A 127,628-nucleotide genomic window follows, 5' to 3' on the forward strand; every position below is an offset into this window, starting at 1 on the left:
ACAACGCCGCGAAAGGTCCTTTTCTTTGAATTTCATGCTTTTCAAGCTCAAAACTTGCCTGTGATTCAATTCTGAAATTGGGATTTTGTTTGCAATTCAATTTTGAATTGGGATTGTGTTGGTGATTCAATTCTGAATTTGGATTTCGTCTGTGAATCAATTGTGAATTGGATTGTGTTTGTGTTTCAATTCTGAATTGGGATTTCGTTTGTGAATGAACTCTGAATTGGGATTCTGTTTGTTTTCGGTTTAGGGACGCAAAAGCGCTGCAGGAGAAGGCGAAGAAGAAGGCAGCGGCCGAGCAGGCGGGAGGGATCAATGCCGGTGGGAAAAAATGAGATGGGATGGAGATAGTGTGAAGATTAGGGACTAGATTAATTGGGATTAATGTGATTGTGTGTATTGTAATTTGTAATTGTATGGTGTGGGGTGGGAATTAGAAGGGGCGTTTGTTTGTGGGTTGGGATTCGAAAATCGAGATGAACAATCAAATATCTAGTGTTTGTTTTGGTTTTTGCAACCCTGATCTACTTGTTGGATTCTGAAAAGCTTTCAACTTTATAATGCCTTTGAATGTAGCATTAAATTTGTTTCATTTAGAGCATCCCAATGGGGATTTTATTCTTCATTCTTCATGAGGTTATTACATTTCAATCTCAGTGAGAAATTTTATTTCTAATGAACTGAAAAATAGGGTTAGATTTACCATTGGAGCGAGCAACTTTTTTTTTTTTGGTAGTATAAAATCGGGCTACATTTAGCACCAAAAAATAGTGGTTCCTACAAATAAATTAGCAACTCATGTGAGCAAAATTCCATCATTCTCCTTTCACTTGCGAATACATTTATACTCTTTTTTTTTTTTTTTTTTTTTTTTAGCAATTTGGATAATTAATAATTGTTTTAAATTTCATAAGAATTAAAATTTCAAATTGATTTAACGTTCATGAGCATTAGTGGGTGAAATTTTCAAATAATTTTTTTCAAAATTGTATGATACTAATTTAACTATTGGTGCTAAGAAAATTGTTGTGTTGTACGTGAAAATATCAAATTATTTCATAGGGCGAAGTGGGAGTTAGTATTTTTCAACAAATGAGATTGAGATAAGGGAATCTAGTCAAACGAACGGTTCATAAGTGATGAAATATAATTTTTTTCACAATTTGAACAATTTTAGGTTGACAGGTTCATAAAAAAAATTTAAGATAATACGTCAAAAAATCAACTTACAAAAAGTTAATACAAAATAAAAAGATCGCATAATGAAATTACTACATAAATAAATATAATAGCCCCATATACATCTCGAAAAAAATAGTTCCTCGTAGAGAGAGATTCTTTATAGCTCTAAAATGAGCTATATCTACTATTTTTCCAGCTCCATATAAAGCTCTTCATTGGGGATGTTCTTAGTCCCTTCAATATCGAAAAACAATCTGAATTTTGAACCCAATGGCCGAGGTAGGAACTGATTCAAATACTCTTATGCCCCCTCAGGTACCGTTTGGTACGTGGGACGAGACAAAACGGAGTGGGACGAAGCGTTCCGTCCTACGTTTGGTGCGTCTAAAACGGGTGGAACGCGCTGTTCCACGGTACAAATTTTGGATGAATTTTCGTTGCGCCTCACCCCCTAGAACGACTCATTCCACATCCGTGGAACACAAAATTATAATCTCTCTGTCTCCTTCTTCCTCCTTGTTTCCATCTGAGGACATCTTTACTCCATCTCCGTTCCGTCCTGTCACGTCCCGTACGCATACTAAACAATTCCTCAATGACGCCAACGTGCTTACAATGAAGATGAGTTTGTACCTCTATAACCCAAATTTACTACTTTGCCGGCAACTTCTCTTTGATAAGGAGAGAACTACTAGAGAACGCAATCATGATTCTTTTTCTTTTGTTTTTGGTCATACAACAAACACTAAGATTTAAAAAACCAAAAAGACCTTGCAATTAAAAGAACCAATTATCAACTTTTCCAACAGCAAGTAGTTGTAACTTGTTTGCCTTGATTCGAAGAATTACAGGATGATTGTTGTAGCTAGTTTACTTTTTCACATTACCGACTTTTTCATCAGGAGTTCTAAACTTAAAACATAATAGAAGATAAACTAAAGAAAAGAAAATTTCAACATATCTATCAAAACATTTTTAATCATCTTCAAGAGCCACAATATCATTAGTGGCTACATTCTCTAGCCCTCGAAGTTGCTTAAATTGATCAACATGCCCCTGGTGTTTTGAATACAAGTTTTTCACTCTAATATAAGAGCTATTAGGGATGTAGTTAGAATAAACGTATGATAAACAAAGAGTGATGCTAACGTTTAATTATAGTGTGTGGGTTTATTGATAAATTTGGGTTTTATTATTAATTTTATTTTGTACTTACTAGTAATTATACAATACGGTGAAATAGACAATTAACATTTAAAAATTTAAGTTGGATATAGAAAAATGTTACATGAGTTTAAATAAAATTTCTCATCGAGAAAAGCTTGTGTAATGTACTAATGATGTCATTCATAAATGCCTTCACACAAAACTGGAGGGACTTGTGTGTGGTTTGCTCGTATATATCATTAGATTTAGACTCATATGATGGGATCGGGTGAGACCAAATATTGGAACCCTAATTTGTATGAGACTGATGGACGATGTGGCAATACTGGTTATGGATGCTAGAATTTCTCATATAAAAGTATAATATTTGATGTACTTTGATCTCAACGACCTCATGTTAATTTCAGATGTCAAAATTTCTCAAATCAAACAGTTCTATCAAAGTTTCTTCTCACGAACAAGAGTCAAGATCATAACCAAAACTCCAAAACCTTTTTGTGACCATTGTGATAAGGAAAGAGAAGTGAATTATACACAATCGTTTTCTATTTCTACAAATTCATGTTTATTTTTAGCTCTTGAATTGAATGAATGGAAACCGTTTAAATATGTCGTTTAATAGGTGCCCTTGCCGTTTTTCCTTCTTTAACGGTATCATAGCGCGCCCTTACTTTCTCACTGTTACTCTTCTCCACACACACATTCAATCATGGCCTCACTTCCTCAACCAACCCAACCACTTCCTCCGCCGTTTAACCGTCCACCGCCGCCGTCAACTGTACGGCCACAAATGACACTCAATCCCCATCCTCCTCCTTCTTCCTCTTCAACTAATACTAATGCAAACAAAACGACTTCACTGGCAGTGACTCAGAACAGTCGGAGCAAAATTCTTGAGAGTCAGAAGCTGAAAGATAAGGAGGCGAAGGAGAGGAAAGAGGAGACCAACAACAGAATAGCTTCCAGAAAAGCAATCTCGGTGATACTCCGAAGAGAAGCCACCAAAGCCCTGATTGAGAAGAAGAAGAAAGGGTCCAAGAGGCTGCTTCCCAAAACCGTGCTCGAAGCCCTCCATGAGAGAATCACTGCTCTGCGTTGGGAGTCCGCTCTCAAGGTCGGTCCTCTTTCAAACTTTCTTGTTCGAATCGGGTTTTGGCGAATTGGGTTTTCGGAAATTTTATCTGGGTTTGTGGTTTTTCTTCGCTTGGTTGATTAGAAATGTAGGGAAAGGCGAGGTATTGACGTTTTAAGTACTGGGATTTTGGTGTTTTGTTCGGAATAGGGTAGCCGAAGGGTCTACTCTGCTGGCTTCAAGCAGTTTGTTTGTTGGTTAACAAGAACTTTATTTGAATTTAGGTGTTCCGTGCTTAATTTCGTTTTGATTGCTAAAAATGCATAGAAAAGGTTCGATTTTCGGCTTATAGGACCCTTGAAAATCAGAATAATGCTAATTCTGGTAACTAATATCGATTGTTGTCACTGTTGATATATTCATAGAGATAGCTGAATGAACAAATAAATCCCAAGTTTCATTTATGTTCTTAATCTGGGGAGAAATCCTAATGTTCACCGAACAATGCATTAAATATGTTGAGGATTTGAATTGACACAATTTTTTAAAGAAAATCGGTATTTTTATCAACTACTATGATGAAGAAAGAAATCAACTTGGAATCTCATTCTTTGTCAAGTAAGAAGACTCGCGTTATATAAAAAATTCCCAATTTACTGTTCCTCAATTTTCTCTCTTATTGCATCTTTCTATGATTACACATTTCCCGTCTTTATTGTATTGGACAATGTAATTGTTCGTAAGCCTAATATATTATGAGCGTCTTTCTCATGGTCATTTTATCCTTTATACTTTCAGGTTTTTGAACTACTACAGGAGCAGCTCTGGTACCGACCTAATGCTGCTGTATATGTTAAGCTAATCGTCATGCTTGGAAAGTGTAAGCAACCAGAAAAAGCCCATGAGCTTTTTGAAGCTATGATTGAAGAAGGCTGTGATGTCAACACTGAATCGTACACTGCTCTTGTCTCTGCCTATGGTAGGAGCGGCCTCTTTCACAAAGCATTTTCCCACCTTGAGCGGATGAAGACTACTCCTGACTGCCAGCCTGACGTCCACACTTATTCAATCCTCATAAAATCATGCCTGCAGGTTTTTGCATATGACAAAGTGCAGGCTCTACTTTCGGATATGGAAGTTCAGGGGATAAGACCCAACACCATCACATATAATACCCTTATTGATGCCTATGGCAAATCTAAAAGATTTGCAGAGATGGAATCAACACTAGTGGAAATGCTTAGCGAACAGGATTGTGAGCCTGATGTTTGGACCATGAATTCAGTACTGAGAGCCTTTGGCAACAGCGGGCAAATAGAAACAATGGAAAAGTGTTTTGAGAGGTTTCAGAGTGCTGGGATCCAAGCCAACATCATGACTTTCAACATTCTCCTAGATTCCTATGGAAAAGCTGGGAAATATGAGAAGATGAGTGCTGTGATGGAATATATGCAGAAATACCATTATTCGTGGACGATTGTGACATATAATGTGGTGATAGACGCATTTGGGAGGGCTGGTGATTTAAAACAAATGGAGTATCTATTTAGGCTAATGCGGTCAGAGAGGATCAAACCAAGCTGTGTCACACTTTGTTCACTCGTAAGGGCATATGGTCTAGCCGGTAAACCTGAAAAAATTGAAGGTGTTTTACGTTTTGTGGAGAATTCAGATGTGATGCTCGATACAGTGTTTTTCAATTGTCTGGTTGATGCTTATGGGAGGATGGGATGCTTCGCAGAAATGAAGGGGGTGCTTGAGATAATGGAGCAAAAAGGATGTAGGCCAGACAAAGTTACATATAGAACTATGATTAAAGCTTATTCCACCAACAAGATGATTGGCCATGTGAAGGAACTCCGTGAACTTATGGAATCAGCAGAAGGAAGTCAGATGACTTGGTCCCAGAGAGAAAAACCTGACTTTCAGTGACCTCTTTTGCAGGTCGTCCATCCCTGAGGTATACTGTTCCTGTACGTTTTCATTGTTTTGAAGCAATTCCTGATTTTTGTACATGAATATTTGAATGACAAACGAAATGCAGTAAGCGTGGTATATGCTAATGCTGCTATATGACTTGTAAAGTGTACTAAGCCTGCAACATTGTGGTATACCATTTTTTTAATTTTAGTGAATCCGTGAATAAAGTAAATTGCCACATGTTATTGTCTCACTGATAACGTATGCAGTCTTTTCATATTCACAGTCCATTTTTTAAAAAAGAAAAAAGAGAGAGAACCAAAACAAATTCGTGCATCTACACATTAAGCACAGATACATCTCCTTGAATAATATTTGGGTTTGAGTCTTTGAGGTGGTAATTTGAAAATTTGCTATTTGTAAATTGTAATTGATGAATTAGGCAGTTATTCCAGGTACTAAATTAATTTTCTATAGGAGCATCATCTAAAAGTATTGGAATGATTAACTAAATCTGATGTAAGCTCTGTCCTCTAGTTGACACCGTGCCATCTACATTGTCTATGTTTTCAAATGCAAACCCTTCTATTACTCACACTTGCTTTGCCTTTTCCAGTGTGTCTTTTCACCATATTCATCATCCACATTTGCTTCAACATTATCACCTTCTGAACCATGTTTTCAGAAACCTTAAGATTCTTCATGTGATGCTGTGTTGTTGTATATCCCAGCTTGTGTTTCTCTTGGAAGGATTTTTGGCCCAGTTCCATGGCTAATTTGATCTATGTGGTTGTTCTGCACAAAACAAAACATATATATCAATGTATGTTTGGACTTTGGAGTAACCAATTGCTACTTACAGAGTATTCAGCCATTATTACATTCTGTGATGTTCGAGCAGTTATTCTTGTGTCCGGTTCTGAGTCACCACCACTCTGTTGTGGTTGGCAGAGAAAGCCAGCTAAAGATGGTGAAGATTGGGCAGGTTGAGTAAGTCTTGGATGTCCATCTGTCTGCTGTATGTGGGAATTTAACACACTAAAAGGTGGGAAACGTTGAGTAGGTGTAGCTGGTTGCTCGGTGTTTATATTCTTCTGCCTCTTCCTTGTGCGTCCTTCCACTTCTCCATGTGCTCTCTTTCCCACCGTCCTGCCTCTGTATTTATTTTCATTTACTCTGACACTGAAATCGATCACAAAAAGGTATCAAGCCATAATCTTGATATAGTAAGCACTCTACTGCTAGCATACAAGCATATATAGGCTTTATTTATATCAAAATTGTAGAGTGCGTGTTCAAGTGTCTTTGTGCCCATTGACATTGTCTGCTCAACGATTCAAAGTTACATCATAGTTCTGTACACACCAAAGTTTCAATGCATGGTGGGGCAGTCGAACTAAAACGTCCCAAAGTTTGCTTGTGATGCTACATTATATACCTAGTTGCCTTGGATCAGGAGCTGCAATTGGAAATCCCTGACTGAGCTGCTTTATAGCCACCGGTGCTGTAAATGGTCCTGAAAGAATTCGACTCTCTGCAACGGAGTTTCCAACCTGATGCATCGGAGACATTGGTTGTATAGTGTGAATAAGTGGATCTTGTGCTGGTTGGAATCTCATCTAAACTGAACTTGGTTTAGTAATAGATTGGGTACTTGTGCTTGTTGAGATTGCCTTCTTCCCCGAAACAGCTTGAAGTACTTGTTGTTTGTCTGGTCAGCCCGATTGCACCATCATAGGTATTGGAGAGAAAATTGGGATTTCCTGCTGTGCCGGAACAGCTTGAAGTGCTAGTTGACGTGCTGGAACAGACTCTGGGTGCCGTTGTTGAGAAAGGTAGCCCTGCTGCAGTTGGAATCCATGTGATCGCTCTGTTTGAAAGAAAACCGAGTTGAAATAAACATTTTCGAGTGAATTGTAGTGCAAGAAAAGAGAAACACAAAAGTACATGTTACAAAATTATCAAAAAAATATACCGCATATAATTCCATTCAAGTTGTTCTGGTTACTACTATTTAATGGGAAGCGTATGAATGGTGAACTTTTACGTATTAGAATTTTAAGAGAATTTTCTTCAAACCGGCTTCACGGTTTATCGAGTATAACAACGTTTTACAGAAAATTCATGAAAACATTTGCTAAAGTTTCATGGGGAAATTCAAAACTAGCATTAATGCAGAAGGAAGGAAGCATTCAAGGCATAGGAAAATTTAAAATTAATGGGATGCGGTATCTTGATATCCAAGGAAGAGCGTATTGCAGATCGTTGATAATTATGTGGGTGTGAGAGCTTTGTCATTGTAGCTAGTAATTATTACCGTATTGTGATTTAGTTTCTCAAGTATAAGAAAATTTGAAGTTCTTAGAATTCAAGACAAAAGAAAATTTAAAATTAAGTCTCCCCACTGCTCAGTGACACAAATCTTTTAGTTAGGAATCAAAGAGATGCAATTTTCCATTCCCCCCTAACCCGTCCACTGGCGGCCTCTAGCAGTGACGCGTCCCCATTCCCGCCATCCATACCTTAATGTTCATTTTCAAAGTCGGACAACTACTCTGCGTTGGGATTCTGCTCGCAAGGTCAGTCATTTTTCCCTTTTTTTCGCTCAAATCGGGTTTTGGGGAATTTTATATGGGTTTCTACTTGTTCTTCGTTTGTTTGCTTAGAAATGTAGGAATGCATAGGAAAATCTAGCAGAAGGGTTTACTTTACAAGCTTCAAGCAATTTGATTGTTGGTTAGCTTGAGTTTTATTCAAATTTGCTCTCAAACATGTTGAGCTCGATTTCGATTTCGTTAATTCCAGTAGTTTATTAGATTTTTCTTTTCACTATTGATATAATCACAGAGAGAGATGATTGAATAAAATACATCCCAAGGTTAACTTGTTTGAAAATGTACTAATGTTGTCGTTTATATTAAGGTAATCGTCATACTTGATTACCAGAAGTTAAATACGTGTCCAATTATTCAACCTTTGCTCTCGAGGTTTCGAGTTCGATTCCTTCACACTAGACCAAAGTTCTTACATTTTTGGAAAGTTTCTATTTTTTGCTGTATGTACTTTGTCATCATGTAAATAGATCATCTTTATTGCTTATCTTAACTTTATTTATGAGCTCAAAAGTTGTAAGCTTTTATCTCCTTTTTTTTTTTTTTTTGGTGTTTCATCACCTTTAATACAATATTTGAACTTGACTTTTGTGTTTTGCCTTGTTTTTTTTTATTGAATTCTTTAGTGAGGTATCTTTTTGCCCAATAAAGGAAGAAAAAAGATGTCACTTCATGCAAAAGTATGTACTGGAACTACAAACTTTTTGATAATCACACATGGAGGAGCACTACTCGGATTTGACACTAGAACTACCAGAAGCAATAATGTTGCATAAGTAGAGAGAGCATCCTGACAGGATTCTCTTTGTGAGGATCTCGGAGATCTTTCAATTATATTCGTTTATCATACATTATTTGATCAGTTTTTGTCAGATACTGTTTATATTCAATTTTAAACAAATAATTTACAATGATTTCTGAGCGCATGATGTACAATAAACGGATGTAATTGGAGAATCTCTAGGATCCTCACAAAGAGGATCCTCCTGGGCATAAACAAACCAAATTTTCTTTTTTTCTTTCTATTTTCTATTTATATGCATGTGGTACTTATTCAGTGAATACACATTCTCTCTATTTTCAGTTTCAGAAACAAAGATCAAATATGAAAAATTAATTGAAACTTCACCCATCATTGCAACGATGACGGGGTTCCAATGACGGGGAATGCGGTCAAATGCAAAAAAACTTGGAAATTCTTGAAGAATATATAGCAGTGGAAAATTTACAAGAGCTTAAACATGTTATTCATGTTGCAGATAAGATTTACGTATATACGCAATTTTTCAAGAACTACTATGAAACTTAGCTTGTATAATGGTGGCATGCAGTTGGAGGTACATAAGTAACATGTTTAGGACCTTCCAATTTTGCAACTGACTTATTATCCTTTAAGATTTTCAAGCTTATTTGCAGTTTACCACATTTCCCGTCATCATCGTTTCAACGATGTGTGAAGTTTCAGTTAATTTTTCATATTTGGTCTCTGCTTCTAAAACTGAAAATAAAGAGAATATGTAATTGACTAAATAAGAACAATGGACATATAAATAGAAAAGTAAGTTTACCTATGCAACAATTATAGCTTCTTGTTGTTCTAGTGTCAAATCCGAGTACTGCTCCTTCATGTAATATTGTCAAAAGGTTTGAAGAAAATTGTGGTAATTGTCTTTCAACTTTAACTCAATTGGAGTAATGGTCTTTTAACTAAAAATTGAGGACTAATGGTCCCTTAACTCATCAAAATGTGTAACTATGATCATTTTCATCAACTATGTCAAAATGAGTCATGTTAGAAGGACAACTGATAAATTAGGTTAAAGTTGATGGATCATTACTACAATTTTTCTTATTTAGTTTTGCCCCTGGATTCAGCCTCATGTGCGTGACACGTTACTCATTTTGACGGAAGTTCTAACAGAGTTAATGAAAATGATTATAATTGCACGTTTTGATGAGTTGCGGAACCAATAGTCATGAATTTTTAGTTAATAAATCATTGCTCCAATTTAGTTAAAATTAATAGACCATTGCTATAATTTCCTACAAAAAAAAGAAATTCAAACAAAAAAACACTATAAATATAGAAACTTCTCTGCCATTTGAATTGGAGAATTTATGAAGGAAATTGGCTTTTAAATTTCTAGAAACCAAATGATTATATAGCCAAAGGGAATATGCCGCATCTAAAATCATCCCTTAGTTCCACCACAAAATTTTGCAAGAAGATGCATCTTTTTTTCTCTTTTTCTTTTGCCAAAATGATACTTCATTGAAAATCCAATAAAAGACAAGACAAAACACATAAACCAAGTTAAAATATTGAATTAGAGGCGAACACGCATAAAGAGAGAACCTTACAACTTTGAGCTCATAAAACAAGTTAAGATGAGCAACAAAACTGATCCATGTAGATGACTTGAAAGAGTACATATAACAATAAAAACATGGATGAACTCAAAATGTACGAGCAATTTTAAAAGGGGAATTGAAGTCAAAATCTCGAGTACAAAGGGTGAACTCTCCTAACTAACCAAGAGAAATGCCCCTTGCAAATGGAACTAGAATATAAGGAAGTCGGTCAAGGCAAGAAAATGGCATCCATTGCATGACTGCAGTTTGAACATATCCAACTTGGGTATATTATTTTCATCCAGAATCCTTGAGGAAGTTGGTCAAGCCACACAACACATGCAAATAGGTACCATCTCCAAAATTCGATTAGAAGTAGTCATGTCGAATCACCACAACACGGTCTTCAGAAAGCAATCCTCCTTTGTTAAAACGAGATTTTAGAACTGCCAACTTGTTCACCCTATACAACCTAGTGAAGTATTTGGTAGCACTTAAAAGTTTAAAATAGTACTTGGTGAACTATTCAACGTAATTAAATAGTTTTGAATAACTTTATCATGAAAGTTTTGTAAATGTTTCCACGAACTCATTGAAAGTGTAATGTTCTTGAAATTTCGTTCATACGTGCATTTAAAGTTCACCATTTGAGCTACTTACAAGAAATATTTGCTCAATGAATTGCTTTCTGTAGGGTTTTATCGATCTTGTGTCGAGATTCTTGAGTCTCTTCTATTTTTGTGTGGTATAATTGTTAAGTTTTCGAGTTTTATCAATCTTTTTGTGTTTCTTTTTCATTTCTTGAACTAAAATTCACCTGCAAGTGTTGATTTCGACTCGCTCTTTTTGTGTCAAACAAAGCGACGACATCGATACCAATCGATAGTGAAAATGGTGGATGACAGAGGTGGTGGAAGTGGTAAACATGACGGACAGATATGGTGGGAGTGGAAAACTTGATGACTTGGAACTCAGATTAATGCCAAGTTCATCTGAGACCCACATTTAAGTTCCAAGAAAAGAAGTAAAGTTAACCAATTTTGGTAATTTTGAGAGCTTGAAGCAAAAAAAACAGTTCTAAGAAATGTTATATCTTACGTTGGATTTGGGAAGTGTATTCAGAAAATGAAAGATTAAAAAAAATCAAAGAAATGTAGGCTATATCGAGCATCTTGAATGAGATTCATTATTTAGAAACTCCCACCACCATGTTTTAAGATCATCTAGGAATTTAAAAGGAATATGCTTGTCCTTAAAATAATATTAGATTCAATGAGAGTGTCCTATAGTATAATCTTTAAGTTTATGAACTAAAAGATTAAAAATCATTGTTAGTTTCCATCGATCTAAACAGTAAAAAAAACCAAAAAACCAAAAAGTTATCAAGATCATTGATTTCCCATCAATAAACAAAAGAAAAAAAAATTAGTTGGACCCATGCATGCAGCTACACAGTAATAGCAAGGAAGAATGAGGATCCTATTTGTGAGTATCCTGGAGATTTTTCAATCGCATCCGTTTATCGTACCTCGTTGGTTAAAATCATTGTAATTTTTTATTTAAAATTGAATATAAACAGTCCATGACGAAAATTGACCTCACGATGTACGATAAACGTACGTGATTTGAGGATTCTCGAGATCCTCACAAAGAGAATCAGAGAGGATCCTCATTCAGCAAGGAATAGCTGCATGTGGGTGGGCCAAGTTTTCTACTCAAAATGCCCCTAGGCTCCACCACTTTGGTCCCTATACTGTTTCTATTTGTGGGGACTTATCTCATATATCCGGTGAGGTACTCAATTTCTTATGCATTGAAGAGCCTTATTCCTCATTAATAAGATCTATACGGTGGTGATAACAGTTTCGAGGACTAACATTAGAAACACTCCAAAAGACGTACAAAATGCCGTAGTTACCATTTTAAACTTATGCTTGGACTAGCTTTACAAACCAAGTTCATCCTCCCAACAAATGGAGAGTTGCACCCAAAAAACATGGATAAATCGGTCATACCGCTTCATGGAGCAAACATAAAGGTTAGAGATCAAAAGTCACTGGATAGAACGTGATACAAGGATTGGGAGGGCAAAAATTTTCTCCTAATTACTTAGTAAGATATAAAGAAGTCTTAAGGAGAAATAAGTAGAAATGAAAGAGTAAGGTGGATAGTAATAGTCATTTAATCTTAAATTACTCTATGAAACCTATTTTGTCTCACTTTATCCTTGAAATTTTCATCTATGTCTCATTTAGTCTTAGTTCACTCTATTTTCGTTTATTTCGTCAAATAGGCATTTTTAACAAACAATATTATCTACATTAAGGGTGGAGGAGTGAGCTAAGTCTCACAATAGGCTAGCAATAATGTGGTTCAAATTCGCATTTGGTGAGAATTGAACCTAATATTTTTCACTTACAAGTGAAGAGGAATATCACTAAATTGTAGTACTAATGTGAAAAGGAATACCACTTACAATCGAACCTAATATCGGCTCATCAAATAGACATTAAGTTAAAGGGAAGTGAGGACATTTCATTTATTTACGCATGTAGAGATAAGCCCTATGCTTGACGACGTGGCACTTAGGTTAAGATTTTGGTTGATCAACCCATATTTACTAGGCCAAATGTGAATTGTTGCGAGAAAAGAGGGGAAACAAATTAAGGTTAACTGAAAGAGGAAAGATGAATATAGACTTGTGAATCTAGTTCTTGAGTTTAGTCGACAACTAATTTTAATTTAAGGACTATTTGATGAAATTGACAAAAATTGGGTGAAATAAAATTAAATGAGAAGAAAATGGCAATTTCGAGAGGCAAAATGAGACAAAATAAATTCCAAAGTGCAAAATGAGATTAAATAATTTCAAGGGGCAAATCGATTAATAATCGTCAAGTTTTTACTGGGTGATTATGATAACTTGCAAATGAGGAACACAAGTTGAAATCAGACTACTTGGGGAGGAAAATTACCATCCACCCAAGAGTAAAGAAAATGTTCTGTGTTTTAATTTTTTTTTATATTTTATTTTATAGATTCATATTAGTGATAATAAAGATGTTATTCTCATTGTCTTGTTTTGTTTTAATTTTTGTTTTTATATTTTGTTTTATTGATTCACATTAGGGAATATTAAAGATGCTATTCTCATTGTCTTGTTTTGACTTATATTTTGGATAATATTTGCATTTCTTACGGGGAATGCACATATTTTACTTCTTGTGATTAACAAATCTTCATTGTATAAATTTTATAATCCAAACTGTTTAATTTCTTAATATTTTATTTGAAAATTATTCCTAAAAAGAATAATTCGAATTAGAGATCGTTTAGCCATGTAAATAAATCAAATAAATGGAAAGTTTCGTCATGGATATGTTATCGATTTATTCATATATTTTGATGCATAAACGGTCTCCAATTCGAATGATTTTATGTAAGGATGATCTTCAATGAAAAATTAAAAAATTGAATGATTCCGACTATAAAATATACGGTAAAGATAGGTTATTCGCAAGGTATGAGATATGTGCGCTTCCTTTAGTCTTCTTGTAAAATACGTAAATGATAGTGCGTTTCGATACGTCTAAGAGTAGTAATTGAGCTGATATATTGAGTTGAAATTTCAACATAAAAATGGGTGGTGCTACCACACATCCATTTTACTTCTCACGCACTCTCTTAATTTTTTACCATCGGATCTAATTGATTGAAGAACATCAACGAACAAAAATTAACAAAGAATGTGTAAGGTAAAACGTGTGTATGGATAGGACCACCCCACCAAATATGCTACTGTATTTATTAAGCTAAAAGTTGTAATCATGCATTTAAATTAAGAAACTACCAACGACCTTCTTCAACCGTTTATAGATATCAACCTTTTTAAAAAATATATATATATTAAAATAAATTGCAGATAATGTGGAAAGACCATTTACTTGCATTGAGAGAGAGAGAGAAATTCAATAAGGGTATAGCTTATTATTTTTGGGTTGAGAAATTTTATTTTATTTTAAAAAAATTATAATTGTAAGATAATGTCCAAAATAGTCGATTCCTAATCGAAACATGAGCATCAAGAAACAAAACAATGAAATATTAATTAAAATTATATAAATTTGAAGAAACTTATAAATACGGAAATAAAGAAATATCATAAAATCGTTATGTGATTCCATGAATGACCGTAAATGGTCAACTTAGAGTCGAAACATGAGTATCAAGAAACATAATGAAATCTCTCAAGTTATGTATATTTGAAGGAGAATAATGCTAAAGAAACTATATTTGATAACCACATTGGTGTACACTCTCATGTGTCAAATGATGCAACAACCAACAACCAACATCTAATCATATAGGTTCATTAATTGACGTGACATGTACATATCGCTTACCACGTTAAATGACATACTGATGTGGTACAAAAATGTAATCTCCTTAACATTTCACTTTGAAGAAAGTTATAAAGATAATAAAAAACTAGATACAATAAGACCAGTTAACAGATGACCAACACAGTCAATTCACAAATCAAATGTGTGTAACAAGAAACAAAAACTAAACAAATTTAGCTAAATTTAATTTTTGGAGAAATTTCTAAATATGCAGAAAAAGATATATCATAAGATCATATTGCTGATGACAATAATAATTAGTCTCTAATTGAAACACGAGTGTCAATTAACATATCAAAATTCTAATAATTTTATATAAATTCAAAGAAAATTATAAATACGTAGCAAAAGAAATATCAAATGATCGTAAGTGGTCAATTCATAATCAAAATGTGAGTAACAAAAAATAAAATCTCAGTTAAATCTATACAAATTTTAAAAAAATCATGACCACGTAAAAAAAGAAATAGCATAAGATCTATCCCAAATGACCACAACAGTTAGTCACGATTGAAACATAAGTATCAATAAATAGAACAAAATCTAAGTTAAATTTATGTGAAATTGAGATGAAGAGATGAGAAAGAAATTAATAGGACTATTTCCTTTTTAGTGATAAAAAAAAAAAAAAATTCATGTATTTGAATTTTGGCCTGTTTCTTCTTCCCCATCGAAACCCCAATCGAACTCGAAAAAATAAAAAAATTTGAAGGACGTAATAATAAAAAGCCCAAAATGTACGTCCAATTTCTCTAAAGCCCTCTTCGTTCGTGTTCGTCTTCTTCCCCCATGCGCACAGAGCCCACTATTCGCAGAGGTCGCATACTCCCCCAAACTCTTCACCCCCAAATACGCAACGAAAACATCAATCCGAAAACCTAATTCCCAAAACCAGAAATCAATCACTCACAGATTGAGAGTTTCTCAGCTAGTCTAACCATCCATTCCATGGCTGACATTTGGAGAGAGGTGTTTTGTGCTAGGGCAAACTCCGTCCCGTTCCATTTCTGAGCTTTTTTTGTGTTTGTTCAAAACCCTAGGAGAGAGAAATTTCCCAAAATTGAAGTTCTCAGTGGCCTCAACGTCGTGCCCTAGCTCCCAATTTTGCTATCTTGTTCCCAATTTCAGGTATTTTTGCTGCTCTGCTCATGGTAGGTTTTTGTCACGGAAACCCTAGAATTTTTGAAATTAGGCGTTTGCTTGGGGTTGAATGGAATTAGGGTTTCGCTCGTTAAGGCAATTTGTGGGGAGGTGTCTTTCGTTGTGATTGTGTAATGCATTGTGATTAAATGCTTGAGGGTTATAGTGTAAGTTTTGCTATCTGTGCGCTTATTGTTTTGACATGGGATTGAAGGCCAGAATTCGACGTGCACCACATGGGGAATCGAGTATGTACTTTCTTTGAGTTGTACGCTAGTGGCCTTGTAGCTTTAGTGGATGTAAATGGAAGTGCCCTGGGTGAATTCGAAGGAAATCATTGTCTGCAAGCATCTTGCATGCAGTTGTTGCTCAAAATCTTAGCATTATTAGTACCGAATCATATATACGTACAGTATATTTTATGCAAGTAATGACTTACCATATTTCGGTCGTTGCTTTTTCATGTTCCTATTTTTTGGCAGACCACATATTTCCTTTTCTATACTTAGCTGTTTGAACTAGGTTTCACCTGTTCGGTTGTTAGTGCTGGGTTTGAACCTGAAGACTTTCCACTCATGCAATGTGGCTGCTTATATTGCCCTTCAATTTTTAGCATCTCGTGGATTTGATTTAAATTGTGAAATGCTCTGCAGAATGAAACTACCATACATTGATATTATAAATTGTGGAAAATCATTTTTTGAAAGATGGGGAATGATGACTGTTTATGATCATCTTGAATTCGCATACTTCCTTCCTCTTATTTTATTATTATTTTAAGTTCTTTAAATGCTTTTAATCCTTATTTTAAGTTCTTAGATTTGGTCTAAGAAACCTGCAGTCATATTATGATGTTTCATATATACATTAGCTGATTTTCTATGCTTAGCTGTTTGAACTAGGTTTCACCTGTTCAGTTGTTAGTGCTTGGTTTGAACCTGAAGACTTTCCACTCATGCAATGTGGCTGCTTATATTGCCCTTCAATTTTTAGTCGAATGTGGACATTTTCTCCTGGTTGCTTACAATGCACCAATCCAAATTTAGTGAACTAAAGTTTATTTTTATTCCTTGTGTATCAGGTTCTCCTCTTTGTTTATAAATAGAAAATTACATAATAAGTTCTGGATTCTTTTTTGTTTTTATAGACTTTGGATAAGATGGGAGATTAAAGATTGTGGGCATTAAGGTCGGAATGCATGGATGTAGCTCAGGATCTGCTCTCCTAGTAAATGCAGAGGTTGATTCCATGGGTGGAGTGGTTGATGGTGGAGTTGGTATTGGTTTGAAAACCTCTCCACGCCGAGCAGCAATTGAGAAGGCCCAAGCAGAGCTTAGGTTTGCTTTCTCTTCTTCTTTAACTTCTACATTTGGATATTTTCATGTCTGCATGTAGTATACAATGAACTGTTATTTTCTGATAACAGGCAGGAGTATGATGTGAGGGAGCAAAGAAGAAGGGAGCTAGAATTTCTTGAGAAAGTATGGAAATTTAATCTCAGGGTGCTGATTTATTTTTGGCTTCTTCATGTACTGATTATGACAATTTAATGACTTTCAGGGTGGCAATCCTTTGGACTTCAAGATTGGGAATGGAGCTTCTGTTAGTGTCCAGTCTACTTCACTCACTGATCAGCATCCAGAACAGTTTGTAACCAGGTTTTTTTAAATTTGCTTGTTCATAAATGGGTTGTCGATGATTTTTCGTCAAATGGCTAATTCTCTTCATTTTTCCTTCCTTATGTCGTGGTTGTGGTTTCAGTGAAGCAAAAGGTAGTTTTGCGTTGACTGCATCACCACATGGGGACTCTGTTGAAAGTAGTGGTCGACCAGAGGTTCCTACACTTTGTGAACCCAACAGCGCTGATAATCTTTTACTATTTGATGGCGGCAGTGATGCTCCTGAAGGGGAAATGAATTCTGTGCGTCTTAGTAGAAGGAATAACAAAGGTCCATCAGAACAGTTTTCCCAGATGGATGGGACTCAAAACCCCAAGGAATCAGAAGACTCGACTATGTTCCGTCCATATGCTCGAAGGAACAGGTCTAGACCAAATCATGATGGCCCTCGATCAAATTCAGTAGATATACAGGGTCGTGGTGGTCAGGGATCTTCTTTACCTGCCCGTGGGGTGTCAAAGGATACTAAGAGGCCGATATCTGAAACAAACAACCAAAGGGACCAGAATATACCTTCTGGTGCTAACCTAAAGTATGCGAGTTCAAATGGTGATATTCTTCCCAAGATTGTAACTTCTGATAATCAGTTTGATATGGACTTGGAGGGGGTGCAAGCCCCTGACGTAATTACTGGTCCAATGAAAGATGGATCTCAAAACAAATTGGATGTTACACCTCTTAAAAGTTTGAGGGATAGCCAGCGTAGTGAACCATCTCAGATTGATGCTCAGGAAACCCCCATTGATGTTGTTTCTGAGAGATCTGATGTTGCAGAAAGGAAACTACTAGCATCATCCGTCCTTGAGTGTCCTCCCTGTGCTGCTACAACAAAGACTGAAAATGAAATTAGTTCGGTGCAGGTCAATGGGTTTAACAATTTAAATAGAGAGAGTAAAAGTGTGCCACATGAAGGTCAAATTAGCAGTGCAGCTCTAAGCACGAAGGGTTTAGATTCAGAGTCTTCTTGCACCCAAACTAGTGTAGGATTAGATGTAAATAATGATAGTGACTTGTGTACTACTACGAGGAACGCTGATAATAGAAATATTATCGAATCATCAGATGTGGATGGGACACGAAATCCAGCTGGTGGCTTAATGGTACAAGAAGATAAGGAAACCAAAGCTGTTGATAGTGGTGCTATTGTTAATGATAATCAGGCTTCTGTTTGTCAAAACAACTCTGGGAATAGGGAAATCAAAGTTGAGGGAGACACAAGTGAAAGTAGATCCGAGTTACATAATGAAGTTAAGTTCCATTCAAATGTTGAGGGAGAACAACCAAGTGACCCTTTTATGTCAGAAGCTGATAAGGTGGATGAAGCTTTGGATAATAGTTCCAACATCAACAGAGAGAACTTTTGCACTGGCATATCCCAGGGTCCTCAAGATTCATCAATGCATGAGGTTTCTGAGACTGCGTTTTCAGGGAGAGATACTGCTGCAGGTTCTGACTGTCAGACTCCTGGAGTTTACTTGAAAGTGATAGACAAGGCACATGAAGATTCTATTCTGGAAGAGGCTCGAGTTATAGAGGTTATTTCCCGTTTCCTTGCAATTTATGATGTCTAATGTTACAAACTTTGAAGGAGGCTTTTACTTACTTCATCATTTGCAATAATCAGGTTAAGCGTAAGAGGATTGCCGAATTATCAGTTCGTTCTTTACCATCGGAGAATCGCCGAAAGTCTCAGTGGGATTTTGTCCTGGAGGAAATGGCTTGGTTGGCAAATGATTTTGCGCAGGCATGATATGATTACATATTGTAGAAACTAACTAATATTAATATGTCTGTAGTTTTTAGTTTTGTAAACATTTTTGTTCATTTATTCTGTGTTTATAGGAGCGTCTTTGGAAGCTTACTACCGCTGCGCAAATATGTCATCGTGCTGCTTTTGCTTCTCGGTTGAGAATTGAATCCCAACATCATCATTGGGAGCTAACAAAAGTGGCTCATGACCTGGCAAAGGCTGTCAACCAATTTTGGGTTTCAGCTGAGACCCTTCTGAAGGGTGATGATTCAAGCTCTTGTCAAAAGGACTGTAACTACAATTTGGTTGAATCAATGAGGATTGAAAGGAACGAAACTTCCAAAGACAAGAATGGGGAACCTAATATGGTATTGGTCATTTTTCTGGACCTTTCTTTCAATGGTTTTTACTTTTGGTCAATTTATTGATGGTAATCACATGCTATGTATGTGCTTTGTTTCCCTTTACTTTTAGCATCTGGCAACTGTTTAATTATTGGTCCATGTCTGATAGTCAATTTTGTCGTGATAGACACCTTTGGTGGTCACTTTTTCCATTTGAACTTTTAGATTACTTTATGAGCTAATTTATTATTAGTTGTAGAGAGAGAGTTTATGCCATTAGAAAATACACTGTCACCTTAAGCATGGATCAGATTAATTATTTCCCATGCTCAAGGTGATTTTGAACTTGCAGAACTAGAGAGGCTTGTCGGAGTTCTTGATGCATACATTTCTCTTCTTTATGCATAATACCCTTAAATAAATGATTAGAGTTATGCTAAGTTTATAGTTTCAAAGAGGGTCGCAAATTGTTTTAGAATTCTCTAGGAATGAGTACTCACATGGATGTTTGAATTTGAGTAATGTAATATTCTTTTGCCTATTTTAGGCGGGAATGAATTCTCTAAATTTTGAGATGCACCTTCTGGTTCTTTGCTTAAAGTTGCTTTCATTTGCTGTAAAACTTGTTTCATGTGTTCCTTTTTGGTATCCATTGATATTGTGCTTATAGCCAGAAGATGCAATAACTTTTGTCTAACATTGTATGTGCTATATGTTGTTCTAAATAATGGTCATGGTCAGGAGCCAATCAAATATTTGGAGCCACAGCATCCCCGAAAAGATCTTTCACTCTCAGTGCAGGGATATGCAGTGAGATTTTTGAAGTATAACAACTCTCTGGGTCCTGGCCTTCAAGCTCCTACTCCTGAGAGAATTTCTGATTTAGGCATTACAGAAATGTCGTGGGAGGATCATCTTACAGAGGTATGGTCAAGTTCTTGATTATTATTTTTGTTGGCGAAGTTATCTATAATGACATTGGCCCTACCCAACCTCTCTCTCTCTCTCTCTCTCTCTATTATCTATCTATCTCACATATACACCCACTCACACAAAGGTAATTGTTAACTATTATAACATAGAAATTATTAGGTGACCACCCTCCAGAATCCCATGTGTTGTATCTTTAAGGGTTAACTCTCGCGTGCCTTTTAATATATATTTATATAAATATGTATACATAAAATTTATACATTTGCAACCATAGGGACTTATATCTCGAGCATGGTAGAGGCAAGTTAACTACCCAAATCACCAGGGCAACTTGAATTCTATATATGGCTTTTTATTGTTTGTTTCTTAAAAACTGAGTTTTTGTTTTTGCAGGAAAACCTCTTTTATGCAGTTCCCTCTGGTGCAATGGAAACCTATAGAAAATCAATTGAATCTCATTTGGTTCAGTTTGAGGTAAATGCACCGCACACCAGTGTTAATGATTAGGTGCTTCCTGTTTCTGGATTCTCCAAGGATTCATCACATTTTAAAAGGAGAATATGGGGAATCAAATTCCAATGTGAATTGGTTACTCATGTATATATTGGTTATCATAGGAAGGAGTTTTTTTGTTTATATTGTGCCTCTTACATAATTGATTTGTTAACTCTTTGAATTCAATTTGGTTTATTCTTGCTGATTTAGCAACCTGCAAAATTTCAGAGAACCGTCAGTAGCATGCAAGAGGAGGTCGAGACATCTATGTATGATGCAGGAGCGGGTACAAACTCAAGACTATTTTTGTATAACTAAATTGAGTTCATGTTTGTTTAATTTGTGCTTACTAAGTCGTTATATTCAATCTCAGAGTTTGGTTTTCAAGAGACTGCATATGATGAGGATGAAGGAGAAACAAGCACCTATTATTTGCCTGGAGCATTTGAAGGTAGCAGGTCATTAAAATCTAACCAGAAGAAACGAAGGAACTTGAAGTTACATGCTTCTAGGTCATATGAAGGAGCTGATCTGCCTTACGGGAACTGCACGACTGCAACTCAGCAGTCCATGTCGATGGGGAAAAGGCCTGCTAGTCTCAATGTTGGTTCAATTCCAACAAAACGCACACGCACTGCTTCCAGGCAGAGGGTCGTTAGTCCATTTGGTGCTGGGCCTGCTGGGAATGTTCAGGCCCCGAATAGGACTGATGCTTCAAGTGGTGATACTAATTCTTTTCAGGATGATCAGAGTACTTTACATGGCGGATCTCAGTTCCAGAAAAGTATGGAGGTTGAGTCTGTTGGGGACTTTGAGAAGCAGTTACCATATGACTATGCAGAAACATCAATGAAGCCTAAAAAGAAGAAGGCCAAACATCTGGTACATGAAGTCCTCATATTTCAACTGGACTGACTTATCCATGGAATAATATGGAAGGTTCTTTAGTTCTTTTACCTTAATCACTGGCTAAGCTTATTGTATTCTTTATGGTTGCAGGGTTCTACCTATGATCCAGGATGGCAACTGGATTCTGCTATCCTGAACGAACAGGTAATTAGTAACATTGTTAGATATGATCTGGGTCTGCCATGCTTATAATTTTCTCTTTTTTATTTTTAATTTTTTCCAATTGTACATTATTCTTTTGGATTGCGTTTTATATTTCTATGCAATTTCTTATTTTGCAAGCTTGCTTTTCAATTCATGTAGTTTAAAATTCATTCTCCCTCAAATTAAGTGTTGCATTGAGTCCTGTGAACTATATTCTGAAGTGGTAATCAAATAACTGACGGCGTCTTGAATTAGCAGAGGGATCATTCCAAAAAGGGATTGGAGGGTCATCATTTTGAGTCCAATGGAACAATTGGTACCTGTCTTCACTTGGATATTTGTTTTAGCCTTTGATTTGAAATGCTATGGAGCCTCTCATTTATGTATTAAACTGTGTACTCTGCAGGTTTATATGGGCAACATACAGCCAAGAAGCCAAAGATATTAAAGCAATCTCTAGATAATACTTATGACAGTATTACTCCAATGCCTGGGTCCAATCCTTCTCCAGTGGCATCCCAAATGAGTAATATGTCCAATACCAGTAAATTTATTAAGTTGATTGGTGGTCGAGATAGGGGACGGAAAACTAAATCACTAAAGGTAACTCTTTGTTGATATCCTGTTTGACGGGAAAAAAAAAAAAAAAACCTTTTACTTACTTCTTTTGCTGTGAATGTGAATGTAACCTTTTTGCAGATGTCTGCTGGGCAGCCAGGTTCTGGAGGTCCATGGTCCCTTTTTGAAGATCAGGTTAATACGTCATTATTAATTTTGTCAAATTGTTCTCTCTTCAGATGTTGTAGACTTGCCAATAACTGAACAAGATTTACTTGTTTTTGTTACCTTAGGCACTTGTTGTTCTTGTACATGATATGGGCCCAAATTGGGAACTCATAAGCGATGCAATCAACAGCACACTGCACTTGAAGGTTAGTGTTATTGCTGGTGCACCTTTATACTTATTGTCTATTGTGAGGATGATCTATGTGCATTTGAAGTGTTGGTTTTCATAGTCTATGTCTTGGGTGTTGCTCTTATGACTTTGTACCATGCAGTGTATTTTTCGCAAGCCTAAAGAGTGCAAGGAGCGTCACAAAATATTAATGGATATGAATTCTGGTGATGGGGCTGATAGTGCTGAAGATTCAGGATCTTCTCAGCCTTATCCATCTACAATACCAGGCATTCCAAAGGCAAGAGCGTGTCCTTTAAAGTGCTCCTTTTAAACTATTAAGTTGACCTCACATTGTTTCATCTTCAGCACGAAAAACTTACATCTATCATTGTATTTCGACTTACTTTTGTTGGTTGGTGTTTCTGTATTTCATGCAGGGCAGTGCCAGGCAATTATTTCAACGCTTGCAAGAGCCCATGGAAGAGGATGTTCTCAAGTCTCATTTTGAGAAAATAATTAAGATTGGTCAGAGGCATCATTATCGGAGGAGTCAGGTTAGTGAAAATAAGCATAGAGTTGCTGAGCACAGTGCAGATCTTGCAGTGGCCCAATTTTGATTGATATTGTTGTCAATGTTTCTGTAGCTAGACCATCCTTATGATCACAAATATTAGACCTTCCTACTTACGAAAAATCATTTTACAGTGATTAATACTGGACCTTACGGTTATTACATGCTACACTTGAGATGCCAATCCTTTTAGTTCTGTGATCTGACCGGTTGTTTTTTAATATTGTCATCCAGTAAAACTGACGATTTTGATTCATAGGATTTTAAAGGTTTTTGTAAATTGTAATATTGAGCTGTACCTTAACACCTTAAACCCAAAACATTGAGTGTTGTCAATTTTGTGTTAGTGATCCTAGTTGGAATTAAATGGATTGTCGACCTAACTCCAAATACATGTGAGATAAAAGGTAGTTCAGTTCATCTGAAATAAATTATTTCTTAGATGCTCACAAGAATGGACGATACATGGTGGTTGGGATCTGGAAGCAATTTAATTACCCTGTCTTTCTCTTATATTTCAGTTCAACTGAAATAAATATTGTTTATAGTAATTTCATTGCATGTGTGGAAGTTAATAGTGTGTATTACTGGAACTCCTTCCTGAATTCTGACAATAACTTGTGATTGTGTATTTTTGAAGAATGATAACCAGGATCTGAAACAAGTAACGACTGTCCACAATTCTCATGTTATGGCCCTTTCCCAAGTCTGTCCAAATAACTTGAATGGAGGTGTTCTAACGTAAGTTCTTGTTCTTGCATGTCAACAATAGTCTGCTATTCCATGTTAATCATCTATCCATCTTTGTCAGTATGTTATCATATCCTTTTTGCATTTCCGTGTTCGTGTACTTCTTTTCCTTCTATGATTCTGCGTAATATAAGTATTTGAATTTGTGTGAAGTCCCCTGGATCTGTGTGATACCACTTCATCAAGCTCGGATGTCCTTGGGTATCAAGGCTCTCATTCTAGTGGTTTAGCAATGTCAAATCAGGGTGGGATGGCATCACTACTTCCTTCTGGGGCAAATGTCTCAATACAGGGATCTTCTGGTATGGTTCTTGGAAGCAACTTGCCATCCCCGTCTGGTTCACTCAGTGCCAATGTCAGGTAGTGTGTTTCTATCGGTTGAGATGTTATTGTCTCTTTGGTGTACATTATCTTTGTAAAATTCTTAGTGCATGCTTTTGATTTATTTGTCAATCCTATGTATCTCATTATTCATGGTACAGAGATGGTAGATATGGTAGTCCAAGAACATCTTCATTGCCAGTCGACGAGCAGCAAAAAATGCAGCACTACAATCAAATGTTGTCTGGTAGAAACATTCAGCAGTCTGGCTTGTCTGTGCCTGGAGCTCTTCCAGGAACTGATCGTGGAGTTCGTATAGTTCCTGGTGGAAATGGTATGAGCATGATGTGTGGGATGAACAGAGGCATGCCAACTTCAAGGCCAGGGTTTCAGGGGATGACTTCACCATCTATGCTAAATTCTGGGAGTATGCTTTCATCCAGTATGGTGGGGATACCAAGCCCTGTAAATATGCACTCTGGAGCTGGTTCTGGTCAGGGAAACTTGATGATAAGACCCCGTGATGCTTTGCATATGATGCGGGTGAGTTGTTGACGCACCTACATTGTTTTAGACACAGATTTAATTCTGTGATGGTAGCTTTTAGAATGTTGCAATGTGCGATTCTAATTTAAATTCCAAAGATAATATGAAATGGTTCATAGCATATGATTCCTTTGTCCTCAAGGATTTATTTTTTTGCAGGTTGGGGTCAAATGTGCCCAACTTGCAAGTTGCAACAGTGTTTGTTAACCACATTCATTTTTTTAGTTTGATTATTTTTCTCCAGTTTCTTCTGCCACTCTGGGAGTGCCAACTGCGAAGTGGAAGAAGAAAGGCTAAAGTTGAATGTGCCTAGTTGCATAGTGTCAACCATCTTCATTAGTTTTATCTTATTGTTTTATTACTCTTTTTCTTCCACGAGTTTGGGGGTGGAAAGAGGGGGAAGGGGGAGGTATGTCCTTGGGGTATTTAATGTTGGTTACTTTTGATCTGTTGGTTTCCTCCCTTATGTCAGGCTCTTCTTTTGTATCAAAATACGTCATGAAGTTTGAAATTGTGGCATGTGTATATTTAATTCTTGAGGTTTTTAGTTTCCTGGATCAAAAGCTAAAGCCTCAGTCCTCACGTCACCCTCATTAAGCTTCTATTGGCAGGGCTGGAGATGAACTTCTTTTCACACTAAATTTGATTATCTAGTGTTACACTTAGAACAATCACTTGTCATTTCACTGCTTTTCTAGGTCGCCGTTCTTGGCAGACACATTTGATGAGAAGATTTGATTATTTCCTTTCCTTTCTCAATATTCACTGTTTTTTTTGCTTGTAATTGTCCCAATCCACCAAGGTTTTATGTTTACTTGACTATTGAGGTTTTTTTGTCATAGCCTGGCCATAATCCGGAGCATCAAAGGCAACTTATGGTTCCAGAACTTCAAATGCAGGTCACGCAAGGGAATGGCCAAGGTGTTACTCCATTCAATATGCTGAGTTCTGGTTTTCCTAATCAGACAACTCCGCCATCTGCTCAAACATATCCAGGCCATACTCACCAGCAGCATCAGATATCCCCACAACAGTCCCATGCACTCAGCAACCCTCATAACCCTCATCTTCAAGGCCCGAATCATGCTACGGGGCCGCAGCAGCAAGCCTATGCCATCCGTGTTGCAAAAGAAAGGCTGCAACAGCGGTATTTGCATCAACAGCAACAGTTTTCTGCATCTAATTCTTTGGTGCCACACGTCCAGACGCAGGCTCAACTTCCCATGTCATCAACTTTGCAAAATAGTTCCCAACTTCAGTCACAAACTTCTCCTCACCCGGTACCTATGTCCCCTATGACACCATCTTCCCCAAGGACTCCCATGTCATCCCAGCACCAGCAGAAACATCATCTGCCATCCCACGGCCTTAGCCGGAATCCTGGTGCTAGTGGGATGGCCAATCAGATGGGGAAGCAACGACAAAGACAACCACAGCAGCACCATCTTCAACAATCTGGTAGACACCACCCTCAACAACGGCAACTTACGCAGTCTCAGCAGCAGGCTAAACTTTCAAAGGGAATGGGAAGAGGCAATTCAATGGTGCATCAGAACCTCTCCATTGATCCTATTGATCCTTCTCAACTTAATGGGCTTATGCCTCCAGGAAGCCAAGCTCTTGAGAAAGGAGAACAAATCATGCAGTTGATGCAAGGTCAAGGTGCATATTCTGGGTCTGGCCTTAATCCAGTAACATCGAAACCATTGGTCCCCCAATCAGCAAACCATTCTCAGTTGCAGCAAAAGTTACTTTCTAGTGCACCAACCCCTCCATCAAACCAACTCCAGCAAATGCCTTCTCATTCTGATAATATCACTCAAGGCCAGGTTCCACCAGTTTCTTCTAGTCATATGATATCTGCTTCACATCAAACTGGCTCTCCATCAGGTATGGCTTCCAACCACCAGCAAGTGCAGCCGCAGTCACAGCCACTGCCACAGCAACAACAAAAGCAAGCTAATCAAACTCAGCCTTATGTTCAGAGAGTTGTGCAGCACAATTGCCAAGTGAACTCGGAGATTCCAAATAAGTCTCAAAATGATCCAACTCAAGCTGATGAGCAGCCTGTAAATGGTGCTTCGCAGGTGGGTGTGAACATGGTGATTCCTCAGTCCTGTACTGATTCATCTAGTGTAGTGCCATCATCAGAAGCAGTTTATGATGCTAACATGCCGAATTCAACCGCTCAAGTGGGTCCCATTGGGAGCCCTGCACAAACTAATACTTCTGGGAATGTGCCTGGGCCACCTATCAGTCAAGGGTTAGGCCCAAGAAAGTTATCTGGTAACTTGCTCTCTCATGGACATAATGTTGGAGCACAGTGGCAGCAGCAGCAGCAGCTACTGCAGCGGTCTCCTTCACTGCCGTCCCCATCCCAACAACAGTACCAGCAACAAGAACAACAGCAGCAGCAGGAACAAGAGCCACCCCAACATCAACTGACTCTGCAACAGCAGTCTCAGCAGCAAATGCAGCATCTGCAAGCAGGGCAAGGAAGTTTGTATATGATGTCTGGTAATTCAACACCAGAATGAATGATTCTAGGGAATTGAGCAGCTGCAGCAACCGTTCCTGCCAGGTTGGGTCTGCATGCCCTTGGTACAGCGGTGTACAGGTAGTTGCTATTCTTTAATTCCACAAGATGGATATAACATGATAGGGCTTTGCATAAACTTGAATGTATCACCAACATCATCAAAAAAGCTATTCTTCGGCTTATTAGTTCTCAAATACTCCCAAACTCAAATACTCCCAAACCTTTTCTGTTTGAAGTGAATTATAGTGATGAAGCATGCATTACTTCTAATCTCTTAAATACAAAATTGCGTTGCTTTTCCCTTTTTGTTGTCTTATTGTCTTTCTCAGTAGTAGGATATGTCTTCCACTTCTCTATTGCTGAGTATTGCTTTGGTGCTCGACTGCTAGTTCATATTTTATTTTTTCCGCAAATACTGTCTGAGTTGTCTAATTTTTTATTTTTCATTTCTGCGAGTCAAAGGAGCTATTTCAATCATAAAACGTATCTGATTTGAGTTTGGGGTTTAATGCTAGATGAAGCTGATTATTCGACAAGGGCATATTGACAGGAAGAGGGTTGTCATCGTATTTGCAGGTTTTGTGAAAAATGTAGCTGGACCACCAAAGTGACGTTGCAAGGCACAAGGCATTTTGCTTTTGTTTTTGGAAACCATGTAAATTACCACTGGGCTAGATTTCTGGGAAGATAGAGACTGATATAGAGGTACGTGTACAGGGGTCTTATCTTTCCATTTCTAGTACCTGTCGTTTTTCTTCCAATTTTTTCTTTATTTTTCTTGGTCTCCCAGCATATTTGTCGAGGGACCTTATTTATTTTTGGCCCGGTAGATTAGCGCATGCATTATTACCCTTTTTCAGATCAAAGGGTGTTGCAATCATTTTTATGGGCAAAAAAGCTTTTTGCAAATCTTGTGAATATTAGAGATGTCTGGGGTAATACCTTGGCCAGTGGGATTAGAACAATCAACATCTGTCAATGCCATGTCTGCCTCTCGAACTATTGTAACATGTAACGGTTCGCAGTTTATAATGCAAAGAGTCCTGATAGCTGTTCATCCACATCTGGTGTTTGTTAAAGCCAACAGCATCCGCAATGCATAATATTTTCTGCCCTGAACTTTGTGTTGGGAGCTCCAGCTTAAGAAAGAAAAAAATAGTAATGTTGGGGGGAAGTCGGGTGCCGTTATATCCTCGTGTATGATCTGCGGTTACAAATTTGCACTGTTGTTTCCTGTCCTTAATTTTGATAATCTTTGGAATGTGTAACGCGTATCATTAGATTCTTTACCTTGGAGATTAGCCTTTGATCGTTCCTTTTGTATATATCTTGGAGAGGATACTCATAAGTAGATAAATTACAGTTGTTCCTTTTATTTTTGGATTCGTTGGACGGTGGCATGAGGCATGGAAGAGTTAAAGATGTGAGACGCTCCCCATTCCCGGCCCGGGCAGGGTTGGCGCAGGGAGTGGAAGTGCTTCACCAACAAATTCAGACAGGACTGTTATGTCGTTTGGTATGATTTAGTGATCGTCTTCTTTCATCGAAATGCTGTGTTGTGAGGGATCAAAGCCACAGTTCTTAATTTTTGGAGATCGTGGTCGTAGTGAAAAAACAAAGAAAGCGAAAGGAAAACGTTGGTTAACGGACATTGCACTACTCATCATTCAGAATTCAATCCCGATGCGTTCAAATCTCGGTTAGTACTCAATCCGATCGGAGCCCAGGGTGTGCAGAGGAAATCTTGACGGGCAGAAGTAACCGCCATTCGGGTGCTTGCCCCGAAGGGACGGTAGGTCCATGCATTCGGAAAATTGTGAAGGATTTGCCACCGGAAGTTAAGAGCAGACTGACATATGATGGCAGTGCCATAAAGAGTTTCTCAGTGCAAGTTTTAACAATCTTCAACCATTAACCAATGCGTTGAAGATGAAGTACAAATCAATTACTTCACCCCCAACATTAAGCTTTTTCAGAGGACCACACGCTGATAAAATAAAAAAAGGGAAAAGGATCATCGCCTGATCATTCTTCTAGGGATCCTGTGATTGTGATCGTTCATCGTAGATCGTACGGTCAATTTTTATTAGATACTATTTATATTTAATTTTTAAAATGATTTTTGATCACACGATGTACGATGAAAGGTCATGATCACGGGATCCTTAGGATCCCTAGGAAAAGTATCCGGTGAGGATCCTTTTAGAAAAACACAAACTACTCAATGCAGTAGAAAGGACGTACTAAGTTTTTTTCCTGAACAACTTGTATGATACTAATTCACTGCATCTTAGCTAATAACACAAGGACGTGTAAAAGAAATTAACCCGTCCTTGCATTATTGGCACATGACGCCACATGTGGCGGTGAACCTTGCACTGTCTTCTCCCTCAAACACCAAAATGACAGAATTTCTTTTTGCAACCAACGTAGCACCTATCCAACGGAAAGATGATGTGCTTCGCCTCTATACTCAAGTTCGAATCCTCCTCTTTGTAATTCAAGTTAGAGGATCTATTACAAAGAATAAATAACAAATTACAAAAGAAAACAAAAGAATGCGGTTAAGCTAGATAAATCTAGAATACAGATTATACTTGCGTAAAATAGAATGTGAGATTTAAGAAAGCAAATTCTATACTTTGATGACATTCATCCATCATATTAATATCCATAATCACAGAATTATTAGCAAACATTATCCATAATTCAAAAGAAAAACTAATGAAAATTGTTTGAAAACTTTAAGTTTTAATCAAAATGAAGCATATTAAGCTTAGCTGATAATACGAATCCGTTCATCCGAAAAAAAGAAAAGGAAAACTAACATTACGACATCAACTAAAAGATTACAATTGCAGAGAGAGAGAGAGAGAGAGAGAGAGAGAGAGAGAGAGAGAGAGAGAGAGAGAGTGAGAGAGAGATTGAATCCTTAACAAATTAAACTTGGAACTCTATGACACTACGCATACATTCTGGGCTTCAACTGTCAACTATACAAATCCAATTCAACAACGAACCCAAGAACCATAACATTATACTCAAATCGAAAATCGAAAATCTACCTTGGAAACGAATTAGGTTGATGAAATTCATCATCAGGTGCTGCCGAAAGCTGTGTTAATGGAGTCAATAATCTTCTGCTGTGACTGCAGGATCATGCTCATCCTCTTCTTCTCCATCTCCATTCTACACCTCTCCGTTTCCTTCATCATCTCCATCCTCCTGTTCTCAACCCCGATCAACTGCTGGGCGAATGCCCTCATCTCGTCTGCTAATTCCACCATCTCCCTCCCCTTTTGCTGCGCCGGCTCCACCACATCTCCGTCGTCCACCGCCTCTCTCCCCCTCTTTAACGCCGCCGGTCCCTGCAAAAACGGGTCTTTTCCGGAAAATCTGTTCACAAACGTCGGCCTCCGCAGGATGTACTCAATGCTCCGGACCCTGTTGGAGTTCTCCTCATCGTCTTCGTCATCGCCACCGCCGTGATAATCACGCTCTTCTTCCTCTTGCTGATGTGGCATCTCCCCCATTGGCATGGCCGAGATGGGCATGGGCCCGCGCTCCATCTGCTCCATGAGCTCGAAGAAGGGCCAACCGGACTTGGTCCGCTGGCCTAGGCGCTTCTTAACGCCGCGGTGTCGCTGCCGGAGCTTCTCCATCTTGTGGCGGCACTGCGTGGAGGATTTCGACGGCTCGCCGTACTCGTAGCCGCACCGAGCCGCCACGGTCACCGCCACCTCCTCCCACTGGCTCGACTTCAGCTGTCCCCTCCTCAGCGCGTACCACTTCTCCTGGTAGGCCCGGATCAGCTGCACCGTCTCCTCGTGGGTCCACGGCAGAGGCTGGGGCTTCTTGGCGGAGGGTGTGAGCGAGGCGGAGACTGAGGCCGTGGGGGAGGCCGGGGGCGAGGGCGGGGGTGGGGTGGACATTGCTGTGGGGGTGGTTAGGGCTGGAGATTTGGAATTTTGGGGTTAGGGTTTGGGGGAATTGGGGGTTTTTTGTTTGAGAGCTGTGGAGGTTGGTGGTGGCGGTGGCGGTGGTGGTGATGGTTGGGCCGTTGGGGGGGACTTGTTGGGGTGGATTTGTGGGTGGGGCCCAGTAGTGGGTTGGAGGAGTTTAGAGTTGAAGTCAATGGATCCGAACCCGGTTTTGGAGTTTAAAAGAGTTGGAAGAAGCAGGAAACTAGTTGGGCTTTTGTTTGCCCGTTTTTAACGTTTTCACAGTTTGTACGCTTTTATCCCCGGCACGTCTTTTTTCTCATAACTCAACAACAATTGTTTATTGTTTTTAATGTTACAACGAATGACTTTAACACTCTTATTTTTTGTTACAACGAACGACATATAGTCTCCTAGTTAATTTGATTTCCAATTACGTTATAACTCTCTTGTAGCATTTTTCATTCTTATAGTTTTGTTTTGCTTTCACTTTATACTAATTCGTCAACTAGGTTGATTTTTCCGTCTATTTCACTCATTTGACGGATTGGATTAACGACACGTGGTAGTGGTCCAAGAAAACATCACATCCTATGTTGTCTTAATATTTTTTTATCAAACGATAGATTTTGTTAGATTATGTGTTATATTTGCTAACGACGGAGTTCAAACTCATGATGTCATGCAAGAGGCTCAATTTCTTTTCATCACTGTGACAAAGGGTCACTTGGCCATGTTCTCTTGACATGCTCATTCCTTCATTTTGTCCCCATTCACAAAATAGTTGGAATTACATACATACATATATACGTACAAAAAAAAACATGCCAAAAAATTTGAAAAAATTAATACATATCTCTAAGGGTTCCTCCTTGGAGAGATATTTCGGTGCAGCATAAACATTATTCGGTACATTAAGGGTTTAATATAAGTGGTTGAATACTTGAAATTTTTTATTTTCAACAACTTGTACTATGATCCTTGATGTACCAAGTTATGTTCCCGAAATATGATAAAATTGCTCCTTTTCTTGGGGTACAGTGTGGGAACCACTCACACTGGTTGCATTTAAGCATGCGTTCTGCACACTAGCCAGAGAGTCAGAGAGTACAGCTTTCAGAGCAAGTCCCAGCAATACACGAAGTAGCAACCTTCATTTAATTCTAAGCCATTCCAAAGCCAAAAGAAATAATCCATCTTTCTCCCTCTCTCCTTCTATTTGTTTCACAACCTTCAAACCGAAGCTCTCACTTTCTCTCTCATCAGAAGAATCTCCAGAAGAGAGAGAACAGAAAAAACCTTCAAGCTTTAAGAACATGGAGTCTAATGGTATCATGGAGCCCACTGTTCTTAATCAGTTCATCCCTAGAAGGTTTTCTTTCTTGAGTTTTTTTTTGTTTTCTTCTAGTTTTCTTACCTTTTTTTGTTTGTTTGTAAAGTTTGCAACTTTGAATCTTTTGTTTGTAACACAGAAAGTTTGTGTGTGTGTTTTTTTTTTAAATAGGTACCAAGTGAAAGTGTTTGAGGTTGCAAAGCGGAAGAACACGATTGCGGTGCTGGAAACAGGAGCTGGGAAGACGATGATAGCTGTGATGCTCATCAAGCACGTTGCTGAGGAGATGATGAGTATCATCCCCTCCTCTGGAGTTAAAAAGTTGATCATTTTCTTGGCTCCGACAGTTTATCTTGTCACTCAAGTAAAAACTTTGATTCACTTCTTATTTTTCTGTGTTTTTGTTTGTTTGTTGAGTACAAAACTGTCCCAACTTTATTCCTCACTTTTAGCTAGATGATCTTCCAAGGAGAACTTAAATGTTTGATAGAAGTTTAATTTTTTTCTTCTAATAAAAGTTCTTTTAGCAAAGTGCTTATGATCATGAGTACTTCTTACACAAGTAGTCACAAATGACGCATGCGGGGACTATTTTAGAATGGGCTAAAAACGATTTTTGACACTCAGAAGTGCTTCTAACTAAGTTTGGTAGAAAAACTTATAAAATAATTTCTGTAATGTTTTTCTAGCTTCTCCAAAAACCACTACAATTTTCAATGAATTTTTTGACGTGTTTCTAATGAAACACTATACGTGCTTACTAACATAAATGCTTCTAGTAGTCCCAAACGGATCCGGTGAAAAAATTGGAGTTATCATTCAACTGCTGAACCAATTTCAATTTTGTTTGGCAGCAATACAAGGTTATTAAAAATTCCACAACTCTTGAAGTGGAAGAGTACTATGGAGCCAAGGGAGTGGATGAATGGACCCGGAGCTGTTGGGATACAGAAGCTAATACACATGATGTAAGTTTAATTTTCTTCGATTTTCGAGTAATCGATGCTTAATCAGTTTTTTTTGTACAAATCATTTCCGAGATTTAGAACTAATCACTGATTTATTTTTTTCTTATGCTGTAGATACTGGTCATGACACCACAGGTTCTCTTGGATGCCATGAGGAATGCTTTCTTAAACTTGGAAATGTTTAGCTTGATAATCTTCGACGAATGTCATCGCGCTACAGGCAATCATCCCTATACGAAAATAATGAAGGTAGTTTACGGATTATAGTTTTAGTAATGGTTTCCTACTTGTAATCTTCAATTTTAAGAGTCTGTGGATTGTCTATCTAGTTGACTCCACAATCGTAAGGGGCAACGAGCATCTGCATTGTGCAGCGAAACACCATTGACGCAATTAGATGCACATACACACGTATACATACACAATGTTGATCGCTTGCTCACTAGTGAGTAGGAGATCATGAGTTTACAAAGTAATATGTATGTATAAAAAACTCGTTCAAGTACATCTGAGTGACTAATATCTTGGTTTTGAAGGATTTTTATCACCAATCTGTGAACCGGCCAAAGATTTTTGGGATGACAGCGTCCCCCGTTATAAGAAAAGGTCAGATATTGGTGCTTCATAGCTAGTGAAGTTCTACAATCTGTTATGCAAAATATTCAAGAGATCTTTTCACATTTCAGGTGTCTCGTCCGCCATGGATTGTGAGGATCAAATATCTGCACTTGAAAGCATGTTGGATGCTCAGGTATTTTGAGCTTTTCATGTTGTGATCGTTCTCCATTTATTACTAGACGTGGTCACAATTTTGTTGTCTAAATATCTTGAGACGTGCCGATGTAGGTTTACACTGTAGAAGACAGGACTGAAATCGAAACGTTTGTTCCCTCAGCAGTCCACAAATGTAGGTTCTACAAGCAAGCACCGTCCGCCTATTTGGATCTGAAGGAAAAGATGGAAGCTTTGCTGTCGAAGGTAGTCCTGCGCCGTATCATTTCGTTCGTTCACAAAGTATGTTAGACTTATGTCTTAGCTACTGTACTTCTGAATACACTAACAGGTATTTAATTTCATGGACAGTATGCTTCTGAGTTGGAGTTGCAAGAGCAAATGCCAAGTCAGTACCAAGACATCAGTGACAAGATAAAGATGTTGCGAAAGCGGTTACACAATGACCACATGAAGATCTTGTACTGCCTTGATGACCTTGGCATTGTATGTGCATATGAGGTACCCTTGTTCTTAGTCGAAACAAAAGAGCAAAAAAGAAGAAAACTAAAATGTGGTAGAAAAATGAAAAGAGGAATGTGATCTGTTTGGTGTTACCACTTTTTATAGGCTGTCAAAGTTTGTCTAGAGAATGTCCCTGATGCCGAAGAAGAGTGCCAGTTCTATAGAGAATGTTCTTCGTATTTGAAAATTTTTCTCGATGAAGTCTTGCTTATGATTGCCGGATTTCTTCAACCTGGTATGCCAATCGGCAAGTTTTTTTCTCACATTTCGATTGGTCGCATTGGATTGATACTTATTTCTAATTGATATTACTTCCTTCGCACTGCTTAGGCTGCGAACTTCATGCAAACTTTGAGTCTGACTATACAAAGGCGTGCGATTTGGGTTTCATATCTCCAAAGTTATACGAACTTCTTCAAATTTTCCAGTCATTTGGGTAAGTAAAACTACTCGTGGCCAAGTCCATATGAATTAATTTTGTTATAAAGTTAATTTATTGAAGTCCTTTGCCATTGCAGAACCGGTAGCAAAGTTCAATGCCTCATTTTCGTAGAGCGAATTATTACAGCGAAAGTGATTGAAATATATGTTAAGAAAGTGCGGTGCTTATCTCACTTGACGGTTTCATACGTGACTGGAAGTAACGGATCAGCTGATGCGCTATCACCGAAGCTGCAAAAGGAAACTATGGAATCCTTTTGCTCCGGGAAGGTACCTAATCTTTCACATCATTGATTTCAATTTATACGAAGCTTTGGTGTTAGAAAACCACAAAATCAGTGAAGAAACATTTCTATGATCAGGTCAATCTGTTGTTCGCTACGGATGTAGTTGAGGAGGGAATACATGTTGCAAACTGTTCCTGTGTGATTCGTTTTGACTTGCCCAAGACAGTTCGTAGTTATATCCAGTCCCGGGGAAGAGGTCGAAAAAATGACTCCCAATATATCCTAATGCTTGAAAGGTGAAGGCTTCTTTTTGTAGTTTCATATAAAAGTGATTGCAAGTCAGAATATTTTTTGGAGTTTGAGTTTTGACAGATATTTTACAGGAGCAACAAGAAGCAAATAGATCAAATGTTCGACATCATCAGGAGCGAGCATTCGATGACAGATACATCTAGAAACAGAGATCCTGAAGTGTGCACCTTAAAAGCTTGTTGTTTTGAGGAAACAAAATCGTATCGTGCAAAAGTTACTGGAGCATCAGTTACAACGGATTCAAGTGTCAGTCTTATATATCGATACTGCGAAAAGCTCCCGGGAGATAGGTATGGATATTTTGCCTTGTCAATCACAAGTTCTATTAAGCAGCTTTCTGTATTTCCTAACTGGTTGTTACAAAATGTAGGTACTTTACTCCGAAACCAACTTTTGACTTCGAAATTTCTGAAGGGTTGTACCAGTGTAGAATAACATTACCCCCAAATGCAGCTTTTCTAACAACGGTCGGTCCACTGAGCAGCAACACGCATTTGTCCAAGCAGCTAGTGTGCTTGGAAGCTTGTAAAAAACTCCATGAAATGGGAGCCTTGGATGATCATCTTCTCCCGCTTGTCCAAGAGCCCTTAGAAGATGATCTAATTCCAGAAAGAAGAGAGTTATCTGCTGGTGCAGGTATGTGTGTGTATAAATTTATAGACCTAATTTTTCAAAGGGGTAACCATTTAGCATTGTTGCTGGTTGGACGTAGTCTAGTTCAGCTATATTTATGATTCTAATTTCTTTATAACATTTGAGAGTGAAAATTAGTAACCAATGGCGTTTTTTGTATCGGCATCTCCTTCCAAATCTTTCTTTTAAGTATGTTCCCCTTGAAGTGCCAACATTTCTGATTTCAGTTTTACTTTTGTAAGGAACAACGAAAAGAAAGGAATTACACGGCACAACATCCATCCGGGCATTATGTGGAACTTGGGGAGAAAAACTTGTTACTGTTTTTGAGGCCTATAAGTTTGATTTCTCGTGTAGTATCGTTGATGAGACATATTCAGGATTTGTTCTACTAATTGAGTCAAAACTCGATGATGATGTGGGAAATATCGAAATGGATCTTCAACTCGTCTCAAGGATGGTTAAATCTTCGGTCTCTTCATGTGGAAAATGTTATCTGAGTGCAGAGCAGGTAAGATTGCTATCACATTTCAATAGTTTCTTCTTGTTATTTAAACCACTTTCTGTAATTCTATGCTGCCTATTTTCTAACCAGGTAACGCAAGCCAAGCGCTTTCAAGAATTTTTCTTTAATGGTGTGTTTGGGAGATTGTTTTTTGGGGGAGAATCAGAAGGGACAACGCGAGAATTTTTACTCCAGACAGAAACAAAATCACTCTGGAACTCAGCATATATGTATTTGCTTTTACCCGTTGACACATTGGACACTTCAAAAGTGAACTGGAGAGGGATCAGTTCTTCTGTTAATGTGGTAGAATTTTTGAAGAAACAATACTCCACGCATTCCAAGTGTTTTAATGGTGATCACAGCGAGTTGCCACTTTCTAGGACTGGTTCATCCATGACAGAGTCGAAGGCTTCGAATCATATCCATTTCGCTAATAGTTCAATTGATGCCGATAATCTCCAAGATATGCTAGTATTGGCTATTCACACGGGACGTATCTATTCAATCATCGAAGTTGTCCATGGAAAATCTGCAGAAAGTTCTTTGGAGGAAAATATTGATGATGCATCATCGACATACAGTTATGCTCAGCACTTCAAAACGAAGTATGCGATATGCAATCCCCGTGCTGTGTTAGATTTATCAATTTTTTTCTTTCACAACTTTCTCATAGCACGAGCATGTTCAGGTATGGGATTTCACTTGTTTATCCCGGACAGCCTTTGCTGCGGTTAAAGCAAAGTCATAATCCGCATAACTTGCTTGGTGCCGAAGGTATGTTTTGTATGTTCGGATCTTTGTTTTACAGTTTCGTCATGTACAGTATAAGCATATTCCTAAATCAGCAGGTGCTTCATCACAAGACGGTCGAGTAATCAAGGAACAAGCTCATGTTCGTATGCCTCCCGAGATCCTAGTCAGTATTGATTTTCAGGTGGATGTTCTACGATCATGTTACTTGTTACCGTCAGTAATGCACTGGCTGGAGTCACTAATGCTAGCTAGCCAGCTCAGGGAAGAGATCAATGGCCAAACTAACAACTTTAAAATATCAAGTTCATTGGTTAGTTCTACTATCCTTCTTTAATGTCGATGTAATTCGTTCTTCATCCAACTTCCATTGCATCACTATAACTATATCTAATACAAAGACTTTGTGTTTAGATTCTGGAAGCACTCACAACACTTAGGTGTTGTGAAGATTTCTCATTGGAACGTTTGGAGTTGCTCGGAGATTCAGTTCTCAAGTACGCTGTGAGCTCCTACCTTTTTCTCAGATATCCTGAGAAACATGAAGGACAACTAACAGCTCGGCGTACAAGGGAAATATGTAACTCCAACCTGCATAAACTAGGAATCCAACGAAAGATACAGGTATCAGATGCATTCGATATTTGAAGCTATAATTTGTTTTCGTAGTAAATATATCAAAGTGTTGGAAGATCCTAAAAACACATGAACTTGCATTGAAGTCTGTAACTTAGGCATCAAGGTACTCACACAAAAACAAATCTTTTTTATGTGTTTGACAGGGATATATACGTGACAGCGCATTTGAACCACGCCGTTGGGCAGCTCCAGGGCAGCTGTCTAGATTCCCTGATCCGTGTAAATGCGGAGTGGACACCTTAGAAGTGCCTTTGGACAGCAGATTTCAAACTGTAGAAGCGGTAAAGGTCGGAAAATTCTGCGATAGTGGCCATAGATGGATGAACTCGAAAACCATAGCAGATTGTGTTGAGGCCCTCATAGGAGCCTACTATGTCGGCAAAGGACTGTTTGCTGCACTACATGTGATGAAGTGGCTTGGTATTGATTCTGATTTTGAACCCTCATTAGCCACTGAAGCCATTACGAGGGCTTCCCTCCGATCTTACTACCCAAAACATGATGACATCGCTGCCTTGGAGTTGAAGCTTGACTACCAATTTTCGGTTAAGGGTTTGTTACAGGAGGCCATAACACATGCCTCTGAGCAAAAACTAGGTGCTAGCTACTGTTACCAGGTTTGAACTTGATCTTTTCTGCAGATTTTGAGTCCCCTTAGTTTGTTCCCATTTTTTTTCTTTCTAGTACACAGAAATTCATACAATAGCTCATTTTTCTACTTGAATAATTTGACAGAGGCTCGAGTTTCTTGGCGACTCTGTGTTGGATGTGCTAATCACACAGTATCTCTATGATAGCCACACAACTATTAATCCGGGATGGTTGACAGACTTGCGATCAGCTGCCGTTTGTAACGAAAACTTTGCCCGAGCTTCCGTGAGAAAGAAACTTCACCCACATCTTCAACATTGCTCCGGGTTACTTCTGAATCATATCACAGAGTATGAGAAGTTGTGTACTGCTGAAGCTCTTAACACCACCAGCCTACTTGAAGACGTAAAAGGTCCTAAAGTACGCCTCTTAGGCCTTATTCGACTTAAACTTCTAAACAGTTAGCTGCTCTGTGTTAACGTCAAGTTTTGTTAATAACCACGACTTGTTTAATGCAGGCTCTTGGGGACATGGTGGAAAGCATAGCTGGGGCTATATACATGGACAGCAATCTCGATCTTAACAAAGTATGGAGGGTGTTTAAACCGCTATTATCTCCGATCGTGACCCCTTCCACTCTGCAATTACATCCGCTGCGTGAATTGACCGAGTTATGTGGTTCTCTCGGGTACTTTGTGAAAGAAAATTGTACTAAAGAGGATTCATTGGAGCATGTGGAAATGACTTTGCAGCTGGAAGATGGTCTTTTGGTTGGGAATGGGTACGATCGGAGCAAGAAAGCTGCTAAACAGAAAGCAGCTCGTCAACTGTTGAAGGAGCTCCAGGGTTGCCATTCAGTGTTTAAAAGGAGAAAACTTGATCCTGACCGTGTAGATGAGCTCTCTTCCGAAGGCATGGAGATTGAACACTGCAGCCAACTGAATGATACTCCTTCTTTAGAGTCGATCAATCGAATCAAATCACCATATGCAGACTTGAGAACAGGTCCTACCCCGACCAATTTTGGTCCTAACAAAATCTACAGTCACAACATTGTAACCCCAAGTTTACATGGTTAGTGAACAAATGAATCAACCTATTCCGCTGCTCGCGGTTATCATTATTTTCTCCCATTTTCATTTACATGCTATTCATTCTTGTGTGCAGCTATAGCTTCGATCAGCACGAGGAAAGGAGCAGCGCGGGCTTCTCTCTTTGAGCTGTGTAAGAGAATGCAGTGGCCAATGCCTACATTCAAAACAACAGAGCATAAATCGAGGTGATTCGAATCAACCAAACCGCACTTAATTGTTTCCTTTTCCTAGGGGCTAAACTAACTAGTGTCTTCCTCCTGCAGAACTCCAATCGAATTTGGTGAGGGCTCTGAAAAGAGAATCGGTTTCAACAGCTACGCATCGGAAATAAGTTTGCAGATACCAAACTATGGGACTGTTGTATGCAGAGGAGATCCTAGAGCTGATAAGAAGAGTTCATATGACTCTGCAGTAGTTGCCCTGCTTTACAAGCTTCAACGACAGGGAAAACTTACAATTGGGTGCTCTTGAGGGGTGGGAAATGGCTGGGTTGGTTAGGTTGGACTTCAACCCATTGGTCAACCCAATAGGCTCGAGTTGGTACTATTGAAACTCATTTCCATCCAAGAAAATGGTCAAACCAACCCACCTGAACAATTCTAAGACAAGGTTGGGTTGGACAGTTTCCATGGTTTACTTTGTTTTTTATTCCTAAAGTGTATAATCCACAATACATGTCATATTAGACCTAAATTATGTGAATTGTGTTGTAGGATCTTTGTTTGTTGCTTGATATTTGAAATTCATTATTTTAAGTAACTACTAGATTTTATGCATGTATCTATGTAATAAACATATATGTTTAAGAATTGTTTGCTATTTAGGTGGGTGGGTTTCAATCCTGTGGAATTTTTCAAGTCGACGGGCCGAGGGTTCACTCCAACAACACCGATAGTGTCCTCAAGGTTTAAAGTACTCTTCTCTTCTCCCTCTGTCCAATATGGGACAAAATGGGGTTCCAACACTCCTCCGCACATGAGACCCCATTTTATGGGTCACACGTGGAAATCCACATCAGCAACCACGTGGAGCCAACGGGGGCTCACCCATCGCGTGGGGTCAAACAGGGACCCACCCAATCACGTGGCAGTACGGGCCCATCCCCTAGCTCTAATACCATGTGGAATTTTTCAAGTCGACGGGCCGAGGGCCCACTCCAACAACACTGATACTATTCCCACTTAACCACCTGCACAATCCTCAAAAGTGTGGGGTTTTATCATAAAAGGCCTCAGTTTTAGTTAGAGTAGGGTAATTCTATTTAAAGTACTCTTCTCTTCTCCCTCTGTTCGATGTGGGACAAAAACCAGTTCCGACAGTTATTAATACTTCAACCCAACCCAATCCATCTATTGGACGGGTAGTCAGTTTTCTACACGAAAATAGATGTTTAGAGCTTACAGCCAACCCAACCCAACCAATTTCAGTTAGGTTGGTCGGTAAGGCCACTAAAGTGCCCAACCCTAGATAGTTAGCAAATAATGTCCAGAATCAATAGACATTGTCGAGGTAAACTCTGCTTTAGTAAAATTTGTATTGGTATAAAAATTGAGAAGGTCAAGTATAATACTTTATCAGTCACAATGAAAAGGGGGAAGAAAGCTATGTACATAAACACCAAGCAGGTTATAAACACGCTTTTCTTCGCTGTGACCCCGATCATCAGCTTTATAGCTTATTCTCTCTACTCTCCCTTCTCTTGATAACTACTATCAATCGCCAACTACAAAAAAACTGGCACGGGAAATAGAGATTAAATAGAGATGATTGTATCAACGTGCTACGGAAGATATCAGTCACCTTAAATGACAAACCCCTTAAAATTGGCTCAGCACAACTCAGATGTGGGAATATTTGCATTTGTGAGTCAACAGGCATTGTTGGCCGGCAATATCAGTAGGCCCTTGTCCCAAGAAACTGGCCTTCATCTTCCCGGGTCGTGGTTATAACTGTAACTTCTTGGCCAACATGAGTTTGATCCCTGCAATCGAGAAAGCCTGATATTAGTGGCACATCCATGTTGTGCTAGTGACATCAACGAGTCATGATTTCTAGCCAACCGCATAATAGTAAAAAGAGGCTCCAAATTTAACCGCCTTATAAACAATGTTCAATTTTATTACTAAAGGTTCTAGGAACTTACAGTTAAGCTGTCCTCCTTAAAACTTTCCAGCGACTCAGCAAGCTCCACTTGTTTTGATGCGGTTGCAAACAATGCCTGAAAGAAAAGATCTTGGATTTAGTAGCTGACTCTATACGACGGAAACAGGAAACCTTATTGGTACACACTTCAGAATAACCTATGATTTCAAGAAAGATGGTTGACTTACTTTCTTTGTCTTCTGTAAGTCGTACTCTATAGATTTAATGCGACTTAAAGATTCGTGAAGCATGTCTTCTTTCTCTTGAGGAATTTTAATAGGTTTGTTTATCAAATTGGTAACCAATACTTCTAATTGCTGCAGTCTCTGCCAGAGAGGGTCTACATCTACTCCCTGTGAATACTGTTGTTCCTGAGAGCTTGAATTTTCAAGTGGCGGAGGTTTGCATGGTGTTTTTAAGCGGCTCTCTGAATAACATGCTGCAAATATCCTCCCTAACATTGGGAATATCAGACATATGCCTGTTAATATTTTGAGTATGAAGTGAATGGTTAAACTTGCTACATGTGGAATGGATGTCTTCAGCGACCTTGTCAGGGTGAAGTTCATGGGTGAATCACCTGTCAAAAAACAAGTTAAACTTGAATAAGAAACTTCCAAGTCTGAGGCATGAAAAGCAAGCTGCCACTACGTTACGAGTAAACATAAGCAGCTTGATAAATGACCGACGATCACCTACTTGTTAAACTTGAATTAGCAACTTCCATTCTTGCCGCAGCACTGCCTGATTCAACTAGGTTGCAGGGAGATGCAGAGTCAGTTGCCCTCTCCTGAGACAAATCAGACAAAATATAGAGGACGAAAGAGTTAGAAATTAATTGATATTTTATCATTTTTGGTCTATGAGGAATTCAAAAATTACATGAAGGACCAAAATAGTAAGTAATATCTTTAATTTTGGCTAGATATATAGATGCTATAAATAAAATAGCTATTAGAGATGTAGTCAGTAGTGAAGTCAAAGGATACGACACCCAAGAAAGAGAACTTCAGAAAATTTACTTCGTCAGATTGAGACTTTGATAGCTGCATGAAGGCAGAAGTACTCGACCTCATTTCTGATCCCGACTCAGCTGCAGATACTATTTTACTATCTGTTGTCTGCAAAGTAAACCCAAGATATGTGAAATATGATACATGAGTAAAAGGTCATAAAGATCAGTATCCATTGAAGGTTTGGCTTCAAGTCACCTTAGAGGTAAGCAGCTTGATTCCAAAATCATCGCCATCAGAAGAACTTTTGATTTTTCTCAAGTACATTGCTTCTGCAACGTGTACCAGCTGCAAAAAGAAGTCAAATGAGTATGGAACCGACAAGAAAACCACCTAATATTCGGCCTATTAATTCAAAACTGTTAAATCCACTTGAACCGTACTTTCATTATTTCTGGATCATTCCAGGGTCCCTTCTCAGACCTAAGGCACCCGCCTTCATTTGGACACGAGCAAGTTCCCCCAAGGAAATCCGGAAGTTGACTGTTTAAAGAAAAAGTTGCTACAATAAGTTTTGAAACACAAACCAAAAAAGTTTCAAATCGAATTAATTTATCAAATAGTAAGAAGTCCCAACCTTGAGTCTATGATTTCCAAAAGCTTGTTTTGAAATCTGTTGCCTAAGACCTGCAGAAGAACTTATTAGTAGTCCATAGGACCTTCAAAATGAAAGTAACAAATGAAAAATATCCACATACATGTATCTTTCCAGTAGTCCTTGGGTCAAGAAACCCTTTTGCTGTGTTCCAAAGTAGCTTGAATCCGTTACCAGCATTTACCACAAACATTTGATTTAACGTCTGGAGAATGAGCTAGTATCAGAAATGAATAAAAACCATTTCATTAATATTATAAGTTGGTTTCAGATAATATTAAATCCACCTCAGGATAGTTATCGCCGTCCATTTTCTGAATGCGAATAACAAGGTCAAGCGCAACCTTGCCAAAGCTCATCCAGTTCTGCATGATAATAATGATAATAAAAAACAGGAAAAAGTGTAGTTATTGCTAAAAATACACATGATACATAGAACTGAATAAACCCATTTGTGAGTTAGGAAGTTACCATCCCTTGGACATCTAGTATAGCAGTCGTTGAATCTATATGCCTTTTGGCCACAATAGAACATGCCGGGAATTTCTCAGCAAAAGCCTTCTCAAAACCCTGGGCATGATATTTTAGAAACCGTTCCACTGTGGTGACATTCATTAGCTTGCTAGGTTCAACTTTTCCAAGTCTTTCAATATAAACAGGCCGTCCTGCCTTGTCTACCCCATGATAAGCATGAGGATAAAAACGCTGAACCTCTTCATATTCACTGTACACGAAATCCTATAAATTTATCATTATAACACCTCTATTAGAATCCTGTGAATGAAATGAAATGTCCGACAAAACAGGCATTAAAAAGTTCCTCTTGTTCGATATTCTGTAATCTTTAAAAATTACTAACAAAAGTTTCATTCTTTATCAAATGAAAATGGAATAGTAAAAGATATACAGACATTATACATGTATCAGTTGTCCTTCGAAGTACTCTTAATAACATTATACCTTCACAATAGATTCTACTCCAAAATCTCTCCTCCAGTTGAGCATTTCGGCCCACATTTGAAGAGATTTATCAATGTCAAATTTCCTCGCCTTCAAAAATCTGCATAAACAATGCCTAGCTGTTAGTAATCGAATCCAAAAAGCTACAAGGACAATAAAAAATAAACACTATCACTGCAACGAGTCAATCACCTCAGCATTGTATGATAATCATCAAATTGAGCCGGAAGCATATCTTTAGCAACCAATGCCTCGCGAAGCGTAATCACAGCTTCTTCCTCCTCAGCATCCCGAGCATCTTCGATTGAAATCGAAGCGTAGCGGCAATTGGCCACACGCTTTCCGCGCTTTCTAAGAGTGTTTGTCAATCTCAAGGAAGCATTTGAAGTTCTTTTCTTAAGAGATCTGCTCCGAGGCCTCCGCCTCTCGGCCTCGGAGGTTTCGAAATCAAAAGTTCTGGACTTTTCGTCTTCTTGCAACGAAACTACTTCTCCTAAAATTACATATCAAAATGCAGAAAAATGAAAATTTTGGATCAAAAATAAAATTAAGATCCGATTTTTGTAGAGAATCTCATTGAGGAATCGGAATAATGTACCTGGCATTGCTGCTAATCGAATCGGATAACAGCTCGAGCTCGGATTACATTCTGCATCGAATAAGAAGAGCAAAAACAGAGAAAATCAAATTTACGAATAAAATCCGAAATTTCTTAGAAAATACTCAATAGGTCAAGAAAACGACTAAATCTACCAAGATTTTAGCAAAATCTCCGATAAAACCGGGAAACGGATTGAAAACCAGAATCCAGAAACGAAAATTCAAAGCCGAGAAAAAATGTCAAAATTTCAAGTTTGCATTCGTACCGTAAGCTGATCAGGTGATTGAATCGGAAGCGGAACGGCAAATTGCAGGCGAAGCGCATTCGCGGGAACCGAGCGCACGCGTGGCGGAGAATTTCGGAAAGAATGGAACTGAATTGAATTGTTTATGCTGCCTCTCTCTCTGTGAAATAACAGGCGATGAAAGAGAGAGGAAGAGAAAAGCTAAATGGAGGTTGCTTTTGGATTATGATGGCATTTTATTTTCTTAATTGTTTCTCTCTCTAAGCAGCGAACTGTTGAGTCTGAAGACAAAGAGGCAGAGGAAGGAGAGAGAGAGAGAGAGAGAGAGAGAGAGAGAGAGAGAGAGAGCTGAGACAACAGAAGGAACGTAGCGGAAGCGCAGAGGAAGAGAGAGAGAGAGGCATGTCGTTGTCAAAAGCGTTAGTTGAACAAGATGTATCGTACAACGGCCGTTTAACTCCGTCATCTGTTTTTTTTTTTTTTTTTTTGACAAACAATAGGTGGATTTAAACCGTAAAATATGACTTCAATAATGTGGTTCAAATTCACCTTTAGTTATAATTGAACTTAAGACCTTTCACTTTCAAGTGGAAATGAATAATTTATAAGTGAAGAGGAATATCAATATACTGTGCAGTGCTTCTTTTTAGTTTTTACATTTTTTTTTCTATCAATTCTCAATTATTTTCTTAATACAATTTTCAATTTTTGTTCGTCGCTTAGTACTATGACTTAGTAATAAAGACTTATAATTTTGGTAATATTTGTTTTACATACGATAGTATAGTCTACACTAAATTTAACTAAATCTTGAATGAACAAATGTAAACAGGTGAGAACACATTGCTCTAACCTAGACTCATGTTTCAATTTTAGTAATTTGTTAAGGTAAGTACGATTTTAATAATTGCCAAAATATGATTTCAGTATTTTCGTAAAATTCCACTTTGATACATGTAGACTCAACTCAAAAAAATTAATTTTGTAGATTGTCAATTTAAGAATAATTTAATTTTGTCACTTTTTAATGAAACCAGCACGAAAGAAGCATATGCGTTGGTGTGGCAGTGTTAAATTTACAAAAAAAAAAAAAAAATTACTGAAGTGTCACATATATCATTTATGAGCTAATTATCCCAATAAAAACGACATAATTAAGTTTTGTTCTCTTTTTATACAAGAGATATTTCATTTAACATAAATAAATTCATGTCTGCAATTAAGTGGTTACTCTTAAATTGCTACAAATAATTTAACAAAACTGTAAGGGTCGAAGAAGAACTTCTTTTTGTTTTTTTTTTGAATTCCAACAATTTAAAAGTGTTTAATTTTTCCAACTTTTTTTTAGCAAACGATATTTTCTACACTTAAAGATGAGAGGACTGAGCTTAGCCTTACAATGGGCTAACAATAATGTGATTCAAATTTGTCTTTGGCGAGAATCGAATCTAACACTTTTTACTTACAAATGAAGAGAAATATCATTAGACCGTAGCACAATAATACTAAGTGGTAATTTTTTCAACTTTTAACTATGTTGGAGAAGAACTTTTTTCTGTCTTGGGGCACGTTTTATTAATTTCTGCCTTCACAAATTCAATATTGATTTTTGCAAAACAGTTAATATTTTTATTTCTGGAAATGTTTTCCCAAATAAGTTGGTCTTTGTTTGTTTGAAGTGTTAAGGTACTAATATCTTTTAGGATTATTTTGTTTGGGTTGTATCTGTAGACATCGAAATTTCGGTAAATAAATGTTGACCGATAAATCAAAGTGTCAACGCTCATGTATTACATAAATTTTACACGTAGCGTGTGACTCAACGAAAATTGAAATGAATTGGAAAAGTCATCAAATAGGACACGTGTCAACATCTGGCAGAAACGACTTATTTCATCTGGGATATTATATTCAAAATTAGGCCTTGGAAAATTCTACAAATACAAGCCCATTTCATTCATTTAAGGGGGACCAAAATCATTAGGCAAAACTCTTGAAGCTCTGAAGCTCTGAAACTCCGAAGCTCTCAAGCATCCAGGTTCCCGAAGAATCAAGAAAGCGTTCTTCGTTCATCGTTCATCCTAAGATCAAGCCCCAACGGCCCTTTGAATCAACAATCATCCACCAATTCAAGATCAAGCCCCGACGGCCCTTGAAGAAAGTGTTCCTCGTTCTTCGTTCATCGTTCTTCCAAGATCAAGCCCCAACGGCCCCTTGGATCAACCATCCACCAATTCAAGATCAAGCCCCGACGGCCCTTGAAGAAAGCACCATCATTCATCATCCGTTCATCCAAGATCAAGCCCCAACGGCCCTTTGGATCAACAACGTCGACAAATCCACACATCCAACCGTTCTTCAAGATCAAGCCCAAAAGCCCTTGAAGATCCGTTCATCACTGTTCTTCAAGATCAAGCCCAAAAGCCCTTGGAGATCCGTTCGTCACTGTTCTTCAAAGATCAAGCCCAAAAGCCCCTTTGAAGATCCGCTCAAATCCACCTTCAAAGATCAAGCCCACGGCCCCTTGAAGAAACTTCCAAAAGTTCATCCAAGATCAAGCCTCGACGGCCCTTGGATCAAGGAAACATCCACAAATCAATACCTTACGGAGATTGAATCAGAGGATCAAAATAGAGAGAGATTGTAACCCAAAATCATCAAAAATACAAATATTTGTTTGTGCACGTTCGTTCTTGTCTCTTTCGTTTCAGGAAATTTCCGTGTTCACAGTATCATTTTTCTTTGATTGTTCATTTGCATTTGTTTTGGCTTTTTAGCCAATATTGTCTTTGAGATTGACATTCCTCATTTTGGTCCTTCAAATTTAAAATCAATTGAAATAGTCCATGAGTTTATCCACTATCAATCATTTTAATTCTTTCATGAAAGATTCTTTACAACAATGACAGAAATACTCTCAGCTTAATAAACAATGGACCAAAATAATTTTTAAAAATTGAGGGTATTTTTTCTATTTTATCCTTATTTAATAGAGATTTTTCACGGAATGATCAAAATGATTGATGGTGGACAAACTCAAAAATCAAAAAAAGAAGTTATGCAAATCTCAGAGATTATTTTGGCTAAAAACGTTTTTAGATCATTAGTTCATTTGTTGTTTTACATTCTTTTGATGATTGAGTATCAAGTAGTACTTGTTTAGAGCAATTTCCTTTCTATTTACTTAGTTTCCTTCTTTGGTGTATCTTCTTTTCCAGAGATTTTATAGACTTTATTCAACATGTCTTGGATTTTGAAGTTCGGATTAATGTTTAAGGTGTCTTAACAATTTGCTGAGATTTGGAATTGACATTGAGGATTTCGTTGATAGTGCCACTGTCATGGAGGTGATAGCGGTGGTGAAAGGTAATGTTAAGGTTGGTTCATGTTGAACATAAAAATTGCGTGGCGCTTTTTTTTTCTTGTCATGAAGTTTTGTTCCAAGTGATTTTCTTCCAGAAAGATTTTTTATTGAGATCCACATCATCAGCCTTCATAACTTGATGTCTTCTCTCTTGGAAGTTGTACTTTATAATTAGTTCAATGATATTTGTAAGACTTCCTTGTTTTGGTTTTATGCCTCTGATGTTAATTGAGCAACGTGTCTTTTAATTAAGGCGCAACTTTAGTTCATGATATTCATGTTTGATTTTGGATAGACTTTAATATCTTAAAGCATCTCCAAAAGAGATGTCAAAAAGTTCACTTCAGCAATAACGGTAATCAAAGACATCACTAGTGTTTTTCAACCGAAATGTCAATTCCTATGTGGCATGACATAAAAAGACAGCAGAGGAAGTTACTGTCAAATTTGAAAGCAACTTCAAATATATTTTTAGTAATTAATAAATGATTTTCATAATTTTTATACTTATCTTTTGTTTTCAAATACTAATTACAACTATAAAAAATAAATAACGTAATAAATAATAGTTTAAATTTGAAATATCGGATGGAGAACAAAATTTATAAAAATATCAATGTGCCACATAAGCTTTCAAATTTAAATTTTGTGTTTAAACTTTAACATATCATTTGGAGATGATCTTATACACTATCTTACTATCAAAGTGGTGGAAATGAGTGCTGCTCTTGCGTTAAGCGCGGGTTTAAACCCTATCTGCTATCTAATCTAACATTTAATATAACAAATTTATCACTTGACAAAAAAAGTTTAAAGTATCTTATTCAATAAAAAAAATCACTCAGTACTACGGTCTGTTGGTATTCATCTTTGCTTGGAATTGAGAGGTCTTAGGTTTGAATCTCTTGGATGACGAATTCGATACCAAATTAGGTTGCCCATTGTGTGATTTAGCCAAACTCTCCATCTCTCTAGTGTAAAATATTGATGTACTAACAAAAACAAAAAACATTGTTTAAACTTTATTTTATATTTGGCCATAAAGAAACCTTTATTTACTTGAGTCTACCCTTTTTTAATTTGTTGTTTGTTGGCGCCGTTTGTTAACGGGAGACGGAGGATGCGGGTGTGATTAGATGCTGTACAGTTTACGCTACGCATGAGGAGGCGGAGTTTCGGCGTCGGTGTGAAGTATTTGTGTGGGAGCCACGTCATCGTCCAAGTGATATGTGACACGTGGAGAGGCGCGGTGCTCTCAGTTTCTTCAAAATTGGTGCTGATTCGAGAGAATCAGATGCGACGCTTTGGGGGTTGGGGCGGGAACAAAGGCCTCTCAACTCTGCTTTTTTTGTTGCGTCATTTGTGTAATAAAGTTCCTTTTATGCAAATTTGATTCTATTTTCATGGAAAATTTGTGCATACTTACTTGTACTTGTTGGATAATGTTAAAGAGATCAAATTTTTTAAACTAAATTTACAAACAAAATGATGTGGTTGTTGATAATTGGATTATTACTTAAACGTTGATTTACATGCTTATTTCTGTAGCATTACCCTTGTTTGTTTCTTAGTTACCTACCAAAGAAAAAATTTAACTGTTGTTGGAATTAGTCCAGTTTTCTTATCTTTTTCAACTTTAATAATTAAATTTCTTGATTTATGCATCTTTACTCAAATTTTTAATTTGAATATTTGAATATGAAAATCTAACCACTTTCATGGAAATAATTAAAAGAAATTTACATGCCATACATTTAACCTGTGATAGAAGTATCTAAGAAAAATAAATAAAAATTAATGCACCTATCATCCATGAAAATAGTTCAAAGATATTTCATCTTCCATACACTTATAAATCCATACTATATAGGCTGATATATATAGTACCAAGAACATAGATTAGTTAACACGATTAACTTATGATGGAGGTAGAAAAAAAAATTGAGAAACAATATTTAATTCTAAAATTGTGTAAAAGATAAACCTATAAATAAGGGATGACATTTATTACAACTAAAAAAGGGAATTTTAACGAAAAGCTTATGGTACTGTTTACTTTAACGAAAAATCACATTTTTATATTAAAAAAATCAATTCTAGTACTATTCACTTTACCATTTATTTTGCTTTTTTTGTTAAAAATCAAAGTTTTCAAACTCTTTTAATTAGTTTTCCTATTAAAAAAGAGCCAATGTGGATAATCAGTGAATGGGTCTAACCCAACAAAGTGAACTAAACCCAATAATAACTCACAAAATTAGACTTCTTTTTTTAGGTTTTCCGTACACTTCCATAACCAAGGCATCGATAGGTTTTCTGCCCCTGCAGAGATGGAGGGATAGGAATTTTGAGAATCAAGGAAAAAGTCACGGCAAGATGAGCTTCTTTCCATATACCACATTCCTAATTCACAAGCATTAAAGATGATAATCTCAACCAAGCGTTCCCAATTTCAACTCATTAGAGTGATTGTGATACACGTACTTGATGATTTGTGGAATTATCAATTTTATCACTCATCATCTTATAATCCAACATCTACTAAGAATTCAAAGATTACACCTTTTGAATTAAAAAAAGTTAGCTTTCGTTTGTCTGGGTTAATAAATTAAGTTCATGTGCGTAGCCTTTCCACTTTTGAAATTCTAGAAACTCTTCTGTTTTTTTTTTTAACAAAAGAAACTCTTTTTTTTTTTACTAGTTGAACATCGGCCAGATGAGTTTAAATCATCTGCACTCGAAATTTTTTGTGGTCTGTTTGTGGCCTATCTATTTAAGTTATACATATTCTTTTGATTTAACTTATCTTTAGTTTTTAATTTTTTTTAGAGTAAATTACATAGTAGCCCCTCAGGTTTGAGGTCAATTACAACCTCATACAACAACTTTAAAACATTTCACTTTCATACATCCAGTACCATTTTATTTCAAAATAATACCTCCGTTAGATTTTCCATCCATTAGTCTGTTAAATGCTGACGTGGCTGCCACATTTGTGCTGATGAGGCTGCCACGTGACAAAAATAATAATTTTTTAATTTTTTTTAAATCTAATCTTCTAAATATTAATAATAAAAAAATAAAAAATAAAAAAAATAAAAAAACCTGAAAGCTTTACCCGCAACCCCCAAAACCAGAAACCAATTAATCCCAAACCCACCTCCCCATTAATCCCCCCAGAAACCTAGCGCAGCAACCTCCTCCTCCCCCCCCCACCCCCCAACGAACCATTCCCGTCAAATCCCCCTTCCCCCGACGACCCACTCCCGTCAAATCCCACCCCCCTCCCCGACGACCCACTCCCGTTAAATCCCCCTTCCTCCGACGACCCACTCCCTTCAAATCCCACCTCCCCCCCCCCCGACGACCGACTCCCGTTAAATCCTCCTTCCCCCCAACCCGAGCCTCGTCTTTTCCCTGCAACCCAATCCCACAAATTCCACCTCCCAAAAATCATTCCCTTCACCATCTTCATCCCCACTCCCAATCCCAACACCACCGAACTGTGTGGATCTGAGTTCGCGGGGGGTGGGGGAAGGGGTTAATGGGATCTCAACCCAGAAAAGAAAAGCAAAAAAAAAAAAAAAAAAAAACACAAATCTGGGATCTAGGTTCACGATGAGGGGTGGGGGAAAGGGTTAATGGGATATGGGGGGTTCGCCGGGGGGGGGGGGGGTTGCCAGAGAGAGAGTCAGAGAGGGAGAGAAAGGAGTGAGAAAGCAGAAAGAGGAGAGAGAGTGATGGATATAGGATTGGCGTTGGGGCGAATAGAAAGCGGGAAGAAGGTGGGGATTTTGGATCTGGGGAGTTTGGGGTTTGAGAGAGAGAGTGAGGAGAGTGGGAGGAGGGTCAAACCGCTGAGGAGGAAGGCGTTGGCGGTGGTGACCTGGCGGAGTTGTGTGGGTTTTGGATCTGGGGGGTTTGGGGTTTGAGAGAGAGAGTGAGGAGAGTGGGATGAGGGTCGGGGGTTGGGTCGGAATGGGCTCAACGTTCTGGTCGTCTTCGTGGCGGTGAATTTGGGTCCTGCGCTGCATCGCGGCCTGTACCGCAGAGTTCTCTCTCTGATTCCTCTGCTCTTCACGGAGGTCCTTCGTCACCACCCGATCTAGCCGTCGACCGGGATTTCTCATCGTCGCCTTGCTGCTCCTGCTCGTTGTCGTCTTCGACGACGAAGATGATGCGGGTGAGGATGATGTCCTTGCAGTTTGGGGGGGATATGGGTTTCGCACCGGAGGGGTGGTAATGGGATCTGGGTTAGGTTTCGCGTCGGGGGGGGGGGGCGTGGTAATGGGATCTGGGTTGGGGGGTGGTCGTATGGGGTATGGGTTTCGCGGGGATATGGGATCTGGGTTGTTCTCTGGTTTTTTTTTTTTTCCCTTCAAAGGTGCAGGTATGGGGTGGGGGAAGATGGGAGCAGGGAAGAAGAAGGCTGAGGGGGGTTCACGGGGGTGGGGTTTTGTTCAGATTCTGGGTTTTTATTTTTTTATTTTTTTTATTTTTTTATTTTTTTTAATTTAGAAGATTTAGGTATTTTTAAAAAAAAATTAAAAAAATTAGTTTTTTTGCCACGTGGCAGCCTCATCAGCACAAATGTGGCAGCCACGTCAGGATTTAACAGACTAATGGATGGAAAATCTAACGGAGGTGTTATTTTGAAATAAAATGGTACTGGATGTATGAAAGTGAAATGTTTTAAAGTTGTTGTATGAGGTTGTAATTGACCTCAAACCTGAGGGGCTACTATGTAATTTACTCTTTTTTTTATTGAGAAGATTAAATAAATGATCAGATGTCAATAAATGAGAGAGGTCACAAAAAGTTCTGGATGCAAATTATTGTATCTTTAAAAATACCTAACCCCTAAAAAAATTAAATGACCTAATAAGGTTGATGTCACATGGTACATGGAGACAAGTAGTACAATGCCACACTAGTTTCGTGGGTGGAAACCAAAGGAGGCCGTTTTCATGCATGCGTCACCAAAGGGTGCCAAAATTTCTAATTTATACTTTTGTTTGGATACCAAATTAGGTCGTATCACATTTGTCATATTTCTTATATTTCATCTTTCTACTTGTTAAGAGAAAATTAGAACAATGATTCCTAAAATTTGGTCAATTAGAGTTCTGATCCCTAAACTTGTCATAATATGAAGTAATAGTCTTTTAAACTAATTTTAACCCCATTGAAAATTTCACTCAAAATAAAGGGTTTAAAGAGCCCAAAACTGAGTGAAAGTTCTAATAGAATTATTCAAGTGGTGTGATATCCACACACCCCATTTTACTTCTCACACACCTTTTTAATTTTCGGCCGTTAGATCGGATGAATTGAAGAAGATCAACGAACATAAATTATCAAGGGGTGTGAAAAGTAAAATGGGGTGTGTGGATAACACACCCCTTATTCAAAATGACTGTTGCTCTATAATATAACAAGTTCAGAGACTCATACTCACAGAGTTTTAGTTTAAAGACCAAAGTTCATGAACTATTGCTCCAATTATTTGTACCTAATATCTCGAAACTCCTCCACACACCCCTTATTCAAAATGACTGTTGCTCTATAATATAACAAGTTCAGAGACTCATACTCACAGAGTTTTAGTTTAAAGACCAAAGTTCATGAACTATTGCTCCAATTATTTGTACCTAATATCTCAAAACTCCAATGAACATGTAACTCAAATGACTAAGAATTCTGTCGCTGCACTCAAGACGTGTTTGTTTCCCCTCTCCCCAATTTTTTGTTATGAAAAATACTCTCATGGAAATCCAAGTTGCCCGCTAAACAAGCACGTTCTTTGACAGGATCATTGCTCCAAAGATTCTGATTCATTTTGTTTTAACCTAGTTTGAGTCAAGCCAAGGAATCAAGGGTGGCGACCCATATGAGACTCGATATTCATTGTTTCATCATCCCTCACCTACCCAGAAAGAGTTGTCTTTTGGATTGTCAAACTTTGTCTACATTCGTTTCTTTATAAATACTTCGATTTATCACGGGTCCAACTATTGGGAAAGACGAGACTCGATCTCTGAGCATGAATGTGGATTAAGTATTTTCTACCACTTGAGTTACAAGCCTCCGAGCCTCCGAATAAAGAAGGATAGACCGTTAGTCGGAAACTTTAGCGAAATAAAAAATTAAGATGAAAAGGAAATGAGAAAAGTGAGAAGAACTTGAGAAACTAAAAGTACAATCATCACATCCATCAGCAACCTTCAAGCCCCATAAGCCTTTGGATCATTGGCTAAGATTTGGGGGACATTTTTTCTTTTTCCATCACTTGCCAAGGGAAATACAAGGTGGGACAGATCACTGGAGGAACATGGTTGTGAACCCTTTTTGCTTTGTTTTCTAAATTCAAAATTTAATACACAAAACACAAAAGTTATCTAGGGCAGGCAACTGACAGCTACAATCTAACTAACGAGTACAGTGGGAATATACAATTCATTGACAGATTCCTTCCAACCATAGATCAAATATAAAGGGACTTGAAGCATCAACATTCCGATATTAATCCAGGAATTAGCGTACAATCTTACATGCTTTAGGAACTTGTAGCTTCAAGTGCCTCCGAGGACGTACTTTGGCAGCTTCTTTTTTTCGAACTCACCTGAAAGTGAGAACATTACGTTGTCATTCGGAGAACATAGCAATGGAAATGAAAGCATTCACGTTATATGAGCCTATAACATGGTCCTTTCTGTACTTCCCTTCTTTCATGGTTCTCTGTGAGTTCTCGTGAGCGCTTGTGAGTTTTAGTGTTATAATTAAAATCCCTCCTCCCCACAATAAAGTGGTAAGCATTCATAGGTTTTGTCTCAGGTCTAATGACTCCACTGCATCGTTGCATCTTTCAATTTTTGACAGGTGATGATCCTATCTTTGTATATGTTAATAAGGGTAGAATAGAAGCAAACCATGTTGCTTCCGCGATGAAGAAATCAAAGTTACAGTACAAATAATGATCTTTGCAGCACAAGACATGGATGATTTTGACAAAAATATGCAATAAGAAGTTATAAATGTAAAATTGCAATTAGAAAGTACAATGATTCACCTTAGAAGACAAAGGAGGTAAAGAAGCCTGGCGTGCAGGATCTCTTATCTGCTGAATCTTGCAGAGCGGGTTCTGATCTCCTCCAAACATTTTGATGGGGTTTTTTGCCTCTCCCCATGTTCAGAAGAGGAAGTCAACTTCTCTTTTCTCTCTTCTAGAATCTGTAGCTTTTCCATTAGCAATTCAACCTCAGTGTCAATCTTCGACCTTTCACTATTTACTGTCGACAATGAGTTCTTCATTGAGTCTATCACCAAGGTTTTGCATTGGGAGCTATCCAACATCGATAACCCACAATGCATATCCAAAGAACTTGGAATGAATGGTTCAGTATCCACCTGGCTTGTACTTGGCAAACCTTGTAATAACTCACTGCTACTGACTCCGGCAGCACCAAATGTATGAGTGAAATCTTGGGATCCATCCAATGCAGTATAAAGTGATGATCTACTTTCTTCTTTCCAAAGTTCAGTTTTACCATCAACGACATGAACATCATAAACAGCTGGCTCAATATCAAGCATTGAACCATGCAAATTCCTCTGAAGATCCCCATCACGCTGTGGCACTTCTTCATCACAATGTAAGTTTTCCTCGGTACCATTATGAGCTTGGGCTGCTTCAGTAGTCATTTCTTGGCACATTACATTATCCGTGTGTACTTTTTCTCCCCTTTCTGAAAGTATGCATTTCTCAAGTGAATCATGTTCATTAGGATGGATTTGTTTTTCAACAAATGAAGCCTCATACTGAGAAGTACTATTTGCAATATTTTCGATTGCCGTACAGTTGGATTTACTATCAGCAGTCTGCTTTAGCATCAGTTGTGCATCTGTATTTGGATCAAGTGAAGGTGAAGGCCTTTTTCCCGATTCACATAACATTTCACTCAAATCAGCATCAGACCGTTCCTTTCCTAAGACACCCATCTGCCTATACGATTCAACTTCCTTCTCCAAAAAATGGTTCTCCATCTCCCTCCTAAGAAGAATCTCTTTCAGAACATCCATCTCCTCTTCATCATAAATAAATTTTTCTTCGATCATCCTTTGGTACTGCCTCACTTCCATTTCTATCGATGCTTTATCCTTTTGCAGACGGGCTATCATGGCCATTGCTTCATCAGCAGCACTTGCAGCAGCAGCTCGCTCTTTCTCTAGCTCTAGATAAAGAGTAGCACAAGCAGCTTTCTCTTTTTCCAGTGCTTCTTCCAACACCCTGAGTTTATCAGTTTCATTTCCAACAACGGAAGCCTTTTCTTGCGTGTTACTAACATCCATGTCCTTACTCACACCAAATAATCCACTCAATTCAGAACTTTGGCATATACTTTCAGCCATATCATCTCCAGCTGATGCTTTCACATAATCTAAAATGAAAGAAAATCCGCAAAAGTGAGCAAACATCATTACCAATACAGCAAAACAACAAGTTCATATGCAACCAATTCTAGTTTTAAAAGATTTTCGAAACTAAAATTGCAATAAATTTGATTCACACTACATTCTAATAGATATATAAATCCACACATTAAAGAAAACAAGTTCCTCTAATACAAAAAACATGAAATTAAGTACTGAAAACAACCAAACGAGTTTAGATATTCCTCACTCACCTTCTCTACCAGCTATGGCAACTGAGCTTTCACCCGACATCTCTCTTGTATCTCTGTTATCGCAAGGAAAGGGGAATATGCGAGCAACCAACCTTGAACTATCACTTGCATAGTAAGAAGAAAGCCTTCCGTATTCAGGGGCGGCTCTCCTAGAGCGCCGAATTCCAGTCCTTTTCTTTAGAGTCATTACCCTCTTCCCCTTAGCATCATACCCACTTTCCCTATCAACCAGGTTTTGCAATCTGGGACTCGAAAACGGGCTAGAATCCGCTTCACCTTCCAACTCATGGACTCCATTCTCACAATTCACATCTCTGATCAGTTTCCTATTCAAGTTGCATCCTTGATCCCGAGACCAAATAACATCAAAAGGGAACCTGCTCTTCACCAGCTTGTGAACATCGCCGATCGTCCCAACAGGCCGGTCAATAAGCAACTTATGTAAGCAAAGATCACGGTTTCGATACCCGAAAACCCCATTACAAGGACATGGCAAATAAACCCAAAAAATCCTCAACAACTTCGAGGCGAAAAACATGAAAGCAGACACACACAGCAGGAAATAAGCCAAACCCAGGTGGAGAAAAGCTCGTATAAGACCAGCAAAGGTCCAGGGCTGAACTTCTTGGCAAGCAAAAGCCATCCCTTTTCAAAGTAATCAAAATTCTGGGATTTCACAGAATTGTGGGAAGCAATTGACGAATCATAAAGTCTGCTGATTTGGGTACAACGAATTCACCAAACCAAATCATCTGAGAATATTTTGCTGAGTTGGGTGTAAAGAATTCACCAAACCAAAAGCTACCCAGTTGGGAGAATATTAAAAGAGAAAACGCTGCAACATCATGAATTCATGATTACAATACCCTTGGAAGTAGAAAAATTAATAATTCAAAAGATTCTCTAAAAATTGTGACGGAGATGATCATATCCTGCACTACTAGAATTCTCCAAGTAATGAATGAATCCAACTAGGTACAAGTCAATGACGCACACAATACTTAGTCCATAAGGAAGATGAATTAAAATAAATAAATAAAAGAAAAAATAGTAGAAAAAAAAAGGTAAAAATCTCAACTTTGACAGGAAATTGGTAACTCAGAGAGCTGAAAGAGAAAACCCAGCAAGGGTATGGGGAGATCGTGATGGGTTTGGACTTTTGAGCCGCGAGGTCGGAGAAAGTTCGCAGAGTTTTGGAAAGAGACGGGCTTTTGAACTGGGGAAGAAGATGGTAAATCGGCAAGTATTTCTATTTAAGTATTAGCTGACTGCTGTTGACATTCACGGAATCACCGTCGTCATCTATTAAGTCTACTTTTAAGTATTAGCTGACTGCTGTATTCTTATCTGCTGCGCGCCAAATCCCCTCAGGGGTAAGGGAGATATTTTTTTAATGTTACTGTGATATAAGATGGTACATCACGTGTTGTTATATAAATGGTGAGATATATGTATTAAAAGGTTAATAACTTAAAAAATAAAATTTTCTACCATTTACATAAAAACACATGATGTACCAGTCGTGTTCCCTCACAATTAACAATTTCTCGGGGTAAATGGTGGCACCATTCGTGGAAATACTGCGCCATCCTTTTGTTTTTTTAGCCTCATTGGCGGTATGATGTTGATAGATAAATTAGATTTATAGTTTAAATTTAAAAGTTAAATAATTAATAAAATAAACACGTTAATCAACATTTATGTAATAATTCAATCTTTAACTTTTATGTCATTTAATTTATAAAATTTTGTCTACAAATCTTATCTCTCTATCATTATCCTAAATTATAATGTAAGTATCTATTTGTTAATATATCTTAGTTGATGAATTATCAAATTGTTTATTCACTCATATCCATGGTCTAAAATATCGATATTATCCCGATATTTTCATTGAAATTTCTGTGTTTTTGGACTACGATATTTCTGATATCATCGATATTTTAGAACTTGATAGGAACTCTATGTGGTACTGAGTCACTCATGTATCTTACCATGCAATGTATAAAGTGTAAAATATTGTACTAATTTATTATATATAAATGATTATGGTGTGTTTAAACTTCTTTCATTAATTACTACATATTTTCTACACTCACAATGTTTGCCAGCTCATTGTATAATCAACTTAAATCAATTAAATCCATCATGCAATGCATTTCCTTCCAATTTTTTGTGATAAACTAATAAATAATTGACTAAATAAACATCCTACAAAGTTTCAATAAAAGTTTCCAAGTTTTTCTTACAATTTCTGTGGTTTTTATTCAATTTTTATCGATATTGATAAAATCCCGATATTTCCATCGAAATTTTCATGCTTTTGGACTACCGATATTTCCGATATCATCGATATTTTAAACCTTGCTCATATCATAGCATTATTGATTAGTTACATCAAATAATGTTGCGACGGTGAAACTCATAATTTCTTAACACAAATGGCAAACCCATATCAAGTAATTTGTGTCGTGCCAACATTTTAAACGAATTCTTAATCGATTTGATGGTGAAGGTAAAATGTGACGTAAAACATTGGTAAAAATAGCACAATGTGTCACTTTACATTTTAGAGGACAAGGCACGATCTAACCCTCGTATTTCAAAACGCCAAAGAAGTTTCGCGTATATATATTTTCTAAATTTTTTATAGAATAACAATTATTGTCTATTGTATATTGAGTTGTGATGGAGAAATAAAGAAGAAGTTTTGTGTATATATATTGAGTTGTGATGGAGAATTGAAAAAGATGGTTTGGTATTTATCGAAAAACAAATTTTTTCTATTTTATTTGATTTTTATATGTTTTTTATAATTTTTTTTTACTGTTGGTATAATCTTGATCGATGATTTTCAAACTGATCTGAAATTGACGCCCCACAACATGGTGAGTGTCTAATGGTATTTTTATCGTTAGAAATCCAAGGTTTAGATCATCTAGCCATTGGAAACCCAACGGCTTTCCATTCGCCACGTGTCTAAGCCATTGAATAGCACTCAGTGCTCTGCTGCAGCAGGGCACACCGCTGAAGTTTTGTTGGCCCACCCTCCCTTCTTCACGCGTGTGTTGCACACGCTTAGTAAAAAAAAAGATGGTGATTGACGCCATGTTAACGTCAACTTGCTTTTGACACATACACGGGCTTTTGAGTGGGCAGTGGTTGGCCCACCACTTGCCCTTGCTTATTCAACTGCTGGAGATGGTTTGTTTTTTTGGCTGGAGGGCAACATTGTTGCCTTCCGCCTCGCCTTCCACCAACCGGTGTTGATTGACTCGGGAATCACATTCTTTTATCTGAGTGCAGGGCATTTATTCAGAGTGTTTCTTTGCTGGTGTTTGTTGTGGCTGTTTGATCACCCTTCCCCTCCAGGTCAGTTCAGTTATTTTCACAATTGTGCTGCCCTGCATACATGCATAACAATGCCTGCAACTCTAGATACTCTGAAGTGCGAATAGAGTTGTATAGATATGTACTTAAATCTATGCTTAACTAGGTAGAAGATACGTCTCATAACATGCTGTAGCTCAAAGAAAAACTAGGGAAATGTTGCAATACTTGCTAAAAGGAGTGAAATGTTTTAAAAGTTTCAGATTTTCTTGGCTTTTGAAGAGTAATATTTTCGATGCTGGAACAACAAGAGTAGAGATTGATATCCAACCTTCGTTCAAGTACTAGCCTAACTTGTTCTCTTTTGCTTTCTCATCTCAGTCGTCAATAGGATTCTTCCTGAGGGAGCGCCCCCGTCTTTGCCCTCGCTACTGTTGCAACAGCACTGGTATGCAAAAGCTCTAAATATATGAATGAAATAATCATTTTTCTGTAATTTCATGAATCTAACTTGAAGATTTTCCAGGGCATTTGCACCATCTTCCCTTACGCCCTTCCGATGTGGCTGCATCAACGGCATTATTCCTTTACCTGAGACGCCGCTACTCTACCTAGCCAGAATGAGTTCCCAGAAATAGAGGATAGAAGAGAAATTACTGTGATTATTTTTGGAGTAATATCCAATACAAAATATTGATTTTTGACACAATCCTAGATATAAATTATCATACCAAACGTTTTTTACAGTCCGCTCTTTCACCTTACCATAAAAAGCTTTAAATAACAGAAGAAATACAGTTGCATTTTTAAGGATAAATTAACTATATAGGGTAGAACTATACAAAATAACTTAATAGCTCTCTTATATGAAGTAATTTGATCACAGAAGTCGCAAAATTCGAGTTCACATGTCACGGGATGCGAGATACGAAAGCTGAATGCTGAAGGCTTCTTTGAGCTCGGCCAAAACCTCTGCTATGGTTGGCCTTTGCGATGCATCTCTCTCCACAGATTTTATAGCAACTAATGCTGCCTTTCTCATGCTTTCGACATCAAATGTGCCCTGCAGGCTCTCATCCACTATCTCATATGCACCTGCCTGTAAGTAAGGCTTGGCCTGCACTCGTCAATACAAAGAAACAATGAACTTTCGCCTGAAGGAAGAACACTGACACGCAAAGAACGAGGTGCAACAAAATACAGATATTCGGTTTTACCCATAACACCAGGTTAAAGGAGTCTGGAGTTCCAGAGTGACTCAATGGTTCTCTCCCGCATATCAGCTCCAGAAGAACAACTCCAAAGCTATAGACATCACTTTTCTCAGTAAGCTGCTGGGTTGAGTAATATCTGTGAATTGAGTTGTATAATTAATCCGTCAACACACGAGAAAAAGAAAAATCCATCAGAAATCAACAGCATTATGGAGGGTTTGAAGAAATACTCAGGGTCAATATAGCCGGCAGTGCCCTTAACGATAGTGGTCACATGAGTTGCTTCCGCTTGCATTACTTGCTTAGAAAGGCCAAAATCACAAACCTTAGCATTCATCTCCTTGTCCAGAAGGATGTTACTGCATTTCACATCACGGTGTATGACTCGCGGCTCATTCCCGTTGTGTAGATAGTCCAATCCTTCAAAAGAAAGAAATGACACTCGTGAGTTAGATAAAGTTGTTGAAAGAGAATAGGAAGACCCAGATCAGAAGCAGAAGAACCAGCATACCTTTTGCAGCATCGACAGCAATTTTCAGCCGGCGAACCCAACTCATTGAAACTTTTTTACTCTTTGGACCTGATATAACATCAGAACACCTCTTGAAATTGCAACATGGGATTAAAGAACAACACTTTTTCAACAAGGAATTAAAATTGCTTTTGTTGATGCATAATTTTGGCATACCATAAAGATGGTTAGCCAACGATCCGCCAGGAAGATACTCATAAACAAGTATTTGCTGCTTTGCTTCATGACAGAATCCTTCCAAGCCTACAAGATTTTGATGGCTAATTCCCGACAAGAGACGCACCTATAAAAGATTCGGAACTCAGAAGTTACTAAGAGCTATGAATTTTCAAAATATCTCTCCTTTATAAGCGAGCAAAGAGTTTACAGATTGAGATGGTGAACCTCGTTGATAAAAGAATCTGCCCCGAGTTGGCTTTTATCGAATCGTACTTTCACAGCCACCATTTTTCCATCCGAAAGCTTTCCAAGGTAAACACAACCGAAACTACCCCGGCCTAGAACCTCCTTAAACTTGTTTGTAGCTGCCTTGATTTCTTTGTAGGTAAAAACTCTTGCAGCATTCCAGTTTCGCATATCCGCCACCGCCCCTAAGCAGTAACCAAACAACGTTCGTGTAAGAATTAAGTAAGAATCTTCAATGTACAAAATCATAATCTGGATGTTCACATACTTGCCGCGCAAGTCATTTCAGTTCTCCTTTTCTTCACGTGCAAGAATACTAAAAGGAAGACAAATATCGCAAGTGCAAGTAAGGCTCCTCCAATTGCGCCAAGTATAATTGCTACACGGCTGTGTTCAGTGTGTTTCTTTCGGGGAAAGAGTGTAACTTGTGGTGCCTCAATTGAAGAGTTGGATGAAGGATCATTGCATGACATTGTCGAAAAAGAGAGGCATAAATTTCCAGATGTCCTGCACAGTATCAGTGCATTAGCACAAGAGGAAACATAAGGTGCAGCAGACGATGACAATGTTAAATTCAGTACCTGATTTCCAAACTTTCTCGGTTCAAGGACAGCGGAAGAGTGCCTTGTAGTTTGTTGTTTTCCAGGTTCCTGATAAATGCAGAGGATGTATACTTGAGTGAGACTAATGATTTTACTTGGTATACGAACTGGAAAGTATACTAGGGTTCACTTACAATAAGTGAAGTTCTTCTAACTCTCCCAAGCTGTCTGGAACGATTCCCTGCAAAGTATTATTTTGCAAGTCCCTCCATATAGAGTAGGCAGAAGAAAAGTGACAATGCAATGTTAGTATCAGACTCCGGGTTCATAAACAAGCGTAAACTTATGTTCAAAAGCATAGAAATGCAGAAAACATTCAACTTACAGAATTTGGAGGCTAACCAAGTTCTCCAACTCAGTACCGAAGGATGTTAGCCGATTGAAGCTCAGATTCCTGGAAGTTCGAGTCAAGTAAATGATTGTCACGATGTAAAGAGACAGAATTTCAGGTAAAGAATAAAAGGGGATTACAATTTCTCGAGGCGTGTCAAGCTGCCCAAATTCTGTATTTCACCAGCAAGTGATGTGTTATGCAGATCCCTGAGCATAAATACCACCAAAACATAAGGAAAATGTAACATCAATTTTAGCAAACTAGTTAGATTTCATCACCAAAAATATTATCAAACTAGTTTACAATGTTTTAAGATCAAGCAAATCGCCGATGGCTGCACTAATCGACCTCAAACTGATTCCCGGAAGCTCCCTAAAAAGACATAGACGGTAAGTTCAGCATAAGAGATAAAATGAAACGTTAATTCTAGAACTACAACGAACATACAGTGATGTGACTATGTTTCCTTCGCATCCAATTTGATCCCATGATTTAGGAGAGCAAGGATCATCTTGCCACCCCAAATCTAAACCGGTAGACTGTTGGATAACCTGAAGAGCTGATACTGCAACATAATGTAGGAGATCACACAAAAATAAAGTCAGTTGTAGATCGAAATTAGCGCATCGAGTGACCTTAATTATTAATTGTGGCAAATTGAAATGGTACCTGTAGTGGAGGAGGCTTCCTCTGGAACATCGAGAATTTCATACACCTCGATTGCGTTGACTTGAGGATAGAAGCTGATGGTCTTCAGTGTGACGTTCAAGCTCATTATTCCTCTCTGTTTAAAATATAGTGTTCTAACTTCTGAGCTTCTGATGGTATAGTTTGACTGCACAACAGCACCGTTGATTAAGATATCGAACGAAGGAAAAACAGGAAGAATCCCAGCAAAATAGAGGACAATGTAGTAGTCTGCCAGGGTATCAAGAGGAAAGGTATATGTCAACATGGTCCTTCGCGCCAAAACTCTTGCTGTTTGGAGAATGGCAGCAGGGGGAGCCTCCTTCAAAGCAGAGAAATTGAAGCTAAGCTGAGTCTTGAACTCGGTGGACGTATGAAATGGCGAAAAGCTTTGATCAGCATCCCATATCCGATCATACGGATCCAAAGGATACCTGTTTTTAGACAACGAAAACTCCAATAAAACATCAAAGTTAATGGTGAACTGACCCAACTCAGTATAAGCTCTTGAGAGTCAGAAAATTTCATACCTCAAAGTTCCATTCGTGTAACCGCAATTTATCCGGTAGTTTTTCCTAAGTGACTTGTTAGGGAAATCTTCCATGCCACTTGTGTAAGCTTCTTGAGGAAGTGGCCTAACTTCAAGTGTAGAAATTACAGGAGCTCCTCTACCTGCAATTTCGTGCAAACAGAACGACACCATGTCCTTGTCAACTGGCCAAACGAACTCTTCTGTCCACGGATCATTTTTTAGGAGATCTATAGTACTAACAATGGCTGTCCCAAGAGAGACGGAGAATGACGGGGGCCTTCGATGCCCGTCATAGTTTTTATATACAAACTGAGCTCTCACAAGAACCAAAGATGACACATTGGTGACTGGTAGCTTGTAACATTTCCGGCCTTGGGAAATTGGGAAGTACCGAACCGGGACACTAGATGAGGAGGTTCCTTCAATGTAATCAACACTGGTTGTGTTGCCTGTGGTGATGTATGCACTGTCTGGAATCCATGAGATTGAAGATGAATCGGTGTAATCGGCAGTTCCACCGCAAGTTAAGCTCAAGAAACCTGTCCATCATTTGCATGAAGAACCAACACTTAAAATGTAGGAATTAGGAGGATAAACCAAAAAGTTTGATGAAAAATTTGCATACCATCTTGGTCACATAAGGCAACTAGCGAAAAGCCAAAGAACAGACAGATGCCAACCCAGAAACAATGGAGGTCCATGAATTCGGAACCACGAAAGTTTGCTATCTTCAGAAACCAGAGAAGCCCAAAATACTTATCTAGGAAACAAAAGGGGTAAACAGAGTGAAGATTTCAAAAGAAGGAAGTGAAAGAGATATTGGTATCCAAGAAAATGATTGTATTTCTTTAGTGGGGTCACTGGGGTGACAAATTGATGAGTTAGTTACGAATAAAATATCAAAAGTGGCATTTTATTTAGCAGTTTTTGTTTAATAGTCAGGACTACTCAGTAACACAGGAATTTTAACGGCTCTATTTAGTAATGAATCTGTAAAAAGGAGATAAAAGAAGGTTGTGACTGAGGATGAAAAAGGCGCACTGGTGATGATGGAGTAGCAAATAATTATAATTATGAGCTATGCACAGTGCTAGTAATAATATTGTAGTAGGTGTTGAAAAAGAAGGCCACTTTCAGTTATGAATAGAGAAGTTATTAAGAGTACATGTAACATAGTGTTAATTTTGGGGTTTTGAAGTGAGAGATTCTGCCGCATCATCGAGGATATATTCTCATTTCAATGTCTCACTCATTATGTGGTCTAGTCTTGTCTTGAGCAAGATACTCGTATAAAATATATTATTTTTGTATGCATGCAACGTTCCAACTCATCGTGTTGTAAAATTGGGAAACTTTTTTCTTGGTTATTTTTTAAAAAAAAAATCCAGGAAAAAATAAGAAAGAAAAAGGGAGGGTCTTGCTTGTCTTAGATATAAGCAACAGTTGCATTAGATTAATTAGTCAAGGCTTGAAATGCAAGTTTCAGTAATGTGGGTTAGTGGAAGATGATGATGCATAGGATGCTTAATGCAGGATGCAACAAAACAATGATTTTTGTGGTTCCCTTTGTGTATAGCTTTGCTTGTAATTTCTCTCTTGCTCCAACTGCGACCTTTTATGGGAAGAAAAGGTGCTTTGTCCTAACCAAACCCATCATTTTGGGCCTACAAAGGAAGACAAAATATGAACCAATACCCTATGTTTCTCATGCATCAATGATATATGCTATTTATTTCTAAGACCATCTCTAACTTTTGGAGTAAAATCTAAAAATTTTAGTCCAAAAAATTTAGATTTTAACAAAAAAAATCACTAAATTTAGGTGAATTTTGAGTTAAATTATTTTTAAATTATTTTAGCCGTTGAATTTAAATTTGAGCCGTAAGATCTTTTTTTATACCGTTGAATTTGATTATATTAGATACCAGCCGTTGGATTCAATAAATATATAAATATAAAACAAGACAAAAATTTGAATGTGGACAACCAACGGCCCATTTAAATGCACGATAAAAAAATATAGAGCCGTTAGGCTCATGATTGCAAGCCTACATGGGTGGGGTCCGGCTGCTGCTTCCTTGGCACCTGCAAAGGTTTAGGTAGGTGAGAGTTGGGCATTTGGGCTTCACTTTTTGTTTTTCACTCTCACATGTGGGCTCCACCGTTAATTTTGGGCTAAATCTTGAGAGGAATTTGAGTTTTCTTTAAGTTTTAACACTTAAACTCAATTTTAGAATAAGGGTTGGAGAGAAATTTGAGGAGGGGGGGGGGGAATTTAGGACTTACTCCAAGGGTTGGAGTTGGTCTAAGTTTATTCATATATTTGTTGAATATTTCAACTTCTTCCTTGTGTATCCCATGACTTTGAGTCAGAAGCTCCAGTTTTGGAGAGACTTACATGAAACAAGAACGCCAAGGACCAAGGTAGCGTTGACCTTAATCTATCATATGTCACATATGCTTTAACTTTCTCACGTAGCATTGCATGATTAGTTTGGGACACCGTACCTCAGCATTCCCATTTCATGTAAATCATTGTGCTTAGTTAGTCAATCTGAAGCCAGGCAAAGCTCTCTCTAATCGATAGGCCTGTATGCATACATGCACCTGCCGATGTCAACTTCATGTATCAAAAATGGGGAGAGAACCAAGTATAAACCATAGATAGGAAAGCCTACTATTGTAAGGGATTTCAAGGTTTAATCATCACGGAATAAGGTGGACATATCCAAGTTCAAACATAAGCACAACCGATAGGGTTATGAAATTGGCCAAATTTCTGGTTTAGCAGCAGTGCAATTTAAGACTCTCATGTTGAGATGATCCAATCTATATCGGTGTCCGTCACTTTCGCCTTTGCTGTTTGTGCTTGGCCTTTGAAGTGCTCGGCTTGGCAACAAATTGAAAATTTGGATCTGGCTTTTGAGTCGAGGCTGCAGTGTACCCTGCACAATCAGTGCTTATCTCACTTACAATATGGAATGTGGAAAATATCATCAATCAATTATAACAGAGTAATTGATACCGGCCTCCCTTCCTCACTCGGTTACAATAAAGAACTTTACCTTGTTCAATCATCAATGGTTTTGGGTTCTGGCCTGATGAAGGATTTTCCCCAAATTTAAAGATTGCTCCATTGTTCGGCTTCTTGGCATACGGCTTCTTGGCATTGGAATCCTACAAATGGTGGGTAAATGCATACACAATTTATTTAAGGAAGCAGATTCAGATCAATGTCACCCTGTACGGGGATTAGGGCATTGTATAAGAAAAGAGAAAACATAGAAGATTTTCCATCATACATTGCTTTCAAAATATATAACGAAAGTAGCTTGAATCGCCTACTCTAGATCCCAAGAGACTTATTAATTGAATTAGCCATTGTAACAGCAGAGGAGGATAAAACCCTTCTCCTCACTAATGAAGTAATATCCTCTCACTAAAACAACAATTAAGTTTCCTTGCTTCGGCACTGCATATTGTTTACAGAAGCGTATACCTATAACTTGTAACCTTGTAGCCAGCCCGGCACCAAAAACTAGGAAAATAAGGAGTCATCTGAGTTTCAACAACAAAAAAGGGAGGCATCTGAATTGGATTCTCTCAATAGTTAAGTTGCCACGCCCAGCCGGGGAGGAGGAAAGTACAAAACTAAAGGAGTTACCCTACTTTAATGCAAATACATTGTTGAAGCCAGTTTCTAATCTCACATTTGCAAACGATGAATTTCCTTAGCCATCCTTTTCAACCTAAAAGCGCCTAAATACGACAAATTTGTTCCACATCAGGAAGTTTGATTATCAGATCTTAAAGAAAAATCACAATTTACTATCGTGGATTATTTTTTGTGAAACAAAATTCACAGAACGAACATAACAGACCTAAAAGACACTTACCAATGAATGGAATCTTAAAGGTACTTATCATTTATTAACTAATACTACGTGCAAATCATACACAATATCATTGTGTATTTAGAGCTTATGATGTCTAGTTATATCAAGATCAATATTGCTTTCTAATACATCAAAGGGCTCCTAAGTAACTTAACTTAAAGAATTGGAAACTATCATAGCACAAGAATAAGGTAGACAAGGCTGAAACTAAAGGAAATCACAAATAAAAACAAACTAGATAAAATTAATCAAATTCTATTTCATCATTTCCTTTGTTGATATAAGATTCTAGACTTTTAAAATCCACAGTTCATCAGGATATATGCACAGTAATTAATACAAAGTTATAAACTAAAAAATAAATGGTAGGAGAAGCTCAAACTCACAGCATAATAGTCGACCCATCTCATATAGCGCATAAGATGTTCAAACGTTAGAAATGATTGGCCTGTTCTGGGACAGAAGAAGCCCTACAATTGCCATGCATAAAAAAAGTATCAGTCCTTGCAGCTCTTAAACTTTTTTATGTTTCAACTATTTTATCTTTATCATTGAAACTTTTAACGTCGTTTTGTTTGATGGTATCATAACTAGTACCATAACATTAGTAGCGTGACTTTGAGCACGCTAAAAGCCCAACAATCTAATGAATCTGGTTACAAGTGAACCAAATATGCAGAGAGAAGAAAATAGTGAAGCAAATATCACTCAAGGAAGTTGATCTAATGTATAAGGCTTAAGATTATGAAAAGAAGGAAAGCATAAAGTCCAGAAGTACGGTATAACAATGACAGAACCAGGATTTTGCTAAATCTAGCACAGCTAAGTCCATGAATAATAATGAGTGAATCTAAAATCGACTAACAAGGACCATATGATTAAATGCCAGTAATTGGTAAAACTACGTGGTACTTATATTAGGAAAAACTGAGTTTATTATATATTGAGCTATTTAATGTTACAAAGGCATTCTTTTTATTAAAACCATCATGCGCGCATTCGCTATAACCACCAAAAATCTTGCATCGCTTGATGATAACATGCTTCAAACATTAAGTAAGCACCTATAATGTGACCGTTGAAGTAATTCAACACGTGCAATTATTTGGAAAACGACATTACCAAGATTCCTCTTAATTAAACATGTTACGACAAAGCTGAATTGAATGTTCAATGATCGTGTGCCATGCACTAAATATATATTGGCTGTATGAAATTCAAATGTACAGAAGTTACATGGAAACAATACTTAGATTCATCTAAAACATGTCCAACAAAGCTGAACTGAATTTTCAACGATCTTGTACCAACCATGTATGTACTGCCAATTATATCATTTTAACATTGAGCGATCTTAAAAGATAACCAGTATCATCTAATAAGAAATACATTGTTTTGTAGTATCAAACATTTCTACCTAAACAGAGTATGACATTTTTGTGTTCTATCGATATAAGATCAACACAAATTCACGTGCAGTCCAGACAAAAAAAAATTTCTATAGTAAGTTTCAGCTTTAAGCCTTTAAACCACAGGTGTGGGCATAGCCACATTGGATAGGTGGATGTTCTCCTGCCTATGTACCCAAGTTTGAATCCCCTCCCAGCTTGTATAAAAAAAAGTTGAGCATCTAAGCTAATTAAACAATTTATTAACAACACCAGAAAACAACCGAAAGCTTCAAATCTGCACTTCGAATGATCAAAACAGTGGTTCTGCTCCTCATAAAATCAACAACAAATTTTATTTTTAAAATATCTTCCACGTAAGCAAATGAGAGCACATGGTTCCCAGTTCTCTAAAACAACATATACCTTACATGTCCCCTATATTTTTAAATGAACAAAAAAATCGTTAACAGTCACAGCACAAATCATATAAAAAGACACATCGCACCGCAATCAAAACCGAACCCAAAGCTTCAAAATTTACAAAGAAAGCTTTACCAAATACCATTCAAACTAAAAGGGTATAGATTTTAGACTACCTTTACATGATTCCCTTCTCTTTTATCCAACTCCCAACCTTCAGGAATCTGAAGCCACCTATTCCTCGGTGCCATTGCTCAGAAAAAGACCAACCCAGAAAACTGAACTTTCTGCGCAGCTCTCGACAGCAAAGCGAGGGGATTTTTATTGCTGGGTTTTGGATAAGAGCGAGGGAGCAAACATGGAAGGAGGAAGAGAGAGATAGGTTGAAAAACACGTGGTACCATTTTCTGGTGAGGGATGATGAGGACGAAGAATGCTTAAGATGGTATGGTAATAAAGACGATGAAGAAGAATCTTATCTGGGTTCTTAGCTGGTCCTCGATTTTTCATGCGGACAGACGAGAATTGTGTATTCTGCGCTGGATTTTTGCATATTTGGAGAGAGAAAGAGAGAGAGAGAGGGAGAAGAGAGAGCGCGCCAAAATTAGGTTTTTACCGGCTTCATAAATAGGGAAGCAGCCGTTACTGGTTTTGAATTGGCTCGCTCACCGAGGATCTGCCAAACGACTGTGTTTCGTTGTTGGGCCATGCGGTGACTAGGGTTGTATACAACAGGGGTGTTTGGGGAGAGTCAGGAGAAGCTCTTATGCACAAGTTTAAGATTAGGGATTTTGTGAGAGGGGGCGAGACCAAAGTCGACCATGATTAGCCTGACAAATTAGGAGGTGGGGTAGAGAAGTTTTTTTTATGTGTCTAAATTCGCACGGATACGTAGTCCACTTGTTGGACTCTAAAATTTCTGAGAGTTAGAGATTACAACAAAGGAAAATGCGGCATCTCAATCTAAATGTCTTGGTCACCCTAAAATAATTTCTTTATATACCTTTCTCTATATGGGATTGTTACTAGCACTTTAAAAAGTTATGTTGCACTACTCTCTCACAAAATGATGCAGATGTAAGTTATGTCAGTTAGATAGTACAATGTGCTCGTTTTATTGCACTCAAGTTCGAATTTTCTTTATCATAAATTAGAGTGATTTAGAATATCGTCTTTTGATAAAATTGAAAGTGAAAAATTATAGCAAGATAACATTTTGGATTGCCAACAACAATTTAAAAAACTTAGACAATTTTTTTTTGGAACAACATGACTTCTCATTATCTACACTAAGGAAGAGAGAGTGAGCTTAGCCTCACAATGGACTTGTGGTTCAAAGTTGTCTTTGACAAGATTCAAACCTAAAACCTCTCACTTACAAGTGAAGGAATACTACTAGACCGTAGTATTAGCATCTTATATTAGCACCTCGGAAAAATAATTGTCTAACATAGAGTTTAAGTTGATTTAGATATCTTCTTAAGTTTCATAATGCATACTACTTATTTGTTAGTTCATTCATATATTTGTTAAATATGCATATTGGCAACAGAACTGTGACGATATTCTTACTATACCAATAATATGGAATCCCATCCGTTGCAAAATAGTGTATGTAGGTCTCTCTCCTAGTTTAGATGCTCAAATGTCAGTTCTCCAGGAATGCTAATCCCCAGCCAAAACACTACTCATGCATAAAAAATGCCGAGCGAACCAATTATTAAAAAAGGAAAGCCCACTACTATATATTAAAGGACTTCAAGTTCAACCATCACAAAATGATGGTAGATTAGTTCCAATGACATGATGATGGACACACACACTACAACAAAACTTGCCAGAACAACCGAGAGTTTTACAAATTTGACATTCTGGAAGCTTTAGAATCCTTCACTTTTGCTTTTTGCCATGAGAACGCAACCTTCGACCTTCAGTTGAGCTGTTGCATGCTGCTGCAGGCTCGGTGCTTTCCTCACCTACAACAGAAAAATTAAGGAACTCAAATTCATCAATTATAACATAGTAATTCATCTCCCTCCCTCTCCCATCAAGTGAAGAAGTTCACATCTTTACCTTGTTTAGTGACAGATGACTTTGAGCTCTGGCCTGATGAGCGTTTCTTCCCAGCTTTTGACCTAGATACTTCATTCGGAATGGTGCTTCGAAAATCCTACACATGATGGCCAAATTGCTTTCAAATCTAGAAGACTATAACGAAAGTTGCTTGAATAGCCTACTTGGGAAACTTAGCGATTTATTAGTACAATATGATAAAGCCCTTCTTCCAGTTGGGAATATCAACTGACGTAATATCAGACCACGAAAACAACAATCAAATTCTTACAGAGAAGCCCGACCTATACCTTGTTGGCAGCCAGGCACCAAAAACCCAGAAATATAAGGAGGCAACTTATTATAGGATTGTCGATAAGATGAGGCTAAAAGGAAGCCTATAGTTAAACTGAAAGTACAAACTGAGTTGCCCTACTTTAATGCTGTTTGTACCATACTTGACCAATCCCGAAACTACCGAGCACCGGCCAACGCTATACTGTCAAGGACCCAGAAGAGTTCCCCTCCGACCAGGAGGCCAATCACTACTCGACACGTGTCAAGATTAGAAGCCAATCAGAGCGCAGCACGTGTCGACATCAAGAACCAATCATAACATGACACATGTCAATGTGACAAAGCTACAAGTTTTTCTATAAATAGGGGTCATTCCCCCACAATATTGCCTAATGCCATTTTGTGTTAAATCATTCACAAGAACTCACTAAATTGAGAGCTTGATCCCTTGTACTTGTGTAAGCCCTTCACTACTAATAAGAACTCCTCTACTCCGTGGACGTAGCCAATCTGGGTGAACCACGTACATCCTGTGTTTGCTTCTCTGTCTCTATTCATTTACGTACTTATCCTCACTAGTGACCGAAGCAACCAAGCGAAGGTCACAAAACCTGACACTTTCTGTTGTACCAAAGTCTTCGCTGATTTTGTGCATCAACATTTGGCGCCGTCTGTGGGAAACGACACTTATTCCTACTCTCTTCAGCTGTGTCAAGCTGGTTTCTATCATTCGTACACTTTCTTTTGACCAGGCATCCCTCTCCAACATGGGAAGCGAAGGAAGCCACAGCACACAGAATGACACCCCCCTTGCACATAGTGCGAAACAACGAAAGAAGGAAGGAAAACGAGTTCTTCTTCAAGCTAAAGTCGATGAGTTGGAAGCTCAGAACAACAAGATAGCAATGAGGAATGAGGTCCTCCAGGAGCAATATGAGAAGCTCTTCGAGACACTCCACGAAGCTAGGCAAGCTCAGACACGCGAGCTTGTTGCTCCCGTGGAAGTCAACCATCAACTGGGTGCCCTCCAACATGGAGGGTCACATGCATTCGACATAGATATCCCTGATAGGGAACAGATTACCCCTCGACTTGATAATCAACATGAGGCTTCTCTTAACCCAGTTGCTTCGACCCGAACCATGAGAAGTGGAGGGAGACACCTCTTTGCTGAAGGGGCAGAAGGATCGAAAGCCGTCTTTCGCGATTGTCGGGATTTCCTGAAGCAACGTCGAGAGAATTCCATCCATATAAGCTCAAAGATTAATGACCCAAGGATTTCTGAGAGACTCGGTCCCCTGCCACGGCCCAAGCCGGCCACCAATTTGGGGAAGGGGCAACAAGTCCTAGAGAGACATGAGGGTACAGGGGACTCAGAGGTGTTCCGACAGACATACCCTGGAAGCCAGTACAGCGAGTCCAGGGAAAAATCACATGCCCTTGATCAAACCTTCCTAATTCCAAGAGGAGATGGAGATTTACGAAAGAAAGCTCCAGTGACACATAACTCCGCTCAGGACCCCCTTGTCCTACAACTTCTTGAGGAAGTAAACAAGTTGAAGGCTGAACGTCAGGCTGAAATACCTGACTGGAACCAACCCAGGCCTGGCCCTCTTACAAGGAGGATCCTCAACACCCCCCTTCAAGCAAAGACAAAGCAAAAGCTTGGCTTGCAACTTTATACTGGAAAAGAGGACCCGATTGAGCACCTTAACCTCTTTGAGTCCACCATGGCATACCGGATGCACACCGACGAAGAGCGATGTCTTCTCTTCCCCTCCACCCTCTCTAGTGGAGCTCTAAATTGGTATTGTCGTCTTACACCTGAGACGGTAGACTCATTTGAGGAATTGAGGAAACTATTTGTTTCCCAACACATTTTCCAAACCGATCGCTTGCACTCTGCAGATGACTTGTACACTATCCGCCAGAAGCCAGACGAGTCATTACGTATGTATGCTGGCCGCTTCAGCCATGAATACTCCCGGTGTGCCGAGGCAGACGACAAGACTGCCCTCAAAGCCTTCACGGCAGGCCTACGTGATTGTTTCTTTAAATACATGATCAATGCCAATACTTGGAAGACTTACTCTGAGGTGATGGCGCAGGCTTATAACCATGCCTCCGCCGAGGCAAAGACATATCAGGAGAAACCCCCTACAACCATCCTTTATCAACAAGTGGGAGGTGGAAGCCAGACTCACCTAAATGAGAAGACCTCGACTTTCCAAACAGCAGTGGCACCTCCCCATGCCTTGCATAATGCTTCACCGAATCAACAGACATATCAATTTCAAGGCAAGAGGAAGGATTTCCATCCTCACCACTCTCCTTTCAGTAAAAAGAGTAAGGGACACTATCCCGATAACCAAGGGTATCGCCACAATAACGCTCGCCCCCAGGCAGTCAATGCAGTGGGTCAAACCCGCGTCAAAATACCCCCTACCCCAAGGTATGAGACATACACGCCCTTGAATGCCACATGCGCGGCCATTTACCCCAGCATAGCTCACCTGATACCAAAGCCAAAGCCGAGGCACCCAGATTACACGCCCCCGAATAACGCGGGCATGTTTTGTTGCTACCATGAGCATAACGGCCATGATAGCGAGAAATGTATCATCCTCCGTGATCGTATTGAAGCTTTGGCACGAGAAGGAAAAATTGATCAATTCCTTCTTCACCCTCAAAGGGATAACCGTAACCAACGCCAGGTGAATGTCATATATTCCATAAGCGGCGGCACACCCATATCTGAATCTTCTAATAGGGCCATGAAAAACAGTGAACGAAGTCTGAGGCCTGGTCACCAAGTGTTTCACGTGGAAGACATCAGGGGAGGGAAGTATCAAAAACCTAACTGGGATCCGATATGTTTCTACCCTGAGGAAGAAAGAGGCATCATCTACCCTCATAACGACCCATTGATCGTGGAGGCTCACATAGCCAACTTTGATGTTCGACGAATCCTCGTAGACACAGGGGCTTCGGTCAATATCATGTTTGCCGAAGCTTTCAGGGCACTCCGTGTAGCTGAACACTTGCTCGATCGCTCGATTTCTCCTCTGATAAGCTTCTCCGGTGATATCGTGCAACCCTTAGGGAGCATACATTTACCCTTTACTATTGGTACAGGCCCTTACACGAGTACCATTACCACTAACTTCCTAGTGGTTGACTGCCCAACGACATACAATGTCATCTTTGGGCGCACAGGCATCAATGATCTCAAGGCTATGGTATCCACGCATATGCTGTTGATGAAATTTCCAACCCCCCATGGCAACGGCTACATCAGAGGAGATCAGCTTAGTGCACGATCATGTTACAACACTTCAGTTAAGCAACAACACTTGCCCGGACCCAAGGAAACCCTGTCTGTACATGACCAAGTCACAAAGACCAGCCTAGATGAAGCGACCTTGGATCTTCCTGATAGCAACAATCAACCCGATGATCCTCGAGATGACTCTTTCACCCAGCAAGCCCAACCTGCTGAAGAGTTGGAGAAGGTACATATCTCAAGAGATCATCCAGACCGCATGGTGAATATTGGCACCACATTGTCACCACCCCTTCGGTTAGCATTGATATCTTTTTTGAAAGAGAACACTGAAGTCTTCGCCTGGTCATACGAGGACATGCCAGGCATCTCTCCCGATGTCATCTGTCATCGTTTGAGTATTGACCCCAAGATCAAGCCGGTGAGACAGAAGCGAAGATCTTATGATGCTGAACGATACGAGGCAATGAAAGCAGAAGTTGAAAAACTCAAAGGCATAGGCTTTGTCCGCGAAGTCAATTACCCGACATGGGTAGCAAATGTGGTCCTTGTTAGGAAAAATCCGACCAAAGAAAGTCTTTCGCTTCAAAAGGTCTTGTGGAGGATGTGTGTTGACTACACCGACCTAAACAAAGGGTGTCCGAAAGATAGCTTCCCTCTTCCTCTTATTGACAGACTTATAGACTCTACGGCCGGGTGTGAACTCCTGAGCTTCATGGATGCTTACTCAGGATACAACCAAATCCTCATGAACCCTTCGGATCAAGAACACACAGCCTTCACTACCGACAGAGGACTATACTGCTATAAAGTCATGCCTTTCGGCCTAAAGAATGCAGGAGCGACTTATCAGAGACTAGTCAACTCAATGTTCGCCGAGCAGATTGGGAAGAGCATGGAAGTTTACGTTGATGATATGTTAGTCAAGAGCAAACATGCTGACCAACACATCACCAACCTATCTGAAACTTTCACTATTTTGAAGAGGTATCGAATGAGGTTAAACCCCAACAAATGTGCCTTCGGCGTAGGCTCTGGCAAATTCTTAGGTTTCATGATTAGCCAACGAGGCATTGAAGCTAATCCCGAGAAGATCAAAGCAATCCTCGACATGAAGGAACCGGTAACTTCAAAGGACATCCAGAGCCTTACTGGCAAGGTGGCAGCCTTAACCAGGTTCATTTCTAAGGCCACAGACAAATGTGCTCCCTTTTTTAAAGCACTTAAGGGAAGTAGGAAGTACATTACATGGACTGATGAATGTGCCGAGGCATTCAAAAACCTCAAGGAGTACATGAGTAAAGCCCCTCTACTCTCCAAGCCCGAGGTAGGAGACATTCTCATTATCTACCTATCGGTATCAGCTTCAGCCGTAAGTTCCGTTCTCATTCGAAAGGATGGGAATATTGAGTGACCTGTCTACTACGCTAGCAAAGCCTTACAAGATGCGGAGACACGGTACTCTAACATTGAGAAATTGGCTCTGGCATTGGTCATGTCTGCTCGAAAACTCCGCCCTTACTTCCAAGCGCACTCCATCATCGTGCTTACCAATTATCCTCTTCGACAGATACTCCAAAGTCCTGACACTTCAGGGCGAATGATCAAATGGGCAATAGCGTTGGGTGAGTTTGACATCTCCTACCAACCAAAGCCAGCTGAGAAGGGCCAAGCAGTGGCAGACTTCATTGCCGACTTCACATATCCGGTTGACATTGCTTCTACACCTGAAGCAGTGGCTTCATTACCCCCGGAAGCTCAGAAGATAGAACCAACAACCCCAGCATGGAGTCTGTATGTTGATGGCTCATCCAACCAACAGGGCTGTGGAGCGGGACTAGTCTTGACTACACCCGACAAAGTAGCAATGGAGTATGCTCTTCGTTTCAAATTCAAGGCATCAAATAATGAGGCCGAGTATGAAGCCCTTCTAGCAGGATTACGTTTGGCCAAACACCTCGGGGTTAAACAAATTGATATTTTCAGTGACTCCCAATTGGTGGTCAACCAGGTTACCAACAACTTTGATGCTAAGGACAGCTCCATGGCAGCATATCTTGCGCAAACACAACTTTTGCTCAAGCACTTCCATTACCAGATCACCCAAGTTCCTCGAGCGGCAAACAGTCATGCAGACGCCCTGGCTCGCCTCGCCTCGGCTGTGGAAGACAAGATTGGAAGAAAAATTCATGTCGAACTGTTGGCAACACCAAGCACCATGGCCGCAGAAGTATGCAACTTACAACAGGGGGATAGTTGGATCACCCCGATCTATAATTTCCTTGCTCATGGCACCCTCCCAAATGATAAAGTCCAGGCTAAGCAAATTCGATACAAGTCTACCCGCTACCTGATCATCAATGATCAACTCTATAAGCGAGGTTTTAGCCTGCCATACTTAAGGTGTCTTACGCCTGCCGAGGCGGAAATCGTCCTTCGGGAAATACATGAGGGAGTCTGTGGAGATCATGCTGGATCTCGGTCCCTAGCACACAAGACTTTTCGCCAAGGATAATACTGGCCAACACTCCACCAGGATGCCATCAAAGTATCCCGCTCATGTGACAAATGTCAACGATATGCAACTATTCCTCATTCCCCTCCAGAGCCTCTTACTCCTATGATCAGCCCTTGGCCCTTCGCCCAGTGGGGACTTGATTTGATCGGCCCAATGCCGGCAGGGAAGGGCAAAGTCTGTTACGCAGTCGTTGCAGTGGACTACTTCACAAAGTGGGCCGAAGTAGAACCCTTGGCAACCATTACTGAGGCAAAGATAGAAGACTTCGTGTGGAAGAACATCCTTTGTAGATTCGGCATTCCCAATGCGATAGTCACTGACAATGGGCGACAGTTTGACAACAAGAAGTTCAGGTTGTTCTGCTCTAAGTTCAACATCAACTTATGCTTTGCCTCTCCAGCTCATCCCCAGTCTAATGGACAAGTTGAGGCCATCAACAAAATAATCAAGCGCACTTTGAAAACCAGCTTGGACAAAGCTAAAGGCTGTTGGCCAGAATTTGTACCCCAAGTTCTTTGGTCATATCGCACTTCATATCGGACTTCAACAGGAGAAACTCCATTCTCACTTGCCTTTGGCACAGAGGCGGTTGTCCCTGTTGAGCTCGAGCAAGCAACATTCCGAGTCCAGAACTACATTCAAAGTGAAAATGACAAACAACTCACCCTCAACTTGGATTTAGTCGAGGAACACAGAAACCAAGCTCACTTGAGGAATGTCGCCTACAAGCAGCGCATCTCCAACTATTATGACTCTAGGGTCAAGCCTCGTTCTTTCAAAATAGGAGACTGGGTCTTAAAGAAAAGATTACTCTGCGACAGAGTCCCGAGTGAAGGCACACTTAGTCCAAACTGGGATGGACCGTATGAAGTCATTGGCATCAGTCGCCCTGGCTCTTACACACTTAGAAGCTCCGATGGCAAGACCCTTGGCCATCCATGGAACGCTGATCACTTGAAGTACTACTACAAATAGACTCACGATGTACAAGTGTTGAGCTATAGCCGTTCGGCATCCTATGTAATGAAGGCCATTTGGCAATGAATTCAAAAAAGAGGTAATTTAGCCAACTCAGCCCTCACTCTTTTACATTCATCGCAAGCGATGCCGGAACCCTTCTCAATCAGAAAGCAATCCGTCTTCCACAGTCATTACAAAACAAGCAAATGAAGAACGTGTCAAGCGCCAAAAAAAAAAAAAAAAAAAAAAAAACAGCTTCATCCAAAAAGCTTCACCCGAAAAGCTTCACCTCCAAAGCTTCACCTAAAAAGCTTCACCCAAACAGCTTCACCCGAAAAGCTTCACCTCCAAAGCTTCACCCACAAAGCTTCACCTAAAAAGCTTCACCCACAAAGCTTCACCCAAAAAAAAACTTCACCCGAAAAGCTTCACTTAAAAAAGCTTCACCTACAAAGCTTCACCTAAAAAATCTTCACCTAGAAAGCTCCCTCTACATACTTTCATCTACAAAGCTTCACCATCAAAGCTTCACCCAGAAAGCTTCATCTACAAAGCTTCACCATCAAAGCTTCACCTCGAAAGCTTCATCTACAAAGCTTCAACACCAAAGCTTCACCTACAAAGCTTCAAAACAAAACCTTGCTCCAAATAAACAAATTTTGTTCACAAAACCCAAGATGCCCTTGAACTTGTACAAAAACACTTGGGTAAACATAAACATTTTTTGTTTTACACCCACAAGGGCCCAAAATTTTCCTTCTTATTTATTCACTTATATATGTTCCCAAACATATTATAATAGATCCAACAACAAGCCAAAGTCCCAAGTTTCATAATGGACAAAAGTACAAGCAATTCATCAATAATGAAGGTGCTACAAAAATTGGAATCTACCCCAAAATAGAAATCCAACCCAAGAGACTTTTTCTCTCTCTCCCTCTTCCGCCTCCTTTCATCTATCAAATTTCTGCAACCTCTGCTCTTCTCCAATGGAGCTGAATTTTGGACACCCTATAGTTCTTGAGCATATGAACAACTTTCAAGAAGGAACCATTTCTGTTTGAGCGACGGAAATTAAAGTGTTGAAGCTCCAAACATGACAGTCGGATTCTTGCAGATTTCGAAGCTGCTGTGATGTTTCGAAGATCTGGAAATATTTAACCATTAGTTCATTCTGAATTTTTGATATGTTATGAAAGAGACGATGAGGAACAACTTCAATGAAGAAAGCATGCCGATCTGAACAATAGAAAATGGAGTTTCGAAGCTCACAACAAATCTGACGGGTTGACAGAAAAATAATAACCAGTCATTCATCATACCTGGATTTCTGGAGTTATACTGCTCCGAGGGATCTCAAATTTGGATATGTTGTAGTTCACGAGCTGAGGAACAACTTCAATGAAGAAAGCATAACGATCTGAACAAGAGAAAATGGAGTTTCGAAGCTCACAACAAATCTGACGGGTTGACAGAAAAATAATAACCAGTCATTCATCATACCTGGATTTCTGGAGTTATACTGCTCCGAGGGATCTCAAATTTGGATATGTTGTAGTTCACGAGCTGAGGAACAACTTCAATGAAGAAAGCATACCGATCTGAACAAGAGAAAATGGAGTTTCGAAGCTCACAACAAATCTGACGGGTTGACAGAAAAATAATAACCAGTCATTCATCATACCTGGATTTCTGGAGTTATACTGCTCCGAGGGATCTCAAATTTGGATATGTTGTAGTTCACAAGCTGAGGAACAACTTCGATGAAGAAAGTATGTTGATCTGAACAAGAGAAAATGGAGTTTCGAAGCTCACAACAAGTCTGACGGATTAACAGAACATTGATGAACAGTTACTCATCATACTTGAATTTCTGAAGTTGTACTACTCCGATGGATCTCAAATTTGGATATGTTGTAGTTCACAAGATAAGGAAAAACTTTCATGAAGACGACTTTGCAATCTGAGCTATAGAGAAAGGTGTTATCTTGCATCCACTCAGGCTGATTAGTGGAAACGAAAAGCAATTCCACCAAAGAAAAGATGAAAAAGAGAGAAAAGCTACTAATTGCACTTGATCTTGTCTAGTCAATAGCATGCAGCATCAAACACACAAAAGTTGGAAATATTTTTAGATAAAGCATATACAAATGTGTGACATCGAAACAAGGATTCGTTACTTTGACAAATTAGTAACACGCGAGACACCTCATTCGGCAACTCTCTTCGCCTGAAGACTTGGGGGACTCCCACCATATGCTACTGCACCTTGATACTCGGCAGTCTCACAACCACTCAGTGACTTGGATTTTTCAAGTCTCCAACCGAGAAGTTTTCCTCACTCGGGAAATTAAGGGAACACTACCTCAAACTACATGCTTCACTCACAAAGCTTCAACAATACAGGTTTCAACAAAAGAAAAAATTCAAAGAACTTTATGAAGAAGGCTTTGGTGTATTTAACACAATATGTTGAAATGAAGCAAAGCTTATTTATTAATATTTTCGATAAGCCACAAATATGTACATATACATGAGTCAAAATAAACAAACAAAAGGGAGCCTTCACAAAGGTTGCTTAGGGGAAGTCTCAGCAGTCGGTAGAGCCCCAGAAAGAGAAAGCACCGGAGGGTGGTTATCCGGAGCCTCAGTACTTGACAAAACCCCAGAAGGAGGAGGCATTGGAGGTTCATCATTTGAAGCTTCATTACCAGGTACAACCCTAGAGGACGAAGGCAATAAATGCCTTTGGAACAAACCCACAAACCGCTGATGATCAAGTAAAACCTTACCATCAGATTCCTTCATCTGGTCAAGCTTCCTCTTCATGTTTGTAGCATAGTCATGGGCGAGCCGGTGCAACTGCTTATTCTCATGCTTGAGCCCTCTAATCTCCTGTTTGAGACTCATCACTTCAGCAGCCAATGATTCAACTTGGCGGGTTCTAGCAAATAGGCGTTGGGCCATATTAGACACAGAACCTGCACACTGAACACTAAGAGCCAAAGAGTCCTTAACAGCCAACTCATCAGACCGTTTGGAAAGTAGTCTGTTATCTTTGGGAGTGAGAAGGTTCCTGGCCACCACTGCAGCGGTCATATCATTCTTCATCACAGAATCCCCAACGGTAAGAGGACCGGTAGGGGATATGAAGGATGGGCGCCATATGTTGTCTGGAGAAGGCGTGGCTGTCTCTTCTCCAAGGTTCAAGTCAAAACGACGGTCGGAGGGTCCAGACATTTTCAAATGTGTTGAAGAGGGAAGAGGTCAGACAAATCAAGATCTTAGAAGTGCAAGAAATGAGCTTCTACTGGTAGAGATTCAAGTGTGCTGTGGAACTTAATGTCAGCCTCTATAAAAATCTGCACTCGACGGAGCTTCAGAAATCGAAGAGGCGTTTGCTTTCTCAAAAGCTGGGCTGCTCAGAGACCACGAGGGCCGATCTCAGAAATCGAAGAGGCGTTTGCTTTCTCAAAAGCTGGGCTGCTCAGAGACCACGAGGGCCGATCTCAGAAATCGAAGAAGCACCTGCTTTTTCAGCCTCGTCAGCACCTGTCACATGCACAATCAGCTTTGCGGAAATTACGGGCACTCTGTCGAAGATTTCTGGTGAAGTAGAAAGCACGTGAATCTTACTGTTCAATCACCGCTCTCCATATGCACCATCAACTCCTCGGGTACCACATATAACTTTGTCAAAGATCTCTGACAAAGTTTAGGCACGAGAATTTCGAAGTTCCAGCTACCCTACTATTACCCATAAGGGTAAAGGAACAGCACCACTGCTTGACAACTGGAAAGTCCCTATGTGTGTCGACCTCCGTGTTTTGCGGCAAGACAGGTTGGCAAGAACGTCCAACCTTTACTCACATTCGAGAAAAGACTCCCAACATAATTACTTTCTAAAAAACCGGAGTAGCACCGCTTTCCGAATCTCGAGAGTCAGATCCTCGACGGGATTGCTTGTTCGAAAACCGAAGAGGCACAACTCTCAGAACTTCGAGAGCCAGATTTCCTTAGATAAAGCTTGTCTGTAATCTTCACACGCAACATCAGCTTTCCAGATACCACATACCACTTTTTCAAAGTGCTCTGACAAAATTAAAACACGTGAAGCTGGCAGCTCCCACTACATTGCTGTGACCAAGAAGGGTAAAGGAATAGCATTACTACTTGTTATTGGGAAATCCCTATATACATTGACCTCCCTCCTCAACGGACAGAAAAACCTGCAAAAATGCTCAACCCTTTCTCGCATTCGAAAAGGCACCCTCAACATAACCTCTCGAAATACTCAGCTTTATTTCCCCCCGATAATGCCTCAGCAAATAAGCCACACCAAGAACAAGAGTATCTCATATCATCAGGGTCGAAAGCAAGAGTATCCCATATCATGCTTTCTCCCTGTCTTTGTCTTTGTCCTTGTCCACACCTGCAGGACAAGGAGAAAGAGAGCAGTCAGTCGGAACCTGAAATCAAACCTCCAATTTGGAACTGACTGCCTGGAGCCTTTGCCTGGTTGCTTACTTAGCATTGCTCTCGAGTACTCATCCTCAACTGCTGTCAAGGTCACGAATTCCACCGGCAAATACCTCATGACAGTTGATCAGATATTGGCTCTTTACACTGAAGCTGCCAAGCGTGGATGAGTCACTATGAAGGAATGTTCTGAAGGACCATTTAAATGCAAAGGTTGCACACCACTTCTGCCATGCAAAAGATTGAAGCAGAAGGTTCAACGGTGAGCTGAAACAGATCACTACAGCACGACACCTTTCCATACCACATTCATTATTCCGTCAACAGCAAAAGTATCCCATATCATCAAGGTCGAACATACTCTAGATTTGATGGACTTGTTTTGACCCTCAAATTTTTGAGTCGGCCTTATACTCTGAAGGGCACCAGAAAACCCTCCAGCACAGTTCAAGAATAAGCCTGTGGAAAGTTACTTCTTCAAAAGCAAAAGTATCTCATATCATCTCTTATCCATTTGCTTCTCCTTATCCTGGCAGTTGAATGAGAGACAAGGAGAAGGAGAACAATCAACCGGAAGCCGAAGTCAAACCTCTGATCCTGGGTTGCTTACTTGGAAGTTTGACTGCTTACCTTGTCTGTCACCTCTTTCGGCAGATCTCCTAGCTCGGCGACTTGGGGGACTCCTACTATAGGGTTTGTATCACACTTGACTAAGCCCGAAACTACAACTAAGCTTCAAGTGAAATTGATACATTACCTTGTGCGTCAACATCAGCTAAATACACCATTCCCGGATGGAGGAAAGGTACTTCCAGAGAAGGGCAGATGAAGATCAGACCACACTTCGGTACTTAGAAGTTTCGTGATTACTCAAGGGATTGGATCTTGCAAGTCCCCAACCGAGGAGTTTCCCTCACTCGGGAACTTAGGGGAGCACTGTTTGTACCATACTTGACCAATCCCGAAACTACCGAGCACCGGCCAACGCTATACTGTCAAGGACCCAGAAGAGTTCCCCTCCGACCAGGAGGCCAATCACTACTCGACACGTGTCAAGATTAGAAGCCAATCAGAGCGCAGCACGTGTCGACATCAAGAACCAATCATAACATGACACATGTCAATGTGACAAAGCTACAAGTTTTTCTATAAATAGGGGTCATTCCCCCACAATATTGCCTAATGCCATTTTGTGTTAAATCATTCACAAGAACTCACTAAATTGAGAGCTTGATCCCTTGTACTTGTGTAAGCCCTTCACTACTAATAAGAACTCCTCTACTCCGTGGACGTAGCCAATCTGGGTGAACCACGTACATCCTGTGTTTGCTTCTCTGTCTCTATTCATTTACGTACTTATCCTCACTAGTGACCGAAGCAACCAAGCGAAGGTCACAAAACCTGACACTTTCTGTTGTACCAAAGTCTTCGCTGATTTTGTGCATCAACAAATGCAAATACATAACTGAAGCAAGTCTCATACAAGATCAAATTCCTTATGTCCCTTTCAACCAAAAAACGCCTAATTATGGAAAAATTACTCCTAATTATGGAAAAATTACTCCTGATTAGCAAGCTGATCATTAGGTATTAGATCTTCAAAAAACTAAGGGATGTAAGTTTTTACTGGAGTTGTGGATTAGTACCCGTTAAACAAAATTCACACTTGCCATACCATGAGCAAATGGTACACAGTATACTCAGACCTAATTGTTTGAATGCACTTATACTTCGCAAATCATTATCGAAACTTCTCTTAAATACATCAAGAGATTCATACTAAGTAACCTACTTTAAAGGACAGGAAACAATCATAGCACACATGAATGGTAGACAATGATAATGTATTTGGATCTAAGGGCAATCTTAAACAGACACAAACAGCTTGATAAAGTGTTGAAATTTCATCATTTTTCTCATTTGGAAATAAGATTCTAGGCTACGAAATCCACATTTAAGCTACATACGTATATGCATGACAATTATTAGAAAAAAGAGCAGACTAAAATAAAGAAGATAGGAGCTCAAACTCACTGGTGCATATATTGAAACCTTCGCAGCTTTAGCATACCGAACATATCGCATCAGCTTTTCATAGGTAGAAAACTCTTGTTCAGTCTGTGGGCAGAAGAAGGACTGCAAAATAAAATTGAAAAGCATCAGTCCTTACAGGTCTATATTGTTTTTATGTTTCAACTAGTTTTTCTTTATTGTCAAGACTTGCTAGCTTTACTTAATTTAATTCTATTACAACTAGCTATTACAAATATTCTTAGTAGCATCCCTTTGACACTATCTAAAAAAATATGGTTACAAATCAACCAAATATTCAGATTAAAACAGAAGGAAAATGGGTTAAGCAAATATCACTAGCCAAGGAAGTTGATCTAGCATTTAGGCCATCTCCAACCGAAGGGTCCAGAGGGCCAGAGGGCCGAAAATAGCCCTAAAACCGTCTCCAACCGAGGGCTAGGCCAGAGGGCTCTGGAATCTGGGAGGGCCCCACGGGATCGGAGAGGGCTGGAGGGCTGGCTATTTTTTTTTTAATGTTTCCTATTGCTGTCGGTTAAAACCGACAGCATTAAAGAGCTTTTTTTTTTTTTTAAATAGTTCTACTATTAGTGTCGGTTATAACCGACACTAATAGTTTGAAATGTTTTTTAATGTAACGGCTAGTAGCCGTTGGATTATTAGGCCTCTCTTTTTTTTTTTTTTTTAATGAATTTAAACTTCTTTTTTTTTTTAATGAATTTAAACTTCTTTTTTTCCCTTTTTTTTCCTTTTCATATGAATCAAATTTTTTTTCATATTTTTTTTCCTATAACTTCTATTTCACAAAATTTGTTTCATATTTTTTTCGTATAACTTCCTAGGCCATTTATACAACATTAAATTGTAGTTTTTAAATAATAAATTATGTTTGGCCCTATGGCCCTTTGGCCCTCGGTTGGAGACGGTTTTTTGTGACAGGGCTAAAACGAGCCCTTTGGCCCTCTGGCCCTCGGTTGGAGACGGAGGCAAATATGGCCCTGTACTGTTCATTAAAATATTAATATCTTGGGGAATCTTGGAGGGCCAGAGGGCTCAAACGAGCCCTCAGGCCAGCCCTCGGTTGAAGATGGCCTTAGAGGTCCTAGATTCCGTAAAAAGGGAAAGTAGAGTATCATCTACCTTGCCTGCTAGAAGTTTCTGCTCATTGCTTATAACTTTCTACCATTAGTTTCGGTAAAGTATCTTGAACTGCTACATTTGATAGGGTCTTATATAGTCTAGTTAAATAAGAGCAACTGAGTGCCACCACCTTGTTTCTCTTTCTAGCAGTTAAAGTCTTTTATGTGTAAATCAAATTTGCCATAAGAGGGTTTCATGGAGCCAGATAAAAAAGAAGAAGAATGAAAGATCTAGGATTTCGCTCAATTGGGAACAGTTACTTTATAAGTTTGTGCATAATAATGAGGCAATACATAATCAACAAACAGTGATCGATCATGATTGCATGCTGTCGATTTACAAAGTTGCATATACGTTACAAACGCATATGGAAAAATAAGTTTCCGTATATGATGAGCTATTCTCTAATCTCTATAACAACAACAAAATCTTGTGTCGCTTGTAGACATTCAACATTCATTAAGCTTCTCAAATGCGATGGTAAAAAAAAATCAACACTTGTAACTATTTGGAAAACAACATTCTTTAGATTCATCTTAAATGCGCTACGACAAAATTGAACTGGATGTTCAATGATCATGTCTTACGGACTTAATTTATGACAGCTACATGCAATCCAACACGTGCAGCTAAAACAATCGTACGTAGATTCATCTAAAACATTTCACAACAAAGCTGAACTTAAAGATCAAATGATTTTGTACCACGTACTAGCAAATATATCTTCTCAACATTAACAGATCTCACAAGATCTAACATCTGAGCACATACCTTATGGATCACTGGGATCTGTGAATGTCAATGCGTTCTAACTGAGGAACAACACAATCAATCAACGAGTAAGGATACAATATTGTACTTATTTTTTACCGGATCAAAGCAATGTTCCAATGCAGTCCAAAATAATCAAAACTTTTCCATCCTAATTTGTGCTTGAACAGTTAAAACTTGTGATAAGAAAATAAAACACTTTAACAAAACTAGATAATCATTTTTCTAAGGGAAAAGAAATCACTGAAAGCTTCAAATCTGCACATCAAATCATCAAACAGTAGTTCTTCTACTCATATAAAAACAAGTCAAATTTTATTTTCAGAAAAATTCTTCCATTTACTTATCTCAAATGTTTAATTATATTAATCAAAGAACATAAAGATGCTCATATTAATATCACCACACATTAAAAACAGAACCCCATCAAACCATAATCAAAGTTTAACCCAAAGCTTCAAAATTTACAAAAATGGGTAAGATTATATCAGACTCAAGCAAAAGGGTATAGAATTTGGACTACCTGGACCTCAGTCCCGTCGCTCTCCACCCTCGTGTGGAGGACCCAGCCGTCGGGAATCTCAAGCGAGTTGTTCTTCTTTGGTGCCATTTGCTCACTAAAAGAACAGCCCAACAAAACTGTGCTATCTCTGTGGAGCTCACAATCAAAGCCTAACAAACTGTGCTCTCTCTGAGAAGCTCACAATCAAACCTTGGGGATTCTTATAACTGAGTTTTCGATACAAACGAGGACGAAAACATGGAATGCAAGGCGAGAAGGGGAGAGACCTTGGTTGGCAAACTCGTGGGGACATTTTTGGAGAGAGGATGAACAAGGTTTAGGATTGGTTTCACAATAAAGATGATGAAGAAGATTCTTTGCTGGCTTAGCTGGTTCTTGAATGAGGGTTCATTTCATGCAGACGGGGACAAGCGAGAATTGTGCGTTCAGAGTTGGATTTTTTGTGTATTTGATATACAGTGTAGCATGCGTTTTTTGTGTATGGGAGATTAGCGAGTGAACCAGAGGGAGCCAAAATTAGGTTTTCTGGGTTCAGCAGCCGTTACTAACTAGTTTTTGAATTGGCTCGCTCTCCGAATACTCTCTAAACGACTGCGTTTGGCTGAACGACCATGCCTTTATGTGGTTGGGCTATGGGAGAGTGAAGACTATATGGTAAATATATTATTGGGATAAATTTTGGGAAGCTTTAATGAAAAGGGCTTGAGCCAACAAATATTTAACCAAAAACCATTCCAAAATGTTATTTAACCAAAATGGCTCAAAGTTTAATAAAAAAATCATCCAAAATTATTGTTCACGGGCCAACAAATATTCTACCGAGTCCATGCACCACCATAAGGACCAAAACTATTAGCACTATCTTGGGAATGTCTCCGCCTCCTCATCTTCTTTTTCCCTTCGTCTTTCCTTGAGCCACTTTCCTCATGCCTACTCTTCTCTCTCCTTGAGCCATTTTCTTCATATCTGATCTTCTTCCCCACCTCCCCATTTTCTTTTCCCATCTTACTTGACTTCTCTTTAAATGAAGCTTTCTTCTTCTTTCCTGATGATTGCCCACTATCACCTGCAATAGAATCATGTCCCAGCGGCAGGGGATCATCTTCATCATCTAACTGCCAATTGCCCGGTAATTCCCCAATTTCAAAAACAACCAAATCAAAATTCAAATCAAAGTTGAAAAATGAAGCATTCATCGGAACAAAGTAGCCAAAACAAGTTCAAAGAAGTTTAATGGCAAAAACCAATGAAAAAGTGTCTGGAAAAAAAAAAAACCAAAACATAAAACTGTTTCTAGAGAACCCAAAACATAACACTGTTTCTAGAAAAAAAAAATTCAGATACAGTGTTTGTTTTGTCTGTTCACAAACAACACTATATCTGGAAAGAAAAGAACCAAAATCCAGAAACAGTGACTTAAATTCTAGAAACAGTGACTTAAATTCCAGAAACAATGACTTAAATTCCAGAAATAGTGACTTAGATTCCAGAAATAATGACTTAATTCCAGAAACAGTCTATGTTTTAACCTTTGACTGTTTCTTTTCTTTCATGCATCAGTTGATTATATTTAATAAATATGGTGCTTATTTTGTTTTGAATCCAAATACAGTGAATTTCACTATTTCTTTTCTAGCTTACATTCCAGAAACAGTGTTACTTAAAATCCAGAAACAGTGACCCATCATTATTATTGAATAGCATGCAGATTTCAAATTTATTTTCTAAAGAAACAAACGATGAACTCCACTGACACTGAAAATTTGAAAAACAGTACCTCGAATACATTATGAATAATGTTGATGCACAAAACCAGAGGGGTCTTGGAACAACATAAATTCGACCGTGAATCTGCAAGAAAGTAAAGAACACAAGATGTATCGTGGTTCACCCCAATGTTTGGGCTACGTCCACACTGATGTTGATATTGTTTCACTCTTAATGGTGAATATACAAGAAGGCTAGAGGCAGTGTGCTCTCTAGCCTATTTTCTGTGTTTACCCTTTCTGAGATGTTTTCTCTCTTCTCATGGCCTAAACCTTGTCCTCCTCTAATTAGGAGAGTGAGGAGTCCTTTCATAGAATAAGGGCTCCTCACTTATTACATATTTGCCCCTTCATTTATTACATAATTACATTTTAGTCCCCCGAGTATTTATACGAGGTCTAAATATGAAGGCCCTAAATATGGTACAAATAGTAGTCCCCCAAGTCTTCAGTCAAGAGAGTCTTTTGGCTGGAGACTTGAAATTCAGTCCATATGTGGGCCGAAGTAACTAGATGTCGTCTAGAACTGATACTCGATATGAGGCGGTGCTCAATGTGAAATGATGCTCAACTAGAAGTAGTACATGTTGCGAAGCTACTCGGCTTGTGGCTTATGTTGCCTTGGTTGGCTCGGCTTGTGGCGTTGAAGGTGAAGGAGTCCCTTTTATAGAATAAGAGCTCACTCCTCAATACATAAATGATGGGCTAGAGTTCATGCTCGCGGCGAGGCGATTGCTCAGCAGGCGGCGATGCTCTCTAATGATGGTGAGGGAGTCCCTTTTATAGAATAAAGGCTCGCTCCTCAATACATAAGTGATGGGTTAGGAGTGATGCTTGCGGCGAGGCGGTTGCTCAGCTGGCGGCAATGCTCTCTAATGAAAATGAGGGAGTCCCTTTTATATAATAAGGGTTCGCTCCTCAATACATAAGTGATGGGCTAAGAGTCTTTTTCTAAAGAAGGTGAAGGAGTCATTTTTATAAAATAAGGGTTCGCTCCTCAATGCATGAATAATGGGTGCTCTTTAATGAAAGTGAGGGAGTCATTTTTATAGAATAAGGGTTCGCTCCTCAGTACATAAATAATGGGCTAAGTCCCCCAAGTATTTTTCATGAGGCCCAGTTGCGGAAGCCCAATATATGGTATATAGTGTAGTCCCTTAAGTCTTCAGTCAATAGAGTATGTTGACTGGAGACTTCAAATTCAATCCATGTATGGGCCGAAGTGGCAGTTGTTCGGAGGCGGTCTTTGTATACCATGCACTGAAGCTTTGTAGGTGAAGCTTTGAAAGTGAAGTTTTATAGGTGAGGCTTTGAAAGTAAAGCTTTGAAGCTGGAGGTTTTGTAAATGAAGCTTTAAAGTTGGAGCTTTGTAAATGAAGCTTTCGAAGCTGGAGCTTTTGTAAATGAAGCTTTCGAAGCTGGAGCTCTGTAAATGAAGCTTTCGAAGCTGAAGCTCTGTAAATGAAGCTTTCGAAGTTAGAGCTCTGTAAATGAAGCTTTTGAAGCTGGAACTCTGTAAATGAAGCTTTCGAAGCTAGAGCTCTGTAAATGAAGCTTTTGAAGCTGATTGACATGAGTGATGCTCATGAATGTTTATGTTGATTGACATGAGTAATGCTCATGGATGTTGACATGAGTGATGCTCATGAATGTTGACATGGGTGATGCTATGTTTATGTATGATTGATATGAGTGATGCTCATGAATGTTTATGTATGATTGACATGAGTGATGCTCATGAATGTTTATGTATGATTGACATGAGTGATGCTCATGTATGATTTTTTGGAAGACGGGTTGTACTTTTGATCACCTTGTTGGTGATAATAACGGCAGACTGCTGAATAATTTTGGAGTACTGAACGTACTTTTGATCACCTAGTTGGTGATAATAGCGCCAGGCTGCCGAATAATTTATTCAGTCGTCTTCATAAGTTTTTTTTTTGTGGTATTGCAGAATGTGGGTATGGCGGATAGTCGGATAGTGGGATAGCATGTGCAGCTGACAGTTGCGGGGGATAGGGCCTGCTCAATGGGTCACGCCCATAATTCCCTTCTCTGCAATCACGTCATTTCACCACTGTAATTATGTATGCTTTTTCCTTCTTTTTATCTTCTTCCCTTTTTTCTACTTTTGTTTTTGTTTCCCACTCCATTTCCTGCAACTTTCAAAACTGCAGGGGTTGGATTATTTCTGCTTGCTGGGATGAAATAATAGGGAAGCAGGATAGGAAAGTCACAAAGTTGAACTACTCTCGCCAGCTAATTGCTTTTGGCGCCTTTGTTGTAGTACTGTTTTCCCAAGAACGTTGCAACTGACTGGCCGACAATGACGAGGAACGAGTAAATGGCGATTCTAATCCACCAGTTAACGCATCTGCGCCGCAGTAGCAGTGATCGGTCAGAGGCACTTGAAGGCCCTGATGAATTTGTTTCATCTTCTCCATTTGTTTCCTTAACCTCGATACTGAGCTAAAGTTCTTGAGCTTCTCCCATAATAGCGAGAGGATATACCGAGCAAGTGGGTGTCCTTAGTAGTTTACCACCTGCATATTATTCCATCCGCTGTCGTACGAAATGGGCTTGCCGTCGGAGTAGATAGACTCGGCGAGTCTAGCGAAGGTCTCGGCCATGGCGAACGAGACAATCGAGTGCGAGGTTCAGTGCATCGGAGAGAGCCTGAAACTGGATCTTTAAGTCTGAATTCGGATCCGAAAACCTCTTCCGGGTCGTTGATGCAGTTGTTGATAGTGGCAGAGAAGTGGATCGCATGAATGTGAGATCAGGAGACTGAGACATCGGGTCGGTGGGAATAAAAAACTTCAGATCATCGAGTTGTCGGGTAGGGGGAGAGAGGGTTGGCCTCAAAGCCATCCACGCCGTTGATTTTCTTCGTCCACCCCAGCATATGGTCGAATGACCTGTTCTTCATGGTTGTTATAGCGATCGAGAGAGAGAGCTTGATCTTCAGAAAAGGAAAAAGAATCAGGACTTCAAAAAGAAAAAGAGAGAATCTTTGGGGCTCTTTTATGAGCAGAGACCGAGAAAGAGAGAGAGTGAGAGAGCAAATAAAAGCGGAGGTTCTTGGGCCAGTGTTGTGACTTGTGCTTGAGTTTCTCTTTCTCTCTGTAGATTGAATGGGTGTGTCTCTGAGTGTGGGTGTTGGGTTGTTCGGTTCTTGGATTTCTGCAGATTCATGGTGGATATTGTGGTGAGGTTTTACGGTGGTGAGATGAAAAAATGAAAGAGAACCGACATAACTTTTTGTGTAGTTTCCCACAAACGACGCCAAATGTTGATACACAAAACCGGAAGGGTCTTGGAACAACATAAATCCGACCGTGAATCTGTAAGAAAGTAAAGAACACAAGATGTATCGTGGTTCACCCCAATGTTTGGGCTACGTCCACACTGATGTTGATATTGTTTCACTCTGAATGGTGAATAACAATGATCACATTTCAACGAAATAATACAATATATAAATTAAATAACATGAGGATCTATATTTTTGTTTCAAAGAAAAAGAAGAAGGTCTGCAAAACAACGATGAACTCCATTAACGACGAAAATCTGGAATCAACCTAAAAAAGTTAGGGGTAAATTCGACAAATCATAATTTATTATAGTTGGGTCATTTTTAGTTGGACTACTTTAATATGGGCGTTGTACTAATCATTAAACAAAACTTATAACATGGTTTTTTATTAAAACTAAAACTTTTCAAGCTTTTTTCATTAGTTTTCCTTAAATTTTTTAAGGGTTGTTTTATTGGCATCCCACAATTTTATAAATACACCCCACACTTAAAATTGTTCTTTTAAATTCCAATTTTAACCCTACTTCTACTGAAGCCACCCCACCTGTTCAAAACAACAATAACATTTATCTAACTGACATCTCGCTCACCCTCCGCCACTTCATCGATCCATGCTAAGCACTCCATTCCCTCACCATCCCCTCTCTATTCCCTCACTGTCGTTCTGCGAGGCCTTTAGCAGTTTGTAGAAACTGCAATTTCAGACGCCATACTCAAGGATGTCTACTTGATGGCTATGGGCAGGAAAACATATGGAAAGTGCTTCTGTAATATAAGGTCGGCATATGTTTGGTTAAATAAAGTTATCAAGACCATCTTCTTGTAACAATTGAATATTTGAATTATTGAGATCAATGGAATTGCATTAATGGTGGTGCATGTTGTTTGGCTGTTGCGAAGGGAATATGTGATGCATTTGTGGGTGCTGGGTTTGTTTGTTTTTTTCTTTTTCTTTTTCAAATTTGAATAAGGGTAAATGAGGTAGTTCAACAAGAATTCAAACAAATGGGGTGTATTCATAAGATTGTGGGGGTGTTAATAAAAAAAACCCAAAAAATGCCTTATGAATTTATAAACATTTTTTAATTTGTCATATAAACTAAAATTTTAAATTAATTATCATCTCAAATTTATGAAATTCTAATTTGTCATCTCTTCCGTTAAATTTTTCATTCAAAATAATGCATGTGCCTTGCAAGTGACTGTATTATTCGAGGCTATTTTGAACTTCTTAAAGGTAGAATTCTGAAGGAAATTAGTTGAAACTCAAAAACACTTTGTTGTTGCCTACTATTTTTGGTATGATAATGCATTCTGAACAGGATTTAGACAGTTTGTATAATTGATTTAATTAGATGAAAATATATGCTATCAATTGATTCAAACAATTTGTGTATTTGATTCCGAGCAGTACTACCATCTTTGTTGGCCTCCATTTGTATGAAATGTGGTTTATATATGTCTCATTATACATAATGTCTTTGATTGGTTTGGTTGCTAAATAAGTTTGTTATTCGGTTTGAGTAAGCATCTAATTACTATTACAGAAAACAGTTTGTGCGATGCAAGTACTTTCGTCGCACAAAGTCATAAAATGTTGCTTGAAAATTAGCCCAATGACATCTTCGTCACGCGCAAACCGTCACGCAAAGGTCGTGAAAGTAAGGTTTGTGCGACAAAAAGGTAACCTGTGTTGCGCAAAAGGTCTTTGCGCGATGACAGCACCTACGTCGCGCAAAGAACTTTTGCGTGACGACAGCATTTGCATCGCGCAAAAGGTCTTTGCGCAACGACAGCACATGTGTCACGCAAAAGTTCTTTGTGCGATGAAAAAGTAACCTGTGTCGCGCAAAGTACTTTAGCCCGATGACAGCACCTGCATCGCGCAAAAGGTCTTTGCGCGACGACAGTACCTGCGTCACGCAAAAGTTCTTTGCGCAACACATGTTACTTGTTAGTCGCACAAATACTTTTTTTTTTTGACAAAATATTTTTTATTTAATTTTTTATAAATATTGTAATTAAATTATAAACAATAATTAATAAACCAATAAAAAGTATTTAATTATAAAATATATGAAAATGTACGTACAAGATGTCCGAACATAAAAGAAAAAACTACAACAAGTAGTCGTATAGGTTTGATGCATCAGGCTACTGGGTATCGGCTGGGCGAAGTGGCTAGGAGGTCGAAGGTAGAGTAAGATCAGGTGCTGGCATCGAGATTTGAAGGTCAAACATTTGTAAGGCCCGTAAGATCATACTCATCTTATTGTCCTGAGCCGATAATTGGGCTGCAATCTCGGCTTCCTAGGTTGCTTCTTGGGCCACAATCTTACCTTTTAGGGTTTCCACTTCCTCCTTCAGGGCGATGACCTATCCTATGGTTGATCTAGAAAATGAGGCACCCGTCTCACGAGCCCGCGCCATGTACAATTGCTGCAACCTAGGCTTTAATGGAAGATAACGAATTACTTTTTGTGGAATCTTGGTCTTTCTATTATGTGATGTCATTTTAAACCTCGTTTCATTGCATACATGGCATTTATCCAACTATTTGTTCTCCTTATAAAACAATATACAATTATTTACACATGCATGAATTTTTTCATACCCTAATCTAAGACCCTTCAACACTTTTTAGGCACTTTTATGATCTTCAGGTAAACAATTGTCCTTTGGAAGCATCATCTTGATAACTCCCAAAAGGTAATCAAAACACTTGTTTGACATACGAAACTTGATCTTGCCATGCATTAACTCCACAATTGTCGTGAGCACTAAAAAGTTCTTGCAACCCAGATATAATTCTTACTTGACATTTTTCAATAGTTTTTCATAGTTTTTGAATGCCTCGCTGTCCGTGGTTGGATGTACGTCATCTCCCCTTTCCTAATTAGTGTTGGTCGAGGCGTATGGATAAACGTCATTTAAAATATCCATAACTTGTTCATTAGGATCCACATTAGATTCAACGGTCTCCACTCGTGTCACTTATGAAGACCAAGCTTGGTCTAATCATTCTCCATAATGATTCCAAGTAGTATAGGTTTCCATCATCCCATTTCTTACTAAATGAAATCGAACATTTTCGGATGTCTCCCTCATTGAGTTGTTACACCTCCTACACTGACACCGAATATGAGTTGAACCTAGGTTGTGTCTAGTTGCAAATTCAATTAACTCATCTATTCCTTGCAAGTACTTCACAACACATCTATTCTAATTCTGTATCCACTGTCTGTCCATTTTGTCTGTAATCCCAATAAAAATACAAGAATTACAACAACTTTAACTATTGTCTTGTCACCTTATTCATTTGGTAAGGGCCCTATCTCATTCAGGAATGCACAGTTATAAGTCTTAGTTTACGATTCCAATGGATTAAATTTCGACGTGGGCAAATTTCGACAGCATCTGACACGCTCCGACCCTGATATTCCCCGAATATCAGGATAGACACGTGCTGGCTGACACCCGAGGATGACGAAAGCCAATAATAGATTACAAGAGTAATGATTAGGAGAAAAATATTAATGAATAAACATAAGAATTTAAGAGTAATAAACAAAGTTCAAGGAAATGTCTAGGGTGCACAAGACACAATCTAAAACAAGATTTACAAAAAGGAAAGATCATTACAAGATATCACACAAGTGAGTGATAGATTGCTACTAGTAGGGGAATGCCTCGTATGCCGTCTTGTAGTCCTCGTTTCTATGACCTAAATGGGGGCGCAAAACAAAGGTGAGTGGACCAAGTTCATATATACAATAATAATAAAACAGTTATCAAAGTACTAACCCCCACAATTTATATAATGAAAACTACTAGCATAATAAGTGATGGATTTAATAAAATCCTAGCATGCCAAAAATATCTCCAAAAGTCATATCACAGAAAAACATCGTGGAAATCAAAAAAATAAACGCATCGTAGATCGTCTCGTAAGCGCGGTGTGTTGTTAGAAAGATCACTGAATAAATATAACTCCCGGCCTAATACCTGCTCTGTGGTCTCTGTGCTCGTAGCCAGAGATTACCAACTCCCGGCCCAATGCCTGCTCCATGTCCCTCAGCCCGTAGCTAGGGATTATTTCTCCCGGCCTAAATGCCAACACCAGATCCTCGCCCCAGGCGGCATAGTATCCTCTAGGTACGCACAAATAGTTACGCCTCTCATAAATAACCACTTCATAGTATAAAGTCATCCATCGTCTATACTATAAAGAAGGGTTTCTAAAACATGTTCTAGCATTCTATCATCATCTATTAGATAGTCTACCAATTCATGGTTTTTATAGAAAATACGATATATTCAAATATAGCTCAAAATAGGCTAACATTTAATTCCTCACCAAAAACACGAGACGAAATCAATAAATTCAGTAAACAGGCTTAACATAAATCGAATCATAAATTTGTAGGTATGCTAATCATTTATGCAATTAATTTATAAAATCATGTAATTTTAGAATGGGTCCACTCACAAATATTCCTTAGCAGAAGAGTCGAGCGGAAAAGGATTAAGGATTTCTCCACTAACAACTTTACCTAGGCACAAAAATGTAATAAACAAATAAAAGGATTTTTCTAAAAGATTTGGGTTTGAACTAAATAAATTAAGGGATTTGGGTTTGGATGGGTAAGGCCCTAATAGGTTTTAGAATTCTAAGGTTTTATGGTAAAAAGGCTTTAGGGTAAAGAAATGGGGTTTAGGCTTAAGCCCAAACACACACACACACCACAAACACACACACACAAGCACAGCATGCACATGCATGCATATACACACACGCACACATGCACTAAATGCACACACACACACCCTAAACACACACACACACACTCACACAAAGGCCTCACAAAAGGGCAGGGCTTTAAGCTCTTTAACAAGAACCGGCCCAAGGCCTTTCAGAATAAGGCCCGTGGCCTTTTGGGGTTTTAAAACAACATAACTAAAAATAAAAATCATGCGGGCTAGGGTACTGGGTTGGCCCAAAAATGCTAAAGCCTGAGGGTGGTTCTAAACGGCCTGAGAGGCATGGTTTGCCAAGGAAGAAGAAGGCCGGAGCTGCTACAGCTCCGGTCACCTGAAAACGGAGGTTCTAGACTCCGATCTAAGTACGAACATGAAGAAAAAAAGGAGAGGAAGAGATTGCTACCTTCAAATAACCGTAACATGGTCGGAGGTGACTGGAAATCCCCTCGAAGCTCACGGGTTCGCTGGAAAAATGGGTGTGCTCAACCCAACTCCATTCCAAGGTATAACCTACATAAAAAGGGAATGATCTAACTTATAAAACACAACCAAGCATCACGCTAAGAGAGAGAATGAGAGATTCGTGACTTACCCAACGGAAAAAGAGGAGTTCGTCGGAGCTTTTGCTCCCGTGCCATCGAACTCACAGGGAGGAGATCATGGGCTCGATATGAGCCTCCCTTGGTGGTGACACGGTCCTAGTGTCCAGAGGAAGAGAGTGAGGCGAGAGGTTGAGAGAGAGAAAGATATACAGGAGAGCTGAGAGAGAGAGCTACGGGAGAGAGATGAAGAAGAGAGAGGTCTCGGGGGGGGGGGGGACAGAAAGAGAGAAAAGATGGGTGAGTTAGATGGCTGCCACATGGCAGTTTAGGGTAAAATAACAAATAATACAAATATTTGGGGGTGGTTGTAACAGCATCTCCTTACAGTTCTTCAAGTGCACACCGTAGATACATAATATCCATCTTGTACTCAAAGAACATCAGGAAATGTTACCAAAATTTCCACTACCGAAACCTAATCCGTGAACCGCAAACTAGAACATGTAACTATGCATTCCCAAACTGTCCAAAAAATGGGACAATTCAAGAATTAATTGGACCGTAGTCATGTTTTCACATATGCACGAAATCCAACTAATTCTCAAACGGGAAACTAAGTTTTTCTTAAAAAAAACTGTACAAAGTCAAGTAGTATTAACTTCGCACAACACAAAACAATTTTGTACGTGATGTACAAAAATATGTGCATACAAATAAATTAAATCACAATAATTACTGAAACTAAATAAAATAAATAAAACTAATAAAGATTAATTTAAAATTCAATCCCAAAAAACTCCACCATGACCCAAAAAAGGGCATAGGACGTAGGCAAAGGTACACAATAACAAGTGTAAGGAATCTGAAGTTAGTTGCTCAAAAATTGTGTTCATACGTGATGGAAATATTCAGTAATTAGGAAGCTGAAAATAGAAATCAAGGTTATACCCATGTACATAACCACAAGAGTAAATTGTAGCTATGGTCCCTTAACTTTAACTCAATTGGAGCAATGGTCCCTCAACTAAATATCCATTACCATCGGTCCCTCAACTCATCAAAACGTGCAGCTATGGTCTCTCAACTAAAAATCCATTACCATTGGTCCCTCAACTTTAATTCAACTGGAGAAATGGTCCCTTAACTTTAACCCAGTTGTAGCAATGGTTCTTCCAACATAACTCGTTTTGACAAATTTTTTGACGTACGTAGTTGACGAAAAGGATCATAATTACACACTTTGATGAGTTGAGGGACTCTAATTATATATAAGGAAAACTAATTAAAAGAGATTGAAAACTTTGAGTTTTAATGATGAGGACAAAATAAAGGGTAAAGTGAATAGTACCAGGATTAACTTTTTAGTGTAAAAATGTGGTTTTTCGTTAAAGTGAACAGTGTCGGGAGCTTTTCGTTAAAGTGAACAGTATCGGGAGCTTTTCGTTAAAGTTCCCTTACATATATGGTTATTCCAACATAACTTATTTTGACAAAATTTTGACGAAATTGATGAAAATGACTATAGCTACACATGTTGATAAGTTGAGGGACCAATGGTAATGAATTTTTAGTTGAGAGACCATTGCTCCAATTTGATTAAAATTGAAGGACCATTGCTACAATTTACTCTAATCACAAACTACCAGGTCAAAGCTAATAATCTGCCTTATAGTGGTGAAATCATTAACAGATAACACTTTATTTTTTGGATGTATGAAAACAATATCAGGGGTTGATAGGGGTTGGTATACAAACTCAAGTTATTTGAACGTCATATAGAAACTAATATCTAGTTTACCAGAACTGGGATTTAAACCATTAGTAAAATTTGAGATGATTCTTTTCGTGACATGTAGAATTATCAAAATATGAAGAAACCACATCTCAATTATTTTTTCCACTTACACCATAGTACGTTTCGTGATGTGTTTCTATTGCAATGTGAAATCTTACAGTCTCACTCCTTTTAATAAGTAAAATTAATCAAGATTAATTAAAAATTCAATCCCAAAAAACTCCACCATGACTAAAAAAGGGCATAGCACACAGGCAAAGGTACATATACAAAAATCATGTACAAAAATCCCATATACAATTTGAAAAAAATACATTCAGATTTCTTCTTCAATGATATTCATATACAAAAATTATGTACAAAACAAATTTAGTTGCTTTAGTTTGAATTCTCAATTCAAAGTTACATATACAAAATCAAATTGCTTACCGGATAGGGATAGATTGAGGAAGGGAAAGGAAATGGAGGAGAAGAGAGATGAAATATTTGTATGATGAATTTAAGAGCAAGGGAGGGGGGATTGGAGAAGGTTTTGAAGAGAGATGGGGAGGGAGGTAGTTGCTGCAACTGGGTTTGCAATTTCTACCTCCCAAACTTCTTTAGTGATATGGAAAAAGTCGTTGACTTTGCGTGATGAAGACCAAGGTTCTAAAAAACGCTAGGTGCTAGTCAGGCGGCAGACTAGCATCTAGGTGGATAGGCGGGGTCTAGGCGGATTTAGGTAAATTTCTTATATATTTTATGAATTAATTAAATTTACTATATCAAATGTAAATAATTATTGACTAATATGTCATTTCTTATAGAAGAACATACATATGTGAATGTTTTATGTACATATATGATATGCTTGCCTAGGAAAAAAATTATCTAAATAATTTATAATTTATATAAGATTTATATATATATACACACACACACACAATATATATACCAAACTTTTAAAAATATAAAAAGCCCACATAGTGGGTGGTTTTCATTATTAAAATCATCAAACCAATCACCTCACATCTGCTCTTTCACATCACCTGTCCACCTTGGGTGGTTTTCATTATTAAAACCATCAGAGTCCATGGTTTCATAATTAAAACCAGTTCGCAACTTGCACCACAACATATTGAAATGTTTAAGTCTCTCTCTTTGCACTGTCTCTTCTCTCATCTTCACAGACGACTGCAAAAATTCGCTAGCAGCATTTATTCTTCCCTCATCTTCACAAAGACGAGCTGCAAAAATTCACCATTAGTCTCTCTCTTTCTCTCTTCACACTCTCTCTTCCCTCATCTTCATAGAGACGAGCAACATAAATTTTCCGAGGCTCTGCTGCTACGTAAGAGATCGGAAGTTATAGATCCTTTGTGAAAATTGCAGCAAGTTTGAGATTTGCAGCGAGATTCAAACCACCTACACTGCCGCCTAGCCCGCCTCAAGCGCCTAGGCAGCCGACTATGTCCTCCCCACCTAATTGAACGTTTTAGTCTAAATCGGGTAGGAGCACCGCCGCCCAGCACCTAGGCGGCCGCCTAGACTGATTTTTAGAACACTGATGAAGACTGTCGTCACGCAAAACAGTTTAGGGCAACGAAGGTGTACCTTTATGGTGCAATGTTGGGAAAAAACGATTGAAGGCTTGGTTTGGCGTCAAAAACTTGCGCGACAGATATACCGCGTTGCGCAAATAGTCTTTGCGCGACGGTGAAATAAAACGTCTTGCAAAAGTTGTTTGTGTGACGCCGTCTATGCGTCGCGCAAGCTTTTAGCGCCAAACCAAGACTTTTACCAATTTTTTCCCAACATTGCGCGATGAAGGTACACCTTCGCTACACTAAACTGTTTTGCGCGATGGTAGTCTTCGTTGCCCAAAGTCCCGTTGCATAAAATGTCCTTGCGTGACGTTTAGTTATCAACGTTGCACAAAATGTCCTTACACAACGTATTTTGCTCCGTCATGCAAGGTTCCATTGCGCAAGTATATTTTTGTACTAGTGTAAGCAACCAATCTTAGAGCCACGAAAATCTATCATACCTATGCATTGGGGTAGTTTGATTCTAAGTATTATTTCTCATGAATCATAATGTTGTTTACTTGTTAGTTTATTCATATTTTTGTTTAACATTTCAATTTCTTCCTTATTGTATCATGACCCATGAGGACTTACCTACGCTACATGGGTACGTCATTTATGGCGGTATCCAAAACAATAATGCAATATCACAAGTGTTGTAGATTTTGAATACATCTCAATGACGCATCCGATGTAGGTAGATCTCAGTCCTAACTAATTTAGGTGTTCAAATGTCAACTTCACAAACAGTTCTTCGGGACAAGTATAATCCTCAAACCAAACTCTACTCATGCTGTCATGCATCAGAAATGGATAGCAAACCAAGTATAAAACACAAAAGAAAGGAAAGACCACTACTATATATTAAAGGATTTCAAGTTTTTTTTTTTTTTCTGATACAAAGATATATTTACACTAACAGGTTGGAGGAATAAAAATTGGTATCGAACTCACTGTTCACAATATTCGAACCTAAGATCTTCCGCTTACAAGTGAAAAGAAAATCACTAGAACATAGTACTAAATAACAAAGATTTCAAGGTTTTAACCACCACAAAATGATGGTAGATTAGATCCCAAGACAATGTGGACGTATCCCAAGTTCATATTAACCAAAAAACACAACCGAAAGGTATACAAAAATTGGAACTCCTAGCAATATACAACTCAAGACTCATGTCAAGGTTATTCAACCTTTTTACTGGAAGCTTAGAGTGTCCTTCACCTTCGTTTTGGGCAAGAGGATCCAAATTTTGACTTTACCCCGTGACCAGCTTTAGAGCTTGCTACTTTCTTCGGCATGGTGCTTTTGAAATCCTGAACACGAAGGTAAATGCAGTTTAATTATATATCAGGTAAATGAAAAATTAATAGAAAGAACATCTATAGACTAAAATAGAGAAGATAGGAGCTCAAAGCCTCTAGCATAGTGAGGATGCCGCATCAGGTCTTCATAGGTAGAAAACTCTTGTTCGGTCTCCGGACAGAAGGACTACAATATATAGCCATAAATTGAAAAGCATATCAGTCCTTGCAAGTCTAAATTGTGTTTATGTTTCAACTAGTTTTTTCTTTATTGCCAGACTTTCAAGCTTTTATTCTACATCTCCTCCACCACTCTTCTAAAACCCCTCATTTTTCTCTTGTATTTTCCCACTAATTCTAACACAAAAATGAAAACAAAATGAAAATCATACAAGTCCAAAAATTTTAATTCATACATTTTCCTTCATTTCTCCCTCATGAAGCAATTGTAGAAAATAAAATACAAACCAATGAGATCATTACACTACACGTGATTAAAATATGAATCTATAAAATTTAAAAAATAAGAGGAAAGAGTGACAATGTCATTATAGTTATTTAATATCTACCTCTAGTAAATCATCGATTCGATATTTGAAGATTTCACATAAGGCAATGGAAAGCTAGAACCATCTTCCACTTCATCTGCCTCTCAATCCATTATCTTTTTCTCGGCGAAAACTTTGCCCCAAGATCTGACTTGTTTGTAGTAGTACACAAACAAACTCAATCTTGGGTCTCTTTAAAATATGAATTGGAAGGATCTAGAACAATGATTTTGAAAATAAACCATGGACCTAAATCTGTGTGCGGATTCGGTTTCAGGAAATGGTTTTTTCACTCTTGTTTTTTGCTTTTCACCCGTCCCTTTGTTTTGGTCTTAATTCTTTATTTATTTATTTAATCTAAAGGTTAGAAGAAGAAAAAAGTGCAAAGAGAAAAAGGAAAGTGCCGAAATCATTTCCCACCGGTTTCATCAATATGTTTATCTATTTTTCTTTTCCTCCAAACCTATTTGGCAAGTATATCTAGGCCATTGATGGGATTTACTTAGACGCTATTAGGAGTGGGCACGGGCCGGGTCGGGCCCAAATTTGAAGGGACCGGACCTATTTTAAACCACAACGGAACGAGCCGAAGCGGGTACAGAGAATTTGAGTTTTAGAACCAGACCTAACCCAACCGGTTTAAAACGGGCCGATTCAAGCCTGGTCCACGGGTCCAATTACTTTTTTTTTTCTAATAGATTATTTAGAAACACATAAACAAGGCAATACTCTGAACTTTCTCGACCTCCCTTTCTCTGCTTCACTGCACTGAAGAAATGAGGCACACCACCATGATGAACCTCACCGCTCTTGCGAGGCATATCAATAAATCTGTAGAGTTATGGACCAATTTTCTTCTTCAATAAACAGAACAAGGACTCAAAAGCATGGCATCATTGATTAGATAGACAACAAATTTCTAGAGACTAAAGTGATTCACACACAAAATCATGGCATATTGATTCAAAATCAAGAAGGGATCTAGGTTTATACCTTTTCTATTTTAGACTCAAAATCAATGGGTACTGCTGCACAGTTCTGATTGTTGCTGGTCTGATTTCCCTTCTGTCTCCAGTTCCTTTTCAAAATCAATCAAGGGATATGGATTTATACCCTTTGATTGCAAGATCCCTTACACATAGAACAACTTGCATGAGACATTGTCCTTCAAAATCTAAACATTGGAAGAAAAAAATCGAAGAAGGATGAGACTAAAATAACCTTTGGGGCGTCGAGTCCAAGAGAAATTTGAGGGTAATGAGCAGAGAGATTCCATGGCATGTGAGAAAGTTTGAAGGACAGAGAGAGTTATAGAAAATTGAGAGAAATGGTGGACACTGGAGCTCCGAATAGCTCAGATGTGTTGTTTTGGTATGTTAAAAATGGGTTGGTCTGGGGCCCTGTGATACTAAAGTTTTGGAACTACCCCGCCCCACCCCATACCCATCTCTAACCGATTGTACCCGTCTCGCCCCATGGATCCTAGACCTGTTTGCCCACCCCTAGACACTATCATATGATTTACTCAGTCATTCCCTCTCTATTATCTACTCGACTTGAATGAAATATATACAATTTGCTAATAACTACTTGCTACTCGGTTCCTCCTTTCAGTAACTAGCTATCTTCTTCTTTCTTTTTCATCATCTTTTCCTTTCCTCCCACTCCGCTTTTTTTTTTAATCTCCGTATTCCTCGTCTTCTTGTCTTCCCACTCCTTTCTCTCTTTATTTTTTGTCCTCTATTTCTTTCACTCTCTTTCTTCTAAAATTGTCAAAGGGGGTCAAAGAATATTTAGTTCCAAGCCTTATACCATCATTGAAGTTGGAGGTTTACTTTTGTTTGTACTATACTTGACCAATCCTGAAACTACCAAGTACTGGTCAACTTTATACATTCAAATACCCACTGAGGGATTCATGATGAGGCACCCTTGTCGAAGCACTTGAGTTTCCTTCCACTCAGGATGCCAATCACATCACGACATGTGTCAACATCAGAATAAGACTTCTAGAGTCCCACATCGACCGTGGACGAAAGCCGAAGACTCTCTTTAACTAAAAAAGAAGACCATTCTACTACAATTAAGGGAGGAATGTCATTATTATACTTAAACTAGTCATTATAACCCACTAACGGTGATTATGCTTAAACTTATGTATTTGTGTAAACCCTTGATTATTAATGAGAACTCCTATACTCTATAGACATAGCCAAACTTAGGGTGAACCATGTATATCTTGTGTTTACTTTCCTATCTCTATCTCTTTACATATTATCCTCACTAGGTGACCGGAGCAACTGGGCGAAGGTCACAAACTTGACATTTTACGTTGTTCCAAAGTATCGCCGACAAACTTGACATTTTATGTTGTTACAAAGTCTCGCCAATTTTGTGCATCAACAACTTTAAACACTTCTTGCCAAGCTCTCTGTGTTACACTTGATATGGCATAGACGAATGGAGATTCGGTTCAAAAAAAGGTTTATGGTTTTCCTATAGGGTGGAGACATCAAGCCAAAACGTGAAGCCAACCACAGCTAGGCATAACACAATGAAAGCCGCCCTGGCTTTTAGCAGCACTTAGGTACCGTTTGGTACGCAGACAGGACAGAACGAGATGAATGGGAAGGGACGAAACAAAGATTTCGTGTTATATTTGGTACGCACAAGATGGAACGGGACGGAACGAGATTAAATGACTAACTTACCCATTTTATTTGACTCTCTATCACCCCTGTCTCTCTACTTTCTCTTCTTCCATATGTTTCAAGAACATGCCCATATTGATCCCAGTAAAAATCAAACTCAGTAAATCAAACCCATACTTTCTCTTCATTTCATTTTCTTTCTCTTCAATTCAAACCCATATTTCTCTTCTCTTAATTTCTTTCTCTTCAAAACAATAGTTTAGGGTTTCATTTTCCCGTCAAGCTAAAGAGAAAGTCGTCGTTGCAGAGCTCGCACACCCGCAGCAGCAATGGCGAGAATCAAGGTACATGAGTTGAGGCACAAGACAAAGCTTGACCTTTTGGCCCAGCTCAAGGATCTCAAGTCAGAGCTTGCCATCCTCCGCGTTTTGGCTTTGAATTTAAGTATGACATACCTGAGGTTTTGGTGTTTAATTGAACTCCTCTAGGATTGGGTAGGCATGCCTCACCCAAAATGACTTAAATTTTCTTCGAGTGCAATGATAGTTAAGATTCTGTTGATGTTTAAAAAACAAAAAATAAATAAAACCAAACACATAAAAATCCCAAATTGGTTTTTTTTTTTTTTTTAATTTACAGAGGCTTTGTCGCATCTGCAAATTCATTTCAATCAATTTCTGCAGCGTTGGGAGAAGAAGGTGGAGCGCGGAGGGACTAAACCTGCAGCAATGGAGGAGCTTCGACATCGTCAACAACAGCCTTGGTCTCATTTTTGCTATATGAGTCTTGGGCATCGCTGGTGACGATCTCGTCGTGGGACTAGCAGGGAGGAAGACAACGAGAAGAAGTTGAGTTTAGGTTTGGGTTAGCCATAGTTGGATTGCTGGGTTTGTGGTGGAGAAAGATGAGGCTACAAGAGAGAGGGAGGGTAGAAGAGAGAAAGGCTACGGGAGAGAGAGGGAGCGTAGACAGTGGAATTAATGAAACAAAGAAGGGGTATTGTTGTCCAAAAAATTATAAATTTGTGTCTTGTGGGCTGGAACAAGTTGTTCCAGGGGGTAAGGTGGAACCAAAAAATGGCTAAAATTCGTTCCACGGGACGATGCGTTCCGGTCAAATTGGCACATCAAATGTAAGATGAAACGTCTCGTCCCACTGCGTTCCGTCCCGTCCTACGTACCAAACGGTACCTTAGTGCCGCCAACAAAGAAGCCAAGACTTCAACCCATCATAAAGCAAACTAGAACCATATGATTCAAAACAAGTAAACAAGTTCCAATAATGTTATTCATAACATATTTTTGTACCATAATTGTATACCACATTAGATGGCATCTGATGTGAACAGCCACATCATCTAAATTAATTAGCATTTAATTTTAAAATGTTAATGAATAATTAATAAAAAGATTGTTAATTAAATAATGATTGTGGTATACGAGAGGTCTACTTCTGCCACCTAAGATTATTTAAGTGTTTTAATTAATAAAAAAATTTAAATTAAATGATGTAACTTGTCTAACTCATCTGTCATCTAAGATAGTAAAGAAATATGGTATAAAATTGTGGTAAGAATAGCATTACTCAACAAGTTCCTCATTGAAAACTATCAAATAAAGGATTCAATTCCTCAAAACGAGATGCCTTGACAAGAAGTTCACTAAGATGTAATCCCTACAACTTCACTGAAATGTAATCCTGAACAAAAAAATGTATGACTGGGAGGGAAAAAAAGACAGACGACACCACTCCACAGCCCTAAACTTTTAATATGTCACCGAAGAAAGGAGTTCAAGCTGGGAACCAATCTTCTCCTCTGCAGATTTTTCAGCCTTCAACCTAAGTTTGGTTAGCTGCTTCTTCCTCTCATATGCCAACTGAGCCCTCTCTTTTCTCTTGTTCTCCAGCTCCTGTGAACGGAAAATAAAAATAAATTCAGAATATTCGGCATGTAACTTTACCAACAAACTTAACATTGCGTTCGTACTAAAACCAAGAACTTTATATCATGGCTGGAAAATACGTCAACCAATTGTCAAGCTTAAGGGAAGTTTCGGAATTCCAGCACATCTCAAGAAAGTTTATAAACATATGATCATGAAAACCAGATTCATGGATGAATATATACATAAAAGATCATAAAACCGACAAGTGAAATGACCGAAAAATGCAAGGGTGGAGATAACTCCCTAAGGCAACAAACTCTGCTGCGGCTAACTACAAACTACATTCAAATTACAGTAAAAAAAATGCAAACTACATTCAAATAACATCCAACAAATAAAAGGGAATGGCTATCTAATTACGACCACATTCAACCAGAATCGTAAAAGCATAAACCTTTTGAGTTGAATTTCATCTTACCTTGATTGTGTCATAATGGTTCCATCCGACCTCAGATGAAAGCTGACCCAACAAGCAGTATTTGTGGCCCTTCTGAAGCCTCAACACCCTAATTTCACAATTGATCACAAACCCCAATTCAGCGAAGCAATTCATCAAACACTTGCACAACAAAAACATAATGTCACACCAACACCATACTCACTTGAGAGCATCAGGAACCACCATCCTCTTCGTCTTGTCATACGGCTGCGGGATGCCCTCGTAAACCTTCAGCCTCGCCAGAGCCTCAGCTCCGCGCTTAGTCTTGTGCGGGATCATCCTGCAAAAACACAAACCAGTCGCCATTCAAATGGTGAGTTTGGAGTCGAGGAGCGGAGATACAGAGGTGGGAATAGTGGAATTACGACGTTACCCTCGGACAGTGCGCCAGAAGATTTTGGCGGGAGAGCGGTAGTGGATGGGGCCGTGAGAGGGCTGGGTGTTCATGCGCTTCCTGAGGAACCTCATGTACTTCATCTTCTGCCTCACCAGACCGCCCGATATGGCGATCTGCTCGGCGCGCACGACGGCGATCGGCTGGCCGTTCAGAAGGTCCTTGGCCACAACAGCCGCCAGACGACCGAGCATGTGGTGGCGCCCGTCCACCACCACTCGCTTCGCGCAGATTCCTGAGCCGGACACCATTTTCTCGCCCTCTGATTCTCTCTCACCCTCACTCTGTGCGAGTATATAAAAGGGAAAATTCATAGCTAGGGTTTTTGTCAACCGCGTGCATGTAGGTGTGCTATCCACACACCTCAAATTACTTTTCACACACTTGTTAATTTTTGTCCGTTGATCTTCTTCAATTCATCCAATCCGACGGTTCAAAATTAAAAAAATATGTAAGAAGTAAAATGGGATGTGTGGATATCATATCCCTGCCTGTATTCGTTTTGGGGCCGACTATTGGGCTTAGACAAGGAAGAAAATATCGGTGATATCGGAAATATCGGTAGTTCGAAAACACGGAAATATCGATGGAAATATCGGTAAAATATCGATATCGATAAAAATTACATGGAAACCACGGAAATTATAAGAAAAACTTGGAAATTTTTATTGAAACTTTGTAGGATGTTTATTTAGTCAATTATCTATTAGTTTATCACAAAAAATTGGAAGGAAATGCATTGCATGATGGATTTAACATTATCAAGTTGATTATATAGCGATCTGACAAACATTATGAGTGTAGAAAATATGTAGTAATTAATGAAAGAAGTCTAAACACACCATAATCATTTATATATAATGAATTAGTACAATATTTTACACTTTAGTACCACATAGAGTTCCTATGAGGTTCAAATTTGTTACTATCTTCATCATCTCTATGTGTAGAATGAGTGTATTGTGAAGAGTAGTTATCAAATGATAAATCCCCAAAATAGTTTTGCATGTAATTGTTAATATGCCACCCATATGGATCCGAGATTGGTTGAGGTTGTCCATAAGAAAAATCATTTGAAGATTGAGGCTGGGATTGATTCCATGAGTCGCTCGATTCCATCCCAACAGGAATGGGATATGAAGGGTAGGGAAATGGTTGGTTATGAGTAAAACCATAGTTAGTACTTCCCAATCCAACAGAGTCTGAAGTTCTAGATAACGAGTCATCTTCTTGACTTGACAAAATCCCTTTGCCTCTTTCTCTGCGAGTATAGTCCTTCCCTATGGCACCAATTCCTGGTCCTGCCCGCCTACTGCCATGGTCATCATCCTGGGTTGCATGCGTGAAGTTTGCCTCACCAGTGAAGGGGCTCATATATCCGGGAGGTGGTGGTCCATAATAGTTTCCATATCCACCACCACTACCTCCAGCTCCACTACCTCCAGCTCCACTATGTCCTTCATCATTCCCACCTCCGGTGGTAGGTGAGTCTCCTGATCTTGTACTAGAGCTATCATTAGTATCAGCACGATGTTGTGGTTGTGTAGGATTGGAAAAAGGTGGAATTCCAGTGTTGCTTGGTGTTGGGTGCAAAAGTTCTTCGAAAGAGTCAGCGCTGCTAGATCCCACCTCCTCCTCTAATACTCTTTCTACATTTATCCCTTCATTACGTGCTTCTTCAGCAACTCTGGGAGCTGGGTTGCCTTCATCATCATCTAAATGAAGAGGTCTAATCCATTGAAAAAGTTGGTTACCCTCCGTATCATCATCTTCACCAACAATATCAAACACGTCTAGTGGGTCACCACGGTCGACATGATCGATTTCTGCTTCCTTATCTCGAATTTGAAGCTTCATGTTGTAGTAGCAATAAACTAATTTTTCCAAGCTACTATGAGCCAACTTATTTCTTTGCTTTGTGTGGATGAGTGCAAATGTGCTCCAATTTCTTTCACAAGCAGATGAGGAAGCTGTTTGTGATAATACTTTTATTGCTAACTTTCTCACAGTTGGTGCATCGGTCCCATACATGATCCACCATTCAGCTACAATGAAAAATAATGTTGATAAGCCTAATAACTCCAACAAATTCTATTATAAACTTATAGTGAAATATGTTTATACTCACTAGGAGACATATTTGTTCGAGCAGCAACTGATGTTGGTTCTCCAAATGTTCTTCTTGCATCTTTAAACCATGTTAGCTGAATACAATAAATTGTGTTAGTTTAATCCAATAAAGTAATTATTATAATTTAAGTAATTGTGTACCTCATTTCCAAATTGGCCAACTGCTGGTGATGCAGGGTCTAATTTAGAGTATACATTATGTACAGCACGTATAAGGTTACCATCATCTCCAACACCGGGTCTGTACTGGTATCGGGGATTCAAATAATATGCTGTTCAAAGAAACACATACTCTAATAAGATAAATAATATTTATGCAACTAAAGAAATGAATTGCAAATTATGACATAATTTATACCTGCTGCATGCAAATCGTGGTATAATGTTTTATACCATCGGTCTTCAATTATTTTTACGACCCACCTTGCACCATGTTTTCTTTCCAATTCATCCTTCACTACACGCATCAACTCATATACAGCCCCCATAGTAGGATACACTTCTGTGTCAACGATCCGTAAAACTTTGTAAAGAGGTTCAAACACTTGACACACATGTTCTGTTTGACTCCAAAAAGCATGATCAAGCACTATACTTTCCACCATACGACCTGTATTTGAGCGGCTGAAATTGTGGTTGGCCCAATCGTCACTAGTGAATAGTTGCTTCAACCCTGCTTTCTTCTTGAGTAGGCTGTTTAATGCAATATAGTTGGTGGCGAATCGAGTGGTAGCTGGACGAATAATTTCTCCTCTGCAAAATTCACGCATCTTTGCCAACAACCAACCGTGATTGTAAATATAATTAGTGATCGTTCTAGCTCTTTTGACCACAGTAGCAACATTCTCTCTCTTCCCCATTGCCTCAAACATAAGATCAATACAATGTGCTGCACATGATGTCCAAAACACATTATGATGCTTCATTAACTTTTTTCCAGCTTTGACAAATGCAGAACCGTTGTTGGTCACGACTTGGACAACATTATGCTCTCCCACCTCCATGATTACATCCCTCAATAATTTGTAAATATACTTGTAATTCTTTATATGGTCTGAAGCATCAACAGACTTCAAAAAAATTGTCTTGCCCTTGGAATATACCATGAAGTTGATGATAGATAATCTAGTCGGGCCGGTCCATCCGTCACACATGATTGTGCAACCATTAGTTTCCCACTTTGACCTCAACTTGTTAACATACTCGCCAATGTCTTTATACTCCATATCCAAATATTTGTTTCTTATCTTATAGGGAGTGGGAGGTTGTACTCCAACACCGGCCTGTTGACATCCCACTACCATATTTTTGAAATGATGTGATGAAGCCTTCGCAGCAGGGACATTTTCATAGATAAAGAACTTGCTAATTAGACGCCCCATTCCCTCCTTCACATTACCTCCCTTGAAATAACTCCAAACACTCTTTTGACGTGCGTTGGATGACTTATATAAACTTGGGGCTATTGGTGGTGTTGGTTGTGATTCTCTAAGACTGCCTCCCCGTCTCATTTGTGCACCACCACTTGTCCCGGAACCTTGTCCCCTATTAGGAATTTTATGAAGGTGTTATCTTTCCCATGCTGACTGTTTGGAGGCACGTAATGCTTGTTTCAAACTGCGTCGTTCTTCAGGTCCCATGTCATCATCACATTCGTCCTCATCGTCATCATCATCACTGTCAACCGCTTGGCCATAGACTTCTCCCCGTAGCCCAGCTCGAATATTTTCCATTCCTTGTGTCATCTTTTCCTTCTGCTGTTTTTTATTTTTTAATAATGTGCTGATGAATGCCTTCACTTCTGGGGGGACATTATCGCATCGTTGGACATTTTTTGCTGGATCTAATCCACTAAGATGGTACTTAAGTCGTGTCACTCCACCACTCTTCATTACCCGACCACAATATTTGCAAATTGTGCCATGTTTGTTTCCGTCTATTGGGTCGCCATGTTCCCAAGCTGGATCACGTTTACTAGCTCCACTAGACATCTTAAACGTACCTACATTTATTTTTCATGAAAATTAGACAAAAGAATTAAATAATAAAGTTATTCTACAGAACCTAAATAATAAAGTTATTCTACAGAAGAATACAATATGAAGTAAAGAAAATGATTGTAAAAATTTAAGTAATTAAAAAATTAATATGGAATAATAAAACCTAATATTAATGAATAATAATCCAATTTGATAAAAAAATAATCCTAATATAAATGATGAATAATATTCCTTTTTGATAATAATCCTAATATAAATAATCCTACTATAAATGATGATAATTATGTTTCATGAAAATAATCCTAATATAAAACATAGTGAAGAATAATATTCCTTTTTGATAATAATCCAATTTAATAATAATCCAATTTAATAATAATTCAATTTAATGAATAATCCAATTTGATAATAAAAAAAACCTAATATTAATGAATAAAAATGAATAATTCGTTTTTTTTTCCTAAGTTTTGGACCTTTTGGTTCAACCCAACCCAACCCAAGTGTGGTTATGTTTGAGATTTGGGCCTAAGGTCAAGTTTGGAGACTACATTGAGTGGGCTTTAATGAATAGTCCAATTTGATAATAAGCCAATTTAATGAATAATCCAATTTAATGAATAATAATCTAATTTTATAATAATCTAATTTAATGAATAATAATCCAATTTGATAATAAACAAACCTAATATTAATGAAGAATAATCCTATTTGATAATAAAACCTAATATTAATAAAATAATAAATAACATTAAACATATTAAAATTATCGTAGGGAATAATTATACAACATTACTTAATTACTTACAAAAAATTAACAAGTAATTGTTAACATTACTTAACTACTTACAAAAATTAACATGCAAGTATTAATTACTTAAAAAAATTAACATACGAGTCCACACAAATTTATTTGTTGTTGTATAAATTACAATAATATAAATATAAGTTTGTAAACTTACCTTAAATATGGAACCCTTTGTGTTCAAGCTTTGGAATGGATCTGGAATGGCTTTGAAAATGGTAAGGGAAATAAAATAATAAATAACATTAAACATATTAAAATTATCCTAGGGAATAATTATACAACATTACTTAATTACTTAAAAAAAATTAACATGTAATTGTTAACAATACTTAATTACTTACAAAAACTAACATGCAAGTATTAATTACTTAAAAAAAAATTAACATGCAATTGTTAACATTACTTAATTACTTACAAAAACTAACATGCAAGTATTAACATTACTTAATTACTTACAAAAACTAACATGCAAGTATTAATTACTTAAAAAAAATTAACATGTAATTGTTAACATTACTTAATTACTTACAAAAACTAACATGCAAGTATTAATTACTTAAAAAAAATTAACATGCAATTGTTAACATTACTTAATTACTTACAAAAACTAACATGCAAGTATTAACATTACTTAATTACTTACAAAAACTAACATGCAAGTATTAATTACTTAAAAAAAATTAACATGTAATTGTTAACATTACTTAATTACTTACAAAAACTAACATGCAAGTATTAACATTACTTAATTACTTAAAAAAATTAACATGCAATTGTTAACATTACTTAATTACTTACAAAAACTAACATGCAAGTATTAATTACTTAAAAAATTTACATACGAGTTCACACAAATTTTTTTGTTGTTGTATAAATTATAAGAATATAAATATAAGTTTGTAAACTTACTTTAAATATGGAACCCTTTGTGTTTAAGCTCTGGATCTGGAATGACTTTGAAAGGGGTAAGGGAAATAAAATAATCGAAAAGGCTCCTCTGATACTGATACTCCACCTCTTGAAATTTTTTCACAATGACAACTTTGAACGAGTTCACACAATAACTCTGAAACTCCACCTTTTAAAACAATATTGGCACACGGTTTTGAATGAAACCACCGTCCATGGTTTGAAAAGACTACTGATGATAATGGTAAAAGCTGCATAAAATTGTCCAAATAATTGTTCGTGTTGTCGAGAATATGGAGTGAGTCATGTGTCCTCCTGACAGGAGGAACCCACACACACACAAATGACCACCATTCATGGTCTGAAAAGAATACAATTGATAATTGTAAAAGCTGCATGAAATTGTCCAAATAATTGTAAAAATATTGAGTGAGTTGTATCCTCCTGACAGGAGGAACCCACACACATCATCACTGTCAAAAGACACATCGCACGCACACACAACGCACGCACGCAGACCACCTCAGTCTATCTCTCTCTCGATCCTTCTCGTTCTCTCTTCTCCCTTCTCTTCTTCCAAACACACACACACACAGAGAGCTCCTCAGTCTCTCTCTCTCTCTCGATCATCCTTCTCGATCTCTCTTCTCCCTTCTCTTCTCCCACACACACACTCACACAGAGAGCTCCACAGGTTGACATCGGATCCAAGTCCAACACACGCACACACAGAGATCGGACTCACAGAGATCTCCGATCTCTCTTCTGCCAAACACACACACGCACACAGAGATCTCTCGATCTCTCATCTCCATTCTCCGATCTCTCTTCTCCCTTCTCCGATCTCTCTTCTCCCAAACACCCACATACAAAGAGAGATCTCTGATCTCTCTTCTCCCAAACACACACACACACACACAGAGATCGTCGTTGATCGTGGCTCAGGCGAAGTCAGAGGTGCGCCGCTGAGCAAGGATCGTTCGTATTCCGCTTCGTCAGGCGAAATTCCATGAAACCCTAAACCCTAATCTCTCCGACTTCACCCTGCCTTGAATCGTTTATGCATGCGTGAAATCTGATGTATATTTGTGAAATTGATGTTAAGATTCGTGTTTTTGCAAGGTTTTTGGGACGAAACCGGCCCGGGAATCGCCCCACCGTCTCCGGCGTTCTTCTCCGACGTCGCCTCGGATTCCGATTCCACCGTCCATGGATATTTCGCCGATAATTTCCAAATATCGCGATATTATCGATATTATCAATAATATCGCGATATTTGGCCGAAAAGCTTGCGGATACCACTTTTAATATCGCCGTCCCGAAAAACCGATAATATCGGCGATATTTCGCCGATATTATCGGCATTTTCTTCCCTGGGCTTAGACCATTTTTAATAGGGAACTTTAACGAAAAGCACTCGGTACTATTCACTTTAACGAAAAATCACATTTTTACACTAAAAAGTCAATTCTGGTACTATTTACTTTATCCTTTATTTTGTCCTTATCATTAAAACTCAAAGTTTTCAAGCCGTTTTCATTAGTTTTCCTTTTTTAATAAGGTTTTGTATTGGCCCCTTAATTGGCCTTTTTATTGAATTGGATGGAAGAACTACACTGTATTTTCTCAACAACAATTTATTTGGAGTGATTTGGATATGAAAGTGAGTGTTACAATTGACAAGTTATCAAGCATTTTCTTGACAAATATCTTGTGATATGATATGCTTTTAGTGTAAGTGAAGTTGGAGATGCGTGTTAGCCTAAGCAGAAATTTTAGTGTGCGACAGACGGATCATGTGTCCGTGCGACCACGCATAAATAAAAAGTCACCATGCTTTCTTACCATACAACTTACTTTGTAGTCCCTTCAGTGTGAGAGTAACCGCATACGAACAACCATGTAGAAGAAATTTTCCAATCTACAAGGATCACAAATAGGCAATAAAAATGTGTTGAAAATCTTGTATAAACAGAATAAGTTAGGGAGAACCGTTAAGTTATTTTGGAAGTGCAACCATTAACGTTTGACTCCGAATCAACTCTTAAACGACAGGTTCTCAAAGCACTTATCTTTGTTGTATGAGTTGTAGAGTCGATTCGTGTGATTAGAGCACTACGTATGCTTACCAAACAATGACCACAAGTCTGCCCACAGAAATCATACCAAAAAATTAAAAAACTACCGAACACAGTGGATTTTGTGGTTGGTGGACGACTAGGCCATCCCACCCATTCTCTTGCGTAATTCCCCCCACCCCTTTCCGAATTAAAAATCTCTCCACCCCACTCACCCACCACCAACCCACCTTTCCCTTCTTTTCTCTTTCAATTCAAACTCTCTGAAATCTTCAAATCTCTGCATTTCCAACAATGGCTGGAGACAAAAAGGTCTACACTTTAGCTGAGGTCTCCACTCACAGTGACCGCAAGGACTGCTGGCTCGTCATCGATGGCAAGGTAATTTTCTAGCTTCTTCTGAGCTCTGCAGTTTTCAGTTAAATTTGGGGACTTTGCATCTGGGTTGTGTTAATTTGGAGTTTTTGTGTGTGATTGAATCTGGGTTTTGCTCTGATTGGATCTGGGAGAAGTGTTTGCTTGTGGGTTTTGACTTTTGACTGGTACACTGGAATTTTGGTTTATATTTTGACCGCGTATTATAGTAGTTAGATCGCGTTTGAGATATCTATGAAAACAGAGGAAAATTAAAGTTTAGGTGGTTGATTAGATTGTTATGAAGTTATGAATCAGATTGATAGACATTGGTTGAGCTGAGCATAGATTCCACTGAAATTGAACTTATAGGAGCTTCAGCTGCTGATGGATGTTCATGTCTTTTCTCTTTTTGGTGAATTTCTCGGCCCCAAAGGGGATAGCTTCTGCTGATACCGCACAGTGGTATCTAATATCTTTTAAAGTGCGTGATAGTTTATGGAGAATAGGTAGTTATTTATTCAATATTTTAGTTATTAGGGTGCAATGACTGATTATTTTTAGATAAATTATTACCGCACACTCCGTCTAATGTCGCCTTTGGGTCACTTATTTGTACGTCAAGTAGAGAATTATGTTGCTCTTTGTGTGTGTTTGCCAACTAATCCTGCGGATGTGACAATATGGAAGAAAGTAATTGTTAAGAGAAGGCAGAGTTACTAACAGTATGATAAAATGGGTTCGAACAGGTTTATGATGTAACAAAATTCTTGGAGGATCATCCTGGTGGTGATGAGGTCTTATTGGCAGTCACAGGTTTGACACAAACTTAATTCTTTCCCTTTTTGTATGCGCGCATCACAAAATATCGGTAGAAACAGAAGCCTGTTGATACCATTTGATTACTGTTTATGGTCCTAATATGATCCGTGGTTTGCAGGAAAGGATGCAAGTAACGATTTCGAGGATATTGGCCACAGTTCCACTGCTAGAGCAATGCTGGACGAGTTTTACGTCGGAGACATTGATTCGGCATCCATCCCCACGAATAGGAAGTACACTCCTCCCAAGCAGCCTTACTACAACCAGGACAAGACAACTGATTTCGTCATCAAACTCCTCCAGGTCGTCGTTCCCCTGCTAATTTTGGGCCTGGCCTTCGGTGTGCGCTTCTACACCAAATCGTCAACAGCATAAATGCAGAAGCCGAAGGTGAAGTGAGAACGCTTTCCAATAAGTTTATGACGGGGTCGCAAAGACCCTTTGTTATTTTTCGGCGTTTGGAAATGTTGACGATGAAGGGTTGTTAGGATATTCGATTTGCCTTTGCTTTCAAATGTGTTGTGGTTGGTGAAACGACATGTCGTGGGACTGATCAAGGCCCAATACACATAAAATTGTGACTGGTTGTTGGGGCTTGATTCAGGGGCCCAGTTAAGTTTTACAGACCTGCTTCTTACACCCAACGATTCCATCACTTTACCCAACATCCAAAAACGTTGTTGGGACTTGGGAGAAAATCAGAAAACAACGAAAAACATATTTTAGATAAAAGAAAACCCATGCAAGCCTCATGGTCGACTATGTCGTCCATCTCAGTGGAGAGGTTGCCGACATGTAAGCTTAATGGTTGACCATGACCTCCATCTTCATGGAGGTCGGCATCCTCTATGTAGGTAGAGGTTGCTTTGTATCACAAATCTCTTCACGGAGGCCACAACCAGGAGAGAAACCTACCTACTCTAGGGGTGCTACTAGGAACGGTATTTTGAGTTTCCTATTGTCATGTGTCTTAACTTTTTTACATAACAGTGCGTGATTAGCTAGAGAACCAACAATGGCATTCGTAAAGAAGTTCTTCCATGCCAATTGTCGCGACTTATGTTTTGTTTTTTCTTTACGCATATTAGTTATTAGTAACCTTACCCTTTAAATTAAAACGCTTCAAACCAATACTTAGAAAAATATCAAGCTAACTTTGCAAAAAGAAATATCGCAATTAAACTAGTTTAGTGTTTTTGCGTAAAATTTATAAATATCAGAATCTTTAGAATCAATTAGAATATAACACGTGAATGGTAAATGATCGATAATCTGTGTAGAATCAAATTCTTGGATGTAAGTAGGAACCCTCTAAGGTTTGATATCTATCTACTTTTGGAAAGTTTGTGTATGGTTTAGGGCCAAGTTTTGGATAATCTATCAATAAAATAAGTAGCAAAAAGCTAGAAGAAAAAAACAAAGAAAATAAGTAGCACAAAGCCAGAAGTACGATGTTTATGAAACTCAACGACGGGCGATGATCTTTAGGCACCTCCATTGGATCCTGCAGCTAATTTTTTATTTTAATTATTTGTCAATTGTGTAATTATTAACTTCAATTATTGAGGCTACTTTACTCCTCACCACTAACATAGAATCATAGAATAATACTTCCATTTTTTTGTGTTAATTCACGACTATTTATTTTGCGCCAATCGATGCGACAATTTACTACCAAAGTAATAAAACATATACTATCTTTTATTCTCTCTTTTTATAAGTAAATATAGCAACACTCATCTCTTGATAAAACTCAATATTTTTCAGTTTTTTCCACCTCCAGACGTTACAGCCAAACTGAAATGAATTGATAAATTTAGAAGATAAAATTAAAGTGTAACTCTGAGATGTAATTTTGGAAGAATATGCCTTTGAAGGGAGATTAAATGGTTAAGACGCAAAAAAATTTGTTGAGTGAGAAGAGGTAATATTTAAATATAAATAGAAACTCTCTTTCTTATTTGAAGTGAACAAGTAAAGTCGAGGGTGCGCACTGTCACATTACCAACTCGCATTTAGTTTAGTGCAAAGTTTCAAACTCAACTTACACTATCCTGATAACGATATACATTTGTAATGAGTTCGATACATATTCGTAGATGGCTCTATTATCGTAGCACAACTTTGTTCTCGCTTTGTCATCACATCATTTGCATCAGTTGGGATGTAAAAAAGTTTGTGAAATAAGTTGGTGCCCTTCATACTAGTGTCTTTTGCACCACCATATAGCCTATAGGCGGCCATGTTGTCACATTGCACAACTGTTTAGTCCTTTGGGACTTCGAGCAGCCAACACAAAGTGTTAAAATTAGAGGATAAGACCCTCCTCAAACACCAAAGAAAGCGTGGTAAAACAAGCAAAGGACCTACTAAAATGTGTACGGAATCTATCTGGACAACGAAATTCCAGCTAATATTTGCATTTCCCTCCAAACATTCCTCATAAGTGTTTCCGCCAAAACTTCGTCTTCTAGTGAGTTTCTTCCACTTTAAGAAGCAAACTTTGAGCAGCCTAGTAGCTCCTCTTCCTTGAGTTATTCTCCATTAATTCCTAGTTGCTTAGAAACAATATTTGATCAGATACATATATGTTTCCGTCATTTGATATGGCGATGGGAAGCATAGTGAGGGAGGAAGGCGTGCTGAAACTGGTGCGTCCAGGAAGGCGTTTGGAGGTGCACAAGAAACCGGTGACAGCTGAAGAGGTGATGAGAAGGTACCCCAGGCACAGCATAACTAGGCCAGACATCTTTGAGTTCCCATGGATTGTGGTTAAGCCAGAAGCAGTTTTGGTTCCTGGGAAAGTGTTTTTTATAGTTCCTAACCGCACAATTTATCAGTTGCTTAAAGCCAGAGCGCACAGTGATCACCTTCCTTCTTCTTCTTTGCTTGAACAGAAACAATCTGCGGAGGATCGAAGCCACCATCATGTATCTGAACACAGTTCTCCCCCCAAGGACTCTGCTGGTATGACACGGAAGCACAATGAGCAGAGACGAAGGCTTAAGCTTCAATTTTTTGCTTGTGTTACTGCTAGTGTTAGCCCTAGCCCAAGCGATGCTGACTCTGACAGAAGACTCCAAAAAGATATCCAAGTAGAGTTGTCATCCAGAAACAAGAAAACTCGGGGAGAATCTAAGCAGAAACCTCCGATTCATCCAAAAAATGAAACTAGACATCGTAGAAAATACGATGATGGCAACAAGGACATTGCTGCAAATTTTGCTGATCTTAATATTAGGGAGAGCAAGCAGGTCCCCTTGTTGAAATCTTGTATGAGAAAACCTGAAAGTGCTCGCAAGTTGCTTCGCCTTAAGGTAACTCTTAACTTGCCAAACAAGGAAGAGGAGCGACAAAGCGAGGCTACTGATTCTGGGGTGCAATTTCGAGCAGATTAGCCTGCAAGGCATTTTTTAAACTCTGTTTTTGTACGTTGATTATGCACACCAATGTTTTGTTACCTTACTAGAGCAGCTATATAAGTTTATATTTTTATTTGTTTGTTCTACATATCCAGCATAGAGTCTATATTATTTAACCTGCTACATTTTGCAGTTAAGTTGAAGTTTAATTTAACGATTCAGAATTTAAACAGCTGTAAAATCTGTACTCAACCAAAAGCATCACTTACAATCAAGATCTTTCCCCGCTATCGCTAACTCAAAGCACAAATATTTCTACAAGGAGAGGCCAAAAGAGGCATACAAAAGTGAAATTTTCATAAGGCTTGCACTTACTCAACCAGACATAAAAAGTTCCTGACAATGGGAATTATCTAATCTGTGCTTGCACACGTTCTCTCGATCACTTTAGAATTGGTTCTATAAGAATGCCTTGACGGAGATGTAGATGCCCTTGAAGAACTATTTGCAAAGAAACTCAGCTTGCCAATCTTCTTGGAGAAAGAACTCATAAATTTACGAGAGTTGGACCTTTGCATATCCCTCTTCATACAGACATGTTCTCTCTCAAGGTCATTTAGTCTCATCCTTAACCGGGCTAGCTCAAGTTTTAGCTCACGGTTTTCTCTCCTCAATGATGCATAGTTGTCTCGCGGAGACATTGCTGCACTGAGCGCACCACTGCTGATCCGCCAAGACTGGTGCATTGGCTTGGGTTCATCTTCATTAGAGCATCCCAAGGAATTTCTGAGCCTTATTTGCTCAAAATAAAGCACTTGTACGATCGACTGGAGAGGGAGGCGCTCGTTTTGTGCAGCGTGGGCACCAGCTTCTTGTGAGAGCTTTTGGAAATCAATCATTTTGCAGAGCCTCTTCCTGTCTGTATCGGTTAAACCTTGATGAGCCTGGCACAGGAAGAACATATATAATCAATTGAAACTAATGAAAGAATGCTAAGTAGAAAGGCATCTTAATCGAGACTAATGGCAGAGAAAGATAAGAAAGACATACTTTTAAGTAAATATCAATGGCTCGATACAGCCCATCATGAATTGTTCGTGCGTGCTCGGGTAAAGCATCAGCAATGACTATGAACTTAGCAAGCTTGAGGTTTGCATCAGGGGCTATTTCAGCAAGGTAGTTGTCCACCAACTTTGAAACTTTAAACAAAGCGGTTTGGGAAGGCGAATGAGGACTATCAGATTCGAAAACAGATCCATCTTCCATATCTTCTTCGCTATCATCTTGCTGAGAAAAGTTAACTAAAATCCTATGCACTGTATCCACATCAAATAAAGTATCGCCTGCGTGCTTGAAAGAAGGAATCAGAAGATCATCAAGAGTAGCAATGTCCAGCTGGGACCCTATCCTCCTCTCCAGATCAAGTCTGCAAGCAATTGTGCAATCAAGCATTACAGCGCTTCGCAAAAGCCCAAATAGGAAATTGATTGGAATAACAAGTTTCTCAACGGGCAGGAGGCTGACAATTGTCTCAACCACGAGTTTTTCATGCCCAGTTGGAGCTGAATTTATGTCAACTTTTGTCTGGCCAGACGGATTCCATAAGCTGGACTTTTTTGTCAACTCCTTCTGCGCATAGTTCACAAGAGATGCACCAATACTCTCAGGGCGAACTCCGCGGCACTTCATGGCTGTTATGACTCTTTCGTACAAGTCAACTCGAATAACCGAAAGATCTTCTATCCACCAGTCCCCATCAGATTTAGCTTGCCTGTTCATGTGAAGTCTCCCCGAGCTGCTATACTCCAAGCGTGAAAAGCTAGAAGCAATTTGCTCCACACAAGCCTTTGAGGCTATTGCATCTATGCAACGGCTAACTATTCTCAGCTCATCAGCTAGAGGTAGTAAACTCTCACATTGCTGCAGAACCTCAACACACATTTCAAGATTTTTGCAAACAACGCTTTCAAGGTATTCCTCAGTGCGCGAACCAAGATTATCTTTCGAGAACTCTTCAGTCATTTCGAGGTAATCAGAAGCACAACACAGCTGAGCAACGTTTGAAGATGTGATTTCGAAGTTAATACCATAACAGAACTTTGCTGCCAACTCAAATGATTCTGCACCTCCTGGTAGATTAAGAAGCTCCACTCTTGAGATATCAGAATCCCTGTGTTCAGCAACCAACCTCCGGATTCTCCCACTTCGAGAGACAAGAGGGAACTGCATTCCGAAACACCACAATATATCAAAATTCCATCAAGACAGTGAATTTTAGAGAATCATTTTGAAGAATTGAAAAGTAAACAAAACAGCTAGATAGTTACCTTATGTAATGAAAACGCCCCTCCATTCACTTGTATTGTAATATCGCTAGGAACATCCCGAAAAATCCTGCACAATATCAAGAAGTAAACATTCATACAACATGACACTAATCAATGAGAAAAAGAAAAAAAAGAGTTTCTCCATGCAATACATATCAAGAGAACAATCAGAAAGCATTCATCTTCTGTTTATCATGCATCAGCACTATAGAGCACATAATCACTAGGCAACACTTACAAAATAAAATTATAAGTACTCAAGTTGAATTACAAACATAAAACAAAAACACATGAAAATCAAGAAACAAACCATTCATTGTATCGCTGCTGCCGCGAACTCTTAGCCAAGGATAGCTGCGGTTGCTGCTGCTGCTGCTGCTGATGCTTGTCACCGCCGCGGTCCATGGAGAGAAAAAAAGGCAACCAAGAGAGAAAATTGGAATGTCAAGGCAAAGAGAAAAGAACGGTAACGGTGGGGTTGAAGGAGTGAAGTAGTGGCAAGAGAGACAGAAACAACAACCGAGTTGGAGGTGTTGATGTTGGTGGTGAACCTGCTTGGCCATTTTCTTCTGCTTTTTGTCAAACAGGCGGTGTGCAAAACATAGATTGCAATTGTCCAAAGCAATGGGCCTCTTTGGTGGGTCATGCCTTTCTGCCTTTAATTTCTTGGGGGGTTTTAGTAATCACACTCAAAATCTTTGCATAATCTCTTCCCGTTTCTGTTGCTTTCCGCTGGACTGGGATTTAATTTAGTTTTTATGTAATTAAAGGAGATGATGAGGAAACACAGAAAGCGGGAAAAATATCAAAAGTAGTTATTTTGGTTTGACACTTTGACATGTTTTACTTTACTCTTTGTCCCCTGTAAAAATCTGTAAAAGTGAAAGATTCCTTGAGTGAAAAATGTCCTCTACCTCAAAATAAAAATATATAAAAAAAGTAAGCAACTGACGTTTTACCACAGGAATAGTAAGAAGTTGCGCCCTTGCATGATGGTGTGGGTTCAAATCTCGTTGGTGACTAATCTAACATTTAATATAACAAGATTTATCGTCTGAAGGAAAAAAAAGAAAAAAAAAGTTAAGACAGTGGTAAAAAATTAAAAATAAAATGGTGAGTAATAATGGGATATGAATGCTCCTAAGGTGCAAAACACGTAAAGCTCATTTGGATGTACTTTTAAAATGACTAAAAACGTTTTTGGTGAGGATGTAGAGTCCGTAATTTGCAAATGATTGCACATAATTAAGCGTTTATTACTTGAACACATTTGTTTTAACAAACGATATTAGTTATACTAAGGAGCTGGAGAAGCCGGCTAAGCCTCACAAGGGGTTAGCAATAATAAGGTTTAAATTCACCTTTGGGGAGAATCGAACATGAGACCTCTCACTTAAAAGTGAAGATAAATATCACTAGACCATAGTACTAAATAACATTATTTTAACACATTACGGCTTGAAATGATCTTTAGATAGTGAGCCAACAAGGTATTAAATCGTGGGGTTTTGCTCCTTACCAAAAGAAGACCCAGATACTTCAGTGAATCATTTAACTAAGTTATAAGCATCCTCTGCCTACTAAGTTATGAACTTGCTTTAGCAAACCATTTAACCAAGTTCATTCCGGAGTTGATCGTACTTGGTTTGATGAAACATCCTCTTTGATTTGTGATCTAATTGGGGAGGCTATCTTCATACCTTGTATCGAGTAGCCTATTTATGGCTTTTAGTGAAAATCATATCATGTTTTATCCAAAAAAAAAAAAAAAGTTCTTGTAGCAATAAGGTAAGAAATGAGTCATGAAATTACTTTAGTTTCATTCAAGCAATACCCTACATTGCCCTATGAATTTATGAGAAATTGCAAGGAATATAGAAATATTTAGAATCAAAACCAACTTTAAAAATTAAGGTCTATTATGGAAGGAATTCCCCTCGCAAGGTCGAGAATTTATGACAGTTAGTCATGTCAAGGTTCTACCCATTTTGCATTTGAATTTATGATTTTTTAGAAATTATAGTAATTTAAAATAATAACAGGTGAAAAGTAATGCAAGCCATTCTCCTTTAAGAAAAATTTTGCACAATCCACGTGAGGAAGAGCAAACAAAGAAAAGGTCAAAAAGAAGAAAGAAAGAAAGAATCAAAATTTGGAAAGGGAGAGAGTGGTGTGACCACTTTTGATAATTCTATGATTTTGATTTGTGATTATTACCCACCAACTCCACCTGCTGTGGGTCATATATGTTTAGGGTTCTTTAATGCAAGGCAATCTACATGTGGATCCGACCACATATTATTACATTTGCTGTGATATCATTTGATTTGATCTTCCACTACCGTTCAAAAGATATTATATAACATGAGTAGATATTTTGTGTTAATAAAATAAAAATATGCGTAAA

At 38.6% G+C, this 127,628-nt stretch overlaps 12 protein-coding genes and 5 long non-coding RNA genes across 37 annotated transcripts in view; 6 read left to right on the forward strand and 11 right to left on the reverse strand.

Annotated features, from left to right (window-relative positions):
- Nucleotides 1-628, forward strand: part of LOC103422237 (uncharacterized) — a 1,340-nt gene extending 712 nt beyond the window's left edge. Inside the window, exons 2-3 of the mRNA XM_070806299.1 lie at nt 1-15; nt 254-628. The exon at nt 1-15 is cut by the window's left edge and continues 96 nt beyond it. Coding sequence (XP_070662400.1) covers nt 1-15; nt 254-338 — 100 coding nt within the window. The 3' untranslated portion in view covers nt 339-628. The remainder of the gene's footprint in view (nt 16-253) is intronic.
- A 2,239-nt stretch (nt 629-2,867) lies between these two features.
- LOC103422201 (pentatricopeptide repeat-containing protein At5g48730, chloroplastic) lies at nt 2,868-6,696 on the forward strand. 3 transcript variants are annotated; one of them, XM_008360239.4, is made up of 3 exons: nt 2,868-3,466; nt 4,223-5,384; nt 6,030-6,696. In XM_008360239.4, exons 1-2 carry the CDS (start codon nt 3,062-3,064, stop codon nt 5,354-5,356), a joined length of 1,539 nt encoding a protein of 512 aa, XP_008358461.3. In that variant the 5' UTR covers nt 2,868-3,061; the 3' UTR covers nt 5,357-5,384; nt 6,030-6,696. The 3 variants fall into 3 exon arrangements, with proteins under 3 accessions (XP_008358461.3, XP_070663348.1, XP_008358460.3); XM_070807247.1 differs by having other exon boundaries at nt 6,296-6,696; XM_008360238.4 differs by lacking the exon at nt 6,030-6,696 and having other exon boundaries at nt 4,223-5,584.
- Nucleotides 6,697-15,341: 8,645 nt separating this feature from the next.
- On the forward strand, nt 15,342-30,052 carry LOC103445394 (chromatin modification-related protein EAF1 B-like). Of its 16 annotated transcripts, none has more exons than XM_070807255.1 (24): nt 15,342-15,839; nt 16,999-17,188; nt 17,278-17,332; nt 17,412-17,509; nt 17,613-19,065; nt 19,155-19,274; nt 19,373-19,648; nt 20,366-20,548; nt 20,951-21,031; nt 21,281-21,338; nt 21,426-21,934; nt 22,052-22,105; nt 22,364-22,421; nt 22,512-22,708; nt 22,805-22,858; nt 22,957-23,037; nt 23,164-23,301; nt 23,441-23,557; nt 24,215-24,315; nt 24,478-24,684; nt 24,807-25,188; nt 26,034-27,808; nt 28,307-28,435; nt 28,591-28,791. In XM_070807255.1, the coding sequence occupies exons 2-22, from the start codon at nt 17,046-17,048 to the stop codon at nt 27,726-27,728; spliced, it is 6,060 nt and encodes a 2,019-aa protein (XP_070663356.1). In that variant the 5' UTR covers nt 15,342-15,839; nt 16,999-17,045; the 3' UTR covers nt 27,729-27,808; nt 28,307-28,435; nt 28,591-28,791. The 16 variants fall into 16 exon arrangements, with proteins under 16 accessions (XP_070663356.1, XP_070663354.1, XP_070663355.1 ...); XM_070807250.1 differs by lacking the exon at nt 28,591-28,791 and adding an exon at nt 29,094-30,052 and having other exon boundaries at nt 15,391-15,839; nt 22,361-22,421; nt 28,246-28,435; XM_070807249.1 differs by having other exon boundaries at nt 15,391-15,839; nt 22,361-22,421; nt 28,246-28,435.
- LOC103445393 (trihelix transcription factor ENAP2) lies at nt 29,588-31,983 on the reverse strand. The gene is made up of 2 exons (XM_008384393.4): nt 30,796-31,983; nt 29,588-30,244 (listed from the first exon to the last, which is right to left on the reverse strand). Exon 1 carries the CDS (start codon nt 31,660-31,662, stop codon nt 30,829-30,831), a length of 834 nt encoding a protein of 277 aa, XP_008382615.3. The 5' UTR covers nt 31,663-31,983; the 3' UTR covers nt 29,588-30,244; nt 30,796-30,828.
- Nucleotides 31,984-32,847: 864 nt separating this feature from the next.
- Nucleotides 32,848-41,162, forward strand: LOC103445545 (endoribonuclease Dicer homolog 3a-like). The gene is made up of 24 exons (XM_017334863.3): nt 32,848-33,043; nt 33,176-33,368; nt 33,859-33,972; nt 34,087-34,221; nt 34,509-34,578; nt 34,659-34,723; nt 34,819-34,950; nt 35,056-35,205; nt 35,314-35,443; nt 35,539-35,644; nt 35,727-35,919; nt 36,012-36,172; nt 36,260-36,478; nt 36,559-36,824; nt 37,064-37,332; nt 37,417-37,934; nt 38,018-38,103; nt 38,178-38,392; nt 38,494-38,703; nt 38,862-39,335; nt 39,454-39,729; nt 39,828-40,383; nt 40,477-40,588; nt 40,667-41,162. The coding sequence occupies exons 1-24, from the start codon at nt 32,988-32,990 to the stop codon at nt 40,872-40,874; spliced, it is 4,914 nt and encodes a 1,637-aa protein (XP_017190352.3). The 5' UTR covers nt 32,848-32,987; the 3' UTR covers nt 40,875-41,162.
- A 761-nt stretch (nt 41,163-41,923) lies between these two features.
- Nucleotides 41,924-46,342, reverse strand: LOC103445392 (phosphatidylinositol/phosphatidylcholine transfer protein SFH9). 2 transcript variants are annotated; one of them, XR_011572506.1, is made up of 16 exons: nt 45,980-46,318; nt 45,712-45,762; nt 45,306-45,606; nt 45,114-45,213; nt 44,625-44,891; nt 44,441-44,518; nt 44,257-44,358; nt 44,136-44,185; nt 43,942-44,041; nt 43,757-43,846; nt 43,568-43,666; nt 43,245-43,335; nt 43,095-43,125; nt 42,734-42,999; nt 42,547-42,621; nt 41,924-42,384 (listed from the first exon to the last, which is right to left on the reverse strand). XR_011572506.1 is itself a non-coding variant. In XM_008384391.4 (15 exons), the coding sequence occupies exons 2-15, from the start codon at nt 45,716-45,718 to the stop codon at nt 42,328-42,330; spliced, it is 1,809 nt and encodes a 602-aa protein (XP_008382613.3). In that variant the 5' UTR covers nt 45,719-45,762; nt 45,980-46,342; the 3' UTR covers nt 41,924-42,327. The 2 variants fall into 2 exon arrangements, 1 of the variants encoding a protein (XP_008382613.3); XM_008384391.4 differs by having other exon boundaries at nt 42,734-43,125; nt 45,980-46,342.
- Nucleotides 46,343-55,532: 9,190 nt separating this feature from the next.
- On the reverse strand, nt 55,533-59,335 carry LOC103445399 (uncharacterized). The gene is made up of 3 exons (XM_008384406.4): nt 58,007-59,335; nt 56,392-57,760; nt 55,533-55,944 (listed from the first exon to the last, which is right to left on the reverse strand). The coding sequence occupies exons 1-2, from the start codon at nt 58,647-58,649 to the stop codon at nt 56,436-56,438; spliced, it is 1,968 nt and encodes a 655-aa protein (XP_008382628.3). The 5' UTR covers nt 58,650-59,335; the 3' UTR covers nt 55,533-55,944; nt 56,392-56,435.
- A 1,887-nt stretch (nt 59,336-61,222) lies between these two features.
- LOC114827678 (uncharacterized) lies at nt 61,223-62,079 on the forward strand. Its single transcript, XR_003776798.2, has 3 exons — nt 61,223-61,378; nt 61,718-61,784; nt 61,863-62,079. It is a non-coding gene; the product is annotated as an uncharacterized lncRNA (long non-coding RNA).
- LOC103445398 (probable LRR receptor-like serine/threonine-protein kinase At5g48740) lies at nt 62,034-66,426 on the reverse strand. Its single transcript, XM_008384405.4, has 16 exons — nt 66,268-66,426; nt 65,641-66,181; nt 65,093-65,544; nt 64,871-64,988; nt 64,727-64,795; nt 64,561-64,629; nt 64,415-64,483; nt 64,224-64,295; nt 64,069-64,137; nt 63,756-63,994; nt 63,467-63,672; nt 63,239-63,365; nt 63,062-63,130; nt 62,781-62,970; nt 62,554-62,686; nt 62,034-62,453 (listed from the first exon to the last, which is right to left on the reverse strand). Exons 1-16 carry the CDS (start codon nt 66,341-66,343, stop codon nt 62,241-62,243), a joined length of 2,712 nt encoding a protein of 903 aa, XP_008382627.1. The 5' UTR covers nt 66,344-66,426; the 3' UTR covers nt 62,034-62,240.
- A 1,858-nt stretch (nt 66,427-68,284) lies between these two features.
- Nucleotides 68,285-71,813, reverse strand: LOC103445397 (uncharacterized). Of its 2 annotated transcripts, none has more exons than XM_008384403.4 (4): nt 71,526-71,813; nt 69,925-70,008; nt 68,708-68,819; nt 68,285-68,587 (listed from the first exon to the last, which is right to left on the reverse strand). In XM_008384403.4, the coding sequence occupies exons 1-4, from the start codon at nt 71,598-71,600 to the stop codon at nt 68,487-68,489; spliced, it is 372 nt and encodes a 123-aa protein (XP_008382625.1). In that variant the 5' UTR covers nt 71,601-71,813; the 3' UTR covers nt 68,285-68,486. The 2 variants fall into 2 exon arrangements, with proteins under 2 accessions (XP_008382625.1, XP_070663364.1); XM_070807263.1 differs by having other exon boundaries at nt 68,285-68,575; nt 71,526-71,749.
- Nucleotides 71,814-81,201: 9,388 nt separating this feature from the next.
- Nucleotides 81,202-82,551, reverse strand: LOC139189012 (uncharacterized). The gene is made up of 4 exons (XR_011572470.1): nt 82,144-82,551; nt 81,963-82,060; nt 81,782-81,879; nt 81,202-81,606 (listed from the first exon to the last, which is right to left on the reverse strand). It is a non-coding gene; the product is annotated as an uncharacterized lncRNA (long non-coding RNA).
- A 15,456-nt stretch (nt 82,552-98,007) lies between these two features.
- LOC139189033 (uncharacterized) lies at nt 98,008-99,252 on the reverse strand. The gene is made up of 2 exons (XR_011572507.1): nt 98,978-99,252; nt 98,008-98,212 (listed from the first exon to the last, which is right to left on the reverse strand). It is a non-coding gene; the product is annotated as an uncharacterized lncRNA (long non-coding RNA).
- A 4,727-nt stretch (nt 99,253-103,979) lies between these two features.
- Nucleotides 103,980-106,362, reverse strand: LOC103429567 (uncharacterized). 2 transcript variants are annotated; one of them, XR_003776801.2, is made up of 3 exons: nt 106,226-106,362; nt 105,998-106,135; nt 104,507-104,643 (listed from the first exon to the last, which is right to left on the reverse strand). It is a non-coding gene; the product is annotated as an uncharacterized lncRNA (long non-coding RNA). The 2 variants fall into 2 exon arrangements; XR_011572508.1 differs by lacking the exons at nt 105,998-106,135; nt 106,226-106,362 and adding an exon at nt 105,026-105,254 and having other exon boundaries at nt 103,980-104,643.
- Nucleotides 106,363-109,235: 2,873 nt separating this feature from the next.
- On the reverse strand, nt 109,236-110,759 carry LOC103429566 (large ribosomal subunit protein uL13z). Its single transcript, XM_008367714.4, has 4 exons — nt 110,414-110,759; nt 110,204-110,320; nt 110,020-110,107; nt 109,236-109,565 (listed from the first exon to the last, which is right to left on the reverse strand). The coding sequence occupies exons 1-4, from the start codon at nt 110,746-110,748 to the stop codon at nt 109,422-109,424; spliced, it is 684 nt and encodes a 227-aa protein (XP_008365936.3). The 5' UTR covers nt 110,749-110,759; the 3' UTR covers nt 109,236-109,421.
- Nucleotides 110,760-114,220: 3,461 nt separating this feature from the next.
- LOC139188328 (uncharacterized) lies at nt 114,221-116,424 on the reverse strand. Its single transcript, XR_011571696.1, has 3 exons — nt 116,279-116,424; nt 115,524-115,573; nt 114,221-114,566 (listed from the first exon to the last, which is right to left on the reverse strand). It is a non-coding gene; the product is annotated as an uncharacterized lncRNA (long non-coding RNA).
- A 1,850-nt stretch (nt 116,425-118,274) lies between these two features.
- LOC103445401 (cytochrome b5-like) lies at nt 118,275-120,047 on the forward strand. The gene is made up of 3 exons (XM_008384409.4): nt 118,275-118,737; nt 119,460-119,526; nt 119,651-120,047. The coding sequence occupies exons 1-3, from the start codon at nt 118,651-118,653 to the stop codon at nt 119,905-119,907; spliced, it is 411 nt and encodes a 136-aa protein (XP_008382631.3). The 5' UTR covers nt 118,275-118,650; the 3' UTR covers nt 119,908-120,047.
- A 3,071-nt stretch (nt 120,048-123,118) lies between these two features.
- LOC114827679 (BTB/POZ domain-containing protein At5g48800-like) lies at nt 123,119-125,993 on the reverse strand. Its single transcript, XM_029109904.2, has 4 exons — nt 125,532-125,993; nt 125,222-125,288; nt 123,945-125,117; nt 123,119-123,838 (listed from the first exon to the last, which is right to left on the reverse strand). Exons 1-4 carry the CDS (start codon nt 125,624-125,626, stop codon nt 123,308-123,310), a joined length of 1,866 nt encoding a protein of 621 aa, XP_028965737.1. The 5' UTR covers nt 125,627-125,993; the 3' UTR covers nt 123,119-123,307.
- Nucleotides 125,994-127,628: the final 1,635 nt, after the last annotated feature.

Source organism: Malus domestica, chromosome 10, assembly GCF_042453785.1.
Source record: "Malus domestica chromosome 10, GDT2T_hap1".
Classification (NCBI taxonomy): Eukaryota; Viridiplantae; Streptophyta; class Magnoliopsida; order Rosales; family Rosaceae; genus Malus; species Malus domestica.

Excerpts from the sequence above, each read along its gene's own strand:
- LOC103429566 (XM_008367714.4), bottom strand. The coding sequence starts at position 110,748 with ATGAATTTTCCCTTTTATATACTCGCACAGAGTGAGGGTGAGAGAGAA. Across the intron at positions 110,321-110,413 it reads TTCTGGCGCACTGTCCGAGG|GATGATCCCGCACAAGACTA; the intron begins GTAACGTCGTAA and ends GTGTTTTTGCAG. Across the intron at positions 110,108-110,203 it reads GTGGTTCCTGATGCTCTCAA|GGTGTTGAGGCTTCAGAAGG; the intron begins GTGAGTATGGTG and ends TTGTGAAATTAG.
- LOC103445545 (XM_017334863.3), top strand. The coding sequence starts at position 32,988 with ATGGAGTCTAATGGTATCATGGAGCCCACTGTTCTTAATCAGTTCATC. Across the intron at positions 33,973-34,086 it reads CAGAAGCTAATACACATGAT|ATACTGGTCATGACACCACA; the intron begins GTAAGTTTAATT and ends CTTATGCTGTAG. Across the intron at positions 37,333-37,416 it reads GTTATCTGAGTGCAGAGCAG|GTAACGCAAGCCAAGCGCTT; the intron begins GTAAGATTGCTA and ends TTTTCTAACCAG.
- LOC103445397 (XM_008384403.4), bottom strand. The coding sequence starts at position 71,600 with ATGGCACCGAGGAATAGGTGGCTTCAGATTCCTGAAGGTTGGGAGTTG. Across the intron at positions 70,009-71,525 it reads GAGAAGGGAATCATGTAAAG|GGCTTCTTCTGTCCCAGAAC; the intron begins GTAGTCTAAAAT and ends TGGCAATTGTAG. Across the intron at positions 68,588-68,707 it reads ACCATTGATGATTGAACAAG|GGTACACTGCAGCCTCGACT; the intron begins GTAAAGTTCTTT and ends CTGATTGTGCAG.
- LOC103445393 (XM_008384393.4), bottom strand. The coding sequence starts at position 31,662 with ATGTCCACCCCACCCCCGCCCTCGCCCCCGGCCTCCCCCACGGCCTCA.
- LOC103422201 (XM_008360239.4), top strand. The coding sequence starts at position 3,062 with ATGGCCTCACTTCCTCAACCAACCCAACCACTTCCTCCGCCGTTTAAC. Across the intron at positions 3,467-4,222 it reads GTTGGGAGTCCGCTCTCAAG|GTTTTTGAACTACTACAGGA; the intron begins GTCGGTCCTCTT and ends TTATACTTTCAG.
- LOC103445401 (XM_008384409.4), top strand. The coding sequence starts at position 118,651 with ATGGCTGGAGACAAAAAGGTCTACACTTTAGCTGAGGTCTCCACTCAC. Across the intron at positions 118,738-119,459 it reads GGCTCGTCATCGATGGCAAG|GTTTATGATGTAACAAAATT; the intron begins GTAATTTTCTAG and ends GGGTTCGAACAG. Across the intron at positions 119,527-119,650 it reads GGTCTTATTGGCAGTCACAG|GAAAGGATGCAAGTAACGAT; the intron begins GTTTGACACAAA and ends CGTGGTTTGCAG.
- LOC103445394 (XM_070807250.1), top strand. The coding sequence starts at position 17,046 with ATGCATGGATGTAGCTCAGGATCTGCTCTCCTAGTAAATGCAGAGGTT. Across the intron at positions 21,032-21,280 it reads CTCATTTGGTTCAGTTTGAG|AGAACCGTCAGTAGCATGCA; the intron begins GTAAATGCACCG and ends GCAAAATTTCAG. Across the intron at positions 22,422-22,511 it reads TGAGTCCAATGGAACAATTG|GTTTATATGGGCAACATACA; the intron begins GTACCTGTCTTC and ends TGTACTCTGCAG.
- LOC103445399 (XM_008384406.4), bottom strand. The coding sequence starts at position 58,649 with ATGGCTTTTGCTTGCCAAGAAGTTCAGCCCTGGACCTTTGCTGGTCTT. Across the intron at positions 57,761-58,006 it reads TGCCATAGCTGGTAGAGAAG|ATTATGTGAAAGCATCAGCT; the intron begins GTGAGTGAGGAA and ends CTTTCATTTTAG.
- LOC114827679 (XM_029109904.2), bottom strand. The coding sequence starts at position 125,626 with ATGGACCGCGGCGGTGACAAGCATCAGCAGCAGCAGCAGCAGCAACCG. Across the intron at positions 125,289-125,531 it reads CAGCAGCGATACAATGAATG|GATTTTTCGGGATGTTCCTA; the intron begins GTTTGTTTCTTG and ends GATATTGTGCAG. Across the intron at positions 125,118-125,221 it reads GGGCGTTTTCATTACATAAG|TTCCCTCTTGTCTCTCGAAG; the intron begins GTAACTATCTAG and ends TTCGGAATGCAG.
- LOC103445398 (XM_008384405.4), bottom strand. The coding sequence starts at position 66,343 with ATGGACCTCCATTGTTTCTGGGTTGGCATCTGTCTGTTCTTTGGCTTT. Across the intron at positions 62,971-63,061 it reads TGCTGTCGATGCTGCAAAAG|GATTGGACTATCTACACAAC; the intron begins GTATGCTGGTTC and ends TTTCTTTTGAAG. Across the intron at positions 62,687-62,780 it reads GCCGGCTATATTGACCCTGA|ATATTACTCAACCCAGCAGC; the intron begins GTATTTCTTCAA and ends CTCAATTCACAG.
- LOC103445392 (XM_008384391.4), bottom strand. Across the intron at positions 44,186-44,256 it reads GGACTACTGGAAAGATACAT|GTCTTAGGCAACAGATTTCA; the intron begins GTATGTGGATAT and ends GTTCTTCTGCAG. Across the intron at positions 44,042-44,135 it reads TTGGAAATCATAGACTCAAG|TCAACTTCCGGATTTCCTTG; the intron begins GTTGGGACTTCT and ends TTCTTTAAACAG.